This window comes from Schistosoma haematobium, chromosome 6 (assembly GCF_000699445.3).
Source record: "Schistosoma haematobium chromosome 6, whole genome shotgun sequence".
NCBI lineage: Eukaryota > Metazoa > Platyhelminthes > Trematoda > Strigeidida > Schistosomatidae > Schistosoma > Schistosoma haematobium.
In genome coordinates this window covers 24,975,784-25,119,962 of record NC_067201.1, presented here as the reverse complement: position 1 = coordinate 25,119,962, position 144,179 = coordinate 24,975,784, and the positions used below count along the sequence as shown (strand labels likewise).

The 144,179-nt window shown below is 36.5% G+C and overlaps 6 protein-coding genes across 12 annotated transcripts; 3 read left to right on the top strand and 3 right to left on the bottom strand.

Moving 5' to 3' along the window:
- Nucleotides 1-7,200: 7,200 nt before the first annotated feature.
- MS3_00008883 (uncharacterized protein) lies at nucleotides 7,201-12,874 on the bottom strand (the record flags this gene model as incomplete). The annotated part of the gene is made up of 4 exons (XM_051217230.1): nucleotides 7,201-7,670; nucleotides 8,135-8,359; nucleotides 10,295-10,584; nucleotides 12,109-12,874. Coding segments are annotated over 4 exons (1,593 nt in total), but the record flags the coding sequence as incomplete, so codon positions are not given.
- A 13,054-nt stretch (nucleotides 12,875-25,928) lies between these two features.
- On the bottom strand, nucleotides 25,929-36,786 carry SERPINB1 (Leukocyte elastase inhibitor). 3 transcript variants are annotated; one of them, XM_051217227.1, is made up of 7 exons: nucleotides 35,165-36,781; nucleotides 34,828-35,123; nucleotides 34,639-34,789; nucleotides 34,354-34,522; nucleotides 33,094-33,388; nucleotides 30,907-31,219; nucleotides 25,929-28,629 (listed from the first exon to the last, which is right to left on the bottom strand). In XM_051217227.1, the coding sequence occupies exons 1-6, from the start codon at nucleotides 35,232-35,234 to the stop codon at nucleotides 31,037-31,039; spliced, it is 1,164 nt and encodes a 387-aa protein (XP_051065881.1). In that variant the 5' UTR covers nucleotides 35,235-36,781; the 3' UTR covers nucleotides 25,929-28,629; nucleotides 30,907-31,036. The 3 variants fall into 3 exon arrangements, with proteins under 3 accessions (XP_051065881.1, XP_051065882.1, XP_051065880.1); XM_051217229.1 differs by lacking the exon at nucleotides 25,929-28,629 and having other exon boundaries at nucleotides 30,791-31,219; nucleotides 34,828-34,909; nucleotides 34,953-35,123; nucleotides 35,165-36,777; XM_051217228.1 differs by lacking the exon at nucleotides 25,929-28,629 and having other exon boundaries at nucleotides 30,791-31,219; nucleotides 33,094-33,362; nucleotides 35,165-36,786.
- A 25,385-nt stretch (nucleotides 36,787-62,171) lies between these two features.
- On the top strand, nucleotides 62,172-64,371 carry SERPINB6_2 (Serpin B6; the record flags this gene model as incomplete). Its single annotated transcript, XM_051219493.1, has 5 exons — nucleotides 62,172-62,241; nucleotides 62,283-62,578; nucleotides 62,617-62,767; nucleotides 62,884-63,052; nucleotides 64,017-64,371. 5 exons carry the CDS (start codon nucleotides 62,172-62,174, stop codon nucleotides 64,369-64,371), a joined length of 1,041 nt encoding a protein of 346 aa, XP_051065879.1.
- A 1,229-nt stretch (nucleotides 64,372-65,600) lies between these two features.
- Nucleotides 65,601-105,404, bottom strand: LARGE2_4 (LARGE xylosyl- and glucuronyltransferase 2). Of its 4 annotated transcripts, XM_051217225.1 has the most exons (5): nucleotides 100,691-105,404; nucleotides 99,737-99,832; nucleotides 93,872-93,943; nucleotides 90,556-92,894; nucleotides 83,556-89,833 (listed from the first exon to the last, which is right to left on the bottom strand). In XM_051217225.1, exons 1-4 carry the CDS (start codon nucleotides 100,853-100,855, stop codon nucleotides 92,721-92,723), a joined length of 507 nt encoding a protein of 168 aa, XP_051065876.1. In that variant the 5' UTR covers nucleotides 100,856-105,404; the 3' UTR covers nucleotides 83,556-89,833; nucleotides 90,556-92,720. The 4 variants fall into 4 exon arrangements, with proteins under 4 accessions (XP_051065877.1, XP_051065876.1, XP_051065874.1 ...); XM_051217224.1 differs by lacking the exons at nucleotides 83,556-89,833; nucleotides 90,556-92,894; nucleotides 93,872-93,943 and adding an exon at nucleotides 65,601-65,849 and having other exon boundaries at nucleotides 94,879-101,269; nucleotides 104,223-105,404; XM_051217222.1 differs by having other exon boundaries at nucleotides 83,556-90,820; nucleotides 92,763-92,894; nucleotides 93,872-105,404.
- Nucleotides 77,622-83,133, top strand: MS3_00008881 (uncharacterized protein). The gene has a single exon (XM_051217226.1). The coding sequence runs from the start codon at nucleotides 80,919-80,921 to the stop codon at nucleotides 81,429-81,431; it is 513 nt and encodes a 170-aa protein (XP_051065878.1). The 5' UTR covers nucleotides 77,622-80,918; the 3' UTR covers nucleotides 81,432-83,133.
- A 13,239-nt stretch (nucleotides 105,405-118,643) lies between the features above and the next one.
- SERPINB13 (Serpin B13) lies at nucleotides 118,644-124,955 on the top strand. 2 transcript variants are annotated; one of them, XM_051217221.1, is made up of 9 exons: nucleotides 119,375-119,505; nucleotides 119,543-119,838; nucleotides 119,875-120,114; nucleotides 120,163-120,302; nucleotides 120,659-120,766; nucleotides 120,793-121,111; nucleotides 121,728-121,895; nucleotides 122,107-122,290; nucleotides 122,643-122,683. In XM_051217221.1, exons 1-6 carry the CDS (start codon nucleotides 119,436-119,438, stop codon nucleotides 120,869-120,871), a joined length of 933 nt encoding a protein of 310 aa, XP_051065873.1. In that variant the 5' UTR covers nucleotides 119,375-119,435; the 3' UTR covers nucleotides 120,872-121,111; nucleotides 121,728-121,895; nucleotides 122,107-122,290; nucleotides 122,643-122,683. The 2 variants fall into 2 exon arrangements, with proteins under 2 accessions (XP_051065872.1, XP_051065873.1); XM_051217220.1 differs by having other exon boundaries at nucleotides 118,644-119,505; nucleotides 119,875-120,302; nucleotides 120,347-124,955.
- Nucleotides 124,956-144,179: the final 19,224 nt, after the last annotated feature.

The window sequence follows — 144,179 nt, the reverse complement described above, 5'->3', positions numbered from 1 at the left end:
TATTTACGCATTACACTCTTTTCTTATAAGTGGGTATACCCACTGTAGTAATGAGGTGTATGCTATAGCATACTTAATTTTTAATAAACATTTTTTGGTAAAACAGCGCACGTTTTTACTTACATGGGAAGCTACTGAAGTGTTGAGAAAGTGTGTTTGATTGTCAGTGAACTAGCGATTAAATACACATGTCTTATAAATAATACATCACCTGTTCCTTCTTTTGCAGATATTTTCAAATAACAATGAATTAGCAGTTGTAATGGAAATGCAAAACAATCGATGCTGAAGCCTCTGCTCTAATGTTGTACAATAATACGTTTTTCCTTTTAAATAAAAATTTTTAAAAATATACCGGTTTTCACGTGGATTGCAATTTTATTTTGGTCTGTCGTTGTAAATAAAGGCGAACATAGGATACCTTTAGGGTTACGCCAATGGATCGAAAATAAGGAGTTCTGTGTGTATTTGGACGAAAAAAGGACAAACAAGCGTATCTGTAGGCGAAAAGTAGGCAATTCGACGGAAACATAGACGAAAAGTAGACAATTCGGCGGATATTTAGGCAAAAAGTTGACAATTCGGCGGATGTTCACGAGAAAAGTTGACAGTTCGGCGGATGTTTAGGCAAAAAATCGGTAATTTAACGACAAAGCGGCAAAAAGGGGGGAAATTCGCATTATTTCCCCCGGACAGGCAAAAAAGGCGACCTTCTGGCTCGTTTTCCCCTTTGTTTGCCTTTATTTCCCCTTTTTTGGTTGTTTGGGTAATTATGTTGACATATATGGGTAGTATGTAACACTAACCGGAGGTAGAAAACAGGGCAGAAGAAGGCTAAAAAGATAGAGTTGAGGAGAATGGAGGGCAAAATGTAGAGGAATTGTGAATTGAAAGAGTCATGCAGAATGTTCAGTGCGAACAGTTGAAATTCGCAGACAAAGTTTTTAGTATATGAACATACTGAGTAAAGAACGTGAATTTCGCAATAAAACGAATTACATGAACATTTTTCCATGAATGAGTTTACCAGGTTTGAAGTCATCCTCTATTTATTTCGCTTGGCTTTTTGTTGACCAGGCATGTAAGCTTTCAAATAAATAAAGAACTATCATCATTGAATTACGTGCATGAATATCTAAAGAATTAGAAAAAAATCCATTTGGGAACTAAATATTTCGTTAAAAAAATCAATTACAGTCAAAATGTCACGTTTGAGAAGGATACCCAGATTTCACACATTAGAAATATCACTACAACGAACGTATAAGATCATTTTTCAAGTTAGGTAATAATGACATTTAGTTGAACTAACAATCGACCTCCAGTAATTCACCTTTTAAAGTTTATTTGTGGTTTAAATGTGCAACCGCTGATAAATCAGTCATTTCGGTACATTAAATTTGGATATATTCCCGCCACACACTTTACCCATCAAATATGCCTGTGCTAAGATAATGCTTACTGATACTCAATAGAAAATTTTTGATAAATTAACATCGCTTTTTCGAGAAATTACACGTATCCCTGAAATCAGCTTAAAAATGATGGTAGCGTTGTTATCGTCTTCATAGGTTTCCTTAGTTCCGCAATGAATTTCGCCGCGGTCAATGATTTAGTATTACTCAATATTCACCACTATACAGGATATGTTATATGTGGAGGAATTGTGTAGATACACATCCACCTTAAGTTTGTGCTAACGATGTTCTCCAAAACAACAATGAAAGTTTTAACATCAAACCATCCATCACAAAAAAGAAACTGCGCCAAAAAACTCACATGAGTTATAAATCTCGATTTTAATCGCCATGGATCTGACTCCACGTCGATCATATGAATGATTGTTATTGAAATATCCATATCGTAAAACCTCACATGATTTATAAATCTTCTCGATCATCGCGTTGATTATTCTTCATCAAAAATAGAAGTGTCTCATTTTAACTTTACTCTCCATTCGAATCGCTTAACAAATGAACTATCCAGACTCATGAATAATTTATCAACATTCGTCTGCGAAATAAATTCACTCCTATCTTCTGGACTCAGTGTGAACGATTACCTTTACTCTTTCTACACTACCGCTTAAATACTCATACAAATGATTATATCACTTGTCACTCTTAGATGGATTTATGAGGAAAATAAATGTTTGGTCAGTGTTATTTCAAGGCATATTTGATGAAAATGTTCTTCTTTTCAATATTCTGCTCCTACTGTAGATTCCAAACTTAGGTTTGGAATGAAGAATAACTGTCTGGGTGGTTTAGACACACGCTATTGCCCAGTTGAAACCAAAACAAGGTAATTGAGTAATTGACGATTCCAGAATTCATTATATGTATAAATGTATATTATTAACTAAACAAATATTACCAGACAGTTATTCAATCAATAATTGTTCAATCAATAGTCAAATCTAAATTACAATAACTAAACAAATTGATAAATTATGTAAGAGATCTGCCAAACGCAATGCTCCAACACAATGAAACGGGGGAACACATCAATATGCCTGCCACCAAGACTAAGTATCAACTTAAACAACTTGAATATAACTCAAAAAGAAACATGGAAACGCAGTGAAGGTGAAAGGAAAACAAAAACTACAATAAAATACAAATATCACCATCACAAATGGAATCAAAACGACTGACGGACATACAACTGAACTAATCAATAGAAATAAATTACATATGTAAACATGGAGGCATTTCCACACACAAAATCTTCAAAATGGGTCTTACACCTATATTATCGCTTGTCGAAATCGGTAGGTCTAAATACAATACATAGTATTCAGTAGGTTACTAAAGCATCTAGTACACGCATGAATTCAATGATGATGTGAATGTGTTATATCACATTGACTATAACAGCAATTCATAGGACTCACACTACTTAACAACTGAAAACCATGATCGATTGAATTTATTCCAACACAAGGATCGATTGCATGATTTTGTGCTCAGATGGTATTATTTTCTCGGTCTCAATAGTTCACTGATTCTCAGTCTCGTTCGGTTATCCTCAAATTTATTGGTCACTCACTCGTACGTTTCTTCCTGTGTATTCATTGATTGATCATTACCTTAAGTAAAGAAAAAGTGAAGGAATTGCCACGCACATTTTACATTCTCGTAGATTTTCTCGATCAAAAGTTTGAAACGTAATGCACGATCAAAGTATCTTATTGATTTCCTTTTTATAAAATTCATTTATTAACATCCGCCGTAACGAAATGCCGACAAGGGTAGATATATTAAACTGAAAATTGTATTCACGAGAAACTTTTCGAAAGAATGATGTTATTATGATTGCTACCAAAGGTCGAGATCAGTTGAAACTAGTTTAGTTGGATATGAAAATGTTTTATTTCGTAAGATTGATGAGAACAAACACTGAGTGAAGTTATTTGAACTTTGATAAACTGACCATATACTTGCTGATTAATAGATAGATGGATAGATAGATGTGTGGACAGATTGGTAATGCTGATGACTGAAATGAGTCCTTCATTCGTCACATGGAACATCGATTATTTACAAATGTAGTGGAAAATAAAAGTTATAAATATGAAGGGGATCTCTGCGGTTACACGAAGTGTCATGAATCATATAGATTAGTCCATAACGGAAATGTTTAAACAGTCCAATCGATAAAGTAGTTCAAAAGTCAAGTTGTCATCAAGGTGACATTATTAATTTTAATTGTACTTCAAGTTTCATGAAATAAACAAGTTTTACATCTTAACATATCTTTACTGGTTTTAAAACTATACTCTTTCCATGATACTAAAATCTCTTTAAATGAGAAGGAAAGAGCGACTGGAGAATCGATGTCATTAAGTAATATTGAGAACGCTGGAATTTACTCTTCATTGTTCATTCAGTTGATGTGACACTGTCATGCTTTTGAATGTCTGAAAGACGTAAAATCATTTATTCTTTATGATTCGTTTCTTATCATCGTGATGACTAACAGCTATAGTTGTGAGACTATAATTTATGGACGACCTTTGAGCGACACCAGACTGACCTTGAGACTGTCCTCCTAATAACCAGGATCAAATGAGGATTATGAACCTGTGTGAGGAATTAGAATTATGATTTACAGTTTATGATTAAGATTAAGAATTAGATTTAAGGTTTTCATCACGAACTGACATCAGCTATAATGTCAGAATTAAGAAAGATTAGTTCAGCGAAGCTGTACAATCGTAAATATATATACTTATTTTAACAGGACGATAATAATACTGATAATAAACCTGTTATACATGTTGACCGTGAGGTTAAATAAACAAAGTTATTAAAAAATTCTTTAAAAAACAAGGAAAGTTTGATGATCGTTTGATTGTTAATGGCTTAAGTATTTATCAAAGGATAGATAGGGAAATTATCATTGGAATAGGATAGCTCAGCATCGTTATTTGAACTTTGATAAACTGACCATATACTTGCTGATTAATAGATAGATGGATAGATAGATGTGTGGATAGATTGATAATGCTGATGACTGAAATGAGTTCTTCATTCATCAGCGCGTACTCTGTGAAATCTGTGGCAACATTTCCACCACTACCTGCTCATCTGATGTGTTTGTAACGATATCACATCTATGGTAATGCAGACCATCAATTTACCAAGACAAATTCAACTATGTGTAAATGAAACAATGTGCAATTTTATTTTGACTTACTTGTGTTGTATGAGTGTCGTTAAATGCCAAACTATGTTTTCCACTACGTTATATTCGATTACGACACGACTATCAGTGAAGATTTTATGGATTTGTGATACACGTGATGAGTAACTAACTTTTACTTTCCACTTTGTTATAACGTGTGTTTTGTCAGTCACTTGTGAGCGTTGAGGGCTCATTTCAAGCGATGGTTTAATGGAAACTAACTAGCAAACTTTCTGTTTAATTCTCACTTAAAATAAATTTCAGTTTTTGAATACTTATGGTCTCTGGAGGAAATCTAGATGCGTTTGTTTGCTGCTCCGAAGAATAATTTGAAGCACGAACTAAGATTTATAATCAAATTTCAGAGAACATTTGTTCAACTGAGGAGACGAAGTGTTTTTTACAGGATGATCTAATTAGTGATGGCAATCACACTCAGCAACGCCCTCTATGGTAAAACATCGAACATTGATACCTTCGGTTAGAAGCACTGAACACTTACCATTCTCGCTCTCGACTCACTTACTGAAAGTCATCTCATTAGGACACACGCTAGTGATATGTTGACCGTTTAAACAATAAACATGTTTACTGACTTCCAACTTATATTCGAGCTCGACCAGAAGATTCGCTTTTATTGTTTGTGTTTGCCATGGATCTTTCAACATCTAGATATCTTGGACAGATTTGATAACATCCTGAATATTTGGTTATGTCATTTTGACCAATTTGTGTGAAGTTATACAAACTTATATTGACTAGGAATTTTTGAGGATTATTCAAGTCGATATGTTTGATCTTAACTATAAAATGAAAAGGGGTTTAAACATTTATGAAATCACATGTGCAATTACAAGCATTTCAATGATGTACACTCTGTGTATACCTTTGATGTGGTACGTATATTATGTTTTCGATAATATAAGGACCTCGATAGAACAATGAGAAGACGGAGTTTATCTGAAAAATGTGATGCATTTGCACCATACATTTCGAACAATCTGGTCACACATATACTTGTCAGTGCATTTTTGTATGAAAATTAATAAAGGTCAATTAAATGAAAATTCAAGTAAAATAACTAAGGGGAGAGAAAGAATAAGAAATTGTCGCGTTATCCTAGGCCATAGAATGACTTAAGGATCACCAAGGTAAATTCAAGGTTACGACAAATTGTTTTTGTACACATAAGGGGGGTTTAAATTTACGAATGTCAAAGGCTTCAATAAACTTAAGAATTCGACCTTGACAATTTCTGTACAACGTTCTAAATGCTGTATTAATGTCAATTTTGTGCCCCGTTTCGATTATATGTTTCGCTATCGATGAACCTGGTTTTCTACCTCCCACATTGATCGGATCATTTGACACACATTGATTTTGAAGCCATCTAGAGACATGTTCGTTGACCCTTGATTGCATTGTTCGATTACTCCTCCCTATGTTTGTGTGTCCACTGCAATACAAGCGAGGCCTGGTTAAGTGTCTGTTTAAGAGGACTCAAAGAATTAGTACTTCTGACACGGTGGTAAAAGATGAAAAGTTTCTGACTGACACATTAATAGCAAATGGTTATCCAATAAAGTTTATTAATAGGTGCAAAAGTCAGTTAATGCCAAGACCTCTTGTTTATTTAGCTCCAAAGAAAAAAGTTTATATCAATCTACCATATAGAGGCGAATCCAACAGCATACTTTTAAGACAGATTGAAAGCAGCCATCGGGAATACCTATTATGCTGCTCAGTTGGTTGTGATTGAAAAGTCTAAGCACATGATTCCTAATAGACCCAAACAATGCACCAATGAATATGTCACATCCCATTGTATTTATCAATTTACATGTTTGTGTGGAGGAGTGATCGAACAATGCAATCAAGGGTCAACGAACATGTCTCTAGATGGCTTCAAAATCAGTGTGTGTCAAATGATCCGATCAATGTGGGAGGTAGAAAACCAGGTTCATCGATAGCGAAACATATAATCGAAACGGGGCACAAAATTGACATTAATACAGCATTTAGAACGTTGTGCAGAAATTGTCAAGGTCGAATTCTTAAGTTTATTGAAGCCTTTGACATTCGTAAATTTAAACCCCCCTTATGTGTACAAAAACAATTTGTCGTAACCTTGCATGTGTGGAGAGTAAGAGTATGTATTATGAGCCATGTTAGTAGATGTAGACTACTTGGTTGCGGTCCGCGTAACTATCGTAACCAATGTTTAGAGACTCACAATGGCATAGGTGTACACTTATATTCAATCTTCCTTTTATATATTACCACCATTAAAGCAACTACTTCTGTGAATTTGGTGTTCATCTTGTCGTGCTAATAAGGTATGGCAACTTGGACCAGTGCATATATATGCCTGATCCTACGTTGTAGCTGACTGACTGACTGATTTATTATGAAATGAAGAATTTCCATGACGTGGAAATGATTTTGTTGTTTCATCTGAATAGATCCTAACGAATGACAGACTAAAAAGAATAGAAAGTATAAAAGTCATCAAGTGAATCGTTTATTCTGATTATATTGTCATAAATATCAACAACTAACAACAATGGTATTATTTGTATAAAATTATATTTCAACTGTTCATTCAAATGTTAATGAATAATCGTTTGAATAATGACAATGATAGTTTGTCAAATCATGTCCAACTTGTGTTATTTTCTAACAATCTCAATGTCAACGAGTAAATGTTTATTCCCTACATCAGTTGGCAAGTATAAAGACAGTATATTTCCCTTCATTTTAGTAATTAAATTGTTTGGTTTTATGTTCATTGAAAATCCATTTGGATAATGTACAGATAATGGTATGTAAATTTCTGCAATTAAAATCTGTTTCTTACTATACTCATTACTCGACTGGTTTGTAATGAAGGAGAAACTAAATTTTCCGGTTTTATGATTGAATTGTTGTTTACGAAATATCCCATTTGTTGATTGGGGATAAGGACGAATGAAAGATTCCACCTATGGGCGTGGGAGAAAAAGGAAAGAAAGATGAACAATGAGAAACAATACACTGGATCATACTCATTACGAGTCATTTGAACTATTCGTGCATGTACAAATTGGTCATCACATTCATTCAGTTTCAAGCCAGCATTATATAAAGTTGCTGAGTATTTTAGTACTTACTGAACTGTCGAAACTGCAAATCCAATCAAAATGATTGTGGTGGCGCATACCCAAAGCATTAGTCTACAGTGAACAACTAAGTGACACTTTCTGACTAATTCGATTGAGTTAATACAGCCCAGCTCCTATAACGTTTGTATTTCAGTTCTTAAACACTTGTTATCCTTCTGGATAAACGTCTGACTTTATTTGAGGTGTAAACTTCTGGATTCATCAGTACCATTAAACAAATTCGCTAAATTACCTCAAATTCGAACAAAAATACTATTGAACACTTAAGTTCAAAATTTTATTACCTCACTTTTAATAGGATTTCCTACTTCATCTAAAAAGTTTCCATCCCAATATGTCCATGATTCAAAATGTTTATCAGCTTCATCCAATACCGCATTGCATTCCAATGTGTTTACACTACGTGGATTTCCATCATCTCCACACAAACCGAATTCAGTTAAAAATCTACCACCTCCAGTTATTTTTGTTGCTTTAATTGCATTGGATATCACAGTTGGTAAGAGGAACTAAATGTAATTTGAAAAGCAAATAGCAATGTAAATAATCAATGTTTTCAACCATACATAATGAACATTGTTCCATCCGAAAAAAAATTAGATAGTGAATGATTTAGAGGCATAATTTTTCTGTCAGTATAGGGTTGTGGCGATTATTAAGTTATTGATCGAGATCATGAACCTATTAATGTTAGACTACCATTGAAAGCCTGGAAGCACTGGACGGTCGTTTCGTCCCATTGTAGGACTCCCCAGCAGTGCCCATCCATGATTTGGCTTGCGGGATTCAAACTCAGGGCCTTCAGTCTCGCGCGCGAACGTTTAACCATGTGCTCACTAGTGACTAGCTTCGTGAGGGAATTCTCGGATTTCATGTGAGAAGCTGTGCCAGTGGAACTAATCCGTGTCGGGTAGAGACAGGTATTTATCTCAGTACAGTGGAAGACGGTTGCGCAATTTCGTGGATTGTTTGAGGCAAGACATTTACACCTTTGAATGCCGGCAATTTCAGTGGTCTAGAGGCTAAGCGTTCGCGCGCGAGAATGAATGCTCTGAGCTAGAATCCCTCAAGCGGGATCGTGGATGCCACTTCCTGAGGACCCTCACAATAGGACAAAACGGCCGTCCAGTGCCTCCAGGTTTTCACTGGTGGTTTAAAATCAATCGGTTCATCATCTCAATCAAAAGCATAATTTTTTATCGATAGTACAGGACTAGTGAATAAGTTGCTGTTTCACTAGGATGAATGAATCAAAGTAAGAAAATAACGGTGACGAAGAGAAAATTAACTACAACTGAAATGAAAATAGTATTTCACACAACCATGAAGTATGAGAAGTGGATTGTATTGGATTCTGACCTTCAATGCCTTCTTGAATAACGTTAGACACTAATTTCTGTTTTCCAAGAGACCCATCCCGCTATATCAATGTTCGTTTCGCAATTCAAACCTGCACCTTGATATTGATGGTTTTATTGTTAAAGTCTGTATTTTATCGACGGTGTTATATGTGATCGTTTTTTTATTTAATACAATGGTGAAATAATTGCTTCGTGGTTTCGGTCCTAAATGCTTGTCCAGTTAAGTTCAAATTATGGTGTTAACTATAAAATTTAAAAATCTTGGCAAACACATATAGTGGAGACAATCAATCTCTGGTAACATTTGTGCTTTTTTAAAGGGCGACCCGGTTTAGCCTGGATTTATTGGTATCGCGCAAACCAGCTCCAGTATATACATTATTCAAAAAGGTGAAGATGCATGTATCTGATTATTTCACAACCAGAGAGGAAACCATATTTAGATTGAAATGCTAGTCAATGTCTAAGATATGGAGAACTCTGTGTTACTTTTAATATCACGATCTGTTTTTAAGTGACTTCACTGAGTTCTTTCCTCCCGAATGTAACAGGTATGTCAACACGAGTAAATCTCTTGTTAAAATGTTATAACTATCTGGGAATGGGTAGTCAACGCTTAAATACATAAAACATGTAAATGGTATAATGAATGAAAGCATCAATCAACTCCTATCCTATGTATTTAATGAATTTAGAAAATAAGTTAACTTAGTCTCATTTAAAAGGTATTCTATCTGTCTATTCATGAGCAATATCAGGGGATTTACACAAATAGTCTTGAATTATAAATTCACCACAATGTAGAAATGAAGAGTTAAAGGAACAGTGAAATGAGAATTTCATGTTTGGAGAAGAATTTGTGACTATAGAATAATATGTGCCCGTAATATCTCATCAGATTAGAAAATGAGTCTAATCTTGAATGACATAGTACTTACTACCTATTTGATTTAGCCTATATTTAATTATTCTGATCAACTAAAGTTATCTGAACAATATGATACACTATATCAACAATAATATGAACAACAGTTTAACAATTAATGTTGGAAAACTAAGAGTTTGAAAGAATTTGAAATTTACCGAGTCACATATAATTTTCTTCCAAAAAGGCATTGTAGAGTTCGGATAATCAGTTTGTAATACCCAACAATAATAATGATATGACAAAACACTTTTATTCGGTGCTGATTTATCATGATTAGCTCCAGGAGCACGTCGAAATCCAGTCCCTAACCATCCTGAGGGGTTTAGAGGAGTAAATATCCCATATGTAACTGGTTCATAGAATATTAATGTTGAATTGTCATATTTACGTATTCTCTCAACAAGATAATCGTAAACTGGTAGTAGATTATATCGACCAGCATAACCTGAAACCAGAAAATCCACCATACAAACATGAAAGAATAATGTTTCTCCAAATTAAACAGTATAGTACACAATCGATGATCCAAATTCGTTTCTCTCATGAATGTACTATATCTTATAATCTTAGTAGTGTCTCATCGAATATCAATAACAACCGAAATACGTTTCTGTTTTAAATGATATTCGGTTGATCTTAAGACAAAAGTCACGAAGTAGTGACAACAGCCTATTAAGGAAAGCACATCTTGAATTTCGATTATTTGCAAATGTAGTGGAAGATAAAAGTTATTAGTGTGAAGGGAATCGCTGCGGTTACGCGAAGTGTAGAGAATCAAATAGAATAGACCAAAACGTAGATATTTAACAAGTTCAATCGATAAAGTGTCCAAAATTCAAGCTGTCTTGTAAGTGACATCACTGCTTCGAATCGTACTTCAAGTTTCATGAAATAAACAAGTTTTACATCCCAACATATCTTTACTAATTTTAAAATTAAACCCCTTTCATGATACTAACATCATCTCAAATGAGAAGGAAAGAGTTACTGGAGAATCGATGTCGTTAAGTAATATTGAAAACGTTGGAATTTACTCTTCATTATTCATTCAGTTGATATGACAATTTCAAGTTATTAAATGTCTAAAAGACTTAAAATCATTTATTCATTATAATTAGTTCCCTATCATCATGATAACTAACAATTATAGAGATGACCGTTTTTCAGATGATCGGAAAATTGGGAATTACTGAATTGAGAATGGATCAATTTGTATCGTTGAACTCGATGAACTCGAATAAGTGTATTTATGCATTTGGAAATTCTGAAATAGTAACTAACCGACTGAATGAATATAGATCCAATCATCATCCACATCGAGTTGAGGACGTTTAAGGTCATATCATAAATCATTTGAAAAAATTTTAAGTGGAGATTCTAAGTATTTTACTATATTTAGTTCATAATAAATTACTAATTATCACTCGATATCAGAAGTGATGGTCCAAATGCAATTCATTTTGCTGCACTTAACCGGAAATCACTATGACACATATATTAGAAGTCAACAAACTTACACCTCATGATCTCAACTATTGAAATTACTACAATCTCCACAAAACCCCTTCTGATACTAATCAACATATGCTCACTAGTGACTGGTTAGTGAGAAGCAGTGACTAGTGGAGTTCAGCCAGGTCTGTTATGAGATAGTAACTCACTGATGACAATGGTGAATGTGTCAATCAATTTCGTGGATTGGTCGAAGCTAGACATTAACATCACCGGATGCCGGCACAGTGGTCTAATGATCAAGCACTAGGTTTGAATCCCGCAAGGCAGGATCGTGGATGCACACTGCTGAGGAGTCCAGGTTTTCCATGGTGGTCTAGCTTCAATTGACTCATGATCTCAACTACTGAAATTACTACATCTCCACAAAACCCCTTCTGATACAAATCTATTGACTTGAAATCTCAAAGTAGTGTTAAATTTTCGCACAAGATAGATTTAGTAAATACAACTTTACCTGAAAACCCACGTAATGGATTAGAATAAAAGTTTCCAGGTGGAGGTTCATTAATCAAATCATAACCAAGTACATTTGACTTTTTATCAAATTGTTTAGCCACGATTTCCCAAAAATCACCCCAGTGATTCCAAGCACCAGATACATTCTCATATAACTGTTGAGCTCCATTAGTACACTCGTAAGTTAAATAATATGCTCCATCCCATTCTGGCAACTTTTTATACGGCCAAGGCTCTTGTAAAAAGTATGGTGGTCTTTTAAACTGATCAATTAACCAAAGTGGTATACCATCATAAGTACCATATCGGCTAGATAATCCATCTTGATGCATATCTAATATCACATAAATTCCATGATCAGCATATAAATCAATCAGCTTTTCAATTTGATCTAAATATGTAGTGTTCACTATTGATATATTTGGCATTACCCCACTCCACATAATACCTAATCGAACAACATTCAAACCCCAATTCTGGAACATTTGTATTTGTGTGATATTGAAGGCATTTTCTTCATACCATGGAAAAGATTTTCTCACGTTGTTAAACCCTCTAAGTAATCTAATGAATCCACGATGATCTGTGAACATTCCATGTTGATTCAGATGAATTTTACTGAGAGGAATATGTTCTGTACAAACTGATGACCAGAAGAATATGAAAAAAATTGTGAACCACATAGAAAAATCAATGTTTGTAGTCTCACTTTCGAGATATACTACTGTGATAAATACTAGTGATATATATATATATATGATAACCTACACACACTCTGATCATACCATTTGTGACTATAAACTGAACGATTAAGGGTGATCACGCCAAATAGATAACCTTGTATAATAATATAGTTTAGTAATTTGATACGAGATATGCTAGATATATCAAAAGTTGAATGTCATTTGACGATCAATGAATATGCCATTAGCTATATGTGTAATTCATTCTTTTATTTGATCAATAAATATTTACAATCAGTAATATACTGTATATTAGTAATGTCAGGATATATTAAGTAAAGCAAAGTTGTCTCCATGTTAGGTCATTCAAAACTATTCATTATTGTTACTATGTTATGACAGTAGAAACAGAATTTTGTGAACAATAAACGTGACATTTAAATGTAGATTGTAGTAGATCTTCTAGAGTTACTGCCGATCCCAAGCTCGGCTAAAGGAGGAGGGTTGGGTATGGGGTTAGCGACCCCATACCGTAGAGAACTAACTCGCTAAAATAACGCTAACCAGAAAACATAATTCTAAATAAGTGTAGTTTTCAGTGAAACTGAGGACATGTTTCGTCCTATTTGATGTTAGTTAGCTTAATGTATACATTATATATAGTTTAACATACTTCCCACTCCCTCTTAAAATCTTTCAAGTGATTAATGACATAACCTTAAAGGTCTGTAGTACAATGCATATTACCCATGGAGTTCATTTGTGATAACCTCGAAAATGAAAGTCGATGTATTGTTTTTCAGTCCGTGAAAAATATAAACTGATAATAATGATTACATATATCGTTTATTTATGAGTTGTGACCTTAAACCTTTTGGTCCGCACATCAAAATTTATGAAAGTTTGTTTTGTATGATTAGTTCTGTATTCATTTAGTCGGTTAGTTACTATTTCAACATTTCCAACTTCATAAATACACTTAATCGAGTTCAACGATACAAACTGATCCATACTCAATTCAGTAATTCCCAATTTTCAGTTTAGGGGTTGTGGAGATTGTTAGGTTTTTGATTGAGATCATGAACCGATCGATGTTAGACCACCATTGAAAACCCGGAAGCACTGGACGGCCGTTTCGTCCTATTGTGGGATTTCCCAATTTTCTGATCACCTCAAAATCTGTCGTAGTATAGCAATCAACATCAAAATGGCAAGACTATAATTTATGGACGAACCAATCAGGTATAAGATAACAGGTCTCGGATTTTGGAGCGAAATTCACTCAACGATTTTTCGCTTAAATAGAGTTTTGGCATTATTTAAGAAAGATTAGTTCAGCGAAGAGTTCTCTTTTCAGCGAATTCATTTTGAAAGCTGTACAATCGTAAATATATATACTTATTTTAACAGGACGATAATAATACTGATAATAAACCTGTTATACATGTTGACCGTGAGGTTAAATAAACAAAGTTATTAAAAAATTCTTTAAAAAACAAGGAAAGTTTGATGATCGTTTGATTGTTAATGGCTTAAGTATTTATCAAAGGATAGATAGGGAAATTATCATTGGAATAGGATAGCTCAGCATCATAAGATAAATGTTGAAATTGAGATGAAATGTAATGAGGATGATCGTGGAAACAAAATGAACCAGTTGGGGGTGGAAAATTTAAGAGGAAGATGGAGGGTGAAGCAGATGGTTGTAAAGGAAGAAGAGCATGAAGAAAGAGAAAAGTGTATAGGATATCAGGACCATGGTAAAAGAAGAGGTTGTACCAGTCGCTTTTGCACACACAATTCTTGTCTTTCCAGATGTGTGGCTAATGCTTCGGCAATGCAAAGAAGACGCAGTCTTATTGTTTTTGAGAGGCTTCTACTTACCTTGTAGATGACGTTGAATGCAGTCTGTCTTGATTGTGTGACCTGCGTTCACAAAGTGTTCGATAGCTGAGCTTCTTATTGAGCCGCTTCCTCCTCTTTTTAGCCATGCCGCACAATGTTCTTGAGTTCTTATGGATAAAGTACGCATCAAAACACCTATATACCTAGCTCCACATGAGCAGGTAAATTGATAAATGCACAATGAATTGGTCAGATGCGATAATTCATCTTTAAGATTATTGGTAAAGAATTCGTAATGTTCTTTTTAAAGAATCGGAAACTCTCATTTTTAGGGTGTGTTTGGCTCTGTCACCCTTGAATTCGATGGTCATGCATAAAGTTTTCTTTACTACTGTAGTTATCTGTGTTTTCGGTGCTTTCGGCTTCATGATCTTATCAATGAATATCGAAGGATATCCGTTTTTATTAAGTATCTCCTTCAAGTGGCCCAATTCTTCATCTATGAAGTCGTGACTACAGATTCGTCATATTCTTGTCGCGAGTGTTATTATTAAGTTTCTTTTTCATTGATAAGAACATAAAGACTTCTTTTCTTCTTCCTCCTTTCTTCATACTCTTCTTCCTTTACAACCATCTGCTTCACCCTCCATCTTCCTCTTAAATTTTCCACCCCCAACTGGTTCATTTTGTTTCCACGATCATCCTCATTACATTTCATCTCAATTTCAACATTTATCTTATGATGCTGAGCTATCCTATTCCAATGATAATTTCCCTATCTATCCTTTGATAAATACTTAAGCCATTAACAATCAAACGATCATCAAACTTTCCTTGTTTTTTAAAGAATTTTTTAATAACTTTGTTTATTTAACCTCACGGTCAACATGTATAACAGGTTTATTATCAGTATTATTATCGTCCTGTTAAAATAAGTATATATATTTACGATTGTACAGCTTCGCTGAACTAATCTTTCTTAATTCTGACATTATAGCTGATGTCAGTTCGTGATGAAAACCTTAAATCTAATTCTTAATCTTAATCATAAACTGTAAATCATAATTCTAATTCCTCACACAGGTTCATAATCCTCATTTGATCCTGGTTATTAGGAGGACAGTCTCAAGGTCAGTCTGGTGTCGCTCAAAGGTCGTCCATAAATTATAGTCTCACAACTATAGCTGTTAGTCATCACGATGATAAGAAACGAATCATAAAGAATAAATGATTTTACGTCTTTCAGACATTCAAAAGCATGACAGTGTCACATCAACTGAATGAACAATGAAGAGTAAATTCCAGCGTTCTCAATATTACTTAATGACATCGATTCTCCAGTCGCTCTTTCCTTCTCATTTAAAGAGATTTTAGTATCATGGAAAGAGTATAGTTTTAAAACCAGTAAAGATATGTTAAGATGTAAAACTTGTTTATTTCATGAAACTTGAAGTACAATTAAAATTAATAATGTCACCTTGATGACAACTTGACTTTTGAACTACTTTATCGATTGGACTGTTTAAACATTTCCGTTATGGACTAATCTATATGATTCATGACACTTCGTGTAACCGCAGAGATCCCCTTCATATTTATAACTTTTATTTTCCACTACATTTGTAAATAATCGATGTTCCATGTGACGAATGAAGGACTCATTTCAGTCATCAGCATTACCAATCTGTCCACACATCTATCTATCCATCTATCTATTAATCAGCAAGTATATGGTCAGTTTATCAAAGTTCAAATAACTTCACTCAGTGTTTGTTCTCATCAATCTTACGAAATAAAACATTTTCATATCCAACTAAACTAGTTTCAACTGATCTCGACCTTTGGTAGCAATCATAATAACATCATTCTTTCGAAAAGTTTCTCGTGAATACAATTTTCAGTTTAATATATCTACCCTTGTCGGCATTTCGTTACGGCGGATGTTAATAAATGAATTTTATAAAAAGGAAATCAATAAGATACTTTGATCGTGCATTACGTTTCAAACTTTTGATCGAGAAAATCTACGAGAATGTAAAATGTGCGTGGCAATTCCTTCACTTTTTCTTTACTTAAGGTAATGATCAATCAATGAATACACAGGAAGAAACGTACGAGTGAGTGACCAATAAATTTGAGGATAACCGAACGAGACTGAGAATCAGTGAACTATTGAGACCGAGAAAATAATACCATCTGAGCACAAAATCATGCAATCGATCCTTGTGTTGGAATAAATTCAATCGATCATGGTTTTCAGTTGTTAAGTAGTGTGAGTCCTATGAATTGCTGTTATAGTCAATGTGATATAACACATTCACATCATCATTGAATTCATGCGTGTACTAGATGCTTTAGTAACCTACTGAATACTATGTATTGTATTTAGACCTACCGATTTCGACAAGCGATAATATAGGTGTAAGACCCATTTTGAAGATTTTGTGTGTGGAAATGCCTCCATGTTTACATATGTAATTTATTTCTATTGATTAGTTCAGTTGTATGTCCGTCAGTCGTTTTGATTCCATTTGTGATGGTGATATTTGTATTTTATTGTAGTTTTTGTTTTCCTTTCACCTTCACTGCGTTTCCATGTTTCTTTTTGAGTTATATTCAAGTTGTTTAAGTTGATACTTAGTCTTGGTGGCAGGCATATTGATGTGTTCCCCCGTTTCATTGTGTTGGAGCATTGCGTTTGGCAGATCTCTTACATAATTTATCAATTTGTTTAGTTATTGTAATTTAGATTTGACTATTGATTGAACAATTATTGATTGAATAACTGTCTGGTAATATTTGTTTAGTTAATAATATACATTTATACATATAATGAATTCTGGAATCGTCAATTACTCAATTACCTTGTTTTGGTTTCAACTGGGCAATAGCGTGTGTCTAAACCACCCAGACAGTTATTCTTCATTCCAAACCTAAGTTTGGAATCTACAGTAGGAGCAGAATATTGAAAAGAAGAACATTTTCATTAAATATGCCTTGAAATAACACTGACCAAACATTTATTTTCCTCATAAATCCATCTAAGAGTGACAAGTGATATAATCATTTGTATGAGTATTTAAAACTCCGCCTGGAGTCCCTCTGGGGGCTACTGCCGGTCCCAAGCCCGGATAAAGGAGGAGGGTCGGGCATGGGGTTAGCGTCCCCATCCCGTAGAAAACTAACTCGCTAAAAAACGCTAACCAGAAAAAATTTTTCAAACCCTTTAAACTCTGCCCTGGGAGTCAGAAGGTCTTCATTTAGAAGAATTATGACGCCTCATGATGAAAGCCGAATTCCTTCGGATGTTACGAGGCCGATGCCCCTTCTGACAACCAGAGCGACCATTTATTTAGGTTCATGGAATGTTCGTACAATGTGAGACACCGGGAGAGCCTTCCAAATTGCTGCAGAAATGAGAAGATACAACCTAGAGGTACTTGGGATCAGTGAAACACATTGGACACAAGTTGGACAACAACGACTAACTACAGGAGAGCTCCTGTTATACTCCGGCCATGAAGAAGAAAATGCCCCACATACACAAGGAGTTGCATCGATGCTGTCCAAACAAGCACAAAATGCGCTTATAGGATGGGAATCTCATGGGCCAAGGATCATCAAAGCCTCGTTCAAAACAAAGAAAGAGGGTATTTCAATGAACATCATCCAATGCTATGCGCCTACCAACGACTACAATGAAGACGCTAAAGATCAATCCTACAATAGGCTGCAGTCAATCATCGAGAACTGCCCAACAAAGGACCTGACCATTCTGATGGGAGATTTCAACGCCAAGGTTGGAACGGACAACACGGGATATGAAGACATCATGGGACGACACGGACTGGGAGAAAGAAACGAAAACGGTGAGAGATTTGCAAATCTATGTGCTTTCAATAAGCTGGTCATAGGCGGCACCATATTCCCACATAAACGCATACACAAAACCACATGGACTTCACCGGATCACTCTACACAAAACCAAATCGACCATATCTGCATCAACAAAACGTTCAGGAAGACTATAGAGGACGTGAGAACCAAGAGAGGAGCTGATATAGCATCAGATCATCACTTGCTGGTCGCCAAGATGAAATTGAAACTCAAGAAGCACTGGACAACGGGGCGGACAATATCACAAAAGTTCAATACGGCCTTTCTTCAGGATACTAACAAACTCAACAAATTCAAGATAGACCTCAGCAACAAGTTCCAGGCCTTTCATGATCTATTCAATGGAGAAGGAACTACTGTGGAGAGCAACTGGAAGGGGATCAAAGAGGCAATTACTTCAACATGTCATGAGGTCCTGGGTCACAAGAAGCACCATCACAAGGAATGGATCACTGTTGATACACTGGATAAGATTCAAGAAAGGAGGAACAAGAAGGCAGCAATCAATACCAGCCGAACAAGAGCAGAAAAAGCCAAGGCACAAGCTGAATACACAGAAGTAAACAAACAGGTGAAGAGGAGCATCAGAACCAACAAACGTAAATATGTGGAAGATTTAGCAACGACGGCGGAAAAGGCTGCAAGAGAAGGAAACATGAGACAATTGTATGACACGACAAAGAAACTCTCTGGAAATCGCCGCAAACCAGGACGACCAGTGAAAAGCAAAGAAGGCAAGGTAATCACCAACACTGAAGAGCAACAAAACACGTGGGTAGAACACTTCAAAGAACTGTTGAATCGACCAGCTCCACTGAACCCACCCAACATCGAAGCAGCACCCACGGACCTCCCAATCAATTTTGGCCCACCAACAATTGAAGAAATCAACATGGCCATAAGACAAATCAAGAGTGGCAAAGCATCAGGACCGGACAACATCCCAGCAGAGGCACTAAAGGCAGACGTAGCGGCAACTGCAAGGATACTCCACATTCTCTTCAATACGATTTGGGATGAGGAACAAGTACCAACAGACTGGAAAGAAGGACTTCTGATCAAAATACCGAAGAAAGGCGATCTCAGCAAGTGTGATAACTACAGGGGCATCACTCTTCTCTCAATACCGGGAAAAGTCTTCAACAGGGTATTGTTAAACAGGATGAAGGACTCCATAGACGCCCAACTTCGTGACCAACAGGCAGGATTCCGTAAGGGTAGATCGTGTACAGACCAAATCGCAGCTCTACGGATCATTGTGGAACAATCACTTGAATGGAATTCATCACTCTACATCAACTTCATTGACTACGAAAAGGCATTTGATAGCGTGGACAGAACAACACTATGGAAACTTCTTCGACACTACGGCGTGCCTCAGAAGATAGTCAATATCATACAGAACTCATATGATGGATTACACTGCAAAATTGTGCATGGAGGACAGTTGACAAAGTCGTTCGAAGTGAAGACCAGTGTTATGCAAGGTTGCTTACTCTCACCCTTTCTCTTTCTCCTGGTGATCGACTGGATCATGAAGGCGTCAACGTCTGAAGGGAAGCGCGGGATACAATGGACATCTAAGATGCAGTTGGATGATCTAGACTTCGCAGACGATCTGGCCCTTCTATCCCAAACGCAACAACAGATGCAGGAGAAGACGAACAGTGTGGCAGCAGCAATAGGTCTCAATATACACAAAGGGAAAAGCAGGATTCTCCGATACAACACAGAATGCACCAATCCAATCACAATTGACGGAGAAGATTTGGAAGATGTAAAAACCTTTACGTATTTGGGCAGCATCATCGACGAATAGGGTGGATCTGATGCAGATGTGAAGGCGCGGATCGGCAAAGCAAGAGCAGCATATTTACAACTGAGGAACATCTGGAACTCAAAGCAACTGTCAACCAACACCAAGGTCAGGATTTTCAATACAAATGTCAAGACAGTTCTACTGTATGGGGCAGAAACCTGGAGAACTACGAAAGCCATCATCCAGAAAATACAGGTGTTTATTAACAATTGTCTACGCAAAATACTTCAGATCCGTTGGCCGGACACTATTAGCAACAACGTACTGTGGGAGAGAACAAACCAGATCCCAGTGGAGGAAGAAATCAGGAAGAAGCTCTGGAAGTGGATAGGACACACATTGAGGAAAGCACCCAACTGCGTTACAAGACAAGCCCTCACATGGAATCCTCAAGGCCAAAGGAAAAGAGGAAGACGGAAGAACACATTACGCCGAGAAATGGAAATAGACATGAGAAAAATGAACAAGAATTGGATGGAACTAGAAAAGGAGGCCCAGGACAAAGTGGGTTGGAGAGTGCTGGTCGGCGGCCTATGCTCCATTGGGAGTAACAGGCGTAAGTAAGTAAGTAATGAGTATTTAAGCGGTATTGCAGGACGAGTAAAGGTAATCGTCAACACGGAGTCCAGAAGATGGGAGTGAATTTATTTCGCAGACGAATGTTGATAAATTATTCATGAGTCTGGATAGTTCATTTGTTAAGCGATTCGAATGGAGGGTAAAGTTAAAATGAGACACTTCTATTTTTGATGAAGAATAATCAACGCGATGATCGAGAAGATTTATAAATCATGTGAGGTTTTACGATATGGATATTTCAATAACAATCATTCATATGATCGACGTGGAGTCAGATCCATGGCGATTAAAATCGAGATTTATAACTCATGTGAGTTTTTTGGCGCAGTTTCTTTTTTGTGATGGATGGTTTGATGTTAAAACTTTCATTGTTGTTTTGGAGAACGTCTCTAGCACAGACGTAAAGTAGATACAAAGCTTTGCAATTCCTTCACATATCGCTTACAGCGTATCTCTTTAACCACTACCTTGGCTGGTTTTTGTTAAACTTCATCTTGTCTTTATCCGAATATTTTCTCTAATTCCGTTTTCGTTCGTTCTAATCCACTTTCCTGTATTTTATTTCTTGAATTTTCTGAATTGTTGATGGATTGATTAGGTTTTGACGTGTTTGCTGAAGATTGATTGTCATAACTGCCAAGCTTCTTGAAGTCACTTGGTATTCTTAGCGTTCGCAAACGTTTTAAGCCAGTGATACAGAATGCTGGATCACATCTGTGAAGGCAAAAGATAGTTCATTAACTTAAAGAAAACTACATGATTCACTTTATTTCCTTTTATACAATTTTCTCGCTTTCGTTTCTCTGTGATAAAGCTTTTGGACATTAATATATTCATACTTAAATAGGAAAATTTCGTACAATACATCTACACTATTTGTATTTGAATGTGGATAAGCTTCAGATCTTTGCATATATGAGTTTTGAACTAACAACTAAATTAATAGATTGTAATTCTTCCTGTGAAAATAAATTACATTGTTGATTATGAAATAGAATTCTGCTTGGTATAAAGTGCCTGTGCTTGGAAATGGCATCATTGTGATTTCGTTGATGAAGATGCCACAAGTATTTGTATTTTCACTACACTTTAACCAGTAACACCTTTTCTAATCAAAACCTGTCCATGCAATCAAATCAGAAGTCAGAAGCGAAAAGTTTCGAAGATATATTTGATAGGCTATCAATATATCGATACATGACTGATCTAAACTAGCTAGAAGTTGACCACCGTGTTATCACTTGTGATCTCTTGCGCAAGCGTGATATAGTGCCTTCAGATATGTGAGTCCATTAAGATTATTGGGGTCAGCATAAAATGTCGAAGGCTTACAGAGCTATTGATTTCGGGAATTTGTTTACCGCTATATTTAGTTCTATCTGAATTGGATAGACTAACTGCGTAATTTTCACTCTTGTCATAACAAGAATAATTATCCACAACTCAGACTTAATTAATCCCTTTTCATCAGTCTACATATAAGAATTTATGTGTTTTGATAAGCTTGTTTGTGACAGGTTGTCTTTGCTGTATAAATTTAATCATATTCTGTATCTATCTTCATTGGTGAGCCTAAAGTGTCTGGCACACCAAATTGTAAACTGTGAGTCTGTTCCTTTTTGGAATTATGTAAATTATTGTCTTATATTAATGTTTTTATATACTGTGATATTTTTTCCCGTGTGTTTGATTTCGATATATTTTTTATTCGTTCATTTTCGTACTTGATGTTGCACCATGACGGAACAGACACTGAAGGTACTTGAGCCAAAGACTATGTCCCTACCTTCGTTCCAACTATTGCCCTTCTGGCCAGACAACATTGAAGCCTGGTTCTACTACGCAAATGCCGACTTCTACGAGCAAGGCGTGAACGATACACGTGCTTAATTCCGTGCAGTAGTCAAGGCACTACCGCGGGAATTCAACAGGTACGTACCACCTAGTATGTTTACTAGTGATGTTTCTGAACCGTACGAAACCTTAAGGCGTTCTTTCCTTAAACGCAGAGATCTAATCGATCAACAAAGGTTAGACCAATTCCATAATAACATCGACCTGCAACACGGCTCTGCGACAGACATGTTGGAAAGAGTGAGAGAGGTTATCGGCCAAAAAACCTTCGGAGATAGCCTATTCAAATAAATTTTCTTATCCAAACTTCCTCAACACGTGCAAGCTGTGCTGGTCTCGTTTCAAAATAATGCCTTAGACGAGCTGGCTGCATCTGCCGGCCACATTTTAGAAATCACGAAATCTTTTAATGTCGAGGTTTTTTCAGTCAAATGAAAACTTCAAACGACCCAGACTGACAACAGATTCATGTCATACACCTATGCGTTTTCTTAATTTTCGTAACGACCGTAAGCGATCACACACCCCACGTAGAAGTACTTCACGTAAGCGATCTGTCTCTAGACCACGAGAGACAGATAACCCCGACTGGTGTGGTATCATAACCAGTATGGAAAGTCTTCCAGAAATTGCGGAAAACCCTGCAATTTTCCTATCTCAAAACCGACTGACTCGAAAAACAACTCGGGAAACTTCCAAGCCGGCACGCGTTATTGGAAACTGTAGCCGGCGAACACAGCCGTCTGTTATACGTCACAGATGTGATAACGAGAGTTCGCTATGTCCTCGATACTAGCACGGAAGCTGGCGTTCTTCCTGCAAATTCTAAAGTCCGGCTTCGCGAATCAGATTTAAACCTGCTGGCGGCAAATGGAAAGCCTATCACCACATACAGTAAAAGGTACGTCTACCTTAACGTGGGTTTACGCAAACCCATACACTGGATCTTCGTTGTTGCAGATGTTTCTATGCCAATCATTGGTATAGACCTTCCACAACGGCATAATCTACTCATTGATACGGGCAAACGGAGGCTAGTAGATGGAAATACTAATTTGTCTGTTTGCGTAACTTCTTTTTCTAGTTGAAGCGCCCATTTGCATCGCAATAGACGCATCCGACTCAGCGATCGGAGGAGTCTTACAACAATGGGTTAGCAACTCCTGGCAACCGTTGGCATTTTTCTCTAGACGGTTGCTAGACACCGAGTCGAGGTACAGCACATTCGGTAGGGAACTCCTAGCTATGTATTGTGCTGTACGGCATTTTCAACACTACATCGAAGGTCGTGAATTAATCTTTTCACGGACCATAAACCGCTCACCTTCTCTCTAAGCCCTCCTTCAGACAAGTACTCTCCCCGTGAGTCTCGACAACTGGACTACATTTCGCAGTTTACTTCAGATATTCAACACATCTCTGGAGCAAACAATGTAGTTGCAAACGCCTTGTCTCGCATAACTTCCTTGAACAGTTTCCAAGGAATCGACCTTCTTAAACTCGCCGAGCTTCAGAAAGAAGACACTGATCTTCAGCACAAGTTATCGTCTACAACCCTCAAACTACGCATCAAACAGATGGGAACAGGTAAGGAAACCTTACTTTGAGACACATCTACAGGTAGGGATCGCCCAATCGTGCCGAAACGTTATCGACACAACGTCTTCAATACGTTGCACAAACTTTCTCATCCAGGTGTTCGTGCAACCATCAAGCTTATAGCAGAACGGTTTTGCTGGTCTGGCATGAATAAAGACGTGAGGGAGTGGGCACGCTCCTGTGTAAGCTGCCAAAAATCTAAGGTTATCAAACACAATAAATGTCCGTTAGGCTTATTTAAAACTCCCGATGCTCATTTCGACCATGTTCATCTGGATTTGGTAGGATCTTCACCAGATTCAAATGGATACTATTACCTCTTGACCTGCGTAGACCGTTTCACTCGATGGCCAGAGGCAGCACCTACCAAGGACATCACTTTTGAAACAGTGGCCCGTGCTTTCGTCGAACGATGGGTAGCAAAGTTCGGCTGCCCTTCAACCATCACTACAGGTCGTGGACGCCATTTGGAATCTGAACTTTTCCGTTGTCTGACTGCACTATTAGGAATCATTCACTTGCGAATGACCGCCTACCATCCACAAGTAGACGGGTTGGTAGAAAGCTTTTGCCGACAACTAAACGCTTCACTATCAGCTGCAAACATTCCTCAGTAGACTGACGCTGTTCCAGTCATCTTACTAGGTACACGCAATGCAGTGAAAGCTGACATTGGATACACTGCGACTCAACTCGTTTATGGAACGACAATTCGGCTTCCAGGAGAATTCATGGATCCTTCATCTTCACCAATGGACATGGATGTAACCTTCTATACGAACAGGCTTACAAACGCAACGCATTCAGTTTAACCTGTTTCCGGTCGACCGCAATCAACTGATGTTTTCGTTCAATCTGACTTGCGATATATTACACACGTCTTTGTTCGTCGAGACTCACATCGACGACCTCTCGAATCAGCATACGAAGGATTCTTCAGAGTAGTTCAACGCGAACCCAAGTACTTTATAGTCGATAAGAACGGAACCAACGATAAAATCAGCATCGATCGCCTCAAAGCAGCGTGTTTACAATGCAATCCTATTCACGTCGATTTTTCCTCGGTACAATAGCACGGCACGACTCCCACACCTATAATACCTTATCCGACAGCCAACACACACGATGATATTTCTACAGTATCAGAAAATAAACTTAAAACAACGCGTTCTGGAAGAGTAGTAAGATTTCCAGAACATTTGGACGATTATTGCACGTAAGATACTAGTTGACATTTTATATCGTCTCGATTTTCCTTCGTACTATATATATTTAAAAAATTTTAATATGCTTATATATTCATATGTTTATTTAAAAAAACCGTATTATAAAAATCTTTTTTTTACGCTATTACGTGTACATGAGTTTATGTTTTGCATTTTTTCGCCCGCTTTGTGTTTTACGCGCGTACGAGTGCATTTCGACATGCACTTGCACAGTTTTCGGGGAACTGAAATTTTCATTGTACTTCTTCTTTTTTTACTATATTGTGTACTTCATGGTCCCTTATAGTAAAGAAAGACGATCAGACGCTGCTAAACCTAGCAAGCTATCAGAAGAGTGTCTCCCAACGGCAAACTCGTTAGGGTCATCACTACCCCACTAGAGGGGAGTGATCTGTAGCGGTAAATAAATCCCCAAAATAAATAGCTCTGTAGGTTTTCGACATTGGATGCTGACCACATTGGTTTTAATGTTCTCATCGTGCTGAAAGCGCTCGGTCGTGCATCCGCACCAGAGCACGATTGGGAACGCCGTGCTCAACAACCCCTGCAATCGCTAGCCAGATTAGATCAGACGATCCTCAATATATTGATAGCCTATCAAATATATCTTCGAACATCCTCGCTTCTGTCTTTTGATTTCACTTTATGGGTACGATTCGTATTAGAAGGTGTTACTGGTTAAAGCGTTATCAAACTCCGAATACCTATGGCATCTTCAAAGCAGGCAGTCGAAAAAGTGATAATCCTGACTAATTTGACTCGAGATGACCAGTTGTACATATATAGAAATGTCTTATCATTATAAACTGAAGCTATTATCATGCTATATGAAGTGCTTCTGTATATTCAAAGATCGTTTATTCATTTAATCCCTTCTAATTTCAAATAAAATTCTCATCCACAGTTGTAGGAATTCAATCACGTAGGCGATATTTCGTCGAACAAGTTTTACTAGTACTACCAAAGTATATTTCAAACAGCTGAACGGTTGCTTCGGTGAATAAGGACGAATTTTGTGTCGGATTAGTGTCCTTCATCGATTAATTAAAGTTTTGGGTGATAGACGACAGGGTTAGTCGCACGGGTGGGTCCGTAGTGAACAAGAACACAAGTTGTTTCAGTCAAATGCATTTGAATACAAAATTATAGAATATCTTGGTAAAATTTGAGAACCATACAGTAAATAACTCATTTGCAAACTGTCAATCAATCGTCTCAGAATTCATTGTTCTCTCGTTTCCACACAAATCATTCTCCGTTCTTGTTCTCTTCTCTGATCATAAACTTCTGCCGCCAGGCAATTCACTTACAATTCATGATACAGATTCTGATTGAGATTTGTGTAGTAAGGACAGAAGGCCTACGGCCTATGATATTCCTTTTCTAGTATGCTTCTCTAAGTGTCCAGTCTTCTCTTGAATGAGTCAGTTGAAGGTGCGGAAACCATTGCTTTGGGTAACATGTTCCAAGTATGTTGTGTATATTGTAGTGAACATGGTAGTATTCAAATTAGTGAGTGTCCGCTGTAAAGTCGGGAGGGTTCTAAACCCCATAGCTGCGACTTCTCGGGAATCGGCCGTGGACTCATGATTATGGCTCACTGTCACCCCAAGATCCCTATGAGACCGGACCACGGGTACTGGTGCTTCCCCTATTGTGTACTTAATAATCATTATATCCCCCAAGTGCATGTAGACTCACACCGTCTCCATATAAACGGTGCTGTAAGCCATTATCACGTTGGTCGTGTAAAGAATGTTGTTCTATCAAATCTCTGCTGATTCTAGAGGTGATCGAGATGCTAAATACAGCTAGGAAATCGCCGTCTGATAAACAGGCAGCAGCAGATGAGCAGAACTCTGCTTTCGAGGAAATTGAGAGCATTATTCTGAGCCCAGCTCTAGACTTAAATAAGACCATAAAGATGGACCTCATCAGGGAAGTATATAAGCATATGGGTGAAAGCATTGTTACAAGGAGAAAAAAGAAGCGCGCTGAGTAGAAGAAACTACCTATTGACAGTGCTGAGGCATGTGAACCTGTGGGTTCAGTTCCGGATCCACAAATCAATGTAACACAAGCTTTGGGGGAGCCACGTCCGAGCAGTGTAGAAGTGATAAAGAGACAAAGCAAGATAAATGAGAGGCTCTCAGTCACACCTCGGAAAAAAGTAAGAAAACAGAACGTAACCTCTGCGTTTGACGTTGAATTAAAATCGGATTGCAAGGAAGAGACGGTTTCAGGAACTAATGTTCCACAGAGTGTCAAGACAGACCTCACTGAGAGGTCATTGTTCACCAGCTAAGAGAATCTTCCAGTAAGGAACCAAAGACTAGATTTCAGCACGACCTCAGTCTTATCAAGTACTTACTGGGCCAGTTACTCGCAGAAACAGTTTCAGGAGTTAGCGTCTGTAAACTTTATAGAATAAGACAAAAAGGAGATTCTGAAAGTATTTGGAAACGCCACATCATGAAGGTCACCTTTGCTATGGTTGAAGAAAGAAACCTAATACTCTGTAACTCACGTAAACTGATTGGATCCGGAGTATACGTCCGTCAGGATCACAACATAGCTGGTCGTATTAAGAGACGAGCTGCACAAGTTGAAATAAACGTGTGCCACCAAAACATTAAAAGAAACCTCGTTCTTAAGGGTCTTCAGATTGTGAAATTTCAAAGCAAAACGATTCCAAAACCACTCTGGGTGATAACGCAAAGTTCTTCACAAAACTAAAGGTATGCTACACAAACACTAGCAGCCTACTAAATAAAATGGCGGAACTCAAGATAATGATGGATAAAGAGAAACCGGATTATATTGCTATGTCAGAAACATGGTTAACGTCAGAAGTATTAGATAATGACACACAGTTGACTGGTATTTCATCCAGTAGGGCTGATAGATTGAACGGTATAGGAGGTAGGGTTATTCTGTACACCAAAAGGACCCCAACAATAACAGCAGTCGAGACAGTGGTACGCGTTTCAGGGACATGTGAACTGGTGCGTTGCAAGCTGAAATGTAGACGGTAAGATATTGAATTAGTTGTAGTATATCGCGGTCCGAAATGTGTAGTACATGATTTCCTCCTAAGCAAAATTATGTCCTGGTGTAATAGGGGTAAAAGCTTTATAGTAGGCGACTTTAATGCACCATATATAAATTGAGTCAACTTAGAAGTAGGGTAATCGATAATGTCACTCAACTGCAAACTGTTTGAAACCTCCATTATCCTAGCTTAATCCCAACAAGTTAGAAATCTCACAATATATGAATTCGAAACCCCTCTTCTCTTTTGTATTTAGTCTTCACATAAGGTGATGACATCGGTCAAATGACTTTCCTCCCACCACTAGGGATAAGTGACCATGCAGTCACATCACTCAAATTCATGGCTGAGATTGCCTGTCAAACAAATGTGCTGACCTGTCGTAACATATGGAAGGCAGATATGGAGGCAATGGACTCCGTAGCATTGCTTGAAAACTGGAAATTGACTCAACGGCATCAGCGTAAGTCATGGACTCATTTCAGGCAGTTATACAGTCGGGTGACTCAACCTTACGTATCCTGGACAGTTCCAAATTAGAAGATGGCCATTCCTGGATATACCGGGATGTTCGACGTTTACGAAGACAAAAGAAATGTCGGAATGTCGCTATCAGCCTTGGCATGGAAGGAAAATAATATATCAAGCAAGATTTAGGAGATCAAGATTTGAGTGAGAGAGCGATATGCGTAGACTGCACCAAGCGTTCAAATAAACACATTGACATGGTTATGATAGCGCTTATTCCAACTCAAGGAAATAAACGAATTGTTACTCTGTCGATAACGTTGTCTGTCAGATGAAAGGGATTAACCGTTCTTCAAAATAATCATGAGTGTTACTACAGATTTTATTGAATGATATATGTAAATTGGTGATAAACCTTAACTTATGAGGTATCTGTGGTTCTTTGTGAGTCTGGAAGTCTGAAAGAGAAAAGCTTTCTGTAATAATAGCTTTAAGAATGACTGTGACATGCTGAGTATTGTAGTAGTGATAAGCTGGGTCGATTACATATGATTAACACGAAATTAGATTTATGTTCCGAAGATAAGATGTATACAGGCAGAAATAGGAGACCTCAGTCATCATAATGGGCGACCTATGCTCCTTCACGACGAACAACATACGTAAATAATTAAGCACAGTAATTGCTCTGAAATCAATCAAAGTACATCTTATGATATAATATAGGATCTTTTGAAATTAATTATTTTTTACCAGAAAAAGTATCAGATTCACACATGCTGAATTCTAATTCCAAGTTTGCGAACACTGATTACAAGTTGTTCAGTACTAGAATATTGCCTGTATATTGGAAATCCAATTCATTACAGCTGCTTTTCGAACATCATCACTGATGGTAAGAAGTGGCAGGATTGAGAAATCGAGATAGAGTTTTTCGTGGATGATCATTCTCATGATGTCCAGAAAAAGCCAACTGAATACAATTATGCTATGTGTTTCGTTACGATTTTTCGGATTCAAAGTGTACTTCATAATTGTCACTATGTATTTACTCTACACATTCATAACTGCTGTTCATACATCGATAATTTTCATGTCAATCATACGTAATAAATATACAAGTGAGAATATACAGTATTCATTTGAAGACAATAAGATGTCTAAACTAAAATGACCGCTTCGATTCACGCTCCATTCTCACTCATTCATTAGACAACAACATCAATTGACTGAATAGTGAATAATAAATCTATAGTGTAAAACAATTCATATCAGCTATCCAATCCACATTGTTCTCTACATTTTCATTGCAACAATTTCTGAAATCTTATCATCAAAAAATATGTAAATCACTGATGTACCAAAAATGAGTTGAGATTGTGGAGTATCGCCAAACTGACTATTCACACAAGAATAGGTTCAACTTACAAAATGTTTACAGGCATCCTGTTTTCACGTAATGGCACAAAAATATCAATCCATATAATCTCATTTGAGTTCTGTGGTTTCAAAATTGTCACTGGTGCACATACGTGTGTTATTTTCATACCATTTGAATAGCTAGTCGATCTTTATAGGCTATGACGTAATTCCATAGATCTGGTCTTTACTATTACCTAACAACATATATGTGTTATTTTAAAAATACGAATATGAAGAACAGAACAAAGTTTTATTAGTTACTGATCAGTAACCATGTGAACATAAAAGTCATATTATAAAAAAGAATTTTAAAAAATCATCAAAACATTAAAAAAGAACTCCAAAAAAATACCTGATCACAGAAATAAAAGTGAAATGAATTCTCTCATTAAAATTATTACTAGTCATATATGAATAACAAAATCAATAGTAGGCAATTTGATCATTCTTGTAAGCTAATAAATGATCAACTTTTCTTATTATTAGTCATTCAATGGTGATGTAATATGTCCAAGAAATATTGGTAGACAATTATTCCAAACAATTGAAATAAAGAATGGATGATCAACACGAAATTCGGGTACAGGTTTGTGAGGTCTCAGAGATGTGCAGTATACCATTTGTGTCGCTGTAGCTGCAGCCGCCACTGCACCTTTTTCATCCACCTATATATGTATTGGGAATAAAAGAATAAATAAGCAGAGACAAACAATGAAAGATACTATTTGTATACTGTCTCGAATAATTCAAAATACACAAAATAATATTACTTAGTTTTTTTATTTATTTATTTAAATACACAAACATTGGTAAAAGGATGCACCAAATAGATATGAGCAACATAAATCATTTAATTTCTGTCAGGGTTGGGATACTGCTCAGGTGCCCATATCGAAGCAAGTAGGTGATGACCAACAATACGTTCATACGGCATTTGTTTCCTTAGGTTCTTGGAACCCATGTGCACCATTGGTTTGGAATCAGGGTTTTCCAACTCCCTAGTTGGACTCACCGTGTTCAACAATTCAGTAAACAACACCCCCGCCGCCAAAAGGTAGTGATGTGATGTAAAAATTATTCTAATATTCTTTTATAACAAAATTACTGTAATCTCAGTCACCTTGTATTCTATTTCCATATTTTAATCCCGTTGTTTGGATATAATTGTATCTCACGAGAGTTGTGATCACGTTAGTCATTTATTTATTTACCTATTTTGAGTTCGGTTCGTCAAATGAGGAATAAATATGGTAATTTCCAACTCGATCGTTTACTCTCTCCGCTTGCCAACCTATCAGATCATAGCTTAGTGATGGGAAAGATTTCTTCCTTCAACGCTGTCCAGTCATGAATCAGACCTATGTATTATAAATCTCAGGGTAGTACTAAATACTCTAAAATAGGTCGAGACAACCCTCTTCCCACATATCATGCAGACTAAAGGATAGGTAGATAAGAGAAATAGTGCCGTATATGTGACCTCTATACTGACGCCCAATTTCTGTCAAACTGTTCGTTCTAATCTTGACTAATATTCGTATATCAGAATTATTGCTTATTTGGTACGTCTTTAATGAAAGCTCAAAAACAAAATACTCGACCTTGTTTTAATGATAGCCACATCAACACAAATTCTGTTGGCAACTGAATATACTCGGTGGTAAACCTATGGTATTCTGAAAGTACATCAAATTGAGATGAGTGTTATTGTATCAATCCATTAATTAGAGAGAATTTTCCATCAAGAAAATCAATGACAACATTTTATAACAGGGATTCAGATAGGAAAGACTGAAAATTTTGACAAAAGTCTACAGTTAAGCACTTGAGGTAATCAGAAATTTTGTATCCAGGTAAACATACAAATTCTCTCTGTAATGCTGTCATTTCTATGACGAAAGTGGTATACACCAACCTAGATCAAGCTTTTTATCATTCGTATGTTAATATTGACATGAAGTGAATTAGTAAGCATACTACTTAATGGATGTAGGGCAAGATCAGTCCTAGCTCACGTTGAAATATGACTTTGAGCAGACAACCATTGACTCGGAAAGATGTGCAATATTGTGTATGAACACAGTGAACCAAATATTGATGTTATCTGTTGTTTTACGAAACAACAAGTTAAATTTTATTCAATCGATTTCTTCGAAAACTCTAGTGACTTGTGCACAATTTGTGCATAACACACAAATTTTTCTCATTTTCGTAACTATTCAGTAGTGTTGAATATAAAAAGAAATGCAAATATGTACGTTTGTATTTATAACCAAATGATGTGCTATAAATTGCATTTGATTTCAGTGAACATTTGTCAATCAACACGAGATTCAAGAAATTATGCAACTATGAAAATGTATTACTAATAGCCAGAACTGATAACATAATTGTATATTACATATTCAACTACATTTACAAATAGCCAATGAATATTAAAAAACCGGAACAATCGTACCTCCTCAAAACTGGTACATAATTAACTGAGATCAAAACAATTCCCAAAAATGTGTTTTCTACATGTATCTAATTGACTTACTTCAAAAACAGCTTTATGCATCACATCTGATATACACATCCTATCTGAGTCAGAAACATTTGAAAAATCAGCTGATAAAGAACAGAATGCATCGTTTATTCCCAATTTCCGCAGATGATCTTTCAGTTTTATTGCAGAACCTTCTCTTAATCTAAATTTAGGCAAATACAAACGCATTTTTGTATTTTGAAAACTCGTGGAAAGTATTGAAGAAATTCCACCATGTTTATACATTGAATCCAGTAAATCGGGCAATCCGTCATTTGCATCTGGAAGAATGATCAATAACGTAAACCTGGGTAACGAAGTGTTTGAAAAAGAAGGGATACTAAAGTAATATCAAGGAATAATTAGACAAAAACGGATACATTCAATAATCTCAATATAAAAACATGGTGCATTCGTACTACCACACCCAGTTTCACCTACAGTTTTCAAAGTGCATCAGATAGTTATCTTTCATAAACTGAACCAACTTTGGTTAAGCTAACATTATTTGGAGTTGTTTCCAGTGGTAGATTTATTAAGTATTTATTCACTGTATCGCAGAGTCAAATATATCTCATTATACATTTTCAGTAATAAAATACTATATATAATCCCTGCATAAAATCTGTACCCTTCATTTTGGTCTAAGAATTTACATTTCAATTGGATCGCACTTAATCTTGACCTTACAGCTTAAAAAATCACTGAAATGTGTGTAAAATAGTTTGTGGTTGAAAGTCGAAACGACGTTAAAACACTTTACTAGTTGAACAGATATGAATAAAAAATGTTTTGATTAGTGTTTAGAATACCGACATACAAGTATGGCAGCATAATAACATACATTAAAATAAGTACGGCGGTGGTTACAAGTAATAAACAACAAACCCTGGACATAGGTTTCGTGCTATTTGACAGCTGTTAGCAAGGTGTACCTGTATACTTGAGGGAACTGATCACTACTCATTGGTCAATCAATTGTAAATGCATAATAATTATAAATTTAGTCTATTAGTTCGAGCCCTTCACTAAATGAAGAGACGATAAAAGCAGCACACCTTCTAGCAACTAGTAGATTACACGTTCAAACCTCAATTTTAAGTGTTGAATAAATTGATACATATTGTGGAGAACTCAAAATGCTACAATTATGAGTGATTTTCTATCAGTGTTTGTTATTTAGCTTACTACTGAAAATTATTACATTAGTTTTCTAAAAGCACATCACAAAGCAGTAAAATACAAAACAATCCTTTAAATATTATTACTCACTTAGGGTCTTTAAATGGTATCTTCGCAGCACGTGACCTCAAGTGGGGTAAACTGACCATATCGAAATATGATTCGTTATACATCAACTTCACAATCATTTTTGATCCATTCAATTCATAAAACTCGCTAGTATGTGAGTTATCCTCAGGAAAACACATATTCCACAAACCTAAATAACAACACCGGTTAAGATTTTTCAACTGATATCAGGTAGACAAATATAAAGTGGATGCAGTTAAAATGAAATTTATAATTATTCACAGTTAGATTCATGTATCCTTTTACCTTTGAAGTATGTAGTAGCTGTCACTACAGCAGACGTGTCCTTTGTTAAAGAACTGGGTGAAAGCAGTTCTTGAATTTGTCCTTTAGTTTGTTTACTAACCCACTGGTTTATCCGGTTTCGAGAACCTTCTATGTCAGTCTCAAATGCCACCTTTGCGCAAAAAATAGTAACAAATAGCAAGAAATTACATGTTCTGTTGGAGCATCGTAGTATGTCTTCAGATTAGTTTTGAACTGTTCCTTGATTCTCACATTTTGTGCAACGAACAATCTATTAGCAAGGATTATATTAACACCTTCACTAGGTTTCGAACAATCATTTAGAAGTTGAGCAATCTCATGATGAACTTGATCATGTTCTAAACAGTCAGACAATTGCATTGCCTTTATCATCTCGGCTTTCGTATTGTTCCCACTGCCTGAAAGAACCATTCCGAGGGCAGTATAGATATTGAACGGCGAGAGAAAAACATTTTTCCATTGACCTAAACACATTCGTAGGAGCATTGTAGCAGAACGAACTCACCATGAGTTTCATTTAATATTTGTTCGTAAAACTTGTCAGTGAAGTTCGTAAGTGACTTTAATGCCTCCATCTTGTAGGAAGTAGAAGTACATCAGAACAATGACTACAATAAAATATTCGCAGTGCAAAACGTCAAAGAAACAGAGCAACAATCTAATATCAAGAACTTCAACCTGAGAATGCGGTTGGTTAAAATTCCACTAATGCAGCTATCCTCTTACGAGGCTTACAAGTCAGTCAGTACAATATTTAATTTCATATGGTGACATGGACGATCTTTAGTCAACCGACTATCATTAGAAAAAACCACTGTGAAGAAAGTTGTGTAACATATTGGTAATAATGATTCGCACCACTTTCGAATCAATGGAATGCCTATATACAAAATTATAAATTATAACAGCCCAGATGACCTTAATAAAAAAGCCAACTGTGAAACAAACTCAAGTTTTCCATCTACGTTAGTTACAATGTAAACCTATTCCTGACCCAATTAAAGGCACATTCTACTCATGATAACCGATTTATATCATAGTAAACCTTTAGAAATAAAGCCAGATTATATGCTAAAAATGAAACGAATACGTTGGAACGAGTTCAAGAGATAGATATTGAGAAAGTAAAATCGCATTGCCACCTTACCAATAGGAAACATATATCCTAATCGTCCACGTTTTATTGAAGTTTCGGTGGTGACCGTATATCAATTTACCGTATACTGAAAGACCATGACATTACCATGTTTCGTTAAACGGCGGCCATCTACTTTAGGCTTAACGTCTAAAATGTGGTTGTTGTCTACCTTTGGCCCAAATATATGACGAATAGTCTACTGTTCACCTAAATTGACACCGAACGGCAAATGACTATACCAGTGATCTACGTTGCATCAATAGCAGTCAACACTGAAGTTAATTGTAATGAAATTCCGCCAACTTTGATTGAACACAGTAGCTGCAGCAATGAAAGACTTCTGTGTGATGATGGTATATGTAACAAGTTCAGTTAATTTCCTCAAAAATCTGATATTTTTAACATTAACTGCAGTTGTCGTGTGGCTTTTTATAGAAATAAAGGCGAACATGGGAGACATTTGTGGACTGGCAAAATGTATGTTGAAAATTTGAGCGAAGGTAGATAATCCGGAGCATTTAGGCGAAAAGTAGACAGTTCAGCAACATTTAAAACACAAAGCAACGTAAATGGTAAGATCCACATTACTTCTCACTGACAGGCGACAAAACAGATATTAGGGCACCTTTCCCCATTATTTCCACTCTAAAGAGTGCATGGGAAATGGTCTAAAGACCATGTGTTTCCACTTGTCAAGTATTTAACTATTATAAAATCTCGGAGAAGAAAGGATCGAGACTAGGAAAACAACGGCTCGAAGTACTAACATGAACCTAGAAAATAGGTAAAGAACTAAAATATTCAGTCTTCGACAAGTTTACACTTAGTCTGAAAGTAGGTTGTTTGCTAGTGTAATGTGAGGAGAAGAGAATCGACAGCAATTAAAAATTACACAAACGTGAGGACAGGACAATCTAACAATCGAGACAACAAGTTGACATTCTAACGTTCCGAACGAGTTACGTCACTTTTCAAATATTGTTAATAGCCAGTACCATCCAATGCCCAATATTTCGACCCTCAAAAATTAATAGCTGAAATGAATTGGTGTGCAGTCTTATGATACTGACGGCTATCGTTAGTGATTTCTTCAAATACAAGTTCAGCTCACGTAAAGATTAACCCATGAAATCTTTTGGTATGTTCCTCTAATCTGATTCAACAACTAGATAGCTTATATTCCTTTGTTTAAATATATCTTCCTCTCACAACATCTAATAATTCTAGTTTCGTCAGGCCTAGGACTCTCTTACGAGATACTTCACACAGAAGTGTTGTCAAACACTGATCATCTATATTGTATTTTTAACAACCTAACGTTAGCAACATGGTTTGATTGCATCTACGGTTCAGAGTTACTGTTTGCAGAAAGTGAATGTACCTTATCCGTTGGATGAAATTATTCCCAGTGAACTGGCGTATTTTGAGTCCGACTGAACTTTTCAAAAGGTTCAAGTGGTTGTGTACGGAATAGAGGAAGCTTTCGCTTAACAGGCTCCCGTGTCTAGTAGTAGGGGTTCACCAATACCTCCAGGCAAGAACCTAGGTATACTTACTACTTACTTCCACTTACGCCTGTTACTCCTCGTGAAGAACCATAGGCCGCTCAGCAGCATTCTACATCCAACCCTGTCCTGGGCAATCCTTTCTAGCTCCTTCCAGCTGTAATTCATCGTTTTCATATCTGCTTCTATTATCCGACGTAATGTGTTCTTTGGCCTTCCTCTTTTCCGCTTCCCTTCAGGATTACAAGTTAGAGCTTGCCTCGCGATGCAGTTTGACGATTTGCGTAATGTATGTCCTATCCATTCCCATTGTCTTTTCCTAATTTCTTCTTCAGCTGGAAGTTGGTTTGTTCTCTCCCAGAGAAGGCTGTTACTGATGGTATCCGGCCAATGGATGTTGAGTATCCTGCGAAGACAGCTGTTTATAAATACTTGTACCTTCTTGATGGTGGTTGTTGTAGTTCTCCAAGTTTCAGCTCCATACAGTAGAACTGCCTTGACGTTGGTATTGAAGATTCTGACTTTGATATTGGTTGAAAGTTGTTTTGAGTTCCATATGTTCTTCAATTGTAGGAATGCGACCCTTGCTTTGCCAATCCTTGCCTTTACGTCTGCATCTGAGCCTCCTTGTTCATCGATGATGCTTCCCAGGTATGTGAAGGATTCTACATCTTCCAAAGTTTCGCCATCAAGAGTGATTGGATTACTGTTCTCCGCTTTGAATTTGAGGACCTTGGTTTTTTCTTTGTGTATGCTGAGGCCTACTGATGCAGAGACTGCCGCTACACTAGCTGTCTTCATCTGCATCTGTTCGTGTGTGCGCGATAGGAGGGCTAGGTCATCTGAGAAGTCCAAATCGTCTAGTTGATTCTGAGCTGTCCATTGTATGCCGTGTTTTCCTTCAGATGTCGAGGTCTTCATAATCCAGTTGACCACCAGAAGAAAAAGAAAGGGGAGAGTAAACTGCCTTGTCTGACTCCGGTCCTTACTTGGAATGCATCTGTCAGCTGTCCTCCATGCACGACCTTGCACTGTAGTCCGTCGTATGAGTTCCGATTAACATTGACAATCTTCTCAGGAACTCCGTAGTGTCGAGGAAGTTTCCATAATGTCCTCCTATCTACACTGTCGAATGCCTTTTCATAATCAATGAAGTTGATGCATAGTGACGAGTTCCACTCAACTGATTGTTCGACGATGATCCGTAGTGTTGCAATTTGGTCTGTGCACAACCGATCCTTACGTAATCCAGCTTGTTGATCTCGAAGTTGAGCGTCTACTGCATCTTTTATCCGGTTCAGCAACACTCTGTTGAAAACTTTCCCTGGTATTGACAGTAGTGTAATGCCTCTGTAGTTTTCACATTTGGTCAGATCTCCTTTCTTTGGAATCTTGACGAGGCGCCCTTCTTTCCAGTCCATTGGCACTTGTTCCTCCTCCCAAATCTTTTTGAATAGAAGGTAAAGCATGCTTGTGGTTTCAGTGCTTCAGCTGGTATGTTGTCGGGTCCTGCTGCTTTCCCGTTCTTGATTTGTCTGACGGCCATTCTAATTTCTTCCGTCGTTGGTGGGTTGACATCTATAGGAAGATCTGTGTGCTGCTTCGATGTCCGCTGGATTCATTGGAGCTGGCCTGTAGCTCTTCTAGAGTTACTGCCGATCCCAAGCCCGGGTAAAGGAGGAGGGTTGGGCATGGGGTTAGCGTCCCCATCCCGTAGAAAACTAACTCGCTAAAAAACGCTCACCAGAAGAACCTAGGTATATTAACGATAAAACAGGAAAAACAGATTGGTAAATCATAGCAAGATACTATCCTTAGTCCTTAAGAATAGATCAAGTTGCCTCTTAAAGGACTCCTGGGAAGTCGCTTGGACTAGCTCGGCCGGAAGCGTATTCTTGTACTTGACAACTCCTAAGGAGTAGAAGTTGCGTCTACAGTCCGCTCTGCTGTGTTTTATCTCCAATTTCTGCGTGTTACTCCTTAGGTTAGAATTGAGACCAAGCTTAAGCAGATGATTAAGAGGATGTCCAGAAGTGTTAAGGATACTGTAAGCCATCAGAAGGTCACCTCTTAGACGCACATACTCTAATGAGTGAAGGTTAAGTGGTTGGAGGCGCTCTTCATAAGATTTAAATTTGATTCCCAGAACTGATTTTGTGGCTCACCGTTGGACACGCTCCAGACTGTCCTTATCCTTTTCGAAAGAAGGAGGAAATATTATGTTTCCGTACTCTAAATGGAGACGAACAAAACTGCTGAAGATTATGTGGAAAGTACTACCGTCAAAATAGCCGAAAAGTGCGCTTCACTGTTACCAATGAAAGGTTTGCTCGTAAGGCATTTTTGTCACAGTTAGCGTAAGACTTTAAATTGTGGGGCACAAGCTATCAGAAGTGTAACCATCCACTGCAGATTCCGAGTTTCTGGTTAAGCGACCGGTCAGACCTGGCTTAAAAACCAAAAAATAGGTAGATGAATAAGTGAACAGCAAAGACAATGCTCGACAAGATTTGTAAACCAACAAAGAAATTGACAGATTTTAATGTAAATGATAACAGACTGACTTTGTTGACGAAAAGAATGCACTGTAGCATGGATAAATGATAGAAACAATGGCATTACGTCAAAATTATTAAAACATAAAATTAGGCAGGTTTAAGGCGGAGTACATCATTTAAATTATAACATGTGAATTAAGGATTCTTTGTCACATAAAATCAAATTGTTTGTAGTGACCTACTTTTATCAAGAGAACGCGATTGATTTAATGGAAACAATCATTATGATAACCAATTTTACCATCTACTTTAGGCTTAACGTCTAAAATGTGGTTGTTGTCTACCTTTGGCCCAAATATATGACGAATAGTCTACTGTTCACCTAAATTGACACCGAACGGCAAATGACTATACCAGTGATCTACGTTGCATCAATAGCAGTCAACACTGAAGTTAATTGTAATGAAATTCCGCCAACTTTGATTGAACACAGTAGCTGCAGCAATGAAAGACTTCTGTGTGATGATGGTATATGTAACAAGTTCAGTTAATTTCCTCAAAAATCTGATATTTTTAACATTAACTGCAGTTGTCGTGTGGCTTTTTATAGAAATAAAGGCGAACATGGGAGACATTTGTGGACTGGCAAAATGTATGTTGAAAATTTGAGCGAAGGTAGATAATCCGGAGCATTTAGGCGAAAAGTAGACAGTTCAGCAACATTTAAAACACAAAGCAACGTAAATGGTAAGATCCACATTACTTCCCACTGACAGGCGACAAAACAGATATTAGGGCACCTTTCCCCATTATTTCCACTCTAAAGAGTGCATGGGAAATGGTCTAAAGACCATGTGGTTCCATTTGTCAAGTATTTAACTATTATAAAATCTCGGAGAAGAAAGGATCGAGACTAGGAAAACAACGGCTCGAAGTACTAACATGAACCTAGAAAATAGGTAAAGAACTAAAATATTCAGTCTTCGACAAGTTTACACTTAGTCTGAAAGTAGGTTGTTTGCTAGTGTAATGTGAGGAGAAGAGAATCGACAGCAATTAAAAATTACACAAACGTGAGGACAGGACAATCTAACAATCGAGACAACAAGTTGACATTCTAACGTTCCGAACGAGTTACGTCACTTTTCAAATATTGTTAATAGCCAGTACCATCCAATGCCCAATATTTCGACCCTCAAAAATTAATAGCTGAAATGAATTGGTGTGCAGTCTTATGATACTGACGGCTATCGTTAGTGATTTCTTCAAATACAAGTTCAGCTCACGTAAAGATTAACCCATGAAATCTTTTTGGTATGTTCCTCTAATCTGATTCAACAACTAGATAGCTTATATTCCTTTGTTTAAATATATCTTCCTCTCACAACATCTAATAATTCTAGTTTCGTCAGGCCTAGGACTCTCTTACGAGATACTTCACACAGAAGTGTTGTCAAACACTGATCATCTATATTGTATTTTTAACAACCTAACGTTAGCAACATGGTTTGATTGCATCTACGGTTCAGAGTTACTGTTTGCAGAAAGTGAATGTACCTTATCCGTTGGATGAAATTATTCCCAGTGAACTGGCGTATTTTGAGTCCGACTGAACTTTTCAAAAGGTTCAAGTGGTTGTGTACGGAATAGAGGAAGCTTTCGCTTAACAGGCTCCCGTGTCTAGTAGTAGGGGTTCACCAATACCTCCAGGCAAGAACCTAGGTATACTTACTACTTACTTCCACTTACGCCTGTTACTCCTCGTGAAGAACCATAGGCCGCTCAGCAGCATTCTACATCCAACCCTGTCCTGGGCAATCCTTTCTAGCTCCTTCCAGCTGTAATTCATCGTTTTCATATCTGCTTCTATTATCCGACGTAATGTGTTCTTTGGCCTTCCTCTTTTCCGCTTCCCTTCAGGATTACAAGTTAGAGCTTGCCTCGCGATGCAGTTTGACGATTTGCGTAATGTATGTCCTATCCATTCCCATTGTCTTTTCCTAATTTCTTCTTCAGCTGGAAGTTGGTTTGTTCTCTCCCAGAGAAGGCTGTTACTGATGGTATCCGGCCAATGGATGTTGAGTATCCTGCGAAGACAGCTGTTTATAAATACTTGTACCTTCTTGATGGTGGTTGTTGTAGTTCTCCAAGTTTCAGCTCCATACAGTAGAACTGCCTTGACGTTGGTATTGAAGATTCTGACTTTGATATTGGTTGAAAGTTGTTTTGAGTTCCATATGTTCTTCAATTGTAGGAATGCGACCCTTGCTTTGCCAATCCTTGCCTTTACGTCTGCATCTGAGCCTCCTTGTTCATCGATGATGCTTCCCAGGTATGTGAAGGATTCTACATCTTCCAAAGTTTCGCCATCAAGAGTGATTGGATTACTGTTCTCCGCTTTGAATTTGAGGACCTTGGTTTTTCTTTGTGTATGCTGAGGCCTACTGATGCAGAGACTGCCGCTACACTAGCTGTCTTCATCTGCATCTGTTCGTGTGTGCGCGATAGGAGGGCTAGGTCATCTGAGAAGTCCAAATCGTCTAGTTGATTCTGAGCTGTCCATTGTATGCCGTGTTTTCCTTCAGATGTCGAGGTCTTCATAATCCAGTTGACCACCAGAAGAAAAAGAAAGGGGAGAGTAAACTGCCTTGTCTGACTCCGGTCCTTACTTGGAATGCATCTGTCAGCTGTCCTCCATGCACGACCTTGCACTGTAGTCCGTCGTATGAGTTCCGATTAACATTGACAATCTTCTCAGGAACTCCGTAGTGTCGAGGAAGTTTCCATAATGTCCTCCTATCTACACTGTCGAATGCCTTTTCATAATCAATGAAGTTGATGCATAGTGACGAGTTCCACTCAACTGATTGTTCGACGATGATCCGTAGTGTTGCAATTTGGTCTGTGCACAACCGATCCTTACGTAATCCAGCTTGTTGATCTCGAAGTTGAGCGTCTACTGCATCTTTTATCCGGTTCAGCAACACTCTGTTGAAAACTTTCCCTGGTATTGACAGTAGTGTAATGCCTCTGTAGTTTTCACATTTGGTCAGATCTCCTTTCTTTGGAATCTTGACGAGGCGCCCTTCTTTCCAGTCCATTGGCACTTGTTCCTCCTCCCAAATCTTTTTGAATAGAAGGTAAAGCATGCTTGTGGTTTCAGTGCTTCAGCTGGTATGTTGTCGGGTCCTGCTGCTTTCCCGTTCTTGATTTGTCTGACGGCCATTCTAATTTCTTCCGTCGTTGGTGGGTTGACATCTATAGGAAGATCTGTGTGCTGCTTCGATGTCCGCTGGATTCATTGGAGCTGGCCTGTAGCTCTTCTAGAGTTACTGCCGATCCCAAGCCCGGGTAAAGGAGGAGGGTTGGGCATGGGGTTAGCGTCCCCATCCCGTAGAAAACTAACTCGCTAAAAACGCTCACCAGAAGAACCTAGGTATATTAACGATAAAACAGGAAAAACAGATTGGTAAATCATAGCAAGATACTATCCTTAGTCCTTAAGAATAGATCAAGTTGCCTCTTAAAGGACTCCTGGGAAGTCGCTTGGACTAGCTCGGCCGGAAGCGTATTCTTGTACTTGACAACTCCTAAGGAGTAGAAGTTGCGTCTACAGTCCGCTCTGCTGTGTTTTATCTCCAATTTCTGCGTGTTACTCCTTAGGTTAGAATTGAGACCAAGCTTAAGCAGATGATTAAGAGGATGTCCAGAAGTGTTAAGGATACTGTAAGCCATCAGAAGGTCACCTCTTAGACGCACATACTCTAATGAGTGAAGGTTAAGTGGTTGGAGGCGCTCTTCATAAGATTTAAATTTGATTCCCAGAACTGATTTTGTGGCTCACCGTTGGACACGCTCCAGACTGTCCTTATCCTTTTCGAAAGAAGGAGGAAATATTATGTTTCCGTACTCTAAATGGAGACGAACAAAACTGCTGAAGATTATGTGGAAAGTACTACCGTCAAAATAGCCGAAAAGTGCGCTTCACTGTTACCAATGAAAGGTTTGCTCGTAAGGCATTTTTGTCACAGTTAGCGTAAGACTTTAAATTGTGGGGCACAAGCTATCAGAAGTGTAACCATCCACTGCAGATTCCGAGTTTCTGGTTAAGCGACCGGTCAGACCTGGCTTAAAAACCAAAAAATAGGTAGATGAATAAGTGAACAGCAAAGACAATGCTCGACAAGATTTGTAAACCAACAAAGAAATTGACAGATTTTAATGTAAATGATAACAGACTGACTTTGTTGACGAAAAGAATGCACTGTAGCATGGATAAATGATAGAAACAATGGCATTACGTCAAAATTATTAAAACATAAAATTAGGCAGGTTTAAGGCGGAGTACATCATTTAAATTATAACATGTGAATTAAGGATTCTTTGTCACATAAAATCAAATTATTTGTAGTGACCTACTTTTATCGAGAGAACGCGATTGATTTAATGGAAACAATCATTATGATAACCAATTTTACCAGTGATTGTTTTACTGTACTTATTTCTTTAACTGTACTTAAGACATTCTTCCATTGATTGTGACCTTGCATGAATATGTTTACGCTCAGTAACATTACTTGCAACTTGGCACGATCTCGGTATTCTTTCGATACCACGAGATCGTCAACTACTTTGTCTCGTTACAACCTCCAATCACCTTCTGATATCTGGTTCGCAACCTTCTTGTAGTGGTGATCATAATCAACCGCGACTCGACCCACACTACATGTTAATGTTGGAATACCTGACGTAAAGTGTTGACTTGAGTAAATTAATAAATAAAAATATATTTCTTTTGGATAAAAAGCTCTGCATATTTGATCCGAGTAGGAACTATTTCAGAAACATGTTTAACCCCAGAAGTATTAGATAATGACACACAGTTGACTGGTATTTCATCCAGTAGGGCTGATAGATTGAACGGTATAGGAGGTAGGGTTATTCTGTACACCAAAAGGACCCCAACAATAACAGCAGTCGAGACAGTGGTACGCGTTTCAGGGACATGTGAACTGGTGCGTTGCAAGCTGAAATGTAGACGGTAAGATATTGAATTAGTTGTAGTATATCGCGGTCCGAAATGTGTAGTACATGATTTCCTCCTAAGCAAAATTATGTCCTGGTGTAATAGGGGTAAAAGCTTTATAGTAGGCGACTTTAATGCACCATATATAAATTGAGTCAACTTAGAAGTAGGGTAATCGATAATGTCACTCAACTGCAAACTGTTTGAAACCTCCATTATCCTAGCTTAATCCCAACAAGTTAGAAATCTCACAATATATGAATTCGAAACCCCTCTTCTCTTTTGTATTTAGTCTTCACATAAGGTGATGACATCGGTCAAATGACTTTCCTCCCACCACTAGGGATAAGTGACCATGCAGTCACATCACTCAAATTCATGGCTGGGATTGCCTGTCAAACAAATGTGCTGACCTGTCGTAACATATGGAAGGCAGATATGGAGGCAATGGACTCCGTAGCATTGCTTGAAAACTGGAAATTGACTCAACGGCATCAGCGTAAGTCATGGACTCATTTCAGGCAGTTATACAGTCGGGTAACTCAACCTTACGTATTCTGGACAGTTCCAAATTAGAAGATGGCCATTCCTGGATATACCGGGATGTTCGACGTTTATGAAGACAAAAGAAATGTCGGAATGTCGCTATCAGCCTTGGCACAGAAAGTACGATGGAACGCTACAGATGGATGAGAAACGCGTGTATAATTAAAATTCGGGCAGTTCAAAGAAGATATGAAATGCAGTTGTCCGCCCCGTTGAATACGATATTCTATATGTCACTTGACCAAGGTGTGTTACCTATCAGCTGGAAGGACGCAGTCGTCACTCCCATACATAAAACGGGACCAAAACAACTTCCAAAGAACCACAGAATTGTAAGCGTCATCAGTGTTATAGTCAAAATATTGGAAAGAATAGTCAAAGAGACCATAATGATATTTGTGGAAACCAACAATCTGTTAAACAGCGAACAACATGGTTTTAGAAAGGGTTCATCTTGTACAACGAACCTCCTTATAGCAAGGAAATTCAGACAAAGGTGCTAGACAACGGAAATTCAGGGGATGATGTCTACATAGACTTCAGTAAGGCCTTTGACAAGGTGCCAACAAATTGACTATTATTGAAGTTAGAAAATCTTGGTATTGCCACACCTCTCCTGAAATAGCTTAAGGATTCCCTAGTAGATCGTAGACAGTAAGTAAGAATAAATTTCAATTGCTCCACCTGAAGATCAGTACTTAGTGAAGTACCTCAAGGTTTCATCCTATATTTTCTACTTTTTTACTGTAATTAAATGATCGCCCAAGTAAAGTATAGTAATAACGAGAGACGCAGATGTGTAGTGGCATTGGACAATAGCCACACAATCCACAAAGCTGTGAACACGAGACTACTCAGAAAATAGATATTCAATATTTAACTCGGGGAAATACCTAACAAGGTTAGGCTAGAGAAAGAACAATATATTTAATATATTTAATAGAAGTTTCAGGATATCGTCATAAAGCATTGTCATGACTTGACAATCACGTAATATGATTGATAATATTAATGAAACTATTAACATAACCGGTCATCAAATCGACTTATAATTATCACTAGTGTTGTTTTTCTTTTATCTTCATTCACTACAGATGATTACAGTATGTTTCTCTATCAGTTGCTCATTCAGTGAATATCTCATAACCTTGTCAGTCTAATTGATGGTTTAGCGACACAATAATGCATGCAAATAACCAATATAAGCAGTCGAGCAAATCTCCTGCAAACTGAAAACATCAATGTCGAATTTACCCCAACACTGACTAAGGTTCAAGCCATTATCATAGACATGAGTTGGGAGTGTACTCCCCTTGGTTACAACTTGTGTTCTTCCTGATAATCACATGAGCATCTCTCACTGTTAATCATCCTGTAAAAGCTTATTTAGCCGAATACATCCTGCAGCACCACATCACCTAGTAATATGACACATAGGCTTAACTGATTTTAATAACTTATAACCACTATATCTCAATTAAATCGTATTCTGCCTGCATACGTGCAACTAACTTGTATGCACCATCAGCCGGCAAGTATAAATATAAATAAATAGTCTATCGCAGATCAGAACATTGAGTCTAGAGTATGTCTCTTACGAATACACTCATGTTTAACGATTTGTTCCTAGCTATCTGTCCAAAATTCATATAATTATCACTCACGTATTTAAATTTTGTTTTGATGAACATTCATGTGTATTAGTAGTATTACTAAATTCTATCACGGTCAAGTAAAAATGAGGTTGAGAAAATCTCCCCGTAACTAAATGAACCGTATCAAACTAACTGGAACACTAGTTGGAATTCTTTTCCATGGTAATACTTTTGTTCTTCCAGTTAGCCTACTAATACAGATGCAATTGGAAATCACATATGGATAGGTTACCGGCATAATTGTAAATTGGTTTCATAATTTAAACCAAAACTAATACCAATATTAACATTTCTACAATATTCATTACTTCAATATTTCTAAACACAAAATACTTACTACCTATACGTCAAGTTATTAACCAACGGCTATTAACACGCATTGTCTTATTATTATTACTGTAATCTCATTTTTTATAGCTCAAATAACCTTCACCCAAATTGTCATTTTAAGTGTGTTAAGCATGAAGGCAGATTTTTTAAAAAATTATTACATGTATTTCCCGACCAGATGCTGCCGCCTTCTTTTTGATTTATCTTTCAGCTTATCATTACCCGGGGGATTCTTCCTAGTCTTGGTAACCCCCGGCGCGCGACGATCCCATCCAATTTGGTATCGAACCAACATCACGTTGATTCTGGTGGGAGAGTAGTGTAGTGGCATTGGACAACAGCCACACAATCCACAAAGCTGTGAACACGAGACTACTCAGAAAATAGATAGTTAATATTTAACGCGGAGAAATACCTAACAATGGAGAAGGCGCGAACAATGAATGGAATGGACTGGAGTTGATCGAGTGACATGGCTCGGCCATGCAGGCGTGGTCTCTGCTGAATGTTACCTTATATCTTCTATTCATATTAAATATATTGTTTTTTCTCTAGCCTAACCTTGTTCTACATCATGTATTGGTAATTGATACGATACAGTGAGTTGGTGTAGTCGATGGTGTGACTTCCATGTAAGATCTTATAGATTAGGCAGTTATATCATGACAAATCTACAAATTTAGGATTAGGTCTATTATTAGAGCAGTACTAGTATCATAGTAGACCATAGTTCTACAGATGCATGCGCACTTCAGGCATGCTTAAATAATATGGTTAACTGGCCTAAAGAGTGGCTGTTGCCTATCAACGCAGCAAAGTGTGTCTACATGCACTTGCGGGATATAATGATTATTAAGTACACAATAGGGGAAGCACCAGTACCCGTGGTCCGGTCTCATAGGGATCTTGGGGTGACAGTGAGCCATAATCATGAGTCCACGGCCGATTCCCGAGAAGTCGCAGCTATGGGGTTTAGAACCCTCCCGACTTTACAGCGGACACTCACTAATTTGAATACTACCATGTTCACTACAATATACACAACATACTTGGAACATGTTACCCAAAGCAATGGTTTCCGCACCTTCAACTGACTCATTCAAGAGAAGACTGGACACTTAGAGAAGCATACTAGAAAAGGAATATCATAGGCCGTAGGCCTTCTGTCCTTACTACACAAATCTCAATCAGAATCTGTATCATGAATTGTAAGTGAATTGCCTGGCGGCAGAAGTTTATGATCAGAGAAGAGAACAAGAACGGAGAATGATTTGTGTGGAAACGAGAGAACAATGAATTCTGAGACGATTGATTGACAGTTTGCAAATGAGTTATTTACTGTATGGTTCTCAAATTTTACCAAGATATTCTATAATTTTGTATTCAAATGCATTTGACTGAAACAACTTGTGTTCTTGTTCACTACGGACCCACCCGTGCGACTAACCCTGTCGTCTGTCACCCAAAACTTTAATTAATCGATGAAGGACACTAATCCGACACAAATTTTGCATAAGCCCATCGGAAGTTCAGACTACCAATATATACCAATGTAGACATAGTTCTGACGCTTGACTTTATATCTCCCGGAAGAACATTAGAAGAACATACTCAAACATTTAGTTCTAACGTGTAAGCTATTTAAACCACTATTAAGATTAAGATGTTGAAGCCATATAGGAAGAAACAATGTGCAGAGTGGTCTGGTTATAAAACCAGGACCAAAAATATTGTTAAGAATCAACTGAACAAAAATCGACTCCCTAGTACCAAATGTGGTTGTTTTATTCATAGGGATGATCATATGTGAGCACAGACAAGAACTGATCGATCCATGACTATTATTTATGCTTCTTATCTCCGTAATGATTTCATATGCTTTTATCACTGTATCATCGTATCTGTGGTATTCTGACATGAATTAAAACTGAAGACAAACACTACTATTACGTCAGCCTTTACTATACAGTCAGAGATTTCAATTTGCTAACCAGCAAAATGATCGGTTATTAAATGCCTTCGGTACATAAGAATCAATAAGTGAACTCCAAATAAGATAGACTTAAATATCTGTTTGCAAGGATTAAAATAACCGTAAACAACAGACAGTCATAGGTCAGCAATCATCAACTGAGCCACGCCGAAGCCCCTATTCAAACACGAGCTTGTTGTCGATGGCTCGGGAAAACCTACAATAAACCTGAGTATCAAGATATATCTTTAACCAAAGCTGAACAATAAAGTGAATACAAAGAAGACTGAAGAACATAAAACGTGGATACGAGAGATGTGAGTAAAAGTTAAACTACAAAACAGGGGAAAAACGAAATAACAATAATAAGGTGGAGAATGAACCGACCAGATCTTTAAGAAGGCTCGGAAATTAACGGGCGATTCCACCAAACATGTACGAAACAATTAAGCCGATAGATATCCTTGTATCTAGGTTACATAGACTACCGAATGTACACAAACCAGAAATCTCATTGAGACCAATTGTGAGCATGTACAATTCCTTTTATCATAGTGTGAGAAAATGGTTAGTAGCCATTTTAAACCATTCCACAAACACCTGGTGAAACATAGTATTCCAGTTTGTCGATAGCATCAAAAACGTAGACACTTGAGGTCAAACGATGCCCTTTGACGAAACATCGCTGTTCACAAATGTCCCACTCAGAGAGTCTGTAGAATATATTTTTGAGTAACTCAGAGAACAAGAAATCTAGAATACAATTCCTGTAAATATCATAAAGGAATTATTATTACTTAAATGCACTATGAACGTACATTTCAAATTCAGTGGTCACATGCATAGACAAATAGTTGGTATCGCGATGGGTTCACCCCTGGGTCCCATATTGACTGACATTTTTCTCGCCAAACGAGAAAACGACCCACTGGCACAGATTGACAAGTTTTCGTTTTGCTGCAGGTATATGAACGATACATTTGTTTTTTATAAGGACCTTACTGGCCTGATAGAAACAAAATTCATCTGTCTACAAACCTCGCATGTGACGAAGAAAATGGAGTTAAAGTAGCCTTTCCAGACGTCTTATTTACAAAGAGAAAGGACAGATCATTAGGAAGAAACATAAACAAGAAAAGTACTTAGATAGGCCAATATATAAACGTTCTTGGTTTTGTTCCCTAACAATACAAAAGGAATCTGATTATGCCACTTCATCATAGAATGAAGATCTTGTGCTATCTAGATGCGGTTGAACACAAAACAGGTGCATTGTACATGGTTGTGGAGGAAAGCGGGTATTCGGAAAAAGCTATAAATAAACAGGTAACCGATGATATAAAGTATAAGGAATGCCTGACTGTGAACAAAAAGCTTCTATATATACGCTTACACTTCAGGGGCGATGCACCTATGGCAGTGTTAAGACTAAGGATGTGATCCAAAGAACCTCAAATACAGGTAAACTACAATTATTGCTTCCCACGTATACAATGATTACTAATAGTTTGAAAGACCAAGTTCCTAGACTAGCTATTTCTTTCCGTATTTATCAATTCACCTGCTTTTGTGGAGCAAGTTATGTTGTCAGGTGCTATAGTAATTTGTATATTTGGGCTTATGAGCACCTCCTAGTGTGGTTAAGCAAAGGTGGGGTTAGAACTGTTTACTGCTCCATTCTAGCTCGTTTAATTCAAACAGTTAACATGGAACAATCCTCTACAATAATATACCATGTTATCAGCAGTTTACCTAGTTCCTTCAGATTGAGGATACTGCAAACGGCTGAAACAGTTCCTACTCGGATCAAAAACAGAGCATTTCATTCAAAAGAAATATATTCGCTTATAAACGGATTCAAGTCAAAACTTTATATCAGTTTGATTTGATTTTATATCAAAAAAGATCCTTAATTTACATGTTATATTTTTAAATGATGTACTCCCCCTTAAGGCTGCCCAATTTTATGGATTAATAATTTTAATATATAGTTGTAGAGCCAAGTAAAAAACTACTGAAAATAATATCCTTGGTTCATATAATTGTATCTTAATGACAATGCTGTTTAACAACATCTTTGATGGGATTTTTAGTGTTCATACCGTTACAGACGACGTGAATGCTCTTCTTTCAATAACTAACTCGACAACGACTCCGAATTCCTGAATGCACTCACATTTTCTCACCTCACTACTGAAATGATGAACAATTACGTATTACAACAATTAGAGGCCTTTGGATGTCAAATGTATATTCTGATGAGTGTCACGTGAATGATACATGATGATTGTTGTTTTCATCCAATGCCATTACTTCTATCACTTACCCATGCTACAATGCATTTTCTTCGTCAACAAAGTCAGTCTCCTATCATTTACATTTAAGTCTGTCAATTTCTTTGTTGGTTTACAAATCTTGTCTAGCATTGCATTTCCTGTTCACTTATTCATTTACCTACTTTTTAATTTTTAAGCCAAGGCTAACCAGTCACTTAACCAGAAACGCGAAATCTGCAGTGTATGGTTACACTTCTGATCAGGGTTGTAACCATTCAATCGGACTGAAAATACACCAGTTCACTAGAAATAATTCCATCCAACGGATGAGGTACATTCATTTTCTGCAAACAGTAACTTTGAACCGTAGATGCAATCAAACCATGTTGCTCACGTCGGGTCGTCAATAATATGTTATAAATGATCAGTGTTTGACAGCACTTCTGCGTAAATGTTGTATGTGAACGAACTAATGATTCTTTTGTACTTGTTGAATGCTTGATTTCGAGTTCTAAATACAACACATTCGTTTGTGCTCATCTAGTTCTCTTTATTCGATTGCGTTATTTCTGGAACTCTTAGCTCATACTATAATTCTAATAAGTTGAAACATTAAAGGGCGGCCTGCTTGAGCATCTGGGCTACCTGTTCCTGCCATCTAGATATTTCAACAAGTTATAGATTTTTGTTTGTTTTAATATATCATTATGTTTATTAATCACATAACTTATCCTGCTGCGTTTTTGAAAAGTGTACAACCTTTCGTTGTCAAAGTTACAAAAAACTCAATAAGAGACAATGTGGTTGCTGGAAATATGCAACGAAAAGAATGCACATTATTCAGATGTTCATTCACTGAAGTGCTAACATCTAACTGGCGATCACTCAATATTTATCTTCAGGACCGACCAAGAAGAAAGAAACGGAAACTTGTTGAAATACTTTGCGCTGAGAATTCTATATTGTACGAAAAATATGATATTGAATAAAGCAGATAATAATAATAATAATAAATATTGGTGTCGCGATGGAGCCTGAGATGGAAAACTTAGATATTTATTCAACTTCTGAGGCTTTTGAGGATTAGTTGGAAAGGTTCGGAATCTGGAGCATGACTGGGAAAGATGTTAGGTGTGATAAAATTGTGTCACATTTCTTGAAGTTCATCTGGAAAGAAGCATACAGCTTATTAAAAAATTTGGCATATCCAGAAAAACATATCTCACTTCCCTATGCAACTCTTAAGGAATTATTATTAAATCATATAAAGTGCACTACATTTGAATGCCGTGAATAGCGAAATTTCATAATCTGATTCGTCAAAATGACCAAAAGGTTGGAGAATTCATCCTTGGATTGCAGAAACAAGCTGCCAAATGTAATTTTGGTGATCAACTTCATGTGCAACTGACAGGTCAAGTAATTGCAGAAATTAACATACCGGGTTTGGAAAGAAAGCCGTTATAAATGCCGAACTGTTCCTTTCAAGATGCTAGAACTGCATGTGTTAATTACGAGGCAGTGAATTAACTTGATATCCAGTCGATGAAGATTTCTAATACTTGGCTTAGTCATCATGATGAAATACAATCCCAGGGTCAATCAAACTTGCGTTCGTTTGATAGTGTTTCCTATTCTCGTGTAAACACGAAAGGCGTTTCAACAAGGAATTACAAAGCAAATCACAATGATGAGATCAAGTTTGATAAATATTTATCCTGTGGCGAATTTCATTTTAATTCATGTGCATTCCGTAATGCTTAGTGTTTTAAATGTTATCAGATAGGAAACATCTAGTCAGTATCCAAAGCCCTTCCGCCTGAAGTAGTACTAAATCTTGTAATTTATATCTCAATAATTCGGATGTTCCTAGTGATCATTTATCTTTTTCTACTATTTCGAAAGGTAATGCTCATATTCAAAAGCGACTGTATACATCGCTTTATTCATGTCATGACTTGATTGTGGACACAGGCAGTATACAGTCTATTATTTCATTAAAGAACTTGGAATATTTAGATCCTAAAGTATTAGCATGATCCACTGAAGTATCAATATTGAGAAATACTGAACACAGACCTCCCATACGAAGATGTTGCGAAATGTAAGTAAGAGATGACAACTCTTCATATATACCTTGTGAATTTTTAGTTAGCGAAACAGGACTGTCAATACTGGGTTTAAGGCATTTGAAAAGGCTTAAAGTGAAGTTGTCTTTCCTAGTTTCCAAAGAAAATTCTGATACTTTGCTTTACAAGATGCTGATCTTCAAAACCTTTTAGATCAATCTTCATCTATTTTGACGACAATTAACACTCCTTTCAGTCTGTTTAAATGCAAGTTCCTTCCATTTGGTCTAAGTTGTTCTCCAGCCATGTTTCTGGAAGTTATGAATAAAGTAGTTAGTGATCTTGAAGGTGTTGAAGTTTATCAAGATGATCTAATTGCTCATGGTTCTGATAAGGTAGTTCATGACGAGAGACTTATTGGTTTATTGTGTCGTTCAATTGAAAAGAATATCACAGTGAATCCAGATAAGTGTTCATTTTGTGTATCTAGTTTCGAATGTCTTGGATACCTAGTCGATGGTAATGGTTTATGACCAGGTATGAAACGACTAGCTCCACTGAAAAATGCACCGTCTCCAAAAATCTCGCGGAACTACGTTCACTAATGGGTGCTCTTCAATACTATTCCCGTTTTATTCCTAATTTTTCTCCTCGTGCAAATTGTTTATTTAATATTTTGACATCCAATTCATTCAAATGGGGTGAGGAACAAGAGTCATGCTTTCGAGGTCTGCTGAAATTTCTTCAAAGTGATGCTGTTCTTCGAACTTACGCCCCTAGTGTACGTTCTTTGATTATTACAGATGCATCACCTGTGGGTATTGTCGCAGTTTTGGAACAGGAAGGTAGACCAGTTATTTGTGTTTCACGCAAACACACTGTTACTGAACAAGGTTATTCACAAACTCAGCGAGAAGCATAAGCTGTGTTTTGAGCTGCTAAAAGACTTCATACATATTAATTCGGAAAGAAGTTCACTATTGTTACTGATCATGAAGCTTTAATGTTTAGTCATCATCCTGAAAAACATTTAGCACGTTCTTCAGCTACTATGGTTCAACGGTGTAGTATTGCTTTGAGTGCCTGTGACTATACGGTTCAGCACAGGAGTGCCGAACAAATTCAACACGTTGAATACATTTCTCGACAACCATTACAATATAGACCTGTTAATATTCGAACTGTTTTTTAGTGCACCCTCTACAGGTGAGACGTTCAGATCTCATTAGAGATACTCGTAGATACTTTGGATGTATACTCAGTGCTATACGGGAAGGTTGGAATCTAATCTGAAATGTAGAATTCCTGTCTATTTTTCAAAGCGGGATGAGCTATCCACTACTCCTGATGGTATTTTGTGTTTAAATGACCGTGTTGTCGTTCCTCCTTCATTGCGTAAATCTGTTCTTGAAGATCTTCATTTAGGTGTAGAGAAAATGAAGTCCTTGGCAAGGCTCGCATGTTGGTGGCCAGAGATAAATGCAGGTATACGTCGTACGGCAAACAATTGTGAGAAATGTCATCAGTTGAAAAACCAGCCTTGGAAGTGGACGCCATGGCCAGTATCGTCTGAGGCCTGGAAGAGAATTCATGCAGACTATTGTGGTCCGTTTCTTGGCAAATACTATGCATTAGTAATTATTGATTCTTTTTCAAAGTGACCTTAAGTTTTTTTCGCAACTTCATCAAATTCTGATTTCACAATCCAAACATTAAGAAAGGTGTTTAGTCGAGAAGGGGTTCCTATGATATTAGTGACTGATAATGGCTCTCAATTTGCTGCACTTGCAGTCACTACCTGGTTGAATGGTATAGGGTGCAAAACTCTGTTTACTGCTCTCAGACATCCGTGTTCTAATGGCCGGGCAGAAACATTTGTCAAGACATTAAAGACTGGAGAGGGGAGTAGATACCTTTCTATTGCAATATAGAAATGCCAGACATTCGGTGACTCCAGCGAAGCTATTGAGAGGAAGAATTCTTCGGTCGAATATGAGATGTTTGGAGTCTGTAGAAATTATATACTATCGAGGAAATGATTTTCGGCCATCTACGGGTATTGTTCTGAAGAATGTCGGAAAATCGATTGTACGAATTCTAGATATCAGTGACTAAAGTACACACAGCCAACATGTTGATCAAATGCTATTTCAGGGACCAGGTATGTCAGTTCCAATTCCGATTGTTAATTCTAGTGCTAATGAGTACATCTGAGATAATACAGAGCCATTATCCAATACACCGCCCGACAGACACAGGATGAATTTCAGAAGATGAGGTACAATTGATAACAAATACCTGGACTCCAAATTAAGCTGTGGCGGATGTGGTGTTTGAACGGACTAATTATTCTTTTGTAATCGTTGAATGCCCGATTTCAAATTCTAAATACAATACATTCGTTGTGCTTATCTAGTTCTCTTTATTCGACACTGTTATTTCTAGGACTTTTAGTTCATACAATAATTCAAATAAGTTGAAACACAATAGTAAAGTGTCCTGTAAAACAGTCGTAAGCCTGACGAAACTAGAATTATTAGATGTTGTGAGAGGAAGATATATTTAAACAAAGGAATATAAGCTATCTAGTTGTTGAATCAGATTAGAGGAACATACCAAAAAGATTTCATGGGTTAATCTTTACGTGAGCTGAACTTGTATTTGAAGAAATCACTAACGATAGCCGTCAGTATCATAAGACTGCACACCAATTCATTTCAGCTATTAATTTTTGAGGGTCGAAATATTGGGCATTGGATGGTACTGGCTATTAACAATATTTGAAAAGTGACGTAACTCGTTCGGAACGTTAGAATGTCAACTTGTTGTCTCGATTGTTAGATTGTCCTGTCCTCACGTTTGTGTAATTTTTAATTGCTGTCGATTCTCTTCTCCTCACATTACACTAGCAAACAACCTACTTTCAGACTAAGTGTAAACTTGTCGAAGACTGAATATTTTAGTTCTTTACCTATTTTCTAGGTTCATGTTAGTACTTCGAGCCGTTGTTTTCCTAGTCTCGATCCTTTCTTCTCCGAGATTTTATAATAGTTAAATACTTGACAAATGGAACCACATGGTCTTTAGACCATTTCCCATGCACTCTTTAGAGTGGAAATAATGGGGAAAGGTGCCCTAATATCTGTTTTGTCGCCTGTCAGTGGGAAGTAATGTGGATCTTACCATTTACGTTGCTTTGTGTTTTAAATGTTGCTGAACTGTCTACTTTTCGCCTAAATGCTCCGGATTATCTACCTTCGCTCAAATTTTCAACATACATTTTGCCAGTCCACAAATGTCTCCCATGTTCGCCTTTATTTCTATAAAAAGCCACACGACAACTGCAGTTAATGTTAAAAATATCAGATTTTTGAGGAAATTAACTGAACTTGTTACATATACCATCATCACACAGAAGTCTTTCATTGCTGCAGCTACTGTGTTCAATCAAAGTTGGCGGAATTTCATTACAATTAACTTCAGTGTTGACTGCTATTGATGCAACGTAGATCACTGGTATAGTCATTTGCCGTTCGGTGTCAATTTAGGTGAACAGTAGACTATTCGTCATATATTTGGGCCAAAGGTAGACAACAACCACATTTTAGACGTTAAGCCTAAAGTAGATGGTAAAATTGGTTATCATAATGATTGTTTCCATTAAATCAATCGCGTTCTCTTGATAAAAGTAGGTCACTACAAACAATTTGATTTTATGTGACAAAGAATCCTTAATTCACATGTTATAATTTAAATGATGTACTCCGCCTTAAACCTGCCTAATTTTATGTTTTAATAATTTTGACGTAATGCCATTGTTTCTATCATTTATCCATGCTACAGTGCATTCTTTTCGTCAACAAAGTCAGTCTGTTATCATTTACATTAAAATCTGTCAATTTCTTTGTTGGTTTACAAATCTTGTCGAGCATTGTCTTTGCTGTTCACTTATTCATCTACCTATTTTTTGGTTTTTAAGCCAGGTCTGACCGGTCGCTTAACCAGAAACTCGGAATCTGCAGTGGATGGTTACACTTCTGATAGCTTGTGCCCCACAATTTAAAGTCTTACGCTAACTGTGACAAAAATGCCTTACGAGCAAACCTTTCATTGGTAACAGTGAAGCGCACTTTTCGGCTATTTTGACGGTAGTACTTTCCACATAATCTTCAGCAGTTTTGTTCGTCTCCATTTAGAGTACGGAAACATAATATTTCCTCCTTCTTTCGAAAAGGATAAGGACAGTCTGGAGCGTGTCCAACGGTGAGCCACAAAATCAGTTCTGGGAATCAAATTTAAATCTTATGAAGAGCGCCTCCAACCACTTAACCTTCACTCATTAGAGTATGTGCGTCTAAGAGGTGACCTTCTGATGGCTTACAGTATCCTTAACACTTCTGGACATCCTCTTAATCATCTGCTTAAGCTTGGTCTCAATTCTAACCTAAGGAGTAACACGCAGAAATTGGAGATAAAACACAGCAGAGCGGACTGTAGACGCAACTTCTACTCCTTAGGAGTTGTCAAGTACAAGAATACGCTTCCGGCCGAGCTAGTCCAAGCGACTTCCCAGGAGTCCTTTAAGAGGCAACTTGATCTATTCTTAAGGACTAAGGATAGTATCTTGCTATGATTTACCAATCTGTTTTTCCTGTTTTATCGTTAATATACCTAGGTTCTTCTGGTGAGCGTTTTTTAGCGAGTTAGTTTTCTACGGGATGGGGACGCTAACCCCATGCCCAACCCTCCTCCTTTACCCGGGCTTGGGATCGGCAGTAACTCTAGAAGAGCTACAGGCCAGCTCCAATGAATCCAGCGGACATCGAAGCAGCACACAGATCTTCCTATAGATGTCAACCCACCAACGACGGAAGAAATTAGAATGGCCGTCAGACAAATCAAGAACGGGAAAGCAGCAGGACCCGACAACATACCAGCTGAAGCACTGAAACCACAATCATGCTTTACCTTCTATTCAAAAAGATTTGGGAGGAGGAACAAGTGCCAATGGACTGGAAAGAAGGGCGCCTCGTCAAGATTCCAAAGAAAGGAGATCTGACCAAATGTGAAAACTACAGAGGCATTACACTACTGTCAATACCAGGGAAAGTTTTCAACAGAGTGTTGCTGAACCGGATAAAAGATGCAGTAGACGCTCAACTTCGAGATCAACAAGCTGGATTACGTAAGGATCGGTTGTGCACAGACCAAATTGCAACACTACGGATCATCGTCGAACAATCAGTTGAGTGGAACTCGTCACTATGCATCAACTTCATTGATTATGAAAAGGCATTCGACAGTGTAGATAGGAGGACATTATGGAAACTTCCTCGACACTACGGAGTTCCTGAGAAGATTGTCAATGTTAATCGGAACTCATACGACGGACTACAGTGCAAGGTCGTGCATGGAGGACAGCTGACAGATGCATTCCAAGTAAGGACCGGAGTCAGACAAGGCAGTTTACTCTCCCCTTTCTTTTTCTTCTGGTGGTCAACTGGATTATGAAGACCTCGACATCTGAAGGAAAACACGGCATACAATGGACAGCTCAGAATCAACTAGACGATTTGGACTTCTCAGATGACCTAGCCCTCCTATCGCGCACACACGAACAGATGCAGATGAAGACAGCTAGTGTAGCGGCAGTCTCTGCATCAGTAGGCCTCAGCATACACAAAGAAAAACCAAGGTCCTCAAATTCAAAGCGGAGAACAGTAATCCAATCACTCTTGATGGCGAAACTTTGGAAGATGTAGAATCCTTCACATACCTGGGAAGCATCATCGATGAACAAGGAGGCTCAGATGCAGACGTAAAGGCAAGGATTGGCAAAGCAAGGGTCGCATTCCTACAATTGAAGAACATATGGAACTCAAAACAACTTTCAACCAATATCAAAGTCAGAATCTTCAATACCAACGTCAAGGCAGTTCTACTGTATGGAGCTGAAACTTGGAGAACTACAACAACCACCATCAAGAAGGTACAAGTATTTATAAACAGCTGTCTTCGCAGGATACTCAACATCCATTGGCCGGATACCATCAGTAACAGCCTTCTCTGGGAGAGAACAAACCAACTTCCAGCTGAAGAAGAAATTAGGAAAAGACAATGGGAATGGATAGGACATACATTACGCAAATCGTCAAACTGCATCGCGAGGCAAGCTCTAACTTGTAATCCTGAAGGGAAGCGGAAAAGAGGAAGGCCAAAGAACACATTACGTCGGATAATAGAAGCAGATATGAAAACGATGAATTACAGCTGGAAGGAGCTAGAAAGGATTGCCCAGGACAGGGTTGGATGTAGAATGCTGCTGAGCGGCCTATGGTTCTTCACGAGGAGTAACAGGCGTAAGTGGAAGTAAGTAGTAAGTATACCTAGGTTCTTGCCTGGAGGTATTGGTGAACCCCTACTACTAGACACGGGAGCCTGTTAAGCGAAAGCTTCCTCTATTCCGTACACAACCACTTGAACCTTTTGAAAAGTTCAGTCGGACTCAAAATACGCCAGTTCACTGGGAATAATTTCATCCAACGGATAAGGTACATTCACTTTCTGCAAACAGTAACTCTGAACCGTAGATGCAATCAAACCATGTTGCTAACGTTAGGTTGTTAAAAATACAATATAGATGATCAGTGTTTGACAACACTTCTGTGTGAAGTATCTCGTAAGAGAGTCCTAGGCCTGACGAAACTAGAATTATTAGATGTTGTGAGAGGAAGATATATTTAAACAAAGGAATATAAGCTATCTAGTTGTTGAATCAGATTAGAGGAACATACCAAAAAGATTTCATGGGTTAATCTTTACGTGAGCTGAACTTGTATTTGAAGAAATCACTAACGATAGCCGTCAGTATCATAAGACTGCACACCAATTCATTTCAGCTATTAATTTTTGAGGGTCGAAATATTGGGCATTGGATGGTACTGGCTATTAACAATATTTGAAAAGTGACGTAACTCGTTCGGAACGTTAGAATGTCAACTTGTTGTCTCGATTGTTAGATTGTCCTGTCCTCACGTTTGTGTAATTTTTAATTGCTGTCGATTCTCTTCTCCTCACATTACACTAGCAAACAACCTACTTTCAGACTAAGTGTAAACTTGTCGAAGACTGAATATTTTAGTTCTTTACCTATTTTCTAGGTTCATGTTAGTACTTCGAGCCGTTGTTTTCCTAGTCTCGATCCTTTCTTCTCCGAGATTTTATAATAGTTAAATACTTGACAAATGGAACCACATGGTCTTTAGACCATTTCCCATGCACTCTTTAGAGTGGAAATAATGGGGAAAGGTGCCCTAATATCTGTTTTGTCGCCTGTCAGTGAGAAGTAATGTGGATCTTAACATTTACGTTGCTTTGTGTTTTAAATGTTGCTGAACTGTCTACTTTTCGCCTAAATGCTCCGGATTATCTACCTTCGCTCAAATTTTCAACATACATTTTGCCAGTCCACAAATGTCTCCCATGTTCGCCTTTATTTCTATAAAAAGCCACACGACAACTGCAGTTAATGTTAAAAATATCAGATTTTTGAGGAAATTAACTGAACTTGTTACATATACCATCATCACACAGAAGTCTTTCATTGCTGCAGCTACTGTGTTCAATCAAAGTTGGCGGAATTTCATTACAATTAACTTCAGTGTTGACTGCTATTGATGCAACGTAGATCACTGGTATAGTCATTTGCCGTTCGGTGTCAATTTAGGTGAACAGTAGACTATTCGTCATATATTTGGGCCAAAGGTAGACAACAACCACATTTTAGACGTTCAGCCTAAAGTAGATGGCCGCCGTTTAACGAAACATGGTAATGTCATGGTCTTTCAGTATACGGTAAATTGATATACGGTCACCACCGAAACTTCAATAAAACGTGGACGATTAGGATATATGTTTCCTATTGGTAAGGTGGCAATGCGATTTTACTTTCTCAATATCTATCTCTTGAACTCGTTCCAACGTATTCGTTTCATTTTTAGCATATAATCTGGCTTTATTTCTAAAGGTTTACTATGATATAAATCGGTTATCATGAGTAGAATGTGCCTTTAATTGGGTCAGGAATAGGTTTACATTGTAACTAACGTAGATGGAAAACTTGAGTTTGTTTCACAGTTGGCTTTTTTTATTAAGGTCATCTGGGCTGTTATAATTTATAATTTTGTATATAGGCATTCCATTGATTCGAAAGTGGTGCGAATCATTATTACCAATATGTTACACAACTTTCTTCACAGTGGTTTTTTCTAATGATAGTCGGTTGACTAAAGATCGTCCATGTCACCATATGAAATTAAATATTGTACTGACTGACTTGTAAGCCTCGTAAGAGGATAGCTGCATTAGTGGAATTTTAACCAACCGCATTCTCAGGTTGAAGTTCTTGATATTAGATTGTTGCTCTGTTTCTTTGACGTTTTGCACTGCGAATATTTTATTGTAGTCATTGTTCTGATGTACTTCTACTTCCTACAAGATGGAGGCATTAAAGTCACTTACGAACTTCACTGACAAGTTTTACGAACAAATATTAAATGAAACTCATGGTGAGTTCGTTCTGCTACAATGCTCCTACGAATGTGTTTAGGTCAATGGAAAAATGTTTTTCTCTCGCCGTTCAATATCTATACTGCCCTCGGAATGGTTCTTTCAGGCAGTGGGAACAATACGAAAGCCGAGATGATAAAGGCAATGCAATTGTCTGACTGTTTAGAACATGATCAAGTTCATCATGAGATTGCTCAACTTCTAAATGATTGTTCGAAACCTAGTGAAGGTGTTAATATAATCCTTGCTAATAGATTGTTCGTTGCACAAAATGTGAGAATCAAGGAACAGTTCAAAACTAATCTGAAGACATACTACGATGCTCCAACAGAACATGTAATTTCTTGCTATTTGTTACTATTTTTTGCGCAAAGGTGGCATTTGAGACTGACATAGAAGGTTCTCGAAACCGGATAAACCAGTGGGTTAGTAAACAAACTAAAGGACAAATTCAAGAACTGCTTTCACCCAGTTCTTTAACAAAGGACACGTCTGCTGTAGTGACAGCTACTACATACTTCAAAGGTAAAAGGATACATGAATCTAACTGTGAATAATTATAAATTTCATTTTAACTGCATCCACTTTATATTTGTCTACCTGATATCAGTTGAAAAATCTTAACCGGTGTTGTTATTTAGGTTTGTGGAATATGTGTTTTCCTGAGGATAACTCACATACTAGCGAGTTTTATGAATTGAATGGATCAAAAATGATTGTGAAGTTGATGTATAACGAATCATATTTCGATATGGTCAGTTTACCCCACTTGAGGTCACGTGCTGCGAAGATACCATTTAAAGACCCTAAGTGAGTAATAATATTTAAAGGATTGTTTTGTATTTTACTGCTTTGTGATGTGCTTTTAGAAAACTAATGTAATAATTTTCAGTAGTAAGCTAAATAACAAACACTGATAGAAAATCACTCATAATTGTAGCATTTTGAGTTCTCCACAATATGTATCAATTTATTCAACACTTAAAATTGAGGTTTGAACGTGTAATCTACTAGTTGCTAGAAGGTGTGCTGCTTTTATCGTCTCTTCATTTAGTGAAGGGCTCGAACTAATAGACTAAATTTATAATTATTATGCATTTACAATTGATTGACCAATGAGTAGTGATCAGTTCCCTCAAGTATACAGGTACACCTTGCTAACAGCTGTCAAATAGCACGAAACCTATGTCCAGGGTTTGTTGTTTATTACTTGTAACCACCGCCGTACTTATTTTAATGTATGTTATTATGCTGCCATACTTGTATGTCGGTATTCTAAACACTAATCAAAACATTTTTTATTCATATCTGTTCAACTAGTAAAGTGTTTTAACGTCGTTTCGACTTTCAACCACAAACTATTTTACACACATTTCAGTGATTTTTAAGCTGTAAGGTCAAGATTAAGTGCGATCCAATTGAAATGTAAATTCTTAGACCAAAATGAAGGGTACAGATTTTATGCAGGGATTATATATAGTATTTTATTACTGAAAATGTATAATGAGATATATTTGACTCTGCGATACAGTGAATAAATACTTAATAAATCTACCACTGGAAACAACTCCAAATAATGTTAGCTTAACCAAAGTTGGTTCAGTTTATGAAAGATAACTATCTGATGCACTTTGAAAACTGTAGGTGAAACTGGGTGTGGTAGTACGAATGCACTATGTTTTTATATTGAGATTATTGAATGTATCCGTTTTTGTCTAATTATTCCTTGATATTACTTTAGTATCCCTTCTTTTTCAAACACTTCGTTACCCAGGTTTACGTTATTGATCATTCTTCCAGATGCAAATGACGGATTGCCCGATTTACTGGATTCAATGTATAAACATGGTGGAATTTCTTCAATACTTTCCACGAGTTTTCAAAATACAAAAATGCGTTTGTATTTGCCTAAATTTAGATTAAGAGAAGGTTCTGCAATAAAACTGAAAGATCATCTGCGGAAATTGGGAATAAACGATGCATTCTGTTCTTTATCAGCTGATTTTTCAAATGTTTCTGACTCAGATAGGATGTGTATATCAGATGTGATGCATAAAGCTGTTTTTGAAGTAAGTCAATTAGATACATGTAGAAAACACATTTTTGGGAATTGTTTTGATCTCAGTTAATTATGTACCAGTTTTGAGGAGGTACGATTGTTCCGGTTTTTTAATATTCATTGGCTATTTGTAAATGTAGTTGAATATGTAATATACAATTATGTTATCAGTTCTGGCTATTAGTAATACATTTTCATAGTTGCATAATTTCTTGAATCTCGTGTTGATTGACAAATGTTCACTGAAATCAAATGCAATTTATAGCACATCATTTGGTTATAAATACAAACGTACATATTTGCATTTCTTTTTATATTCAACACTACTGAATAGTTACGAAAATGAGAAAAATTTGTGTGTTATGCACAAATTGTGCACAAGTCACTAGAGTTTTCGAAGAAATCGATTGAATAAAATTTAACTTGTTGTTTCGTAAAACAACAGATAACATCAATATTTGGTTCACTGTGTTCATACACAATATTGCACATCTTTCCGAGTCAATGGTTGTCTGCTCAAAGTCATATTTCAACGTGAGCTAGGACTGATCTTGCCCTACATCCATTAAGTAGTATGCTTACTAATTCACTTCATGTCAATATTAACATACGAATGATAAAAAGCTTGATCTAGGTTGGTGTATACCACTTTCGTCATAGAAATGACAGCATTACAGAGAGAATTTGTATGTTTACCTGGATACAAAATTTCTGATTACCTCAAGTGCTTAACTGTAGACTTTTGTCAAAATTTTCAGTCTTTCCTATCTGAATCCCTGTTATAAAATGTTGTCATTGATTTTCTTGATGGAAAATTCTCTCTAATTAATGGATTGATACAATAACACTCATCTCAATTTGATGTACTTTCAGAATACCATAGGTTTACCACCGAGTATATTCAGTTGCCAACAGAATTTGTGTTGATGTGGCTATCATTAAAACAAGGTCGAGTATTTTGTTTTTGAGCTTTCATTAAAGACGTACCAAATAAGCAATAATTCTGATATACGAATATTAGTCAAGATTAGAACGAACAGTTTGACAGAAATTGGGCGTCAGTATAGAGGTCACATATACGGCACTATTTCTCTTATCTACCTATCCTTTAGTCTGCATGATATGTGGGAAGAGGGTTGTCTCGACCTATTTTAGAGTATTTAGTACTACCCTGAGATTTATAATACATAGGTCTGATTCATGACTGGACAGCGTTGAAGGAAGAAATCTTTCCCATCACTAAGCTATGATCTGATAGGTTGGCAAGCGGAGAGAGTAAACGATCGAGTTGGAAATTACCATATTTATTCCTCATTTGACGAACCGAACTCAAAATAGGTAAATAAATAAATGACTAACGTGATCACAACTCTCGTGAGATACAATTATATCCAAACAACGGGATTAAAATATGGAAATAGAATACAAGGTGACTGAGATTACAGTAATTTTGTTATAAAAAGAATATTAGAATAATTTTTACATCACATCACTACCTTTTGGCGGCGGGGGTGTTGTTTACTGAATTGTTGAACACGGTGAGTCCAACTAGGGAGTTGGAAAACCCTGATTCCAAACCAATGGTGCACATGGGTTCCAAGAACCTAAGGAAACAAATGCCGTATGAACGTATTGTTGGTCATCACCTACTTGCTTCGATATGGGCACCTGAGCAGTATCCCAACCCTGACAGAAATTAAATGATTTATGTTGCTCATATCTATTTGGTGCATCCTTTTACCAATGTTTGTGTATTTAAATAAATAAATAAAAAACTAAGTAATATTATTTTGTGTATTTTGAATTATTCGAGACAGTATACAAATAGTATCTTTCATTGTTTGTCTCTGCTTATTTATTCTTTTATTCCCAATACATATATAGGTGGATGAAAAGGTGCAGTGGCGGCTGCAGCTACAGCGACACAAATGGTATACTGCACATCTCTGAGACCTCACAAACCTGTACCCGAATTTCGTGTTGATCATCCATTCTTTATTTCAATTGTTTGGAATAATTGTCTACCAATATTTCTTGGACATATTACATCACCATTGAATGACTAATAATAAGAAAAGTTGATCATTTATTAGCTTACAAGAATGATCAAATTGCCTACTATTGATTTTGTTATTCATATATGACTAGTAATAATTTTAATGAGAGAATTCATTTCACTTTTATTTCTGTGATCAGGTATTTTTTTGGAGTTCTTTTTTAATGTTTTGATGATTTTTTAAAATTCTTTTTTATAATATGACTTTTATGTTCACATGGTTACTGATCAGTAACTAATAAAACTTTGTTCTGTTCTTCATATTCGTATTTTTAAAATAACACATATATGTTGTTAGGTAATAGTAAAGACCAGATCTATGGAATTACGTCATAGCCTATAAAGATCGACTAGCTATTCAAATGGTATGAAAATAACACACGTATGTGCACCAGTGACAATTTTGAAACCACAGAACTCAAATGAGATTATATGGATTTGGATAATGTAATGAGTAGATGAAGATTGTCAGAACATTGTGATATATTAGAGCAATGCATTTCGAACCATCTGATCAGACATATACACGTTTCCGGTCTAGTTGTCCTTTTATTCTTATATATAAAAGCTCGTAACAAGTAGATGTATGCAATCTATTTGTGATTAGATTCTTACCAATTTGTGCTTATAACTGTCTGGTATTATTTCAAGCTCACATACAGAATGTACACTGTACTAACATTTCACAAACGTTTCTAACTGGTGTCTTCAAAGTCTGCGGTTCATGTAACTTGATGAACATATGACATGTGATTTTCATAAATACAAATCTAAATATAATGTTAAGCAGATGCAATCGACCCAGCTTATCACTACTAAAATACTCAGTCGATACTTGTAAAGTGAATATGAGGTTCCAAGGACAAATGAACACTCGTTCTACGTGAGCTGTGATCAAGTAATCAATACACAAATCAAACGATTTATTGCTTCATATCTCAAGTCATGTATGGAATGCACTGACTTCTTTAAAACAAATAATCGGAATTATTATGATAATGGATTTCGGAATGACTTGAGACTGGTAACTTCTTCAATTCAAAGCGTGAAATCCTGGAACACCTATTTGGATGTTCCGTTTCTTCAAAAACAATCATCTGCTGTCATTTACGGAATGAACACTCTGATCCATGATGTTACGAAAAGTTTCTTAATTGATGTCTCCACATCTAACCTTCATCTACCGAGTTCTCGTAATGACTGATATTCCTATTGATAATTTACACACACACAGTGTATATTGGAATTTGATTACGTTGTGTAAATCATTTCTCTTCACCTAAACACTTTCATTTAGCGTTTGGTAGTTCTACTACTTTATTAATATTCAGTAGACAGTTGAATTGGTAGGAATTTCAAGTGGTATGCTGTCGCGCATTCATTGTATTTATCATCATAATTACTCTCTTTCATTCCCTGTCGCAGTTGTTCTTTGTTGTTGTGCAGCCGTTTGGTCTTTGTATAAACGCGACGGTTCCCATATTTATTTCCTCATGATGAGACACAACTATTAGCTGTCTTACGCACTATAGCATGTCACAGTTATTCTTTAAGTTATTATTAGAGAAAGCCCTATCTCTTTCAGACTTACAGACGCACAAAGAACAAAGGATACCTCATAGGTTAATGTTTACATATAATCTATATGTATAATTCAATAAAATCTGTTGTAACATTCTCATGATTAATTTGGATAACGGTTAATCCCTGTCAATCCCTTTTTTCCGACAAACAATGTTATCGACACATTAACAATTCGTTCATTTATTTGTATTGTAAGAATCGTTATCATAAATACTTAAACGTGTATATTTGAACGCTTGGTGCCGCCTACGTATATCGCTCTCTCACTCAAATCATGATCTCGTAAATCTAGCTCGATGTATTGTTCTCCTTCTCTCATATATATGTGATTGTATTATAACATGAAAGTTGGCTTTGATTCGCTGTTATTTTATTTGGTATTACTATAAAGTTGCCTCCATATTCGCTCGCAATGATTCTTCGGCCTATTTCGCTTCAAATCCGTCTGATCTGGTTGTAATTCTCTGATGCGCGCGATCACCTGATAAGTTGTAGTGGCTGCATCATATCGCATTCCCAATTCAGTCATGTTGAGTTCCGTAATACCAGTTATCAGGCTGTAAGTTTAACGAAACTACACGCAATATAAAAACTAACCCTCACACCAATCGCTATTTTGTGAACTTCCCTTCCACGTGTATCTCATTTGCGTAATTAGACACTTTGTTTCATTCAATAATGTATTTATCAGTAAAGATGGATCAATTCTCCCAATCCACGTAAAGCACTTCTTCATGGGTACTGCATATTTCCAGATGACATGTACCATTGCAGTTTTGAGAGTAAATAGTAAACGTCCTCATTCAAAATGTAAACAATTTTCTACTGGTTGTATTATTATTCTAAACAAGATTTGGATTTATGACAGCACATTCTCCCTCCAGTTATCCATTTAGTTGAATTGACATTAATGGTAGAATTAGTAATGAACCCAGAATATAGATTGCACCATCTCGGGTCGTGCTGTAAATAGGAAGAAATTCAAAATAAGTCTTAAATTGACGAATCTATTAGTTGAAATGTAACATTTGAGTCACTACTACTGCAAATTCCACACTGAATATTTAGCTGAAATGCTCAGTGATTTCGAACTAAAATGGTTTCTTGTCTTTTACAATTAACAAGTCGACTGAGAGTTGAATGATTCTTGGAAATGTTGAAGAGTTAGAAATGAGATATGAGCTAAGAAGGTGAGTGGTTTCAGAAAACTGCTTCATCTTATTTCACCACAAGGTGAATTATGTTGGATACAAAACGAAAATAAGAATCATTAATATAAACAGATGACCACGTGTATCAGTCGATCACCAACTACAGCTTCATTCAATTCTGTCACTTAACTTTATCAATTGTCAACCATCCAGTCTAAATATGAGATGATCAGAGTTATAAACTAGATGATATTTCTTCTGAAAATGAAGGTGAGTTTCCGAATTCACACAGAAAGATGGTGTACATCTATATTCGAAATGAATGGTATTACTGAGAGTTTAGTAAGACTTTATTGTGCATACAGATTGATTGAGGATGGCAATACATCATTATTGATTGTTATGTGAATGAATGTCCTTGAATTTAGGTCCACCACTATGCAAATTTGGACTAATGCTAATACTATAATTCTCTCTCATATTTACATGTTTAATTAGAATGTAAAACGCATCTGAAACTTACAATTTCATATGTATATAGGTTACACTGAGGATAATATCGGCATTCAGTTAAGCAGTCTGATTTCGTTTCAACCGTTTCCAACCAGTAGTCTTCTGCCAGCGATAGCTTTGATAGTCCCAATATGCATATCCATTGTGAGTAGTTGCAATGCATATTTGTATTACATTCCGGACACTCCTCACATAAGGATAACAATGTAAAGTTATGTGCCACATTTGATTGTGTATTAAAGCAATCGAGAAGACAAACTGAAATGTATGCAGTGATAATGAACGAATGTTCAATCATTTGATGTAACATGATAGGCATATGAAATGAAGTATTGTTCGACAATAATAATCACTTGCCCATAACTACTACTACTGCTGATGCTTCTGTTGCTGATGTTGCTGTTTATATAGTGGAGATGAATCAATTGATTGGTGGAATTTTCAATATCCACAAACTGACCAGTTGGTTAACTGCTCATAGTGAATTTCTGACCAGTTGGATAAATGCAAACTTTACCATACTAAAGAGGATTAGGAAAAACGTATGACAATCGTTCGTGTTTTGTAAGGAATAATATTTGACAACTTTTAATTATGAAAGCTACACATGTAAAATACATATAGGCGATCAATTTCATTATGTGATTCGATGAAGTATAACATGATACACTCTTCAAATGGAACAATGAATTCGACATTAATCACTGTATTTCACTTGGAAGTCTTATTCTTAACACAAGCATTTGATTAATTCACGTTGACCAATGTAGTGAATAAGTCGTATGCATGTATGTGCAGTAGTCTCGTACGAAGAGAAATTGAACATTATGCTTCTGATTAGTCAAATTCATTTGACTTGATGTTGGTGGTATTTCTTCTGCATGTTAGTATGCAGCTGAATGAATAGAACCCTGATTTATGTTGACAATATTTGAACTAAATTATCCATGTGATTGAATTTAATGCATATGAAGCTAAGTCATCAGTTAGCTTCACAACATAACATATTGTTATTCTACTTGGATGTTGTGTATTACTCTATACTACTTATTCGTTTTCAGTAGGCGGTTTCATTTCTCAGAAATTCCTTAACCATAGCGAAAGATAGTGGGTTCGCTTACAGGGATGAGCATGAAATATGGTATGCATCTACACCCTGTGGACGAGTCCCAAATAGAACGAAACGCGCTCTCGGGATTCCGTTGCTACTCACTACGCATCATTGCTTAGAATGCTTGTGAAGTAGGGCAATATCGGGGCAATCAACGCACGATGTATATATACTAATAAGTGACTGATAAATTACTGTACTAAATAACAATGGGAAAATTTAGAGAAACAATACCAAACCAATTTAATATATTGTTATTCTCCGTTTTCATTTGAACATTGTATATCAATCAAATGTTGACACACATATTATGGCCTGTTGTAATCAGTATGTATCTGACATAAGAAGCACTGTTTACTGAATATACATGAACTTGTCTAAAGTTCTCTAAGGTTGCTGATACATCAGTCCAATTTGCTGACATTGTAATGAGATTAAGCAGTTAACATGGTTTCTGTATTGTGTATAATTGCGCAAAGATTCTGTATGCAAATGATGTTCAATGAAACTCAGGACATTCCGTTGTCAGAATTCCCAACGTAAACAAGACATCATTCAACAAATTCAAAACGTATTACGCTTTAAATAGAGATTCGCAGTGCAACCTCTCTTCATGTATGTGTATTTCTAATTCGTAGGTACATACACAGATCACTTTCATCAGTGTTCATAGTAAACTTTAAAGTGTACTTTTACAAAACAAATAGTTTTATTTCGTAAACAACAAGCAAAACATGAAGTTCAACGATCAGATCATTATCCTGTTACTACCAGTGTTACCATTCTCTACCCAAAATACATGTGAATGTTTACATTACCATTCATTCAGCTATGATGAACATGTGCAAATGGAATAAACATGAGAAAGTAACAAACAGGATAATAAAACGCATTCACCTTTTGTATATGATAACAAAACAATATTGTTTCACAACTGGACGAGGTGTTTTCCAATGAGCATGTGGATGAGTATGGGAAAGAGAATGAGGATGAGTACGAGACTGACAAATAAACATTGAATGATAGTGTGAATAAGATAAATTGATGTGATAGAATACTTGTGTGAAACAGAAATGTGATGGAAACAAATATCCAGTATACGAAATATTTGTTTATTTGGTGTGTGTGTGTGTGTGTGGTAGGGTAGGTGGATATTAGTAAGTGTTTGCAAAAGATCGTCCATTAGACGACAACAATAACAATCCAAATAATAATAATAAAAAGAAGAATAAACAGTAAAGTTCAAGTTGAAAACGATGTTGGAAAATAGTTGACTTGTGAACAGGGTTTTAATTTAGATGGATTCATTACACAATCGTTTAAGTCTTGTTGCGGCATGAAACGGAGAAGCTGATTGAGAATGAACGATTTCTTTGCTTGTTGAATCGATAATGTAAATCAGTTGATTTTATCAGTGGTATTTTAAGATTCTGTAACCAGTAAGGTTGCATTGACAGTCTAAATGTTATCAGATAATCCCATAAGATCAAACGCAATGGAATACTGATGTTTCGCACATATATATACTCATCAGCTTAGACGCATACTTAACGCATACTGGTTCACCTCAAATATTTAACTAGGAGCAACCAGAACAACACATGGAACGAATCCATAAAGTCACTGACAAGTGGATTGAGTCATGTTGGTAGGTGTAGACTACGTGGTTAGGATACATGAGACGATAGCAACAGATGGTTGGAAACCTTGAACGACATGACTCAACATTGTTTGCAATGGCGCAGGTGCATCCACTCTTTGTGTTCTCCGAAATTCTTGTCTTCTCAATTCTTCATGTCCCTTTATTTTTGCTTTCCAAATATATTTCTCTGGATTATACTCCTTCAATAACATGTTCAAACCCTAATGTTTCCAATTACTGCTTATACTTTTACTACCTCGACCACTATGTGATTAGAATCGACAACTGTATCTATGTGTTAATTCGGTATGACAACTCAATCTGATGTACGTACGTACGAAGTTCTGTGTTGTTGCTAACTGACTGAAGAATGATTTACCAAATTTGAGAACACATGTGAATGTCTAAGGAAATATGGTGATGGATAAAATATTATTCGTTAGATTTAATGACTGAAAGTCTGAATGCATTACAAACTTCATTACAAACAATATAAATTGAAAGCTGTCATTCAATCAACTTCATTCAATATTCGTACATAATTTCAAAGATTGATTGAGTGTAGTATGGTAAAGATTGCATTTATCCAACTGGTCAGAAATTCACTATGAGCAGTTAACCAACTGGTCAGTTTGTGGATATTGAAAATTCCACCAATCAATTGATTCATCTCCACTATATAAACAGCAACAGAAGCAGCAGTAGTAGTAGTAGTTGTTATTATTATTATTATTATTATTATTATTATTAATGGCTTTATTCAATATTATCTTATGAGCAAGTGATTATTATTGTCGAACAATACTTCATTTCATATGCCTATCATGTTACATCAAATGATTGAACATTCGTTCATTATCACTGCATACATTTCAGTTTGTCTTCTCGATTGCTTTAATACACAATCAAATGTGGCACATAACTTTACATTGTTATCCTTATGTGAGGAGTGTCCGGAATGTAATACAAATATGCATTGCAACTACTCACAATGGATATGCATATTGGGACTATCAAAGCTATCGCTGGCAGAAGACTACTGGTTGGAAACGGTTGAAACGAAATCAGACTGCTTAACTGAATGCCGATATTATCCTCAGTGTAACCTATATACATATGAAATTGTAAGTTTCAGATGCGTTTTACATTCTAATTAAACATGTAAATATGAGAGAGAATTATAGTATTAGCATTAGTCCAAATTTGCATAGTGGTGGACCTAAATTCAAGGACATTCATTCACATAACAATCAATAATGATGTATTGCCATCCTCAATCAATCTGTATGCACAATAAAGTCTTACTAAACTCTCAGTAATACCATTCATTTCGAATATAGATGTACACCATCTTTCTGTGTGAATTCGGAAACTCACCTTCATTTTCAGAAGAAATATCATCTAGTTTATAACTCTGATCATCTCATATTTAGACTGGATGGTTGACAATTGATAAAGTTAAGTGACAGAATTGAATGAAGCTGTAGTTGGTGATCGACTGATACACGTGGTCATCTGTTTATATTAATGATTCTTATTTTCGTTTTGTATCCAACATAATTCACCTTGTGGTGAAATAAGATGAAGCAGTTTTCTGAAATCACTCACCTTCTTAGCTCATATCTCATTTCTAACTCTTCAACATTTCCAAGAATCATTCAACTCTCAGTCGACTTGTTAATTGTAAAAGACAAGAAACCATTTTAGTTCGAAATCACTGAGCATTTCAGCTAAATATTCAGTGTGGAATTTGCAGTAGTAGTGACTCAAATGTTACATTTCAACTAATAGATTCGTCAATTTAAGACTTATTTTGAATTTCTTCCTATTTACAGCACGACCCGAGATGGTGCAATCTATATTCTGGGTTCATTACTAATTCTACCATTAATGATGAGTATATATATGTGCGAAACATCAGTATTCCATTGCGTTTGATCTTATGGGATTATCTGATAACATTTAGACTGTCAATGCAACCTTACTGGTTACAGAATCTTAAAATACCACTGATAAAATCAACTGATTTACATTATCGATTCAACAAGCAAAGAAATCGTTCATTCTCAATCAGCTTCTCCGTTTCATGCCGCAACAAGACTTAAACGATTGTGTAATGAATCCATCTAAATTAAAACCCTGTTCACAAGTCAACTATTTTCCAACATCGTTTTCAACTTGAACTTTACTGTTTATTCTTCTTTTTATTATTATTATTTGGATTGTTATTGTTGTCGTCTAATGGACGATCTTTTGCAAACACTTACTAATATCCACCTACCCTACCACACACACACACACACACCAAATAAACAAATATTTCGTATACTGGATATTTGTTTCCATCACATTTCTGTTTCACACAAGTATTCTATCACATCAATTTATCTTATTCACACTATCATTCAATGTTTATTTGTCAGTCTCGTACTCATCCTCATTCTCTTTCCCATACTCATCCACATGCTCATTGGAAAACACCTCGTCCAGTTGTGAAACAATATTGTTTTGTTATCATATACAAAAGGTGAATGCGTTTTATTATCCTGTTTGTTACTTTCTCATGTTTATTCCATTTGCACATGTTCATCATAGCTGAATGAATGGTAATGTAAACATTCACATGTATTTTGGGTAGAGAATGGTAACACTGGTAGTAACAGGATAATGATCTGATCGTTGAACTTCATGTTTTGCTTGTTGTTTACGAAATAAAACTATTTGTTTTGTAAAAGTACACTTTAAAGTTTACTATGAACACTGATGAAAGTGATCTGTGTATGTACCTACGAATTAGAAATACACATACATGAAGAGAGGTTGCACTGCGAATCTCTATTTAAAGCGTAATACGTTTTGAATTTGTTGAATGATGTCTTGTTTACGTTGGGAATTCTGACAACGGAATGTCCTGAGTTTCATTGAACATCATTTGCATACAGAATCTTTGCGCAATTATACACAATACAGAAACCATGTTAACTGCTTAATCTCATTACAATGTCAGCAAATTGGACTGATGTATCAGCAACCTTAGAGAACTTTAGACAAGTTCATGTATATTCAGTAAACAGTGCTTCTTATGTCAGATACATACTGATTACAACAGGCCATAATATGTGTGTCAACATTTGATTGATATACAATGTTCAAATGAAAACGGAGAATAACAATATATTAAATTGGTTTGGTATTGTTTCTCTAAATTTTCCCATTGTTATTTAGTACAGTAATTTATCAGTCACTTATTAGTATATATACATCGTGCGTTGATTGCCCCGATACTGCCCTACTTCACAAGCATTCTAAGCAATGATGCGTAGTGAGTAGCAACGGAATCCCGAGAGCGCGTTTCGTTCTATTTGGGACTCGTCCACAGGGTGTAGATGCATACCATATTTCATGCTCATCCCTGTAAGCGAACCCACTATCTTTCGCTATGGTTAAGGAATTTCTGAGAAATGAAACCGCCTACTGAAAACGAATAAGTAGTATACAGTAATACACAACATCCAAGTAGAATAACAATATGTTATGTTGTGAAGCTAACTGATGACTTAGCTTCATATGCATTAAATTCAATCACATGGATAATTTAGTTCAAATATTGTCAACATAAATCAGGGTTCTATTCATTCAGCTGCATACTAACATGCAGAAGAAATACCACCAACATCAAGTCAAATGAATTTGACTAATCAGAAGCATAATGTTCAATTTCTCTTGGTAAGAGACTACTGCACATACATGCATACGACTTATTCACTACATTGGTCAACGTGAATTAATCAAATGCTTGTGTTAAGAATAAGACTTCCAAGTGAAATACAGTGATTAATGTCGAACTCATTGTTCCATTTGAAGAGTGTATCATGTTATATTTCATCGAATCACATAATGAAATTGATCGCCTATATGTATTTTACATGTGTAGCTTTCAAAATTAAAAGTTGTCAAATATTATTCCTTACAAAACACGAACGATTGTCATACGTTTTTCCTAATCCTCTTTAGTATGGTAAAGTTTGCATTTATCCAACTGGTCAGAAGTTCACTATGAGCAGTTAACCAACTGGTCAGTTTTTGGATATTGAAAATTCCACCAATCAATTGATTCATCTCCACTATATAAACAGCAACATCAGCAACAGAAGCATCAGCAGTAGTAGTAGTTATGAGCAAGTGATTATTATTGTCGAACAATACTTTATTTCATATGCCTATCATGTTACATCAAATGATTGAACATTCGTTCATTATCACTGCATACATTTCAGTTTGTCTTCTCGATTGCTTTAATACACAATCAAATGTGGCACATAACTTTACATTGTTATCCTTATGTGAGGAGTGTCCGGAATGTAATACAAATATGCATTGCAACTACTCACAATGGATATGCATATTGGGACTATCAAAGCTATCGCTGGCAGAAGACTACTGGTTGGAAACGGTTGAAACGAAATCAGACTGCTTAACTGAATGCCGATATTATCCTCAGTGTAACCTATATACATATGAAATTGTAAGTTTCAGATGCGTTTTACATTCTAATTAAACATGTAAATATGAGAGAGAATTATAGTATTAGCATTAGTCCAAATTTGCATAGTGGTGGACCTAAATTCAAGGACATTCATTCACATAACAATCAATAATGATGTATTGCCATCCTCAATCAATCTGTATGCACAATAAAGTCTTACTAAACTCTCAGTAATACCATTCATTTCGAATATAGATGTACACCATCTTTCTGTGTGAATTCGGAAACTCACCTTCATTTTCAGAAGAAATATCATCTAGTTTATAACTCTGATCATCTCATATTTAGACTGGATGGTTGACAATTGATAAAGTTAAGTGACAGAATTGAATGAAGCTGTAGTTGGTGATCGACTGATACACGTGGTCATCTGTTTATATTAATGATTCTTATTTTCGTTTTGTATCCAACATAATTCACCTTGTGGTGAAATAAGATGAAGCAGTTTTCTGAAATCACTCACCTTCTTAGCTCATATCTCATTTCTAACTCTTCAACATTTCCAAGAATCATTCAACTCTCAGTCGACTTGTTAATTGTAAAAGACAAGAAACCATTTTAGTTCGAAATCACTGAGCATTTCAGCTAAATATTCAGTGTGGAATTTGCAGTAGTAGTGACTCAAATGTTACATTTCAACTAATAGATTCGTCAATTTAAGACTTATTTTGAATTTCTTCCTATTTACAGCACGACCCGAGATGGTGCAATCTATATTCTGGGTTCATTACTAATTCTACCATTAATGTCAATTCAACTAAATGGATAACTGGAGGGAGAATGTGCTGTCATAAATCCAAATCTTGTTTAGAATAATAATACAACCAGTAGAAAATTGTTTACATTTTGAATGAGGACGTTTACTATTTACTCTCAAAACTGCAATGGTACATGTCATCTGGAAATATGCAGTACCCATGAAGAAGTGCTTTACGTGGATTGGGAGAATTGATCCATCTTTACTGATAAATACATTATTGAATGAAACAAAGTGTCTAATTACGCAAATGAGATACACGTGGAAGGGAAGTTCACAAAATAGCGATTGGTGTGAGGGTTAGTTTTTTATATTGCGTGTAGTTTCGTTAAACTTACAGCCTGATAACTGGTATTACGGAACTCAACATGACTGAATTGGGAATGCGATATGATGCAGCCACTACAACTTATCAGGTGATCGCGCGCATCAGAGAATTACAACCAGATCAGACGGATTTGAAGCGAAATAGGCCGAAGAATCATTGCGAGCGAATATGGAGGCAACTTTATAGTAATACCAAATAAAATAACAGCGAATCAAAGCCAACTTTCATGTTATAATACAATCACATATATATGAGAGAAGGAGAACAATACATCGAGCTAGATTTACGAGATCATGATTTGAGTGAGAGAGCGATATACGTAGGCGGCACCAAGCGTTCAAATATACACGTTTAAGTATTTATGATAACGATTCTTACAATACAAATAAATGAACGAATTGTTAATGTGTCGATAACATTGTTTGTCGGAAAAAAGGGATTGACAGGGATTAACCGTTATCCAAATTAATCATGAGAATGTTACAACAGATTTTATTGAATTATACATATAGATTATATGTAAACATTAACCTATGAGGTATCCTTTGTTCTTTGTGCGTCTGTAAGTCTGAAAGAGATAGGGCTTTCTCTAATAATAACTTAAAGAATAACTGTGACATGCTATAGTGCGTAAGACAGCTAATAGTTGTGTCTCATCATGAGGAAATAAATATGGGAACCGTCGCGTTTATACAAAGACCAAACGGCTGCACAACAACAAAGAACAACTGCGACAGGGAATGAAAGAGAGTAATTATGATGATAAATACAATGAATGCGCGACAGCATACCACTTGAAATTCCTACCAATTCAACTGTCTACTGAATAATGTCAAAGTAGTAAAAGTATCAAATACTAAATAAAAGTGTTTAGGTGAAGATTAGGCGTGAAGGCCTCAATTAAGAAACTTCTCGTAACATCACGGACCACAGTGTTTATACATGAAGAAATATAATTCATTCCGTAAATGACAGCAGATGATTGTTTTTGAAGAAACGGAACATCCAAATAAGTGTTCCGAGATTTCACACTTTGAATTGAAGAAGTTACCAGTCTCAAGCCATTCCGAAATCCATTATCATAATAATTCCGATTATTTGTTTTGAAGAAATTAGTGCTCTCCATTCATGACCTGAGATATCAAGCACTGAATCTTTTTATCTGTGTATTGGCTACTTTCATTAGTAACAATTCGTACAACCATGTTTGGTTAAACTAAGTTCATTAACATATGAATTTTTTAATTAAGACAGGTCTTCATTAAAGTATAACTATCTAGTCATATGCATAGTGATATATTTGAATGTAGGGAGAGCACAAATATTTTGTAATATGGTGTGAAAGAACGACCAGAAATTTATAGACCATACACTTAAACTACAGAATAGTGTCACAAACAGTAATTTTTGCGATCAACTAGTAATTCTACCGCGTTACAATTATGTTGCTACGGTAACTATTCCGAATTTAAGATGAGAATTGATTTGAAGATCTTAAAGTTTATTTATACAAATTAAAATAGCATTTATTAACAACGAAACAATGAGTGAACCGGATTTCAAGCTGGTAGAAATTGTTATAATTATAGAAGACTAAAACAGAGCTTTCGGAAATATACAGATTAATGTTGAAAAGTATCCTAATCAATGAATAAATAAATTCATGTTCATGTAACAACCAACCTCATCTCATTTTCAGTGAAAATGTTCGTTAAACGAATAAACAAAAATCATAATACGAATGAGTACATTTTTGAAAACTTGATTGAAGCTAAGTCGATTCTAGTTTATTTTCCGAATGAACATTTTGACAGATCGCTTTGCACTGACTTACTTACTTACCCCTCATCGAAGAGCATAGGCCGACCACCGGAATTTTCCATCCAATTCTATCTTCTTTAATCCTTTACAGTTTCTTCCAGTTGCTGTTCATACTATACATATCTGCTTCCAGTTCTCGACGTAGCGTATTCTTTAGCCTTCCTCATTTCTCTTTTCTTTCAGGATTCCAAGTTCGCACTTGCCTCGTGATGTAAATTAGTGATTTCCGTAATGTATATCCACTTTACTTCCAACATCGTTTCCTAATTTCCTCCTTAAATGAAAGCTGGTTTGTCCTGTCCCACAGTAGGCTGTTACTGATGGTATCTGATCAGCAGACATTGAGTATATTGCATATACAACTGTTTATAAATACTTATACATTTTTGATGATAGTTAAATTAGTTCTCCAAGCTTCAGCTTCATACAGTAAAACTTTGATATTGGTTGACAGTTGTTTTGTTCTTCAAATATAAGAATGCTGCACTTGCTTCGCCAGCCGGATATCTGTCGGCGATCCAATGTTACTAGAAACGGAAGCCTCTTAAGCGAAAGCGGTACAAGGTATCGCAAAGTCCTTGATAATTCATTATTCAGGTGCTGCTACAATAGATTTTCCATAATTTCAGTTTTTGGTTGACGATATTCTTGTAAAGATAACCAATAACAGAAATAAGTACTATTATGAAGCGATTTAGAGAACTCATTGAAATGAATGATTTTAAATTAAGATACTTAATCTCAGGTGACCAGATTGTCCGAGAACGTATGTGAAAATCTTCGAAAATCAACTAAGGTGCGTCTAGCTTACATTCTGACGCTCACATGTTGGTGGCCAGAGATAAATGCAGAAATATGTCGTACAGTAAACAATTGAGGGGAACATCACGAGTTGAAAAGTCTACCTTTGATGTGAACTCCATGGCTAGTATAGTCTCAGGCCTGGCAGAGGGTTCATGCAGACTATTGGCAAATACTATGCACTTGTAGTCACTGATTCTTTTTCAAAGTGGGACTCTGATGGTGTTAGTGACTGATGATGGCTCTTATTTTGCTGCGGATGCAGTCACTGCACGGTTGAATAGCATAAGGTATAGAAATCTGTCCAATGTACCCTTGTTCTAATGGTCAAGCAGAAAATTTTGTCAGGACATTGAAAACTACTATTGATTCTATTGCTGCTTCAACACTTAATGAACTGGAGAGAGCAGTAGATACGTTTCTACTGCAATATAGAAATGCTAAACATTCTGTAACGAAAGAGACGCCATCGAAGCTATTAAAAAGAAGAATTTTCCGTTCGAATATGAGATGTTTGGAGTCTGCCAAAGTTACATATTATCATGGGAATGATCTCCGACCAACCACGGGAATCGTGGTGAGGAGTGTCGAAAAATCTATGGTGAGAATTCTAGATATCAATGACTTAAGTATACACAACCGACATGTTGGTCAAATACAATTACGGGAACTAGGTGAGTCTGTTCCAATTTCGGTTGTTAATTCTAATACTGATCAATACATTCTAGATGATACAGGGTCTATATCCAATACGCAGAATGAACTTGAGCAGAAGACTTACAATCAACTACAGAAACTTGGATTCCAATTTCAGCTGTGACGCATGTAGTGCTTGTATGAAGTAATGATTCCTTTGTACTCGATGAATATTTGATTTCGAATTTCAAATACAGTACATTCGTTCGTGCTCATATACTTAGTTAATTTGCATTATTTCTGGGATTCCTAATTTGTATAATAATTCAAATACTCCTGATAATCACAAATAGACACAGATTTGGTGTGACGGGTAAAAGAAATCTTAAACAAATGTATCGGCTAACCATTTGCTGGATGTTCATGGTTAGTTAACTTCATACTTTCCGTGAATCACGTCATATTGAAGTATTTTTGGCTTATTGTGAGATGAAATAGGAACTGTCTACATCATAAATCCAACTTAAGAGGTATGTCGAAAAATTCAATGCAAGTGTTATTAGTTAATATCGAAATGGCAAAAAAACACTTGAAGTTTGTTCTATACAATCATCAATCCCTAATTCGAACTCTTTAATGAAAATAAAAAATATCATCTGTATATCTCTTCCACGGTTGGGATCACTAGTAAGTAAACAGCAGCTATCAGTCTCTGCATTAGATCATCCCACTTATGAAGTATATATAACTGTATTTAACGAATAATGACTAAAGGCTATTATGTATCTACTGAAATTTAAGTAAGTAGTATGTAGTTTTAACTTTGTAGCCTTACTTACGCCTGTTACTCCTCGCTAAGGAGCATAGGCCGCACACCAGCATTCTCCATCCAACCCTGTTCTGGGCAATCCTTTCCAGCTCCTTCCATTTCCTATTCATCCTAATCATATCTGCTTCTATTTCTCGACGTAATGTGTTCTTTGGCCTTCCTCTTTTCCGTTTCCCTCCAGGATTCCAAGTTAGAGCTTGCTTCGTGATGCAGTTTGACGATTTGCGTAATGTATGTCCTATCCATTTCCATCGTCTTTTCCTAATTTCTTCTTCTTCAGCTGGAAGCTGGTCTGTTCTCTCCCAGAGAAGGCTGTTGCTGATGGTATCCGGCCAATGGATGTTGAGTATCATACGAAGACAACCATTTATAAATACTTGTACCTACTCCGCCTGTAGCTCTTCCAGAGTTACTGCCTGTTTCAAGCCCGGGTAAAGGAGGAGGGTTGGGCATGAGATTATCGACCCCATCCCGTAGAAAACTAACTCACTGAAAAAACGCTAACCAGAAAAAAATAATGCAAACTTTGTAGCCTATTAATTGAAAAGTATATGGTTTAAACTTTTGATCTTCACACTACATTGTTTTCCATATTTTGCTAAATAACAAAATAAAACCTTTTGGGCGTTCCAGTGAAAAAATATGTTTGTATACAATGACAATAACATAAGCTATACAGCCATATTTACAGTTTATTTTATATGTGACAATTCATAGTATAATAAGGGAGTATTGCGTTATGGAACAGAGTTACTAAAGCTAATTGAACATTCCAATGAAGTTGCGTTCTCTAATTGAATGTGAATAAACGTATAGCGACTCACGTGCAAATGAGTTTAGTCTCATCTAACGCAGTTAAGCCCTTTTGCTAACTCATTTAGCGGACAAAGTTATCCGCAATATAACAACTTATTGTACCCTTATTATTTTGTGCTTGTATGAAATACGTATGCTTGAATATTGCTTACGGCCTACGCATTTATTCACTCTGCTAATCTCACTCACTCACTCACTCACTCACTCACTCACTCACTCACTCACTCACTCACTCACTCACTCACTCACTCACTCACTCACTCACTCACTCACTCACTCACTCACTCACTCACTCACTCACTCACTCACTCACTCACTCACTCACTCACTCACTCACTCACTCACTCACTCACTCACTCACTCACCCCACTCACTCACTCACTCACTCACTCACTCACTCACTCACTCACTCACTCACTCACTCACTCACTCACCACTCACTCACTCACTCACTCACTCACTCACCACCACTCACTCACTCACTCACTCACTCACTCACTCACTCACTCACTCACTCACTCACTCACTCACTCACTCACTCACTCACTCACTCACTCACTCACTCACTCACTCACTCACTCACTCACTCACTCACTCACTCACTCACTCACTCACTCACTCACTCACTCACTCACTCACTCACTCACTCACTCACTCACTCACCACACGCTCTCGTCTCGCTCTTGCTCTGGCTCCCGCTCGGTTGCTTGCCTTTCGGCACAACTCTTCTATGCTTGTTTAACGCATCTGTACATTTGGATATATGTGTGTGGTCTCGTAATAAACGTAATCAACACTTCGTATTTGCCTTCTGATTAATATACCGTTGGGACGTTATATAGAACGGTTATAAAGACGAACTGTTTACGAAGTTTAAGGATTATATCGAATACCGACCACCACAAACGAACCCAAATAACAAGAACCAAAAAAGTAGTAGGTATATGTCATGTTCCCTGGTTGTCACTGGTGTGTAACTGCGATCAATCTATGATGTGAATTACATGCTAATTCAATCATTCATCTAAATGAGAAAGTAATAACGATCGACTAATACTAAGCGTAGTACAAATACAAGCACAGACTTCTTCCGTTTGATTATTCTTATGATATATTAAAGATATTTGTTGTTGACAGTGATATAAAATGAAAACGCCCGACAATTTTTTATAAACTAGCATCGATAGCAAAGGTATCTCAAAGTCAAAGTCAAAGTCAAAGTAGATCAAACTTGGATAAATGGACTTTGGAATAATAATAATAATAATAATAATAATAATAATAATAATAACTGAATATTATCTAGATCACGTAATAACGAGTGTTTAAATAATTAAATATTGAACAGTATGAATGGATAGGGGATATGAAAAATTATTAATCTCATGTGATATGTCGTATCCAGGGGTGTCACGAATTTTCTCTCGATAAATATACTAGAATTATAGGTTCGGAACCCTATAGGTTATGCTATATGTGAATGACGGGATCTAACCCCATTGGAAAGTGAAGCTAAGTATACAATAGAACACTACCGTATGTCGATTAACGACTAGATACGCCAAGATAAAGCTATGTAGTGTCTTTGTCTGACCCTTTACAAACCAAACTCAGAGATTCACTTGATATTGTTTTACTTGAATCTTCCCATTGATGTTTTTGGACTGAAATTGATCAGTCTCTTATTGGCATATGTTCATACTGTGCGTATGCCTCGATATTGCCTTAATTTGCAAGCATTATAAGCAAAGATGGATAGTGGCTAGCAGTGGAATCCAGGACGCGCGTTTCCTCCTGTTTGAGACTCGTCAGCTGGATGTAAATTAAGGCAATATCGAGGCATACGCACAGTATGCACATATGCCAATAAGAGACTGATCAATTTCAGTCCAAAAACATCAATGGGAAGATTCAAGTAAAACAATATCAAGTGAATTAAACTTCAACCCATTGCACAAGCAAGTGGCTATCAGGACTCAGTAACTAAGTGGATAACGCGATGGCGTTTGAAGCGAACGGTACTGAGTTCGAGTCCCAGAGTGAACATCAACTCAGATGCAGGTACATCCAGCTGACGAGTCTCAAACAGGAGGAAACGCGCGTCCTGGATTCCACTGCTAGCCACTATCCATCTTTGCTTACAAACTCAGAGATGTTCACTTATATGTTCATTAAGTTACCTAGTAGTACTGTCGATAAAGTTATCTCCACAGGAACAAATGAACCTCCTAATCATCTTGTACTCACTATCGTTACATCAAACTGAAATCTGTTTCACAACTCAAATATGATCGAAAAGTGAATAATTAAAACAGATTAACTTTACTCCTCACCACCACCATCACCACCACCACCCCCATAAACACACATCGAATACAATCATGACTGCACTCATTTGATGAATATTGATTTGTACAAATTTGTACTGATTTCCTGAAAAAAATAACAACCACACTATCATCACATATCACAGGAAAATACACAGAATAACTGAGACAACAAAAAAAACACAATAGAACTTCATATCACATGTTATAATATTAAAATCAATAGAAAATTGAGTAGATTAATGCAGTAAAATACGATTGAATTATTATTCAAAAAATGAATTCAGATTCTAATAACGATCAATAATAAGTAACTATGGATGGTGACTAGTAGTGGAATCTAGGATGTGAGATTTGGAACTATTCAACTGGATGTATCTGCATCAATAATGAAGAGAATAATTACACCGAGTTAATAATCTTGTTTCATCATTTTATCGCATCCTAACACTTCCCTATTTTTTAGCGGGTTATGTAATGAGTCAAATTAGGAATAAGATGTTTTACTGTGTAACTCTTCTATTTTCTAATGAAACACGATCGTGGATCATGTTCACTTGTGTATGATCCCATTTCCCTGGGATTCATTGTAAGCACTTATAGGTGGCTTCAATTCACGACAAATAGCCTTCTTTATCCTATAAAAAAACCATGTGAAATGATTGCCCTAGTGTGATCGTCGAGCCAACTATTGTTGTACTGAACAGAAAACATGTGAGGACAATCGAATAAATTTAACGTACAATTACAGAGCATCTCAATAAAATCTGAGAACTATATATTGAATCGTTAATTTGCAAAATGTCCACCAATTGTCTCAAAATGCCTCAAACTTCATTGTTGCTACATTTTCATACGAATTGCATTCCATTCTCGCTCTTGCTTTTTTGATCTTCCATCATCTTCTGCTGCCAGACATTTCATTCCTGACTCGCATAATATACTACTTATATCAATATGAGTAGCACACACCACAGCATTACTACACTTTTTAGTTTAAGATTATAGTTCAATAACAACGTGTCAGATCATGACTTTCAATCCACTCAGATCACTGAGGTTCGTTCTATGACATCCATTTTCGGCAAGTATGTTCAATGGTTGATGGGTTAATTAGCGTTAACACTTTCATCAGTCTCAAGCAAACTGAACAGGTTGTCAGTAAAACAATTGGTAAATCTGAATAACAGGCGTAAATACTGTTTGTAGGCTTTACATTATTCACTTATGAGAGTTATCCAAAGACGTTTACTACTGATGGATGATATTGCATATTCCATGCTCAATTACATAAGACTCAATCAGTTAGTTCTTCATAATGAATATTAAACTTGTCTAAAGTGGTACAAACACTCTTTAAAATATCTCCAGATGTCACGTAGGTTGCTTTGACTAGTCACTGCTTTCTAGAAACATCAAAGATAATTCTAGAAAACTACTACTTATGCTCTCCAATTCTTGATTCGACAGTATGGGAAATAGTTACCCATTTCGGTATGTTTTCCTGAAGTGTTGTAGTAGAGTGACTACTATAGAAAGTGCAACACATAGGACTAGTTTACGGATTATTATTTTTATGTTTATTATATGATCAATTGTTAATTGTATTAAGGTAATTCTATCGTTTAACATTTTACTACCATCTTTCATTCTTGCTACTTAACTACATATTAATTCTATACTAATTATAACCTGATAATATGCAGGGTACAATTTCGTATTTGAGGTCCCTTGATGTCCGATAAGCTAATAATTGTTTAAGGTAAATGCTGAATTGTCGAAATATAAAGCTAGAAAGTTGGATACAGTTCAACATTTCCTGACTCAAGGCTAGAAATCGACAGATCAATGGGCGTTTAGATTAAGTTAGGCTCGCGTTATGTTTAATCATGTCCGTTGCAACGTATGATTGGTCTTGATTCATGACACTCGGCTATAAACGGAATATTATCTTAAGTGATGTTGGGTGTGTATCCGTGTAAACTTTATTATTTGACTGTATGCCTATTTATTGATTAGTCATTGGTAAGAAAAAAAGAAATGACTGTTTTGACTGTGATAACTTTTTCATGTTTTGGTATTTCTTCGTTATGATGTGTGCTAATGATGTCGACAGATATAAGTAGTATGTATCATCAATCGAAAGTGAAATGTCTGGAGGCAGAACGTTAAGAAGATTGAAGAAAAAGAGAATGAGGACAGAGAATGGTTAGTGTGAAATCAAAAGAGCTATGAATTCTCAGACGGTTGACTGATATTTTGCAAATGAAGTATTTACTGCATAGTTCTCAGATTTTACTGATGCATCTTGTATTTTTGTGTCCAAAAACATTTGATTGTTCCCACTTGTGTTCTTGTTCACTACAATATCACTAATAATACGGCTGTGATGAATACAGATACATTTATCTCCTGAGTTTGTATATATTTATATATGCCTAAATGCCCTGGTACGGCCGAGTGTGGGGAGAGTCAGCTCTTCCTCTCAAAATACTCTCAGATGGCTACTTGCATACAACCACTTCTGGAGAAGTCCTACTCACTGCCTTCTCACGACGGGGATATTGGTTACGACATTGAGATGACAAAAATCCAATATCTGACGCTTTAACCGGGTTGTTGGTCACCGAGTCCACCTAGAGGAGCTGGAAAACCATGATTCCACACCAAGAGTTCACATGGACACCAGGATCTTGAAGGAACAAATGGCTTATAAACCAATCATTGGTCACCGGCTGCCATGTGACTGCATCTTCTGACGTTTCACCACTGCCTTATGGATCAGACCTTAAGATCGAAGGTTCGAATGAGGCTCCCTAAGAAAACTACCTGTTTCGAACTGTGCACACGGGCAGTATCCCGGCTCTCACACAAATCCATTGATTTATGTGGTGCATGTCTATTTGATGATGAAATAAATGATAGAGGGTGAAATAAAATTCATCATTGCATTTAGGTCTTCACGTATTGTCTATTTGTATTTGTCAACAATTGATGTTCGCATAAAATTTAAAACGTCGTTCTGAAATGTTGCATTATCTTGTATAGTTTGTGGGTACACATAAGTCAAAGTACTATTACCTTACGAATCTATCCATGAAATTAATGGAAATAGTTTCTTATCGATAAGGTCAGCTTTTTCAATGTAATTTTACAAAACCAAATCATGATTATCGGTTTATGATCTCAATCAAAAACTTAACAATCTTCACAACCCTATACTGATAATTACCATGTGCTCACTAGTGACAAGCTTCATGAGGGAATTTTTGGAGTTCTAGTGAGAAGCCGTGACTAGTGGAGCTAATTCATGTCGGGTAGAGATATTTATCTACTTCAGTACAACGGAAGATGGTCGCGCAATCTCGTGGATTGGTTGAGATTAGACATCAACACCATCGGATGCCAGAAAGCTCAGTGGTCTAGTGGTTAGGCATTCGCGCGCGAGACTGAAGGCCCTGGCTTCGAATTTCGCGGGCATGGCCGTGAATGCACACTGCTGAGGAGTCCCGCAGTAGGACGAAACGGCCGTCTAGTGTTTCCTGGTTTCCAATGGTGGTCTGGCATCAATCGATTCATAATCTCAATCGAATTGTGATTATGGCTATGATATTCAGCGTACTTACTTTTGTTTTTTGGAATACTGTTATTACAAACTTGAATAAAATGTAAAGAATCGTTCAATATACGTTTCCAGTTATAATCTATAGAAACCAGGTGGAAATTACATCGGTATTGCATACATCTACAAGGTGATCAAATATATGTTGTCATTTATATTATGTCAGTCGTCTGAATATAATGGTATGTAAGACGATTTTTAAGAGTACCATTTTAAACGTTTGATGAATGAGAAGCGTTATAAAGGTATATACATATGAACAGAAGTTCTTTGAAGTTGAAATTTTGGTGATTTCAGCATTAGATTAACCAGGCCTTCCTGAATCCCGTGAACATGAAGAGATGAAACGTTGGACCATTACACAACCTTCATTTCTTATCATACTTTTCCGACTACTATATATAATAATGGTGTTAAACATATTTCACTTCGGTCGCACCACATGTTGTCAGTGTAAACATAGGAATGAATAATACACTACACTAAAGCTTTACATACACCGACAAAGCAATATATGCTGACAAGTGAGAACCACATGACTATAATAAACAAGACGAATACTTTTATGTATCGACATCATTACTATTTACTATTAATATAAGATTATCATAACTTAATTAACATTAAAGTAGTATATGATGATCAATCCACATGCTATTTCATATCTCAATTTATCCTGGTCATAGTCCATAGTCATCCCATTCAACAACTATATTTCACCAACTTAGTAGATACACACAATTCGATAGAAATAGTCTTAGAATATCACCTTGTTATCATTAACCAAATTTATTTCAAGTGTATTGATATAAATAAGAAAATAAAAGATAATCGACTCTATTGATTGAAGACAAAGAATAGCCTATCAACTACATGACTGAAAGAACAACATCAAATTGATTGGTTCTTCAATTGAATCTATTGGAAACATGATTCATGTAATTGAGTATATTTACGGTAAACTGACACGAATTTATCATATAGTTACCACTCTAGAAATAAAATTACAATTCAGTAGAGAATCAACATGATTATGTAATTATAGTCATTGATAGCATGATAAGTGAAACTAATGCTTCATAATATTGTGCTTGAGTGTTTTAAAGTATACACATAGTTGATTTAGACGATTAAAACATGAGTATCTAACAAATAGTCCTATTTGGAACTTATCAAGATGAAACCTCTATTGGCCATATAGTCAATGGGAAAATTCAAATAACCAATACAAAATGAATTAAACTTAACACTAATCCACGTGCTGATTGCTAGCTCCACTCAGTAGATAAGTAGAAATCGCGATGACGTTTGTAGCGAAAGGTGGTGGGTTCGAATATAGAAGTGAACATCAAATCTGGGATACAGGCATATCTTGCTGATGAGTTCGAAATTCGACGAAAATCGCCCCCTGGATTCCGGTGCTAGCCACTATTCATCTCTGTTTAGTATGCATGTAAATTAAGGCGATATCAACATAATCCTCACAGGATGCATATCTGTCAGTGGGAGACTGATCAATTTTAGTTGTAAACGTCACTGTTAGGAGAACATACGTTGTGAGGTTCAAACATTATAGTTCGGATCTCCTGTTTAATTGTACGTCTCATGTAACTGGCACAACATGCATAATTAAAATTTATCTATTAATTATAATATGAAGTCATGAGAGTTGTACGTTGTTAGTTTCATCATATTTCATTACATATTAACTTACGTTTAAGAATGATATCTGATTGATCAATGTACTCAGTTGGTATATATTTCGCTTTTATATAATCTGGTTTTATATGATGATTAATATGAATAAGTTTTGGTTGTTTAACAATTGTTGTATAATTACGCTTTTTCAATTCTGCATAAGTTAACCAACTTACAGGACATCGTTGTACATCACTTCCTGCACTTAATTGAATATTCCATTCACATGGAATCTCATATAAAATGTATTTGAATTCAAATAATATTAAGTTTAAAATATCCTAAAAAGTGGATAAGGAAACGAATAAATAAGTGACGATGTTTGAAATAAGCTGGTGTTAGTACAGTTGTACATTCTATAAATGATGGACTGAGAGGGGGAATGGACATAATTCTCTATTCCAATTATCATTCAAATTTTATTTCTTGTCAATGTAATGAACTTATTATTTTATTTGAACAAATAAATATTGGTAAGAAGGGTCACCAAGTACATATGCGCCATACAAGTCTGTTGATTTATGTGGGGGCTGGGATACTATCCGGGTGCCCATACCGGGGCAGGTAGCTTTCTTAGGGGGCCATACCCCGAACCTTTGACCTAAAGGTCTGATCCACAAGGCAGTAGAATAACTTCAAAAGATGCAGTCTTATGGTAGCCATTGACCAACAAGTAGTTCATACGCCATTTGTTCACTCAGGATCCTGCAGCCCATGTGCACCGCTGGTATGAAATTATGGTTTCCCAACTATCCTAGGTGGATCCTTTTTATCCACCAACCCGGTTAAACCAACGGACATTCTCTTTTCATCCTCTCAGTTTCGTAAACAACATCCCTGGTGAGAGAAGGCAGTGAGTAGGACTTCCCTGTCAGTGGTGGTATGCACATGAATATGTTTGAGTATTTCGAAAGGGAGAGCTGACTCTCACCACTTTCGGTCGTACCAAGGCGTTCGGGTGCCAATGTAATGAATATGTTATGCCCTCTCGTTTTCATAATATGATGAAATCTCAATGTTGTTCATTCAGCAATAGATTTATGGTACTTTTATGCTTTCTTATATTTGAACCCTGACTTCTATAACTAACTATTAATATGTCTATTTCTATCAATAAATTACAGTTGACTTGTTAGTATACACATGATATTCAGAGATGGTATAGAATACTTAATACTCTAATGGATGATTTTTATGGAGTTTCGTTTATCTGAACTGAATGATTGAGTCGTGGATAGTCTCTTTCCTTGGTCTGACTTTTGATCATATGTTTCTCCATTATTTTTCTGGTTGGTTAATAAACTGCATCGATGTTAACGTGTTTGTTGATTGCTAAGCTCCTACAAATTCGCTAGCGTTCTCATTATTCCCTCCTACCAAGATTTTGACATTTTTCCACTCGAATGTGTCTCCACAATTGTCCACGTACATTTATGTAAGTGATAACTTATAAGCCACGATACAGTATTTATTCTTGTGTATACTGTAGAGTATATAGGTCTCCGATCAGTGTGTCCTGTAGATCTATTTAAATTATGGTTCTTGAGAGTGGAGGTCCAGTTCTTTCGTTTGCTAAGTTAAAAGCTCTTTGGCTAAAAAACTCAGTTATTGTTTTAAGTGTGTAATTATTCAAGGACCATCAATCCTGATGTAATTCCAAAATGATGGTCATAAACTGTGTTCCACATCACGATGTGAGGGAAGTCGAAACGATATCTGATTGTGTTATGAGCGTGAATATAGTATGTAATCAATAAACCACTTCCCGTCATTATAGGAAGACGCAAGCATTCAAATAGAATATCCGGCTGAGTGACGTTGTACACTTTCCATGACAAGTGTAATAACTTGACGATATTGCTCTCCCCCCATTCATTTTTAATAAATGGTTGAGCTATGAAGTGACATCAGTACTCTGGTAATTCGCTTTGTGGATATAAGTTTCTCCACCTAGTAAACTAGTGGAGATTGTAACTATGTGCTACTGTTTAATAGTGAATGAATTTGCTTCTCAGTAGTCACACTTATGGAACTAGGTAGTTCGTAGAGTATTATTCAATTTCTTTTCGTTTGGCGGATCAGTATTCATTTGAATAGTGTCATTAAGATTTTGTGTACCTTAGAAACGCGTGTTTGGTAGAAATTTGCAAATTGGTATCTTCATATAGGTATTGACAGTCATTAAAAGTAGTTACGATTAATATGTAAGAATTTTGAACCTACCTGTTCACCAGTGATTAAGTAACCTTGACGTTTAATAGCTCTTATAGTTATACTTAACCATAGATTATTCCAATTGGTTGATCGTAATTTAGACAGATGAAGTAACAGAACACCGTTATTATATCCGTAACCCTAAAATAAACATTATGCATATGATCCACCATACTTTGCACAGAATAAGTAAAGTGGATTGCACAGAAGTTGATATTCTAGGTATTCAGCTATGGCATTGGCCTAACGGCAATCAGTATAAAAGCTATTTAGAACGTTTGATTATGTATTATAACAGTCCTTTAATAATCTAAACTAGGAGGTGACTACGCATCTCACTGAGATAATCATAATTCCTCAAGATTCTGCATATACCTTCCAGTTTACAAGTACTGAATTACACAAAACTCGTTTCCAGGATGTTTTTGTCAATCAAAGTTTAATAGGTTAGTAAGTACATTGCGACTTGATGGACACAATTCAAACGTCACTACAAAACAAACAAGGTTTTCACAAGTTCTCAAATCAATCATCTACATCCATGACTGTAATCTGATATAAATAAGGGAGAATTATTTAGCTTTAAACGATTATTGCTTGATAAAAAGCAGGTAGTGCGAGAATATAATTTATCGGCGAACCAATGAAATTGAGGATAGCATGTCTTGGATGTTCGCGCGAATTCAATTCATCCATACAGTTAAATAACATTTTAGCATTATTGCTGGTGGCAGTTCGTGATGAAAATCCTCATTTTCATTCGTAAGCCGAAATTCTAACTCGACATCCTAATCGTAACTCCTCACACTAATTTATGACCTCATTTGGGCACTTTAAGTAGGTGAGCTAACTCGGCCTGCAGCTCTTCTAGAGTTAATGCTGTTCCCGAGTCCTCGTAAAAGAGGAGGATTGGGGATGAGGTCAGAAACCCCATCCCGTAGAAAAATTCTTGCTAAAACAACGCCAACCACATTAAACAAGTAGGTGAGCTGTCTCTAGATCAATTCAGAGTCGCCCACAGTTCGTCCATAAATTATAGTCTCCGTGAAATTGTTCTTAAAAAGCACAAAGTGTAAATCGTTGCAAATGTAATGATGTATCAAAATGTTTAAACTTACTTTCCAATTGCTTTCTAATTTGGTCATAACTTCTTGAAAATGTGGATTTTGTTCTAATCCAATACCTATGCTCTTTGAAAAATACAAAGACATGAAGATTTGTAAGTCGTCAGAAGTATAAACTTAAAACGATCATCAGAAAATATCTTTCAGTAAACTTGATACACACAAAACATTGTCTAGCTGAAGTTGAAAGTTTAGTCTCAATTTGAAATCAACTGTGAAATTAATGAAGAATGTAGAATGTAGAATGAATAAAGCTAATAATAATAACTTCTAGATCACTGAGCTGTTCTCATCTTGACACTGTCTATCACATTAATTTCAACACAACTATTGATTGTCACATATCTTGACGTATATTGTTACAAGTATATATCTGTTTGAAAACACATTCTTCGCTGAATAAACAAGAACCCGAAAAATATCTCAGTTGTTTTGTTGACTTTTGCAAATGAGGCTTTCGTGCACTTCTCTTACTTCTCTTCACTTAAGAGTTCACTAAGTAAAGCCTATTCATGATGCAATTAGTCAGATTTAAAAACTGATATCATAAATGACTGTCTCATTTAAAGGCTTCATTGAAGACAATCTGAGTATTCACAATTCATACTGTTGGATCTTCGAATAATTCATAATGAAATCATTCCATTCATATTCATTCAATTGTGATAATAATAATAATAATAATAGTGTTTGGTTTGTCGTGACTTTACAGTCCAATGGGAACTATGTACTCAACACTCAGTTAAATACTTTTTTGTATTTATCGTGTAAGCCAAGTAGAATGTAGATTCAATTCAGCCCCCAAATGCCCTGTTACAGCTGAGAGTGGGGAGAGTCCGCTCTCCCTCTTGAAACGCTCTCACATAGCCACGCGTATTTAGCCACTGCCAGGAAAGTCCTACTCATTGCCTTCTCGCGGCATTACTGTTGTTTACGAAATTGAGAGGACAAAAAGCAAATCTCCGGTGATTTAACCGGGTTGGTAGACATGGAGAATCCACCTAGGGGAGTTGGAAAACCCTGATTCCAAACCAATGGTGCACATGGGCTCCAGTATCTTGAAGGAACAAATGGCGTATGGACCAGTCGTCGGTCACCGGCTACCATGGGACTGCATCTCCTTACGTTGCTTCACTACCCTATGGATCAGGCTTTTAGGTCGGAGGCTCGGGGTGTGCCTTCCTAAGAAAACCACCTGCTTCGGTTTGGGCACCCGGGCAGTATCACATCCCCACACATATCAAATGAGATTTGTGTGGCGCATATGTTTTGGTGCCTCATTGTACCGATATCTATGTGTTAAGATAAATAAAAAAAGACTCAATTCTGATCAATCTTCTAATACACTTCAATTGTTGTTAAGCATTTGAAAAAAAACAACTGCACTTTGATATCATAGTACGATGTGTGATCAATTACAAAATGGTTTGGGTTTGTTTTACATCGAATATCAACATATAATCAATCATAACATGAACAATTATTAGAAACAAACCTGAGTTTCTTTAAAATAATCAAAATGATTCTATAATTCAATAATATCTGTATTAAGTAATATATCAATGTCTAGTACAATTACCTATAAAGGGAAAGGTACAAGAGTATAGAAACAAATTACCCATTCATGATATACTCCCGTAACATATCATCGTTTTAATCTAGTCAATATTAAGTACTGGTTTGTGTACTCATCTTCCAGTTATCATTTGACTATATGAAGTTGAAATGAATGGAGCCTAATGTAACCATGCTAAATATTGATTGAAGGTTAAAAACTTCAGATGGTACCTGACTAAACATTTAATCGTAGATATCGAATTCCATAAAAATTTCCACTCTTAAATCTTCGAGGGTAGTTATAACACTAAGTAAAGATGACAATATAAATGCGGTATGTTACGATTGCGTCGTGATTCGATGCAGTTTCTTGGATTCACCAATCAGAATTTTGATTATAATTTCTCCATCCTGTGTACGTTATTCTGTTTATAGCCGAGTGTCATTAATCGTAACCAATCACACGTTCCAATGGACACGAATAACGACACGACGTCAACTTCGGCTAAACTACTATTGATCTGTCAATTTCCAACCTTGGGTTAAGAAATATCAGACTGTAGCTAAGTTTGAAGTTAGCCAAAGTAGTCAATGCTTAGTTTTCTCAGTTATTAGTGAGTAAATCTTTGTATCACGTTGAAACAGTTTTGAACCAAGATGATGACTTTACTTTTACTATTGAATTGGAATCACTTTGGACGCCAGCTATAGTAGAAACGATGATCTGTTCAAAAACGAATCACCTGATTCCGACAATGGTTTGAGGAAATTGAAAATATGTGAACACACTAACAATACACCACTTATTTTGCCATAATTATCTACAGATATTAGTTTCGATAAATAGATATTATACATCGAGAGGTTATTGGTGAACAATCGTCGTCTTCCAACTTTCTATACAGTTTCTTAAAGACTTTCGACGAATCTAATGATGATTATAGCACTTATGCTGGTAATGTGAATCGCACAACCCAATATTTTAATCTGAGATCAAAAACCCATGATCAATTCAATGTTTTATTATTATTTCTGTCAACATCTGACTTTGAATTCCGTACTCGTATCCTACAAGTATGAAATATGATGTATGTCTGACCTTACAATATGTGATGACGAAGTGTCAAAGCTTTGGATGTAATACACAATACAAAAGGAAGAGAGAATACAAGTTCATAAGTATCTTTACCATGTGGACGACAAAAATTGGATAGTACTATCCGTTTGTTAAAAAAGGCAGTCAGCGGTTTATTGCTTCTGCATTAGTTGGCATTTTGCCAAAAGATATCCATACAAAACAAATAAATGCAATAAATGTAAACAGTTACGTTACAAAGGTGGGTTCTTGTAGGTTTTATTATGCTTTACATTAAAGTGAAAAGAAATTATAGTCATCACCTAATAATACTGTTTTTAATGTTTCGTGTGTTCATCCAGCTAGGAAGATAAAATGTTTTGAGGTTTCGGCAAATAAATTACCCTTCAGATTTATACTTTTTCAGATATTACTTTGTTATGTGGTGATATGTGACAAAAGTTTAGGTCTACTCCTGCTCTTTCATCAGTCATACTAAAGCAAAGTATTGTTCAATATTTTGTGAGTTCCCTGAATGTTGTACAGTTTAAAAAGCATCTTGATATCTTCGGCTTCGCTTCAAACTCAGAAGACTGGTGCCATTTGCCACACCATCGTTAGTAGATAAGTAGTAAAAGCGTTTGAAGGACATGGTTTATCTCAGTTATATGAAACATTTACTTTGGGCCGCCTAAGTTGCAGTGTGTAAAACTTTCAGTGGATCGACATAACCGAAGGTTGACTTCTAGATTAATTTGAATACTCAATTCAAAGAATATTCACATCGACTGCTTGTAGTTAAGAGTATTTTCACGAAATCTAATGATAGAAGATATTTTGCTAAAACGCGTTTTACAGATGCATGCCTTTAAGTTAAAGAAAATAAATCTTTGAAACAGATTATTAGCTGCTTGTGACAAAGATCAAATTTAGAAAAAGGATTATCAGTGTCGGGTTGTAGAGATTGTTCATGTTCACTGAAACCATGAACCCATCAACGATAAACTGGGGGGAAATGGACGGCTGCTTCTCTTTGGTATGAGACTCCAGCACCTCTGGATCTTGGCTCAGTGGTCAAACGTTTGCTCAAGACCTAAATTCCTGTATTCAATTCACTCATGTAGGGTCGACGATTCAAACTGTTGTAGTCCCATACCAAAACGAAGCACCTGTCAAGTGCTCTCAGGTTTTCAGTGGTGGTCTAACATTGATCGGTTCATGATTTCAGTAGAGAAAGAATTACAGTATGCACGACAAACCTCATCTGAACATTGGCAGCATCCAATGTTCAGTGTCCGAACCCATAAAAACCAGAAGTTTCAAAATGAAGATACCGTGAGTGCTGTTGATTCATAGAGTTACGTTTATCGTACCTCTATAAACTTGATCGACAACATCGAATAAACGCCAGAAGAGATGTAATACACAAGTGAACATGATCCACGATCGTGTTTCATTAGAAAATAGAAGAGTTACACAGTAAAACATCTTATTCCTAATTTGACTCATTACATAACCCGCTAAAAAATAGGGAAGTGTTAGGATGCGATAAAATGATGAAACAAGATTATTAACTCGGTGTAATTATTCTCTTCATTATTGATGCAGATACATCCAGTTGAATAGTTCCAAATCTCACATCCTAGATTCCACTACTAGTCACCATCCATAGTTACTTATTATTGATCGTTATTAGAATCTGAATTCATTTTTTGAATAATAATTCAATCGTATTTTACTGCATTAATCTACTCAATTTTCTATTGATTTTAATATTATAACATGTGATATGAAGTTCTATTGTGTTTTTTTTGTTGTCTCAGTTATTCTGTGTATTTTCCTGTGATATGTGATGATAGTGTGGTTGTTATTTTTTTCAGGAAATCAGTACAAATTTGTACAAATCAATATTCATCAAATGAGTGCAGTCATGATTGTATTCGATGTGTGTTTATGGGGGTGGTGGTGGTGATGGTGGTGGTGAGGAGTAAAGTTAATCTGTTTTAATTATTCACTTTTCGATCATATTTGAGTTGTGAAACAGATTTCAGTTTGATGTAACGATAGTGAGTACAAGATGATTAGGAGGTTCATTTGTTCCTGTGGAGATAGCTTTATCGACAGTACTACTAGGTAACTAAACGAACATATAAGTGAACATCTCTGAGTTTGGTTTGTAAAGGGTCAGACAAAGACACTACATAGCTTTATCTTGGCGTATCTAGTCGTTAATCGACATACGGTAGTGTTCTATTGTATACTTAGCTTCACTTTCCAATGGGGTTAGATCCCGTCATTCACATATAGCATAACCTATAGGGTTCCGAACCTATAATTCTAGTATATTTATCGAGAGAAAATTCGTGACACCCCTGGATACGACATATCACATGAGATTAATAATTTTTTCATATCCCCTATCCATTCATACTGTTCAATATTTAATTATTTAAACACTCGTTATTACGTGATCTAGATAATATTCAGTTATTATTATTATTATTATTATTATTATTATTATTCCAAAGTCCATTTATCCAAGTTTGATCTACTTTGACTTTGACTTTGACTTTGAGATACCTTTGTTATCGACGCTAGTTTATAATAAAATTGTCGAACGTTTTCCTTTTATATCACTACCAAAAACAAATATCTGTGATATTTCATAAGATTAATCAAGTAGTGTAGACACAGAGAAAGTGTATACTTGTATTTGCATTACACTTAGTATTAGTCGATCGTTATTACTTTCTCATTTAGATGAATGATTGAATTAGCATGTAATTCACATCATAGATTGATCGCAGTTACACACCAGTGACAACCAGGGAACATGACATATACCTTCTACTTTTTTGGTTCTTGTTAGTTAACCTCGTTCATTCACATTTAGTATTTAGTATTGAAAAGCTTTCTTCTTATGATCACTTCCAATGCATTGTACTGCTATAATTTCCATTATATAATTTAGTATTATGCTTTTTCTTATTACATTATCATCTGTGTTCACGTTTCGTACTTCCTCACAAAATGTAGTCCTTAAAATTGACTACATGCTTATTAGTGTGGTATTAGAATAAGATTTACTTCCTAAACACTGACGTAAACTTGTTTTCTTCATACGACATTAGAATCAAACACTTAAATATTGTAGTCAATTTATACGGAAAAATTTGATGAAAAATATTATGAAACTTACTGAGAGAACATCCAGAACTGTGACTTACTTTATTGATTGTAGATGGAAGAATTTCTGTAATCATCAATTTTAAAAATGGTTTGGCGCCTGAAGGATGCCTAGATTGAATCCACCAAATATCTGTCTACAAAGAATCACACAGATTCAAGTTAGTAAACATTGAAATCACGAACCGATCTAAGTTAGATAACCATTGAAAATATGGAAGCAGTGAACGACTGTTTCATTCGAGTATGGGACTTCAGCAGTGCACATCCACGACAGAGTACCTGAAATCCGATCAAAAACCTTGAATCTCGCAAGCGAACGCTCGACCTCTAAAGCACTAGGTGAGCGTTCAAGCGTGTACAAGTTAACTTTAGTCAGACTAGGATATTGTGAAATCATCATCTATTGTCGTCGGTAGGTGCCTATCTCATACCTGACACGACTAAACTCCACTGTCATCTCACCAGTGACACAATATTCGCCACAACCTCACAGTGGCGATTGTCATGTAATTGTTAGTGAGAAGCTTTAACAGGAAACTTCTGGAGTTCTAGTGAGAAACCGTAACCAGTGGAGTATAACCGAGTTGGATATGAGGCAGATACCTACTCCAGCCAAAGAATGAGGTTTGCGCAATCTCGTGAATTAACCGAAGTAAGATTTTAATTCTGTTGGTGGCCAGTTCAGTGGCCTAGTGGTTAGGCAACCATGTGCGAGGTCGGGGGTCTTGGATAAGACACATGAGTTGAGGCCCTGAAATGCTTTACCAAGACAAGATGGTCATCGAGCCCCGTTAGCTTTTTGATGGTTGTCCGACTAATATCAATTTGTAATTTAAACTATAAATAGTGCCATCTCCATAAAACTCTGTACTGATATTATTGGAATCATTGTAATAAAACACTGAGAGTATTTTCATTAAATCAATACTGATGTAACATAATGTTTGTACAGTGACGTAACACAGTTAATTATAATGCATGTGAAAACTTACCAGATGATTACCACAACTGTAGAAATGATATTCCATATTATGTAATTTCCATGTATTCATCAAATTCAACAACTGACTATTTAATGAAATCGACGTTATTAAGAAATGAAATACAGTTGTATATGTTGTTGAAACATTGTTCATAACAGTTTGACAATCATTCATAATCAGAATGAGTTTTGTGGAGATTTTAGTAAATTTCACAGGTTGAAATCATGAGTCACTTGGTTAATGGTCAGTGGTCTAATGGTTAAGTGCTCGCGCGCGAAGCCAGTAGGTCCTGGGTTCGGATCCCGCAGGGGGCGGGTTCGTGGATGCGCACTGCTGAGGAGTCCCATACTAGGACGAAACGGCCGTCCAGTGCTTCCAGGTTTTCAGTGGTGGTCTAGCTTCAACTGACTCATGATTTCAACCTGTGAAATCATTCATAAATCGATCACAAAAGTTTGATAGACAACAAGCTTTTAAATCACATCGAAATCTTCCATTTTGATGATAAAATATAGATTTAAGTAGGCTATTCAAATATTGTAGACCTCGATCACCATCAAATAAGATCACAATGTGAATTTTATTATCCTAAAACAAAACAAAAAATTACACTGATGAAGCTATTTAAGTAGTTGGTCAAAACATTTTGTAATAATAACTACAGTGTCTACCCCCCTCTGAGTACTCAAATCGGAACAACGAATCAAAATCAAATTTATGGTGACACATTGAAGTGATAATCTGAAAAAGTCATTAAATTTTGAAGATTATATTCACTTTGTGTTGTTTTACTTGTATCCTCCCATTGTTACTTAGGACTGCAATTAATCAGTATCTTGTTGAAGTTACATCCAGCTGACGAGTCCTACATAGAACGGAACGCTCGTCCTGAATTCCACTGCTAGCCACTTTCCATATTTGCTTAAAAAGTTTGGGACTTAAGGCTATATCGAGGCAATCCGCACATGATGCACATATACCAATAAGATATTGATCAATTGCAGTCCTAAATAACAATGGAAGGTACAAGTAAAACAAAATCAACTGAATTTAGACAATTATCTTTTACATCTCTTCTGTAAATTGTTTCTGATTATCTCTATGACTTTTAGGTAACTTAGATTTACTATTGAAAAACGTCGGTTATTACATTCAACCATCTAGCAAATAACGAGCTGATATCACATTAATCGGATAACTGGAACACTCATTTCTGGGTGAAGTAGGCGCTGGAGTTGCCGTCTAAAACAACAACACTGGAAGCTTCTCAATTACGCTGTCGAACGTAGAAAACGCAACTCCTTTACCTTCGCCTTTAATAACTCTGTTTCATGACTCAATACTCCCTTATTATACTATAAACTGTCACATGTAAAACAAACTGTAAATACGGCTTTATAGCTTAAATTAATAATCTTGGAGACTGAAATATCTTTTCATTGAAAATCATATGGTTCATATGAAAATGTTTTAATAGAAGAACGTTCCATAGAATAAAATGTACCAAACCAGTGTTACGGTTGAGTAAATACAATTAATGAAATATTCGATAAACAGAATTCATAGTCACGTTCTTCTGAACCTTCCGAAATAAAGCTCAAATATGAAGTGATAAGTTTACTGAAGTCATACAGTAATAATAGTTGTGTAGACGTTTATATGACAGGCATATGCAGGAGTAATCAGTAAAGCACAATCGTTTTCCTTTCATATAATAAACATTTTGCACTACGTTTGTGCATAAACTAATTGCAAACAATTTGAACGGAGAGTCCTCAAACAAATGTATTGTTATAGACGTTTCACTTTGTAGTTTTTAATAGTTGAATTTTATTAAACCTAGAACACCTTGGAGAACCTGGAGGCACTGAATGGCCGTTCTGTCCTAACACGGGACTTCTCAACAGTGCATTCACAATCCTGCATGATGGACTTGAACCAAGGACCTTCAGTCTCAGGGACGAACGCCTAACCCCTAGACCGTTGGAGCAGCATGTAATGGTGTTAATGTGTAACTTTAATCAATCCACGATATTGCGCGACCGTCCAACATTGTCTTCAGTGTGTAACTGCCTATACAACAAAGGCGATTGAACTCCACTGGTCACGGCTTTTCACTTGAATTCCAGGAAATATTTAACAGAATTTATCATTATTTTGTTTTAAATAGATGAGAGGATTACGGTTAAAAGTCCAATTTGCAAACATTCTAGTTGTAATTGTCATATCTAGTGTTTCAACAAAAACTTATTCACTATTCAACTGTTCAGTCGTAGTATACAGTCAAATGTAGCAAGTCTTTTTGACTCCATTTGGTAGTAATTAGATGAATGTAACTGCAACTCACCCATGATATTCACAAGGAGACCTGAACATAATATTCATCAATTCAAGCATTGACTAGTTATTCATGAAGCTACTTGATAGTTAAGAATAACAACATGTTAACGAAGTGTGAAATTTATAATCTTGAAAAATAAAATCTAATAGACACAAACAATATCAAATATCGAAATGGTGGACGGTGACGTAATTTCGTGGCTTGGTTGAAGTTAGACATTAATACTGTTGGATGCCGACACAGTCGTCTAGATGTTCTGGGTTTGGATCAAGCGAGCGGGATCGTTGATACGTACTGCTGAGGTGTCCTAAACCAGGATGAAACGGCAATCCAATTCTTCTAGGTTTCCCATGGTGGTCTAACTTCAATTAATTCATTAACTTAACCATTAAATTATTATAATATCCACAAAAACCCCTTTCTGATAAAGTCGTAATCATTAAATAAGTTGACAGAAATCAATAATTTACTTAGAAAGTCGAAATAGATGAAATAAAACTATCGAGAACAGAACAGGGTCCAATGGATATCCTCGATGTGATTATTGATAGTTTAATAAAATTCACAACTAGAAAACAGTAATTAGGTTTCTTTTAAACAATCTATTATTATTGATTATTTGGACACAAAATATTAGTGCAAGAAGGCACCAAATAGTTATGCGCTATATAAGTCACCTGATTTGTGTGTGGGCTGTGATACTACCCGGATGCCTAGACCGAAACAGGTGATTTCCATAAGGGAAACACACCCAGAGCCTTCGACCTAAAGGTCTGATCCACAAGGCAGTGGAACGTCGTAAGGAGATGCAGTTCTATGATAGCCAATGACCAACAATTGGTTCATACGCCATTTGTTCCTTCAGGATACTGGAGCATATGTGCACCACTGGTATGGAACCAGGGTTTTCCAACTCCCCTAGGTGGACCTTCTGTACCCACCAACCCGGTTAAAGCATCGGACATTTGCTTTTCACCCCCTCCGTTTCGTAAACAACACCCATGATGCGAGAAGTTATTGAGTAGGACTTCCCTATGAATGGCTGTATACACATCGCCATGTGAGAGTATTTTGAGATGGAATGCTAAGTCCCTCCAACCCTTGGACATACCAAGATATTTGAAATGAAGTATCAATATCGTCAATCAAAACATTAAGTCCTAACATATTATTCTACATCAAATAATGAAATGAACTTACCAAAGAATTATTTGTATTGAATGGATCTATTCCATTATTATTATTAGTAGTAGTATTACTAGTAGTATTAGGAATAATTACATAGAATATACTCCATGTTATTAACATAATGATAATTAATGATGAAAATAAAATTTTATTATTCAATTGATAATCATTAAAAATATGAATAAATTGAGAATTTTTATTTTGTTCAAAGCAATATGAAAACATATTTAGGAAAAATATTTAGAAGAGATGGGTAACTGATAACAAACAAACAAGCAACGACGACGACGACAATAACGATGACGACAACGACAAACACGGACAACGACAACGACGACGACGACGACAACAACAACAACAACAACAAAATTGTATGGAATTGAATTATACTACTATGCAATGATTGATCTGATTAATTAATTATAGACAATAATTAATTGAAATAGACATTTCAAATATTACAACATGTTAACCTATAATATTTCGAATTAAGATGAATATGATTGGTTAAAAAAGGAAAAGGCTAAATACACATTTATTGAAGGATATAATAACATGTAAATAAAGAGAGATCTTTTTTAGTTTTTAATTTTTTATCACAGAGAAAGACTAATGAATATTTGAAACACTTGAATAGCTCTTTTCATTCTAATGCGAAATTGATCAATAATCCATATATATATATGTATATATCAGTCAGTTACAATGTAAGACTAGGCACATATATGCGTCGGTACAAGTTGCCACACCTCATTAGCACAACAAAATGAACACCGAATTCATAGAAGTAGTTACTTCACTGGTAGTAGTATATAAAAAAAACGATTGTATATAAGGATATGATGCGGGAAGAAGGAATTAGTTCGCAGAAAGTAATCTCAAGGTTTAAGTGAAGGCAGAGAGTGTACACACCTACGCCATTTTGATCGGTTCTGAGCCAAGTCACACAGTCTCCGACCATTGGTTACGATAGTGTTATATCCGAGTGGAGATTAAATTACAGGTAACTTCCGAGGACTATTCATGGACTAATATTCTTATTGTATAACTACTCAACAATTACACTATGTATATTTATATCCCTCTTATGACAAGCTTTATTTTGGCCTATAATTTATTATTGTACGATTTACGGTTCTTAAGTTATGTTCAGTTTATTAACTACTGCCTCCCACATTCACAGCCACTTTTTGGGCTTATTTGTGTACAAATATTATTTCCTATTTTATGGTACGTTGCGGTCTGTGTGATTGATATATAAACCAAGTATGCCTGAAATAAACGATCTGCTCTGATTCTGGTCTGATCTGCTCTGATTCGGAAGCTGGTATCTTGTTCTGGACTCAAGTGGAAGGGCTCGTAGGACATAGGACCAATAAGGACACTAAACTGCCCACACCGGTTGAACGTCATTGGTTGGCCTAGTGCGAAGATTCGTATAAGTCGTATTCGGATTGGTCGATAGGTCGCGTGGTAGCAAAACAAGACATCCAAGGTCATAACAGATAGTCACGCGGAACACAACAAAATAGTTCGCATCTACCAACATGGCTAAGACTAGAGGTTAGTGACTTCAAGCTTTGGCTGCCCCTAAGATTTGCAATCTTATCAACTGATTTATTATTAATCCCTGATACGTTGCGTCTAACCTCACTATCACTTACCCGGTGATGCTATCAAATACGAGAGATATTTCTAAGGTATCTGTGACCAAATAATAGTAAATTACAATCGTCTTCTACTCTTAATGGCTAAATTTCGCAGTTGTAAAGTAGAACAAAATGAACTGCTACGCAGTATACTCGTCCCTTAATTGATAGATAGGTATTTCACTTTCGACATAGGTGACTATAATGTTTTGAATTATTTGAATTATAGCACGAACTAAGAGTCCCAGAAATAACGCAATTGAATTAAGAAGTGAGACACAATCACAAACGAATGTATTTATTATGACCTTGAATCGCTTTTACCCCGTGATACTTGTTATGACTTCACCTTGATCTGCCTAGACTAAACTATGACCTTGACGCGCTAGGCTGAGTGGCTTAACCTTGAGTCTAATACGCGTGAATTCGATCGGGGTAGAGAGAACTATTCTAAATCCTGATTGGTTGGCAAGCACGCAAGTGAAAGAAGACAAGACAGTTGGAACACTAAACTCTGGATTCTCTGAATTCGAATTAGTACAAAAATGTACATGAATAAATAAGTGAATATCTTGACCACGACGTACGATAATTTGGAAAAATACAGTTATGCCTGAAACAGGGAATTAGGGTAGAAAATATAGTGAAAAATATAATGTTTAAATTACAATATTTTTGGAACAAAAAAAAGGGTATGCTAGTGAATGATACATAGAACGAAAGCTCGTGTTATGTAGAATAAGATAGGGACAAAAATAAATATAAGTGTTTTACAGGTTTTGAATGAAATGCAATAACGTCCCAAGAAAATAGCTTTCGTAATTGTCTGGGCTTCTTAATTCCCCGTTCATAACAGTATTGTATTTGGAATTCGAAATCGAGCATTCAACAAGTACAAAGGTATTATTAGTTCGTTCAAATACCACAGTGACGTAAACAAACTTTCTGAATCGGTGTAGAAATTTTTCAGATATCAACTCATTAGGGCTGATCAGTCTTCTAAGATATACATATTCCTTCTGAGGTTCAATTGTAGGACGTTCCACTCTCTCAATAAACGTGTTAGACTACTGAGTAGGATTCCGATAATTTAGGTGGTTAAAGTGATAGATTATAAATACCGATTGAATCCGAAGGAACATGTAATGTGAATAATTGTGCAGTAAACCTTCAGACTGCAACACGTTCATAATATCCTAAACAGAGCAACATGTGCTCAATTGTTACTACAAACAATATCTATATATTCATTGTCATTACTTATTCACATCAAATAGTCATTCTAATGTGATACACTGTATGTCTGGTGACTGATATATTGAAAATAATTTACATAATTCAGTTTGTTTGTTGTTAACATTGTCAAAAAGCGAAGTTGTTTATTAATAGTTCAAATTTTGGTTTCACCAAATCAATGACAAGTTTGCCGCAGTTTATATGTGTTCTATAACTATGATCATAGTCAACATACCTGCTTTTACTACTCTGATGTGAACATTACTCAACAAGGTTGCTATGAGAACACGAGTCCCTCACTATGAAGTTGAAGGAATATTATTTCATTAAACGATTTTAACCCTAGACGTTGTTATATTCGTCATGTTCATACTGAGTGGTAGAAGATAAGTAAAATAGGTAAAAACCAGAACACAAGTGTTCCTGAATGCATAATTAAGTACTTGAGTTACCTAACATGTAAAGTGGTAATGAACAATCAAAGTATGACAGAACCGAATAGATACGACTGAAATGAAAACTTAGGATCATTAGCAATTACATCGGGATACAAATAACGCTGGAAATTGAAGACAAGGATGATTCACATATGGGGCATTTGAACTCCTCAGACAACTGAGTGGATGTTAACCAACGGAATAGAATTCACTGAATTGAGGATCACGCGGTCAATTAGATACTGTATTCTTAAACGGGTAAACAATCATATGAATTTGGCATGTGTACATTAAACAAGGCAACTAAATATAACGAGGAATCATAGGTTTCCAATATCTCTTTAGTACTTTTGTCACCAGCATGTATGTACCGACTGACTTCCTTGTGCTCATGTGGTGTTCTTGTAAAATAATGATTTCTTTCTTCATGATAACTGTCTGGTTCCGAATTCCAAATACAATACGTCCGTTCATACTCATCTAGTACTTCTTGGTTAAATTGTATGTGGTGTTTGAATGAACTAATGATTCCATTGTGCTTGTTGAATGCCTGATTTCAAATTTCAAATACAGTAAATTCGTTCGTGCCTATCCAGTACTTCTTGATCAACTTGCGTTATTTCTGGGATCCTTAGTTCGTACTATAATTCAAATACTCCTAATAATGACATTGCGTCGCGATGGAGCAATTAGATATTCATTCAACTTCTGAAGCTTTTGAGGATTATTTGGAAAGGATTGAAATCTGGAGCATGACTGGGAAAGATGTTAAAGGTTATAAAATTTTGGCACATTTCCTGACATTCATTGGGAGAGATGCGTACAGCTTATTAAAAGTTTGGCTTATCCAGAAAAACCTATCTCTCTTCTTTATGCAACTCTTAAGGAACTATTATTAAATCATGTGAAGTGTACTAGATTTGAATGCCGTGAAAGTGCGAAATTTCATAAGATGATTTGTCAAAATGACCAAAAGATTAGGGAATTCATCCTTGAAATGCTTAAAAAGGCTTTCAAATGTAATATCGGTGATCAACGTCATGTTCAACTGACAGATCAATTAATTGCAGGAATTAACATACCGGGTTTGGAAAGAGAGCTGTTGGAAATGCCGAACTGTTCCTTTCAAGATGCTAGAACGGCATGTGTTAATTACGAGGCAGTGAATGAACTTGATATCCAGTCGATGAAAGTTTCTAATAATTTGCTTAGTCATCATGATGAAATACAATCCCAGGGTCAATTAAACTTGCGTTCGATTGATAGTGTTGTAGTGACTCACATTTATCACGAGAACACGACTGGTTTAATAAAAACAATTACTATTATAACCAACTGTACCAGTGTTTGTTTTAATGTGCTTTTGTTTGACTGTGCTAATGACAGCTATTTTGTGCTTCCATTCTTATTCACACACTCTGATTGTGACTTCGCGCGAATTCGGTTACGTTCAGTAACCAAGCTTCTATCCTGGCACGATTTCGGTATCCTTTCGATGCCACGAGATCGCCAGCGAATATATCTCGATTTGGTCTATTAATTGCCTTCTGATATTTGGCTTCTCGGGGATTTTATGGATTTATTTGGTTACATTCAACCTTCGCCTTCTGAAATACTTGGCACGGGTTTCTCTGTAGCGGTGTTCATAGTTAACCTCAACTCGACGCCACGCTATAGTGTTTCCTACTCTCGTGTAAACATGAAAGGCGTTTCAACAAGGAATTACAAAGCAAATTACAATGATGAGATCAAGTTTGGTAAATATTTATCATGTGGAAATTCTTATCCTCGTAACACATGTGCATTTCGTCATGCTAAATGTTTTAAATGTGGTAAGATAAGACATACCAAGTCAGTATGCAAAACTAATGTCCATTTTGCTTCAAATAGTACTAAATCTTGTAATTTAAATCTCAATAATTCGGATGTTTCTAGTGATCATTTTCTTTGTCTACCATTTCGACAGGTAATGCTCATATTCAAAAGCGATTATGTACATCCCTTTATTCATGTCATGACTTTACTGTGGACACAGGCAGTATACAGTCCATTATTTCATTCAAGAACTTGAAATCTTTAGATCCTAACGTTGTGGTACGACCCACTGAAGCATCAATATTGGTGATTACTGGACACAGACTGCCCATACGAGGATGTTGTGAATTGCTAATAAGAGATGATAATTCTTCATATATACCTTGTGAATGTTTAGTTAGCGAAACAGGACTGTCAATACTGGGTTTAAAGAATTTGAAAAGGCTTAAAGTGGAGTTGTCTTTCCTAGTTTCTGAAGAAAAATTCGACACTTGACTTAAAGATTTGATAGCTACGTGTGCTAAGTGCAGTGGAGGTATGAAAATTCAGCGTATACAACTTCAAGTACAGGGTGATCCAGTCTTTCTTAAAAGACGAGTAATTCCTTATAGTCTTCAAGAAGCAGTACATAAGACGTTAAACGATTTGTGTGCGGAAGACATAATTGAAATAATTCAGTCTTCAGCATGTGGTGCTTCTATTGTTACGCCACTGAAGTCGGACGGCAAGACCCCTAGAATATGTGGTGATTATATATTAACATTGAACTCCCGTTTGTTGAATAAAATGTGCACGGCGGTAGAGGCTGAAGATGTTCTAAGTCGACTTCGTAGTTCTAAAGTGTTCTCGAAAATCGACCCAACAGATGCTTATCTTCAAAACCTTTTAGATCAATCTTCATCTATTTTGACGACAATTAAAACTCCTTTCAGTCTGTTTAAATGCAAGTTCGTTCCATCTGGTCCATGTTGTTCTCCAGCCATATTTCAGGAAGTTATGAATAAAGTAGTTAGTGATCTTGAAGGTGTTGAAGTTTATCAAGATGATCTAATTGCTCATGGTTCTGATAAGGTAGTTCATGACGAGAAACTTATTGCTTTATTGCGTCGTTTAATTGAGAAGAATATTACAGTGAATCCAAATAAGTGTTCATGTTGTGTATCTAGTTTTGAATGTCTTGGATACCTAGTTAATAGTAATGGTTTATGACCAGGTATGAAACGACTAGCTCCACTGACAAATGCACCGTCTCCGAAAAATCTTACGGAACTACGTTCACTGGTGGGTGCTGTTCAATACTATTCCCATTTTATTCATAATTTTTCTCCTCGTGCAAATTGTTTATTTAATATTTTGACATCCAATTCATTCAAATGGGGTGAGGAACAAGAGTCATGCTTATGAGGTCTACCGAAACGTCTTCAAAGTGATGCTGTTCTTCGAACTTACGCCCCTAGTGTGCATTCTTTGATTATGACAGATGCATCACCTGTGGGTATTGTCGCAGTTTTTGAAAAGGAAGGTAGACCAGTTATTTGTGTTTCACGCAAACACACTGTTACTGAACAAGGTTATTCACAAACTCAGCGAGAAGCATAAGCTGTGTTTTGGGCTGTTAAAATACTCCATGAATATTTATTCGGAAAGAAATTCACTATCGTTACTGGTCACGAAGCTTTAAAAATTATTTATCATCCTGAAAAACATTTAGCACGTTCTTCAGCTGCTATGGTTCAACGATGGATTATTGCTTTCAGTACATACGACTATACGGTCAGCACAGGAGTACCAAACAAATTCAACACGTTGACTACATTTCTCGACAACCATTACAATATAGACCTGTTAATACTTCAAACTGTTTGTTAGTGCAACCTTTACCGGTGAGACGTTAAGGTCTCATTAGAGAAACTCGTAGACACTTTGGATGTATACTCAGTGCTATGCGGGAAGGTTGGAATCTAATCTGAAATGTAGAATTCCTGTCTATTTTTCAAAGCTGGATGAGTTATTCACTATCATTGATGACATTTTGTGTTTAAGTAATCTTGTTGATATTCCTCCTTCATTACTTAAAAATGTCCTTGAAGATCTTGATAGTGTACATTTAGGTGTTGAGAAAATGAAGTCCTTGGCAAGGCCCACATGTTGGTGGCCAGAGATAAATGCAAATATGTGTCGTACAGCAAAAAATTGTGAAGAGTGTCACAAGTAGAAAAATCAGCAGAAGTTGCATATTATCGTGGCGCAGATCTTCCACCAACCATGGAGATTGTGATGAAGAATGTCGGAAAATCTATGATGCAAATTCCAGATGTCAATTACAGGAACAGGGTGAATCTGTTCCAATTCCGGTTGTTAATTATAATGCTAATGAGTACACTCTAGATAACACAATTTCTTTATCCGATACACTGTCAGACAGACACAGAATGAACTTGAGGCGAAAACGTACAATCGATCACAGACACTTAGACTCCAATTTAAGCTGTGACGGATGTGGTGTTTATATGAACTGATGATTCCATTGTACTTGCTGAGTGCTTGATTTCGAATTCCAAATACAGTATATTCGTTCGTGTCTATCTGGTTCCTCTTGATCCAATGCGTTATTTCTGAGATTCTTAGTTCGTACTATAAATCAAATACTCCTAATAATCACATCGTGTTATTTCTGAGATTCCTAATTTGTACAATAATTCAAATACTTCTAATTGTCACAGTACAGTTCTTGTTGTTTCAGTTCAGTCTCTGAAACTTGATAATGTACACTGGATGCTGAACTAGTCACTCGACGTAACCAATCCTAGTCACTTGGATAATTATTTGTGGATTTTACGGGCTTGCAGTTTGAGTGAGCACGTTCACCTCAAGACAGTAGAGATCCTGGATAGCAGCAGGTATCACATTACCACACAAAAGTTGGTTGGTTGCAGTGTGAAGATAATAAAGTGGTAATTTGAGTGCTGAGAGAAGACGAATAATAAATAAGTCAATTTATTGGTAATAAGTAAGAAAACGGAGCTGAAAGAATGAAATGGGAAACGCAGATTATGACAAACAACATAGGTAGTAGTAAGTGATATGCGGTCATGATAACCGTGTGGATTTCTGAGACATGTGTCACAAACAACTGGTCCAAGAGGGATCTTGTAGTTCATCCGTTGGTGCGAATTCATACAGTCTCTTCTTAAGGCTGTCCATTGATAAAACTGTGGTTACTTCTGTTAGAAGAGCATCCCGAATGTAGGTAACTCACAGTGAGAAGAAGGAAGCATACCTGGGTGTCCGTTCCTTGATATCCAGTCTTCCAGTGGTTGCCTCAAGGAGCGTGGTGACGATTTTCTGACAATTTGATCATGTTGGAGTGGCTCGGCGTACTTAATATGCTGTATCCCATTAACAGATCACTTCTTATTTTCTTTCAGCTCTACAAAAATAATCTCGGGTGTTGGGGTCAGTTCTCCGAAGATTTATGTTTGAGACCCATCCCTCACCTGGCTGCCCGTTTCTGCACTTGGCCTAACAGATTTATTTCTCTTTTGAAAAGAGTAAGCAACATTGTGAACTACAGTGTAGGGGTTAGTTGAATATCTCCCGGATTCTCAACTGGTACTAGGGTTGACAAGCGTTCTGAGCTTCACATTTCTCGTTTGGTTGGTCTTTGAAGTAGACACTTAAGACCTCTGCCGTTTCTAAGGTAGTGTGATCTTAGCTATTTAACCCTTCAAGAGCACAAATCACCTGGTTTGTTGGTTTTCATCTGGTCATAAATTGATAGAGATATTCGAAGTTATTTTATTTTTTGTGGTGTTCGCGTGAACTAATTATTCCTTTGTTCATGATAACTGCCTGGTTTCTGCCTTGAGCTGAATATTACGTTGACCACACGGTAAATATGACCATTCAGTTGTCAGTACTTCCTATTGATGTGTCGAAATGGGCATCCCCAACTGAAAGCTGAATATTTGTCAGTAAGCACCCTGAGTTACAGTGTTTTCCGTCCCTGTCATATCTCGTGACGCTACCCATATGTTCGATAAGTCCTACACTTCTAGTGGCTATACCAAGCCGCAAGCCTACAGAGATTGTATACTGTTTGTTGAAATTTATGGATGGTGCGTGGAAGTCTTCAAGAAGTATTAGTTGAATGGACACTGGGCATGGTAACTTTATTTGCTCATATCTTACCATTTTATGTTTTAGGACCTGTGTGAGACCAGTTTATTCTTCCAGTCAAGCACTCTGTTTCATTTAAATTGCGGCGACACCAGCATGATTCTGCCACTTTTGGTAATGGGGCACTGTGTGATGCTAAGGCTTGGATGTTACTTTCAATATATATCGCCACTCCACCTCCTATTTGTGCGCCCTATCTTATCTCAAAAGTGTAGTGCCATGGAAGCTCACGTCCTCATCTATGACGTTAAATGATAGCCATCTTTGAGGTAGGACTATGATCTTCAGATATAACTGAAACAATCTGTTTCCGATTTATCCTAGTTTTTCCTCCAATCGTCTCACGTTGATGCAGAGTTATTCGATAGTTTTTCTCATCACCGATTGCTCCTCTACAGCAGCATCAGCCTTCTGGTTTTTAAGCATGTTATGTATGATGGCTAGTTTTGTTTGAACTGGTCGCTGTGGGTTTCTTGCCCGTATAGCATGTTCCACTCGAAGGATAGGGGTCTCCGCATCCACTACCGCGGGTTGTTGATCAATGTCAAATAACGACAAAGTGTGTTTTAATGGGTTTTATTGGTTGTTATCCTACCGTTTTAGGTTGGCTTTCACGACACCTGATGTGACAGGAGTGGTTCTTTTATCGAGCTGCACATGCCTTTAAAGACGCCCTCTCAGTTTCCGAAGTTAACAGCCATCGGACGTGGATACTCAATTGTAGTAAGATGTAACAGATAAAGTGGTGTGGAGACTTGTGCTGCATAATAATCAACCCCATTATTGCAGATTGTGTTCGTGATCCTAATCTCGACTACGGACCATTGGCTCAGACAGAGCAAGAAACTTCATGTTGGTTCGCTCCTGGTTGTTTGCCGGCTTCTCTCAGTGTCCACTGTTTGTTGTGTCTAACCCGGATTTGTTAGGATCGCTTAACAGATGATTTCTGAGATGTCAGTGAACGTTTCTCTCTGGTGTGTGCTGAATCCAAAGTTGATCTCGGTGGAGGTTGTGTATTTCTAACCACGTTGCGACATAGCTTGGCTGCAGTGTTACTTTGTCCCAGAATTATATACTGCTTGTCCCGGTGTATTTTATCAACGACTTGATGACGCTCTATTAAAATACTCTCCAACACTGGGATGTTTGATCAAATCAAGGGGCTTCGTCTTGAGACTCTGTCCCCCATATTTCGATTTTCGAGAGACATGTTTTTGTCAATTTCATTTTCAACGTACGCCCATTGATCCTTACTGTTAATAGATAATAGTAATTATAATATATTTCTGCATGAGCAGGTACACGCCATTTTTACAGGCATGATCTATAAATTACAACATTGGTTGGCGCACAGCATACTTCCCAAATTATTAAGATTATAGTTGTCATAAAGTGGACTCGTAGAGCGCTTGCTGTAAACCACGAACTTGAGGAGACGCGTACGTCAAGTTTGTTACAGACGTCAGAAGTTTCATGGCTGTGCTCTCAGAGCAAGATTCTGAAGAAAAGAAAAAGAGAAGCAGAAGAGCAGCAAGGTGCTTGGATATGAACGCCAAACGTTGCTTAGCATTGTGTAGTGGAACAGACAGTGGTATAATAAATTGGATTAAATTCATATTATCTCTTGTTAGATTTAAATGGATTCAGTAATTGTAAGATCCATTTTGAAGGTTTTGTGTGTTGGTGAAAATCCCTCCATGTATATATTTGTACTTTGTTCCTATTGATCCCCTTAGTTGTACATTGTTGTATTTTGATTACATTTGAATTGTTAATACTTGTATTCTTTTATTATAGTTTTTGTTTTTCTTACGCATTCACTAAGTTTGTGTTTCTTCCTGAACTGCATCTGTGTTGTTTTACTTGACACTTGTTCTTGGCGGTAGCCATATTGATTTGCTCCTCCTTTTGTGTGTGTTCTATCCAGTCAGGATAGAATAACGTTTATTTGTTGTGACTGGTAATTTTCCCTCATCTTCTATCAGCTTCTTTATTTATTGTAATTTAGATTTGATTGATTGAACAATTCTTGGTTGAATAGCCGGGTGGTAATATTTGTTTAGGTAACGATTTACATTTAAATTTATGATGAGTTATAGAACCGCTATTTACCCGATTACTTGTTTTGATTTCGACGGGCAAGGGCGCGTGTCTAACGTACCTGGACGGTTATTCTTCTACAGTAATAAAGAACAATCAATTGTTTCGTTTAAAAAGTTGGAGTAAGCTCGCATGAAGGAAGCGAAATCAAGGTTGATACAAGGAAAGCGTTTATTAGATGGGAATGTGCATGTAGATGGTGGAGTGTTAAGAAAACTAATGACTATATCTTTTATTTTCTGAGTTTTTCTTTCTTTTCTTTTAATGTCCATTCGATGCCAGCCACACAATCCTAGTGTAAAAGTCCGAGTTAGCATGTTATAGGCTGCCTTAGTAGAATAGCTAATCCAGCATAAAATTGGAAAAATGAGTCTGAGAAGTGAGCATGGAAAGACAACGTATATCACAGATTGATTGACTTATTCTCAATCATAAATAGCCTGATACATGCAAAATGTTCTGCCTCACAAACACGGGTGGATTGAAGTCATCGCCCTCACCATCAATGCTTGCTGGTCAGTAACTGCACACTCCCTCCTTTTGTGATGTTAGGCTCATTTAAGCTTATTTTTGAATATATGCCATGCCTCACACAATCTTCTGTGTTTCACATCCTGTTGGAAAACACTATTTCTATAAGTACCACTTTACAAGCCTATCAGGCAGTTGTTGGAGTATTAGCGACAGCTACTAATTTCATTAGTCTATAACTAAACATTGTTGCTTTTCATAATCTCACGTTTAGCAAAGCCTGTGCTCAAAGGTCTTGATATGCTTGTGGGATTTGATACGGTCAATTCTGATGAGGTCCTATGTTTCTAACTTATGGGTTCAGCCGCAGTGTTTTGCAATAGTATGGACAAATGTGTCAGAATCACAGACAAAGGAGACTTAACATATACCTGTAGTGTTACCTAGGTACTGCTGTATCGAAGTGACAGTGAACCGAGTCACTAAAGAAAATGCGTCCAAATGTCTTTTGTTCCAGCGAGCGACCAGCATGCGACATGTTAATTGTTTACGTGTTTGCTTCAGATATGAGTGCAAACGCCAAAATAAACAAAGAACCATACCGGAGAAATTCAACTAAGAATTACAAGTGGCCTTATGTAGAAGCTTCAGTTTAATTCATTTACCAGGCAGTCAAGTGCGTAAAATGACATTATTGTCTGTCCACCATTAAGATGATAGCACTTGAAGAAGTTGATCTCGGTCATACACGACCTTTCTTCACTTAACCGCAAAAATCTAAGAGTAAGAGGGACTGTTGAAACTAGGCGAACTACCTACATACACTTTTGCAAAAACAAATATCTGTTTATTAGCTAGGTGACTATTAGTTTCGCCCTGATGTCGAGGAATAAGACCCAATTCATTCAATGTTTTCATTGCATCTGTTAACAGAAAACAAGAGTAATGTCAAACAATGAACACCGGCAATTTGATAGGTTTCCGTTCTGCAAGTACCTAAAGTGCTCCGTGTAGTTGCATGGAGTTCTCTGAATAGGCGGTACAAATTGAGCAACATGCGCAAATCATCTCTAAAACCTGATGTTTCTATGAATGACGGGTATACATGGCTAACATTAGGTGGTGAAAGCCGATTTTTATACCTCTTTTACAGCCTGAAGGCACGACTGAAACTGAACTGTACGTCATACGATTTAGCACAACCAGCGAAAATCACAAGACTTGGGTAAACCGTGATCGGCGGAGTTTCTGGAAGTGGTAATAATTTATCGCGTGGTTTTTATTTATCTCGACTAGTTCTATTGTACAGGGTATTATAATGAGATTACGATATCACTTAAGACATGGAAAGCAGATTCTGTAGGTCATGTATCAGTTATTACATACCCACAGTGGACTTTTCTATCTAATTTATAACAGCCACCTGCCTAACAGGCATGATCATCCTTTTAAAAAATCTCAATTAACATTGGAATAAAACTTGTGTAGGTCACCAACGTAGATGATCTATGTCGAAATGATTGGAGGCCTACTCGAGTTAGACGTGAATAGTGTGACGAACCAACTAACGTCGAAGTCACACCTCGTGGTCAGCACCTTACGTGGACTACCCCCATTGACGTAACAAGGTACTATAGATGCTTTGAAGACTGTACAACACAAAGGACGTTATTACAGAAATATATTAGTTAAAGTAGATACAAGCCAAAGTAAGACCACTGCCGCATGGGCCAGTCCATGGCGTATGATTAACTAATGCGCGTTTGTTGTACATGACCTTGGCAGGGAGCGACGATCTGTTCGACATTCAGTGATCCAACTGCCGGATGATTTGGCTAGGGCTCAGTGACATTTCACTGGCCCTACACTTGGCTCATCGTTGAAATTAACTGTTCTCCTATCACTGCAGGCTACATCTTTATGATGGGTGATAGGGTTATAAACGCCAAGTGAGGAGACATAATGTAGTATGTAAGGGACCACTTTTGTGTACAATCAATCATGTGGGGGGCGCATGTTAGTGGTTGATGGGATGTTTCGAATTTTATATCCCATCTATGTATGACCACACTTAGAGTGCTGTATTCAAGCAGCTGTCCCATGTCCGACCAAGGATGGTCACTCACTTCAGCGTGTTAGGCGTGTGGGAACGTAGTCAGTCAAGGGTCTTTCTAAACTTTCCATATGACGGGCGCTTAATACTCCTAAACATCTCCAACTTGTCGTACAGTAGGACGCGAGGTGACATTATATTGGCACTTCGTATAATTGGTTACGATTTGGGTGTAAATATGTCTTATTTTTTGCTCCTTCTAACAATAATAATCTTCGACGTCATAACAAAGAGGTTTACAAACAGAGACCTAATAAACTTAAAGTGAGGTTCCGTTCTTCTCATCGAGTGGTCAATGACTGTAACACTTTACCGGAACAAGTGGTATCAGCCTTATCAGTGAAAATTTCTAAGGAGAAGCTGAACCTTCACTGGAAGGCACAATGTTAGAATTAACACAGGTCCACCATTCTACTATTCTTATTACTGTAGACTGACCTTCAAGTGGAGGAAATTTAAAACTGTGAATTATGTTGACCTTGCTTTGCACTTCATTACTGAGCTGAGGAAACTCCTATTTCTTCTAGTAATTCCTCAGATCACTGACTGTTTGGTTTAATTTGTTTGTGACAAATTATTTCATCATTCAAAATCGAGACTATGGAGCGTAATTTTTCGCTTCTTTGTTAAATATTGTAATGATTTTTGGATGAACATGCGATGAATATTAATTGGTAGGACTCATTAAGAAATTACCGTTGGTAAAGAGATGAAACCGTAACAACTGTTCCAATAAATCGAAAGTAACGACATAGTTGACCAAAGCATTTTGGATTTTTACAAACAGTTAGACATGTTTTGGTATAATCACTGGTCAGAGTGTTTGAGACGGCTTAATACAACTAGTTCCTTTAAGTTTCAACTTCGCTGCATTTTGAGAGCGAAATATGAGATGTACCATATCAGCTACAGTACAAAGAGTGAAAACAAAGACTTTTACTAAGTCTTTAATATGATGAAACAATTAATGCTTTCGGTTGAAGTATATTCCGAAATAAGACTAAAATAAAGGTCGAAATCACTAAGCTACGATGTTCATGAAGAAAATTGCAAGTACCTGAGTCAGTTAAAGTATCTGCATGATCAAAAACGTCTTACTATATTATAATATCCTATTATCACTTCGCAGTTCTTAATAATGACTTATTCACGTACCATTTGTAGTGTTCTTCCACTACAAATAGTTTTTTCAAGCTAACCATTTAGCACACTAATTTCAACCGTGATGGATGTAATACAATCCCTTAGAAACTTCAGCGAGAAGCTTTATAGGGAGATTTTGAAAAGAAACGAGGGTAAGTGCGTTCCTCACGATGTATTTGTTGCTTCCAGGTTATTTGGAGAATACATTTCTCTCCCCTTTCAATATCTATACTGCCCTCGGAATGATCTTCTGTGGAAGTGCAAACAATACGAATGCTGAGTTGATAAAAGCGATGCTGTTACCTGATTGCTTGGAACAGGAAATAATCCACAGCGCAATTGGTGAACTTCTGGCTGATCTTTCGAAGCCTGATGAGAGTGTTGAGATAATCATTGAAAATAGATTCTATGTAAATGAGGATGTGCAGATTGAGAAACGATTTAGAAATATCATCAAGCAGCATTACAATGCACTGACTGAGCATGTGAGTATGAGTTCTGCCTTATCAAACTTTGTGTAGGTTGCGTTTCATAGAGATCCTGAATGTGCTCGAAATCGAATTAATCAGTGGGTTAGTGAACAGACCAACGGAACAATCCAGGAACTGATCCCACGTGTGGCTATATCGCAAGAAACGTCAGCTGTTGTGCTATCCATTACATACTTTAAAGGTAGTATTATTTATATATTCAAATCAAACATTTATTACCTGAGTTTTTATTTTTTTATTACTGTGTTTTATATCTGCTGTCAACTCTATGTGTGATTACCTTTGACTGGTTTATGGAATCTACCTTTCCCTTACGAGGATTCACACGACAGCGATTTCTTCAAACTTGACGGATCAACAATGAACGTGAAGTTAATGTATAATCTATCCTGTTTCAGTGTGGTCATCTTACCAGATTTGGAATCGCGAGCTATCAAGATACCGTTTAAAGATCCGAAGTAAGCTTGATTATTAATGTACCTGTTTTAAAATGTTTGTTTAGACCTGACCATGAAGCACTTATGGTGTTCTAATGCTTACATCTTGTTGAATGCCTTGTTTTGATTGCATAGTCTGATAACTGGATTACGAGCAACTGAATGACAGAGATACAGCTTCAAATAATGCTAACCTAACTGAAGCTGACTGAAGCCAACAAATAAATGGGTAATTTGCATCATATTCAACTTACGCATGCTGCCCCTCATGAAGGAGGATAGGCCTCCCACCATCATTCTCCATCCAACTCTGTCCTGGGCAGTCGTTTCCAGTTGCTATTGATCCTTCCGATTTGTGATTCCAATTTTCGACTTAGTGCGTTCTTTGACCTTCCTCTTTTCCGTTTCCTTTCAGGATTCCAAGTAAGCTCTTGCCTTGTGACGCAGTTTGATAATTTCCTCAATGTGTGTCGTATCCACTTCCAGTGACTTTTCTTAGTTTCCTCTTCAGCTGGAAGCTGGTTTGTCCTCTCCCACAATATACTGTTGCTGATGGTATCCAGCCAACGGATATTGATCATCTTATGTAGACTGCTGTTTATTAATGCTTGTGCCATTTTGATGATGGTTGTGGTAGTTCTGGAAGCCTCAGCTCCGTACAGTAGAACTATCTTGATGTTCGTATTGAAGGTTCTCACTTTGATGTTGGTTGACAGTTGTTTTGACTTTCATGTGTTCTTCGACTGTAGGAATGCTGTTCCTGTTTTGCCAATCCTTGCCCGTAAGTCTGCATCAGATCGTCCTTGTTTATCGATGACGCTACCCAGATACGTGAATGTTTCCACCCCTTCCAGAGTTTTTTCATCAAGTGTGATTACGTTAGTGTCCTTTGTGTTGTATCTGAAGATGTTGCTTTAACCCTTGTGTATGTTGAGTCCTACTGATTGAGAGGCTGCAGCTACACTATTTGTTTTAACCTTCATTTGTTGATGTGTATGGGATAGAAAGGCCAGGTCATCTGCCAAGTCCAAATCTTGTAATTGATTCCGATTTGTCGATTTCATTTCGTGCATTCCTTCAGATATCGATGTGTTCGTAATCTAGTCAATCACCAGATAAAAGAGAGGAATGACGAGAGTACACAGCCTTGTCTGACTCTGATCCTCACTTGAAATGCGTCTGTCAGCCTTCCTCCATACACGACATTGCAGTGTATTCCGTCGTACGAATTCTGGATGATGTTGACGATGTTGTCAGGTACTCCGTAATGTGCTTGTGTAGTTCTCACATTTGCTCTAATCTCCTTTTTTTGATATTTTGATGAGGTATGTTTCTTTCCAGTCAATCGGCACTTATTCTCCCCTCCAAATCTTGCTGAATAGAGTGTAAAGCATGTCTGCAGTTACGTCTATGTCTGACTTTAGTGCTTCGACTGGTATATTGTTAGGTCCTGCTGCTTTCCCCTCTCGATTTTCCTAATGACTATCCTGATTTCTTCGATCGTTGGTGGAATGACATCTATAGGATGGTCTGTGTGCTGCTTCGATATCCGGTGGATTCAATGGAGCTGATCTATTCAAGAGTTCCTCGTAGTGTTCCGCCCGGTGAGACTCATGTAGCTTTGTGTGGGAATATTGTCCGCCTATAACCAGTTTGTTGAATGCACATAAGTTTGCAAATCTCTCCCCATTTTCTTTCTTTTCTCCTAGTCCATGTTGTCTCATGATATCTCCATAACCGTTGTTGTCCATTCCGACTTTGGCGTTTAGATCTCTCATCAGAATGTTCAGGTCCTTTCCTAAACACTTCGCTATGATCGACTGCAGCCTCTCGTAGAACTGGTCTTTATCGTCATCACTGCTATCATTGTTGGGTGCATAACATTGGATAACATTGATTGTGATTCCCTCCTTTGTTTTGAGGGATGCTTTGATGATCCTAGGGCCATGAGATTTCCATCCTATAAGTGCATTTCGTGCTTCTTTGAACAGCATCAGAACAACTCCCTGAGTGTGTGGAGCATCTTTTTATTCGTGACCTGAACACAGCAGTATCTCTCCTGTATTTAGCCATTTCTGTCCAGCTGGGGTCTAATGGGTTTCGATTATTCTGAGTACTGTTATGCTGTATCTCCCTATTTCCGTTGCTACTTGACTGGTCCTCCTGGTCTCTCGAATTGTTCGAACATTCCATGTACCAAAAAATTGTTCTGGTTGTTAGGAGGGGCATTGGCCTTGTGACTTCCGAAGAATCCCAGTTTTCACTATGAGGCGTCATAAGTCTTCCTTCAACTGGGAAGTCAGAATTAATGAAACTCAAGCATGGTTCTGATATTTCAATTTTGGTTCTTGTTATCTTCAGAGCTATTCGATTTAAGTTATGAGATAAATTTTGAAATTTGATGGTGTTGTTTTGTATCCAGTATTTCATTGGGGTTTTTTGACGGAAAGGCGTTTAAGCATGTGTCCTCTTCTACGGAAATAGTGTTTATTAATAGCTGTTTTAGTTCATGTTTAAGCAATAGTGTTCCATTCTGTCTTTGGAATTTGGACTGTGTACATCAAAATGACTTTGTCGGAGGTCAAACAAATAACTAGTGGAAATAATTAAAACATGTAATTAATGAGCTGAAATTAGCCTTTCTTGAAGTGCTACATTATTTTTTGCTAAGAATTTCATACTCGATCAAACATAAAGTATTGAATAAAACAACTTCTGTCTGAGTGTAACATGCGTCAGTTTACTTTCAGTTTGGTTTTTGTTGACTTATTTCATCATTCTGTACAGATTGATGAGGAAGGTGTCGTAGCTGCTGCAGCCACTTTGTGTATATTCGCTGGATGTGCACTTAATTCTTCCAAACCTGTGGTAGAATTTCGTGTTGATCATTCATTCTTCGTTTCGATTATCTGGAATAATACTCTACCAATATTTCTGGGACACGTTACGACTCCAGTGAATGACTAGTGTGGTATGGTATACGAAGAAACCTTCGACAACAATTATTTTTGTGCTTACTAAATTATATCAAACTGCATATTTTGAACTTCACTATTCCTTGACTAATAAATAACAAGTAATTTTAAAAAACGGTGATAATTTTATCTATACACCATCACAAGTGCTCTCTATATTTAATCAGTGTTCTGACAAACGTATTCTTATGTGTATTTCTTTAAACATACTTTTGCATTATCTTCGGCTAACTGTGGAACATAAAGTTGAAATGCTAGTTGTCGTAACGAATATGCCGTATGATCTTTGCTTCTATTTGTTGGCTAATTGTTTTGAATTACTTAGCTGTGTCGAGGTCGTCAGGTTCTGCCTGAATGATTTTACAGTGGTGTTAGTTGCGACGACGGCGGCATAGACATTTAACTGAAGTTTGTAATCAAGGTTAGACGCAACATATCAGGGATTGATAGTAAATCAGTTGATAAGATTGTAAATCTTAGGGGCGGCCAAAGCTTGAAGTCACTAACTTCTAGTCTTAGCCATGTTGGTAGATACAGACTACTTGGTTGTGTTCCGCATGACTATCGTAACCAATGTTTGGAGACAGTGTGACTTGTCTCAGAACCGATCAAAATGGCGTAGGTGTATACACTCTCTGCCTTCACTTAAACCTTGAGATTACTTACTTTCTGCGAACTAATTCCTTCTCCCCGTAACATATCCTTATATACAATCGTTTTTTATATATTACTACCAGTGAAGTAACTACTTTATGAATTCGGTGTTCATTTTGTTGTGCTAATGAAGTGTGGCAACTTGTACCGACGCATATATGTGCCTGGTCTTACGTTGTAGCTGACTGACTAACATAATTTCATTTCAAAACTGTAACCATTGTCAGTTACATCAACTAGTTGTGGATTATTGTAAATGTGAGATAGTTTGTCGTTATTGTAATGATTTTGAGATGTTAGCAATCACAAAACTACTCTTAACAAATCGTGACAATCTGCTTGATGGAGATGTTTGTCAGGAGGTTGTTTCAATTCAGTACAATCTACATATTCAACATACAAAAATATGGTTCGTTTAGATGAATTATTAATTTACCAATGAGCATTTCAACATTCATCGTCTCATAATATACATTGTACAGGGTTAATATTTCCTGCAGTCGCTTCCCCTCACATCGAAACGAAAAAACTATAGTTTTGCTTGGTAGAATTTATGTTTAAGAATCTAAGTATCAGCTAAGTTAGACATTTGTGATACAGCTGATGATGCCACAGTTATTTGTGGTTTGACAACGTTTTAACCAGTGATACATTCTGTAATTGAATCGTGTCCACCCAGTGGAATCAATAGTCTGAAGCTAGGAGATTCGAAGATACATTAGGTAGGTTGTCAACATATGGAGAAGGGACTGATCAACACTGGCTAGCGGTTGCAGGAGAAGTTGAGCACAGCGTTCCCACTCGTGATGTGGTGCCGGATATGTGACCGAGCACATTCGACTAGGTGAGTCCATTAAAACTAATGTGGTCACCATGAAATCTTGAAGACTTACAGAGCTATTGAACTTGGGAATCTATTTACCGCTACACAGCTGTCTAAATTATAAAGAATTCTTTGACCATTGCTCGAATACCATGGAAATGAGGTACAATATCGGTGTGCTACAGTTCTTCAAAATCCAATTGCTCATTGTTAATGTTATGTGATAGTATCCAGTAATCATTGTATTTATATTTTAACCACAGAACAGCAATGTTCACCCTTATTTACATAAATAATCACAATTAATTTATATAAAATTAATACAACACAATAGTGAATTAGTTTATTTATGTGTTAGAGCAATATTTTGGCATCTGGTAAATTTAATAACCATAAAGTTCAATAGTAACGAACAATCAATTCTATTTTCATAATCCATCGACTGTACTTTACAGAAGAATGTGACCTCAAACGTGTCATGCATGAACTTGTATATTGTTGAAGACAATTTTCATAAAGAATAGATAAAATAGTGTGATTTTGGATGATTGACTTGTATGAATTCTACTTCCATTTTGTTCAACGTTTCTACTTTATGATTAGTCATATTAGTTACTGTTTTATGAGAAAGTTTATCTGTTCTTAAGACAACGTTGTCTTAAATGTAAAATGAATACGAACTGATGAAGAGTGGATTGTATGGAAGAGGGTTATAAGATTAAGTTGAACGCTGTAACTGGATATAGATGTAATTGACTCCACTGATAAAATATAAATCTTAATTCTCTTCTCATACATCCTGATAGTATTCCATTGACCAAGTGGCAATGTGGACTCTAAAAATCTAGTGACTTGACATCGCGTAAACTAAGTTCAAATGTAAGGTGATAGTTGGAGATTGTTGACTGGATACTGGTGTTCAAGATTTTGTGCAATTTGGCACTGATCAGAAGAGTATAATTGTAACCAATATCGAGTATGTCAAGTCCTTCTCACTACTGATTGAATCGTAACGATTAAGGTAATAAGAAGTTACTAGTTAGGCGTTTGGAGCCCTAGAACTGTTATATTGTAACTACGAATTAAGGTTGATGAACTTCCAGGATAGGAGTAGTGAAATGCGGTACTTGTCAAGCTGAGAGATTATCATTGCCCGGATGAAAAGTTTCAACGCTCGCTATGGTTTCAGTAGGTGAACTCTAGGTCAATAGCTACAACATAAGTTATAACTGAAAATAGTACAACTCTCAACCACTGTTTTTTTTTGCCAAATATCTTTATGAGTGAGTCACTGCTAAGTTTAACATAGTAGCAACAAGCCTACTTTCATTATACAGATGGTTTATTTCTTTGAGTAAATTACTGCATCTGTGTATAAATGAAATCGGTTAACCAGCAAACCAATTTTTTGCATGAACACTCAGCAAAACTTGCCAAATCATCCACAATATCAATGGCGAACCTCCAGTCTCATATGAGAACTTCCGCTCTACACAGCACTACTTCTTATACTGCATACAACACATATGTAGGGTAGTAAACAAAATAGCCCAGCCTGAAGCGTTAGGGCTTAAAGAACTCTCAAAACTCATTCATTGTCTTGTGTCGGAATACTATTACAAGACCATCAAGATCATTTTAATCGCATTTGCGTAGAAATTGATGAAAATGCAGCTATCTACTGAATATTATTGAGTAGTGTAAACAATACGCAAAATAATTGAAGGGTGTCGAGTAATGACAGAGAACGTAATACAGACGTAACAACCTGAATCACGATTAAAGCGTTTGAATGCAATAAAGATAGAAAGAAACACTAAAAATCAAAATGTTAAATTATTTTGTGTGATCAAGTGTAGTATGTTTTTCGCAAATATAGTGATAGTTTTCAGAATGGTCACTTTGAGATTCTTGTAAAATCTAGTTCCATTCTACCCGTAAGGAAGTATGTTCGCATAATGATGAGTCTGTAGGGACAACTGGAATGCATACCTTTCTTCAGACTGTGTGCAAATGAAAAATGTGCAATTTGAGGGGTCGCTTCCCATACTATAGGCTTACCCATTATACAATAACTTTAAATGCGTTTTATGCGTACACACTGTATTTGGTGTTTGTATTTTAAAACAGATGAATTACTGTACATGAAATTAACGAGTTTAAAGCTCGCTGTTATCGATTTACTTAAACATAGTATTACACAATAATAAAAATTCCCTTGTTCTCCTGAGGAAGCACTAATTATACTAGAACCTCTATTTCGCGCTACAATCAAACGGAATTCCTTGCGTGGAATCAGCACAGAAGTTTTGAGTCGACCATTAGATTTCGTAATTTATATCAACACGATGAGTAGTCTTTAACCATATCTGATGTGAATCAGTCACCCTCCAACGATATTGTAACTGGTTGAGCAGTTTTGTGGACCGGTTATAAAATGAAGCATATGAATCAATGATGGCGACCTAACTGTTGAATACACTCGCATAACATTGGAGTGCTGACTTATATCACCACTGCGGTCGTAGCTGTGTGTGACTGAGGGGTTCCATAACAGGGAGAGATGACTGCTCAGTGCTCCCTTGTCTTCAAAGACATACTAAGGTCACTATGAATAAAGCTGTAAATGAGTTGTTATTCGATATAAAATTTCACTTATCTACTAACAGGATATTGGGTAACAATTTCCGGATTGACATTCGAAATACAATTCCATGTTTCCAAGGTATTCATTATAAAAGCTTCCGGATTGATGTTTCTACAACGCAATGGATGCCACACTCAATATAGATGGTCTTAGAATATCACTTATCTTCATAAATAAATTTTCTGTGAAATATTTTCACATAGAAACAATCCAAGTGTTAAACGACTCTGATGATTCAAAATAAAAGAACCACTTATAAATACCTTCTTTGGGATAACAACATGAAGGCGAGTATTTGTTGAATTAGATCTACTGAAAACAAGATTCTTGAAGTCTAGCATATATGAGCATATGTGTGGGCATAGCTCAGCCTACTCATCATCATATATCTGCAACTTTATCTGACTATAAATATAGAATCTTGCTTGATCAAATCGACCTGTCTCCTTCGCCTTTTCCACTTCACATTCCCACTTCCTATGTTGAATATTTGTATGGATAAGCGAGTGCTTGAAATAAGTCGTTCCTGTGCAGCACGTATTTTTGTGGATATTATAGTAATTTAATAGTTGAGATCATGAGTCAATTGAAGCTAGACCACCATGGAAAGCTTGGCAGCACTAGACGTTTATTTCGTCCCATTGTGGTACTTCTCAGCATTGCGTATACACGACCAAGCATCACGAGATTCCAATCTAGGACCTATCGGTCTCGCTCGCAAACGCTTAATCTATAGACCACTGAGCCGCCATCTAATAGATCCAATGTTTAACTTCGACTAATCCATATAGTTCCCACTCTACAAATAAAATTACAATTCAGTAGAGAATCAACATAATTACATAATTATGTCATTGATATCATGATAAGTGAAACTAATACTTTACAATATTGTGCTTCAGTGTTTTAAAGTATACACATAGTTGATTTAGACGATTAAAACATGAGTATCTAACAAATAGTCCTATTTGGAACTTATCAAGATGAAACCTCTATCGGTCATATCGTCAATGGGAAAATTCAAGTTACCAATGCAAAATGAATTAAACTTTACACTAATCCACGTGCTAATTGCTAGCTGCACACAGTAGATAAGTAGAAATCACGATGACGTTTGTAGCGAAAGGTGGTGGGTTCGAATATAGGAGTGAACATCAACTCTGGGATATAGGTATATCATGCAGATGAGTCCGAAATTCGACGAAAATCGCCCCCTGGATTCCAGTGCCAGCCACTATTCATCTCCGTTTGGAATGCATGTGAACTAAGGTTATATCGAGATAATCCTCACAGGGTGCATATATGTCATTTTGACAATTATAAGTAATTGAGCGAAATTCGCTTGTCGCTCTTCTAGAGTTAGTGCTGGTTCCAAGTCCTGGTAAGGGGGTACGGTTTGGTATGAAGCCGGAAACCCCATCCCGTAGAAAAATTCTCGCTAAAAGAACGCCAACCACATTAAACAAGTAGGTGAGCTGTGTCTAGGTCAGTTCACAGTCGCTCACAGTTCGTCCATAAATTATAGTCTCCGTGAAATTGTTCTTAAAAAGCACAAAGTGTAAATCGTTGCAAATGTAATGATGTATCAAAATGTTTAAACTTACTTTCCAATTGCTTTCTAATTTGGTCATAACTTCTTGAAAATGTGGATTTTGTTCTAATCCAATACCTATGCTCTTTGAAAAATACAAAGACATGAAGATTTGTAAGTCGTCAGAAGTATAAATTTGAAACGATCATCAGAAATTATCCTTCAGTGAACTAGATACACACAAAACATTGTCTAGCTAAAGTTGAAAGTTTAGTCCCAAGTTGAAATCAACTGTGAAATTAATGAAGAATGTAGAACACTGACCAGTATTACGTCAGGAATACTCACCAATGACTAAATGTCAAAATTAAACGTGCATTTCAGAGATTTATTTCAGACGGTTGAGCTGGAACCGAATTATCAATGATATTTCTGGCTTTATTAGCTGATTCATTGCTTGACACATTCAGCGTTCAACTTAATAGGTAATGGGTATCCCAAATTCAACATTATAAATTTGTTACATCATTTAACACCCGTTCATTTGACTATTAATTCTTTAATTCATTACTATGGAATCATGTTCTACAGTAGGAATGATGTGGTTGGGGATGGCTGGAAAACATGGCATCACACATTGAAATCACTAACTTCTAGCATTAGCCATGCTGATAGATGCAGACTAGTTGGTTGTGTTGCGCGTGACTATCAAAACTATTGGTTGGAGACTCTGTGTGACATGGCTCAGAATTGATCACAATGGCGTAGGTGTATACACTCTACATCTCCTCTTAAAATATGAGAATAAAATCGCTTCATATCTTTCTTTCTTCCTGAACTATATCATTATATGCAATCTTTCTTTTATATACTACCACCATTGAATTAACTATTATGAGTCCGGTGTTCATCTTACTGTGTTAATGAGGTATGGCAACTAAGACCGATACATACATGTGCCTGATCCTACGTTGTAGCTGACTGACCGACTGACTGACTGATTGAAGATTGATGCAGTGTGTACATGCTTAACACTTGATTATCTCAAACCAGGCCGTTTAAACGTAGTTATAATCAACAAATCTTGTTAATCTCAAAACATGTGTATAGTTGTATTGAATAACCTCAACACTCAATGGTAACCTGAGATGACAATGTATTCTGATTGTTTATGATCATGTGTTTTCCCCGATTTCCTTGATTTATTCGTAACTGAACTTCGCATATCCTAAGAATCCTGATGAGGAGATAATGTTTTGGTTTTTTTACGTCTCTTCAATCACTAGACCAACCTGCATTTCATTCAAATCATAAATCCATCAAACCTAAATGTTTGATTTCAAGTAGTAGACTACTAATAAATAATATCTAGTCATCTATTTCTCTGTATTTATCAAGAAAGTTACACAAAATATAGATTCGATTCAGCTGAAACTCTACTCTCTGATATCATGATATGATGGGTGATCAATTACGAATGGTTATGTGAGAAGGAGCTTGTGGAGATTTTAGAAATTTCACTGATTGAAATCATGAGTCAATTGAAGCTAGACCATCATGGAAACACCTAGAAGCACATCTGGAACTCAAAACAATTGTCAACCAACATCTAGGTCAGAATTCTCAATACAAATGTCAACACAGTTCTATTGTATGTGGCAGAAACTTGGAGAACTAGGAAAGCCATTATCCAGAAGATGCAACTATTTATTGACAATTGTCTATGTAAAATACTTCGGATATGTTGGTCAGCAACGACCTACAATGGAAGAGAATAAACCATATTCAAACGGAGGAAACGATGTATAAGAAGAGAATTAAGATGTATATTTTATCAGTTGAGTCAAACACATCTATATCCAAAATCATATCAGTCAATCAGTCAGTTACAACGTAGAACCAGGTACGCATATAACAGACTATACGTAACAGTTTTGATGATATGGATTTATAAGCCAATGAATTATATACGTAACGATGAACACTATAAGTTACTACAATCAACAATTTTCATCATGTTTATTATAAGAATTATTAACTCCACTAATCATTTTTAACGCCATCTCATCATTATCCGACTATTTTTTGGTATGTTATAAAGTATATTACTTACAATTTATACGAACATTCGTCAATATTAGAACGAATAGTTTGACAACAATTGGACACCGACTATAGACAAGTCATTATATAGGAAAATTATATTTGAAATAATCTCAGTGATTGAAATTTACAATCATTCCGACGTTTCGTCCAGCAAACTTGTCTAGATTTCTTCAGGAATATAATCAAAATCATCAAAGAAATATATATAATGTATAGCAATCATATCAAATCAAATCTATTCTGTGCTAATTCAATCATATTTGGATATTAACCTACTTACCTACTTACTTAATTAATTAATTGCTTATTTACTTACGTCTGTTACCCTCAATAGAGCATATGCCGCCTCCAACACACTCTGTACTTAGCATTCCTTTCTCCTTCTTCTTCTTCTTCTTCTTCTTCTTCTTCTTCTTCTTCTTCTTCTCCCTCTGCTTCTGCTTCTGCCTCTATCCAATCCCTCTTCATTCTCATGACTGCCTTTTCTATTTCTCGGCGTAACGTGTTCTTTGATCTTCCACGTCGCCTTTGCACTTGAGGATTCCGAGTGAGGGCTTGCCCTATCATGCAGTTGGGTTGGGTGCTTTCCTCAATCTGTGTCCTATCCACTTCTAGTACCTCTCCCTAAATTCCTCCTCCTCGTCCGTTGCAATTTCGTTTGTTCTCTCCCACAGTAGGTTGTTAGGTTGATAAAATATTGACCTTAGTAAATAGAATAACATGAGTCAGTTAATAAATGCGAATTTTGTGAACAGGTCACAAAGTGAAAATAATCACTGAACAAATTGTGTGAGTATACGTGTGTGTGTGTGTAACATTGAGTTATGAATGATTGATATTAGGTGTAAAATTTGTTGTTCTATTCAAGAATAAACAAAACGAAATAAAAGTGCAAGTTGAAGGTTGAAAAATTATTATTTCTGATGTGCATGTAACAGGAGAATAATCAACTGCATATTTCGATGGTTGAAATCATGAGTCAATTGAAGCTAGACCACCATGGAAAACCTGGAAGCATTGGATGGCCGTCCCCTCCTAGTATGGCACTCCTCAGCAGTGCACATGCAAGATCCCGTCCCACGCGAGATTCATATTTGTATTGTTATTATTATTATTATTATTATTATTATTATTATTATTATTATTATTATGAGAAAAGGGTTTTGTGAGCAAACAAGAACAGCCTGAACAGAGAGAGAGAGAGGATGGAATTCATCTAACGACTACTTGACATTATTCGTTAATAAGTAATTAGATCCATCCTCTATTCAACCTGTTTCTTTCATTACATACATCGATATTCAAACTGAAATGAATGTAGGTTATTTTTCTCAATAGAATTATGTAATTTAATAATTGACTTGATGAGTCAATTGAAGCTACACCATGAAGGAATGCCTGGAATCAATTTGTAACTTCCAGGATACAGTTCAAATGTGCAGGGAGTCTTCTCCTTTTAAGAAATTCAAAACAATTAGTACCTTTGATAAATTTCGATAATGTAATAAGAAGATGAAGATTATCAGAACTATATGATGATGATATATTACCGCATTACATTTCGAACAATCTGATCACACATTACATACTTGTTAAGAGCATTTATATATCAAAATACAAAGGTCAACTAGACTGAAAACGGGATAAGAGGAGATAAGGATGTCATTCAAAGTCTCTAATCATTGATTACTATAATCATACCGACCTCAACCAGATAATCTGTACTTATTATTAATATGGTTTATGTTTTGTAAAATGATACATTACATTCTTTCTATAGATAGATATTATATATAATGACATATCCATATTTCAATTGAATTGATAACACTACCCGATCTCCCAAGTTTGGGGAAATTTCGGGGTATTTTGGGGAAATCCCCAACGTTTGGGGATATATATACTGGATATATCCAGTATAATCCATGTAATTCATATTCATTGTTGATATGAACTGAATTGGTTTAGATTAATATTTGAAGAGGAAATCTCTTATCTTTACCATTTCTAATAGACTGAATAGTAAATAGTAAATATCTATGCTTTCAGTAATGTAGGATTCAAGCACATTCAACAATCTATCATTGTATAATGTTTAAACAATGATAGAATAATAATGTTGTCCTATAGTAATCCATTTTGATACTCTAGAAAAGGTGAGTAGATTTCTAACATTAGGCACAATAGGTACTCTATAATTTCTCTTAGCTGAATTAAAATATGATAAATTCACTTGGTATTGTTTTACTTGTATCTTCCCATTGTTATTCAGGACTGCGATTGATCAGTCTCGTGTTAGCATATGTGCATCCAGTGCGGATTATTGCCTCAATATATCCTTAAGTTACAAGTTTTTTAAGCAAAGATGGATAGTGGTTAGTAGTGGAATCCAATTTGACACGCGTTTCGTCCTATTCGCGACTCATCAGCTGAGTGTGTCTGCATCCCACAGTTGATGATCACTCCGCGACTAGGTTTAGTCTACATTAATTATCCTTGTGAAACAAGCAGATTTTGGTTGGAACGAGTGAAAAATGTATTGAACATTGAGTGCTTAACACATCATAAATCTCATATTCACTATCACAATCAACGTGATACTCTTTTTTCTTTTTACTTATGAGAAACTGATTTCAGTCGATAAGTTTACAATCCATTTGACTAATGTGTATATGAGAGTTAGTTGAAGTGAAAAGTAGACGATAATACTTTCAAGATACATGTGATTATTGATGGATTCAATCTGGTGATTGAATAAAACAACTTCAACTTAATAAAGACAATGTTACTTCATTGTAAAATCACCGCATGCAACGTAACTGTGTACTTGTTTACAATGTTATTTTCAATTAGATCGTCATCAGGCTTTACTCTAATATACATGAATATTTATAGGACAATGTTAAGCCAATCAAGACAATATGGGTCAATAATCACTATGACATAGAATAAATTACCACACATAATGGGTAAATGTACAAGTTGATAGTAAGAAGACAGGTGTACTGATAGTAAGTAGTAAGAATAATCAAATAAAATACGATAACAAAAGTTTTATCAATAGTTCAACGTTGGAAATAGAAGATCAAACAAACGTGGGTAAATAGACTTGGAATAGTCAACACTAAGACATTAAAATCATTACGCAATAATAAGTGTGTAAATAATTAGATAGTGAAGAACACAAACCGCAGGAGGCGGAAAATTACAAACAAATAATGGATGTGGAAATAAGGTTAATTTATAACTGGCCATGGAAGGGATAGGGGGGTTACGAATTTCTTCTGTACACATGAATTGGGGTTATATGTACGAATTCCTATGGCTTCAGCTATATGTAGGAGGCGGGAAAGAACTCCGTTGGGAAATGATGGAGGTATACGATAGATCACTCGAAATGATTTCGATTTATCTACAGCATGAACGCTATCAATGAGATGTGCCGAGATAGAACTGCGAATAGATTTTATCTGGCCCTTTATAAACCACGCTGGTAGATGTTCACTCATTCGTTGGTTATGTCGCCTGCTAGTACGCCCTATATAGCTATCTCCACAGGAGCAGCTGAATTTGTAAATGTACATTAAGGAGGCCAACTCAGGTAACTTATCCTTCGTTTGAGTAGACATCGCTGGTCGACAAGAGAAAGCCAACGCAAAATTATCTGCGTAGAATGTCCTGGTGATTACTTTAGTTAACCTATATTTCAGAGTATCACTAGCCACATCCCTGTTAAATTGTACTTTCATGTATAAAGATTTCTTACGGACAGTCGAAATCTCCGACTTCTTTATTATGTCATACATGTACTTCTTAATGAATGCACTGGGGTAGCCGATCTCGGTCAGTGAGTTGTTGATGAATTCGAGCTCCTGACTTAGAGTATTTACTGTGCAGATCTTTTTTGCTCTGCTGGTGAGACATCTAACCGAATTTCTCTTGTACCGGATAGGTGTGAAACTGCAGAAGTGAGTATATTGGCAGGCAGAGGGCTTTCTTCTATACACACTTCTACTTAATGTGCCATCACTTCATCTGCTTAGTGTGACGTCAAGGACGTTCAGCATTTCGTCATACTCGCTTTCACCAGTGAAATTGATCGCTGGGTGAACACTGTTGAATGGTCCTAGGAGTTCCTCCTTACTGGTGTTTTGATCTACGATAATGAAAGTGTTGTCAATGTAGCGGCAATATAAATCAAGTTTCTTAATTGTCTCATTGAGAGGTCCATTTTCTAGCTTTGCTAGGAATAGATCAGCTAAAATCGGGCCTAGAGGTGATCCAATGTCTATCCCGTCTATTTGTCTATAATAAGTATTGTTGAAGACAAAACGGACATTCTGCGTGCATCTTAAGAGCAGTTCCTTTAGGTTACCGTCAGGCAAGCCAATGTTGATTTGTTTTTCTGATATTTGCTTGCATATAAACTCAATAGTCTCTATAAGTGGTACGTCGGTGAACAAACATCCTACATCCAATGAGATCATATTTTCCATACTGATATTAAAATTTTCCACTTTGGAGGTGAAGTCGAAGACATCTTTTACACTATTTCTAACAACTGATTTGTGTAAAGGTTCTAAGATTCGTACTAGCTACTTTGCGATTTTGTGATAAGGAGAATTGTACATATCTAGAACTGGGCGTAGAGGAAGACCCGATTTATGTATTTTAGGCAAACCATACAGTCGTGGTGTAACTGATCCAGTCGGCTTAATTGAATCATGAATCTCAGTCGTAATTATTCCCTTTTTCTTTAGATCCTTAAGGAAATTAACCAATTGTCTTTCTACTTTATTATTGATGTCACAATTACTAGTAACTTTCTGAAATTTACTAGGATGACTAAGCATTGTTTCCATTTGTTCATGTAATCCTTTTTGTTCATGAGAACTATACCTCCTCCTTTATCTGGTTTGCTGATGATCAGGGTTTCATCTTTTCTTAGTTTCGTTAAAGAGTCTCGGTGCTGCTTTGTTGGTAGGTGATTTGTGGTACCCTTACTATTCTTGTATTGTTGACAGCTATCAACCAATGTGGTCTCAAACCGAGCAAGATTCTCCAATGAGGTAGGAATCAAGTCAATTGTTTATGAAAATAAATTCCCAAATTGTACATCAGTATCTAATTGGTTGATTCTATGCCGATTATCACAGAAGCTAGGCCCCAGAGATAAAACTTCTAGCTGTATTACATCTAGTTCAATATTGGAAAAATTATGTACGTACCGTTTCGGGTTGAAAACAATCTCTTTTTCTGGCTTTTGGTTTTCCAAAGTTTTCATCAGTTTTGTCAACGATTTCTCAGATCTGTTCTTGCACATTTTTTCCACATAATCCATAAACATTGACTGGAGCTCTGAAGGCCGATTTTTTCACAGAATATTATCTCTGAAGAAGATTCCTTTCTAAATCGCAGATATTCATTTCTGTAGTATCAATTTGATTCGATACATGTCTTGTTCGCTTATATGTGTTGTTCTAATTTTCACAATGGGAATCTTTAATGTTGTTTTCGCATTTGATTCTTTTTTGAGGGAGGCAGTGGGTGAGATAGAGGACAAATTTTCTCTTGGTTTTATTATATTACACTTAGTGTTATGATTAGTAGTGTGTATTGCAGTTAGTCGAACATTATTATAGTGTAGTTCAAATGAGAGGGGAGAAGAATATCCAACGAATTATCAGTCGTTAAATGTTAGTAAATGGCTGTATATTGTGAAACAATATATGGGAATTATATCGGATGTTGTTGTCATCGTTATTATTATTTTAGTCGAACAATTGACTTTTGTCCAGTTGCATGATTTCATAAATATTCTATGTAATGTCAGTGAAACTATGAGTAAAGTTGGTATATAATATCGACTTTTTTATTTCATTTTATTTGAACACATATATATTGGTACAGGAGTGCGCCAAATATATATGCGCCACACAATTACAGTTCATTAATTGCGTGTGGGCTGCGATACTGCCCGGGTGCCCAGACCGAAGCAGGTGGTTATCTTAAAGGGCCACACACCGAGCCTTTGACCTAAAGGTCTAACCCACAAGGCAGTGGTGCATCGTAAGGAGATGCAGTCCCATGGTAGCCTGTGACCGAAAATTGGTTCATACGCCATTTGTTCCCGCAGGATATCATAGATTTGGAATCCGGTTAAAGCGCCGGACATTCGCTTTTCGTCCTCTCATTTTCGAAGACAACGCTCCCGCCACGAGAAGGCAGTGAGTAGGACTTTCTGGCAGAGGCTGTATACGCGCGGACGTGTGAGAGTATTTCGAGAGGGAGGGCGAACCCACCCCGCTCTCGGCCATACCAGGGCATTTGGGGGCATATAATATATATATATATATATATATATATATATATATATATATATATATATATATATATATATATAATATCGATATAAATAGATGAAAACAGTTAGTTTAGCACAATTGAATGTCCTTTACCCAAAGTGTTATCATTATCAAGTGATGAAATGAACAAGATGAATGAGAAATTCTTGTGTATTGATTGTTTGATTCTTCCCATTGGTTTGTAACACTGAAATTAATAAGTCTTCTTGGATATGTGAAACCGGTGTGGATTACCTTGATATTGCCGTTAATCCCTAAAGATTATAAACAGAGATGGATAGTGGCTAGTGATGGGATGTTGGATGCGTGTTTCATCCTATTTGAGACTGGTCGTTTGGATATACATGCAAGCAACTAATACAAATTAATTAAACTTTAACCCCATTGTACAAGACTTTGGTTATCTGGACTTAGTAATTAAGCCAATAATACAATAGATCCGAAGTAAACACCGAGCTTGAGATGCACATCCATCTAGCTGACGAGTCTCATATACATCAAAACATGCATCCTTGATTATATTGTTGCCAATATCCATCTCTGCCTATAATCAGCAAATGATTCGAAATAACATTAATGATAACTTTCATGATATTTGATAGATGATTCCGTTTAAAAATATCCAGTATATGGACATAATTATTATTTATTAGATTTTCCATTCACAGTGTATTTTGTTTTCATAATGAGGAGAGGTCGATGGTTCATATTGCTCATTTTATAAGCTTGAAAATGTCACAGGTATTCAGAGTTTGACATCGCTTTAACCAGTAACACCTTCTAATATGAAGCGTACCCACCAAGTGAAATCAAAAGACAGAAACGAGGAGTTTCGAAGATATATTTGATAGACTATCAATATATCGTGAATCGACTGATCTAATCTGACTAGCGATTGCAGTAGATGTTGAGCACAGTGTTCCCGGTCGTGATCTGGTGCGGATGCATGACCGAGCGCCTTCAGCTAGGTGAGTCCATTAAAACATGTAGTCAGCATCCGATATCGAAAACTTACAGAGCTACTTATTTTGGAGATTTATTTACCGCTACAAGCTGTCTAGCTTGTGTAAAACTTTATCCGATTTACTTTCATTTTAAGAATAATGAGTTCTGATAACAATATTGTAGTGAACCAGAACACAAACTGGGGGATAATCCAATGTGTTTCAATACAAAATGACACAGAATCTCTTTGTAAAATCTGAGAAAACCATACAGTGAATTCTTCATTTGTAAAATGTCAATCCATTGTCTCAAACTTGATTGTTTCTTCTTCGTTTCCACACCAATTACTCTGTGTTCTTGTTATGGTTTTATGTCCGGCTTTTTATCACGTGATTTATCCATCAATCAAAATACGATTTATACAATCTTAGCACTGTGCCAAACCAATAACGTTCGACTGGTATGAGCAGTCTAGCGTACTTATTGGTCCTATGTCATTCTAGTTCGTCCACTTCAGTCCAGAACACCAATACCAGCTTCTGCAATATGAATCATTTATTTCAAACATATTCGGTTATTATAGATCAACCAAACAGACCACAACGTACCATGAAATAGAAAGTACCATTTGTACACAATGAAGCGAAAAAGTGGTTGTGAAGGTGGGCGGCAGTAGTTAATAAACTGAGCATAATTTAGCGATAGTAAATTGTATAATAATAAACTATAGGTCAAATTGAAGCTTATAATAAGAGGAATATAAATATACATAATCTAATTATTGAATAATAATACCATAAGAATATGTAAATGATATTAGTCAATAAATTGGTCTCAGAAGTTACTCGTGATTTAATCTTTGCTCGGATATAACAGTTCTCGTCCTCTCCTAATCGATCTTATTAAATTTCTGTCTCCAGGCATTTCACTTTCGATTGGTCATACATACTACTTATGTGTGTTGATATCAGTAGCACATATCACAGTATGATTGAGTAGGAGAATCCAAGCATTTTATGATTTTTATTCTGAAACAGAAGAAATCCAGCTTCAAATTCTGTTTGAAATGATAAAATGAACAAAGCAATATGCCTTTTCTTTTATTGATGCATCTTTATGGCATCTTAACCAAACTACTACATCCTGATGTCGATATGTTAATGTAAACACTAATTTATATTCTATTTTATTTGAAACGCTAGTGGGACAGTACAAGATTATAATGTTGGTGGCAGACAGATTAGGAGCGATAACCAGCTGAATGTTTGTGACTTAAATATGTCTTTTGTACGCCCGTAATCTGATGTGATGCTCCCTTCATCCACAGGTTTAAAGAATAGCTGTGTTCCTAGTTTCACTGAAACTGATGTCCGAAGATGTATCCAGTCAGTGAATTCATCCCAATGTTTAGGACCTAATGGTATCCCTAACCTCCTTTTTATAAAAATGTGCTGACGTCCTATGTTATCCATTCGCGACTATCTTTAACCGATCGTTCTCATCTAATCTCATACCAAAAATGTGGAGAAAGATGAAGATAATCCCTGTACCCAAGAAAGTATCTGGTGATAAAAATGTGAAATTTAGACCTATTGCAATAACTTCACCCTTCCTCAAAACAATGGGAAAATTATTAATACTTCCACTTTAGCCTGTGATAACAGAGCATATTGATCCTTATCAGTTTGCCCACAGATGCAAAAGAAGCACCTTAGATGTTGTTGCTGTTCTGCATCACAATATAGTGTCCAACATAGAAAAGGGTAAGAAGTATGTTCGATGCGCTTTTCTCGACTATACTTCAGCTTTTGATTCTATACCAAGACAACGTCTAATTAACAAGTTAATCAGCGTCAACACTGACAGCTGGATAACCAACTGGCTATGCTCCTACCTCTCCGGAAGGGAACAGTATACTGTATTTGAAGGAAAGTGTTCAGAGTCTCTACTGTCTCATAAAGGTGTACCACAAAGAGCTGTTCTTTCACCTCTTCATTTCTCTTTTTTACTGCATGATCTGCCATCTCCCACAGAAAACACTTTTGTGAAATATGCGGATGATCTCACTGTATGTATGCCTATCTCTTCCTTTGTACATCCCATAGAAATGAATGAGTTTTTGTCTCGTATTGATTGTTGGTCTGTTGGAAATGGTCTCATACTTAATCCGTCTAAACGTCAAGCTGTTAACTCCAGCATGAGACACAGTGTCGAAGGTCAATTATCTTGGTGATACCTTTTCCTCTGATCTCTCTTGGTCTTCCCACGTTTTATTGTTATCGAAGAAGGTTTTCCGTCTGAATTACTACATAAAGAGATTGCATGCTCTTGGGATTACTCGTCATTTACTCTTACAATTTGTCAATTTTTGCATATTACCTATTATTCCTTACTGTTCCCCATTATGACTTCCCCAGATTTTGAGAAAAGACTTTGCTAACTAACACTGTGTTTGACTCATCAACTGTGTGATTCTCGCTCACCTTATTAGTATGTCAAAATATTTTGTAGATTAATTAATGTCTACTAAAAACGCAAGTCGTTTAGACTATTCAAACCAGTAAATATATCTGACCGTACAACTTGCCATTCATGATGAACCATCCGTACCCAATTATAATTGCCCTATTTATCTTCATGATAAATATCCAAATCCTTAATAATAAACCTATGATTAGTTTCCCTGAAAGATAAGTAGGAATATTTATGATTGTAAACCTTTGAAAATGAATTTGTCGTAAAGAGAACTCTTCAGTGAAGCAATCTTTCTTATATAACCATAACTTATCACAATAGGAACAAGTTCACTTGAATGCCTATGAACAAATTGAGAAACTTTCACCCTATTACTCAGACTAAATATTTCTGAATTATCATCTACTTACTTATTATTAATTAAGTAGGAAAATATTTGCCCGAAAATATTCTGCTTTTTAACAAAACATCAAATCAACTTGATATTTTCACCTCACAACATAAGTGTGAAAAGAGAAAACGGTAACATCTCTATATGAATGAATATTTATTTATAATATCACAGTAACTATATAACCATTTCAAAATAGAACAGTTTCATGTTTCATGTGATGATATAACCGGTATGAATACAAGAGATTACAATTATCCAATCCTTACAAATGAATCTGAAATGAAACAAGAAAGTAACATTGAGTTGATTTGGAATAAGGAGAATAGAGATTCAATATAAATTTTAAACAAACATTCAGATAAGTTAACTCACGTTTTGGTCTAATTCTAGCTAATTCTACCATCTGAAAGTGAATAAAACTGATCAAGGTACAGATGATAATCAATTTGATCATAAGAGATTTTCCTGTTTGAATAAAATTCATAGTGACAGTGTGTGAAATTGAATATTAGAACTCATAATTCTCGTATATTTATAGACTATGGGTGTAGTTGAGTGTATATGGTTTTAGCCAATCAAATAATAATCTGATAAATCATTCCGAATTTTATGTAGTATATGTGAACAATATCGTTTAGTTAACCAGTCAACCAACCAACCAACTAACCGAATCTACCAGTAATAATCTGTTATTTTAACACAATACTGACATTTACTCAAGTCATATGTACTCTCAATAGAACAAATTGTTCACCATTTATGATATGTAATATTGACAGTAATGAACATACAGTAGTACACTTATATGATTGAGAATTTCGATGATTGATAAGTTTAATTGTGCCAGGAAATTCGTCTTGAAATTTGATCATTCATAATCCCAAATGATTTGTTTTCATCGTATTATGGTGATTTCCTTCTTCATGTCAATCTAATGTAAGGTATTTATAAAATAAATATTTTAATGGAGTTTTATTCTCTCAGTGGGATGGTTTGGTCGTGAAGCTTTCATCATTCTTCTGAACGACATCATCAGCAGGACAAACTATATGAAGTCAGAGAACAAAACTCTGTCAAAATCATCCACCTGAGATACAAGTCTCCACCATCTCATAAAATAGATATTTATGCCCACGAATGCCCTGGTACGGCCGAGAGTAGGGAGACTCCTCAATCCTACTCCAAATGCTCTCACACGGCCACGCGTATACAACCGACCTCCCAATCAATGTTGGCCCACCAACAATTGAAGAGATCAGCATGGCCATCAGACAAATCAAGAGCGCACAGCAGCAGGAACACACAACATTCCAGCAGAGGCACTAAAGGCACACGTGGCGGTAACTGCAAATATACTACACATTCTCTTCAATACGATTTCGGATGAAGAACAAGTACCAACAGATTGGCAAGAAGGACTTCTGATCAAAATACCGAAGAAAGGCGATCTCAGTAGGTGTGATAACTACAGGGGCATCACTCTTCTCTCAATACCGGGAAAAGTCTTCAACATGGTATTGTTAAACAGAATGAAGGACTGCAAAGACTCCAGAATTCGTGACCAACAAGCTGGATTCCGTAAGGATCGATCGTGTATAGATCAAATCGCAACTCTACGGATCATTGTGGAACAATCAATTGAACTGAATTCATCATTCAACATCGACTTCATTGACTACGAGAAAGCATTTGATAGCGTGGACAGGGCAGCACTATGGAAGCATCTTTCACACTACGGCCTGACTGAGAACATAGACAACATTACACGGAATTGCTATGATGGATCAAACTGCAAAATCCTGCATGGAGGACAGTTGACAAACTCGTTCGAGGTGAAGACCAGTGTCAGGCAAGGTTACTTACTCTCACCCTTCCGCTTTCTCCTGGTGATCGATTGGATCATGAAGACGTCAACATCTGAAGGGAAGTAGGGGATACAGTAGACATCTAGGATACAGTTGGACGACCTACACTTCGCAGATGATCTGGCTCTTCTATCGCACACGCAATAACAAGTGCGAGAGAAGAACACCAGTGTAGCAGCAACCTCAGCAGTAGTAGGTCTCAACATACACAAAGGCAAAACCAAGATTCTCCCGCAAAACATAGCATGCACCAATCGAATTACACTTGATGGAACAGCTTCGGAAGATGCAGAAACTTTTACATATTTGTCAAGGATCATTGATGAACACGGTGGATCTGATATGGATGTGAAATCGCTGATCGGTAAAGCAAGAGCAGTGTATTTACAACTGAAGGACACCTGAAACTCAAAACAATTGTCAACCAACATCTAGGTCAGAATTCTCAATACAAATGTCAACACAGTTCTATTGTATGTGGCAGAAACTTGGAGAACTAGGAAAGCCATTATCCAGAAGATGCAACTATTTATTGACAATTGTCTATGTAAAATACTTCGGATATGTTGGTCAGCAACAACCTACAATGGAAGAGAATAAACCATATTCAAGCGGAGTAAAGGATATATAAGAAGTGAATTAAGATGTATATTTTATCAGTGGAGTCAAATACATCTATATCCAGTAACAGCGTTCAACAAACCCTTATAAACCTCTCCCCTACAATCCATTTATCATCAGTTCGTATTCATCTTACATTTAAGACAACGTTGTTTTAAGAACAGATAAACTTTCTTATAAAACAGTAATGAACACGACTAATCATAAAGTAGAAACGTTGAACAAAATGGAAGTAGAATTCATACAACTCAGTCATTCAAAATCACACTATTTTATCTATTCTTTATGAGAATTAGCTTCAACAATACACGAGTGAATGACACATTTGGGGTCATATTCTTCTGTAAAGTACAATCGATGGATTATGAAAGTAGAATTGACTGTTAGTTACTATTGAAATTTGGAGTTATCAAATTTACCAGATGCCAAAATATTGCTGTAACACATAAATAAACTAATTCACTATTGTGTTGTATTAATTCTAAAATAAAAAAATG

Coding starts and splice junctions, on each gene's coding strand:
- SERPINB1 (XM_051217227.1), bottom strand. CDS start 35,234: ATGGAGGCATTAAAGTCACTTACGAACTTCACTGACAAGTTTTACGAA. Junction 34,523..34,638: donor AGCTACTACATACTTCAAAG/GTAAAAGGATAC, acceptor GTTGTTATTTAG/GTTTGTGGAATATGTGTTTT. Junction 33,389..34,353: donor ATACCATTTAAAGACCCTAA/GTGAGTAATAAT, acceptor TTCGTTACCCAG/GTTTACGTTATTGATCATTC.
- MS3_00008881 (XM_051217226.1), top strand. CDS start 80,919: ATGTACCCTTGTTCTAATGGTCAAGCAGAAAATTTTGTCAGGACATTG.
- SERPINB13 (XM_051217221.1), top strand. CDS start 119,436: ATGGATGTAATACAATCCCTTAGAAACTTCAGCGAGAAGCTTTATAGG. Junction 120,115..120,162: donor ATATCTGCTGTCAACTCTAT/GTGTGATTACCT, acceptor TTCCCTTACGAG/GATTCACACGACAGCGATTT. Junction 120,303..120,658: donor ATACCGTTTAAAGATCCGAA/GTAAGCTTGATT, acceptor TTTTCGACTTAG/TGCGTTCTTTGACCTTCCTC.
- LARGE2_4 (XM_051217222.1), bottom strand. CDS start 93,964: ATGTCTTTGTATTTTTCAAAGAGCATAGGTATTGGATTAGAACAAAAT. Junction 92,895..93,871: donor AATTAGAAAGCAATTGGAAA/GTAAGTTTAAAC, acceptor TGTTTATTTTAG/GGTTACGGATATAATAACGG. Junction 90,821..92,762: donor ACTTAATCACTGGTGAACAG/GTAGGTTCAAAA, acceptor TCCACTTTTTAG/GATATTTTAAACTTAATATT.